This window comes from Diabrotica undecimpunctata, chromosome 3, assembly GCF_040954645.1.
Source record: "Diabrotica undecimpunctata isolate CICGRU chromosome 3, icDiaUnde3, whole genome shotgun sequence".
In the NCBI taxonomy this organism is placed as follows: domain Eukaryota; kingdom Metazoa; phylum Arthropoda; class Insecta; order Coleoptera; family Chrysomelidae; genus Diabrotica; species Diabrotica undecimpunctata.
In genome coordinates, this window is record NC_092805.1 from 96,824,229 (window position 1) to 96,968,407 (window position 144,179).

The 144,179-nt window shown below is 32.4% G+C and overlaps 1 protein-coding gene and 1 long non-coding RNA gene across 2 annotated transcripts; both read right to left on the bottom strand.

Annotated features, from left to right (window-relative positions):
- Nucleotides 1–46,833: 46,833 nt before the first annotated feature.
- LOC140437077 (uncharacterized) lies at nt 46,834–66,992 on the bottom strand. The gene is made up of 2 exons (XM_072526332.1): nt 66,665–66,992; nt 46,834–55,886 (listed from the first exon to the last, which is right to left on the bottom strand). The coding sequence occupies exons 1-2, from the start codon at nt 66,717–66,719 to the stop codon at nt 55,624–55,626; spliced, it is 318 nt and encodes a 105-aa protein (XP_072382433.1). The 5' UTR covers nt 66,720–66,992; the 3' UTR covers nt 46,834–55,623.
- A 1,951-nt stretch (nt 66,993–68,943) lies between these two features.
- Nucleotides 68,944–69,521, bottom strand: LOC140435862 (uncharacterized). Its single transcript, XR_011950231.1, has 2 exons — nt 69,458–69,521; nt 68,944–69,196 (listed from the first exon to the last, which is right to left on the bottom strand). It is a non-coding gene; the product is annotated as an uncharacterized lncRNA (long non-coding RNA).
- Nucleotides 69,522–144,179: the final 74,658 nt, after the last annotated feature.

Here is a 144,179-nt window from a genome sequence, read left to right on the forward strand (position 1 = left end):
ATTAGCAAAATCAATAAATAATTTTTATGAATTTTGACAATCATTTAAAAACTATGGCTATAATAGATCGGCGCTTTTGTATCCCTTTTACATTATACTGGGCGTTGAACTTGTTACCATTTTTATTGAAATTTGGTTATAACTTTTTAAATACCCTTTATAACACAAAACAACTTTATACTCTTTTAAGGAAGAACTAAAGGGACGTGTACGAACTCATCACTTTATAGGCTCCCATAAAATTATTAGACCCTCCGAGATATAGTAAACTGATCACCGGCATCCTTTGGAGATAGGTAAACTCATCACCGCAGATAGGTAAACTCATCACCGCAGATAGGTAAACTCATCACCGCAGATAGGTAAACTCATCACCAGCATTTTTGCCCAAGGCTCTGATTTCTAGTGCGCAAGATTGCCTGTTACCTGTTACACTTCTCGTTTATGTGGCAATTAATTAAATTCAGAAATTTTTTTAAGCAATTTGATTTAAAATAATAATAATATTGCGATTCTTACGGTGCGGCCTATTAGACGTATCTGACGATCTAAACGGTTTTGAGATCTGAAAATTCAGTTGCATTGGTTTTCGTTAGTGAACTTTATAATGAAAATATATATGAGCATATGCTGTTTCCGTTTATATCGCAAATAGTCCCCAACTTGTTAACTAATTATAAATCTATTTATTATGATAGAATGAATCAAAATACTGAACTACAAATTCCTGGCTTTTATAAACGGTCAAAGCCTACTTATGAAAGATTATTCTGTGAAAACAGCAAAAAAATTTAAAAATGAAAATGTTTTAAAAACTTGAAACATGGAACTGAATTTAAAATTGTTCGCCAATATGGAAAGGAAGAAAACTATGAAAATTAGAAACATCAGGAGATCTATGTGGGTAGGCAAAAGAAAATCCCTAACGAAAGCATTACTGGTACTGGGAACAGAGGACGGTTTATTTATACCGTCGATGGTGACGTGGTTTGGGTGGAGGTTGGCGTTGGAGTTAGCGTGGGGATTGGCGCGAACATTTCTGACAGGATTTTGATGGGCTTGTGGAGCGGACGATATTTTCTTTATGAGAGGTCTCTATCTAAAAGGTAACCGTATGCTGTCATCTCTTTTATTGAGACAATTTGGCCTTTTTTCAATTTCCTTCTACATGAAGACGTGACAATGTGACTTTAACAATTTAATCAGAAATCTAAAAATGTAATATCAGAAAAGTGCCTTGTCTATAAGAAACATCTTGTACAGTTGACTTAAGAACTTAATTAAACTGATTTTTTTCTGTTTGATCAAAATGATCCGCCACCAGTGCGAAACAACTAAAAAATAACAGTATAAAATCTACCCACCATTTGTATGACAATTAGCCTTACACCCTTTCGTCGCACAAGTCCACAAAAGGCAATTCGATTTTAGAGTCTTTCGCAATTGAAATTTGAAATTATTGGCTCAAAACGTTATCAAAGAGCAATTCACTATCCATGTTAAACGAACAAGAGCAAATGAAGAGAAGTTTTTCTTTTCGTATAGTTTTAGGTAGCTATCGACAGAATTTTGTGGAATTCCCAAATAGAAACCAATTAAATTATATTTGCATGTAATACATCTATTTTAGATTTATTCTGTTAAATTACTAAATGTTGGCGGTTTGCAAGGGGTTTATGGTCTATATCTGCCACGGGGTGCAGGTAGGCAAGTGATGAGTTTACCAATCTCTTGGGATCTATTTTAAAATCCCTACTTTTATGGCGGTGATGAGTTTGTACTATGTACGAGGGTATTTATGCTAATTGGTGATGAGTTTACGTTTACCCACTGAAGCGAAGTTTAAATTTAAAATAAAATATTAAGAAAATAAAATATTAAATTAAAAAGAAACATATTTTTGATGCGGTACAGTGTCATAGAAGAAGGGATGCTATTGTTTCGAGGTGTGACATTCCATGAACACGAGATATCAGTCGGCTACTTAGAATATATTTTTTCAGATAATTTGCTTGTGGTAGTTGTGACAGAACAAATAATTTGTGTTTAAATGCTGATTTATTACCATGGTACTTATGGTATTGTCCCGGTTAGTGCGTTCTTCATTTTTGTGTCGAAAAAAATATAACTGAATCGTAACCTTTTTTTATATCATTGTTTAATAAAACACACCTGATTTATCATTAACTATTATAAACAGTTCAGCCTGTCCAAAGTCTGGATAAAGTGTGATGGAAAGTTAGCAAAAAGTTACCCATACTATAAGTATATGACTAAGTACAAAAATAGTTTTTACTGTTAACTAGTTCGCCGCCGCCTTTGCTGCAATTCCCGTTATCTGTACAAATAAATGCTTTGCGGCTTTGAACGACAATGAATCTCTTAGATACCTTGGAGCACTATATAGCACTATAGAGACTCTTGTTAGCTTATACCTCTTATTTTTGTTAACAACTTTTTTTGATATCTCCTATAATAACAGATATAACGGACTTACACTTACACTTATTACACATTTTGTCATAAAAGTTGATCACCCTATATATATATATATATATATATATATATATATATATATATATATATATATATATATATATATATATATATATATATATATATATATATATATATACAATGTTTCCATTAAATTATATTTTAAAATTAAAAAGTCAGGGAGTAATTTAGAAGTATTTTAATTCACTACAATTAAAAGTTTACAGTCTAGAAATAAATAAATAAATAAATAAATAAATATCGTTACACAGCTTTCATTTAAGTACATACTATAATACACACTACTCTTTTTATTAAAAAACATCCTAATTTATAAGTTGTCTTTACAAAGATGAACCCATACTGCAAGTTTGACTGATTTTAGTAATGCATAAGACTAGTGTGCAGTGAATACTTGGACATAAGAGAGTTAATTTTGTGAAAGTGTTTACCACAAAGTTAGCTGTTACATAAAGGCGACCAATATACAATGTCTTAGTTCGATACGTTCGAAACCAGAATAAAACATTATGGCCGTCATGGATTATATTGTTAAGTCAAAAAATAAAGAGAATCTAGTTCCAACATTCAGGGAACCCATATAAAATGATTTCCATTGAATTATGAATTTTGTAGATTTTTAAGTATTTAAAAGACAGTGGCCTATAATTGGCCTATTTCCTTTTAATTTTGCCTTTTATTACACTCTAGATAGTATAAAGTTTGTCGTTTATCCAGCATCCTAAGTATTTAAAACGGTTATCTTTTGTAACGGTCTCATTGTTGACAATTAATTGCATAGGGCCAACGTTTTGTTTACTAATCACAAGTATCTACAGTGGCTCACAGCTTAAATGATGCAGATGCAGCTACTCAATGAACTTAGCTTGGGTCCGTGGTTTAATATTTATTAGAAAAAAATTACATACTTAGATTAAATTACTGTGTCTTCTAACATAGCATAAGCTATTTTTTTATACCATACTTTAATACCAATAAATATTTAATTATTTTATGTATTATTTTGACCTCACTATACTTAGGCGTTGCATTAAATTCATATTGTAGTTATTTTTATGTTTAATTTGACATTTCAAAATATTTAATCGGCAAATAATAAAATTATTTAAGAATGGGTCGCAAAACTACGAAATAGGTCCAGATGCAGTCGTTGCATATACGGTCAAGGTAATTTTCGTTGCAAAAGTTTTTTCGGTAAATCCAAAATATTTTGGCAGGTAACGTTGCACTTGCGATCAGACATTTTACTGAAAAGCTAGAAATCTAATAAGGTCGTAAATTAGTAACCACCCGAGTTATTAGCAGGCCCGGTCGACCCTATTGAAATATTTTAATCTGCTTATCTATATTTCGAATAATAGGTAATGAAAACAGTAATGATTAAACCACAATAATCCCCTCGTTACGGATTTTTGGAAAATTTTGGTTCGTACTTGGTTCCTTTATAATTGCCGAAATGTCATTAAAATACCAGCACTGTCAGCAGATCTGAATGTTATTGAAAATTTGTGGTAGACATAAATAATAAAGTAAATAGTCCCAATATCAAATAAAAATAAATTGAAAGCAAAAATTACTGAAGGTACTGGTATACAATTTCCTCAAAGTAAACTTAAAAGTTGGTAGAAGCAATGCCTCGACAACTACAGGCTGTAATTAATAATGAAGGAGGACCTACAAAATATTAGCAATCATTTTTCAATGGGTCGAGTTTATTTTCTTTATTAATTTTCTTGTTGTAAAGTTTGCATCATTTTAGCTGTGACATCAAAATCATACATAAAATAATTAAATATTTATTGTTATTTAAGTATGGTATATTTGAAACTTAAAAAATAACTAATGCTATTTTATTATAATAATTTAATTTGAGTCTGTAATTTTTTTGAGCCACGGACACAAGCTAGTTTTAATCAGTAGCGACTGCATCATTTAAGCTGTGAGCCACTGTATGTACCTATATATTGTAACGAAAAAGCTAATGAGAGTAGATGGTAAAAGAGCGGAATATCGGTATTAATTGAATAAACAAAGGTTGATATACCTTACAACACAAACGTGAGTTTCGCCACAATTAAACAAACGTAAATTTACATCACTATGCATTTCGATGGAAGACTAAGAAATGAGTGATCGAAGATAAGTCGTATTATTTCTTTTATAACTTCGGGCAAAGCTAATTAAATTTTGAGAGGGGTGTACGGTTGTGTTAAAAGTGGAGGTTTTGATCCCATGAGAAAATCTAAAATTTTATCTTAATTTCGCAAGAACTAATTTAATTTTTAGAGATTATGGGTAGGATCGATCTACAATGGATTGCTTAAGAAAAAAGAGTGCACGTAGTCATGGGAACATATGAACGCTTATATGTATTCAGACTATTTAGAGCGATAAAAAAAATAATTTCTAGACATGGGGTTAACGTGAAAGCACCGTTTCGTCGAAAGTTTTAAAATTAATAAATTTTAAACATTATAATATGCCAAGTATATAATATATATTTGATGTATATATTGCAAGTCTGTTCATGAAACATACTCCCTTAGAATCCTCTCAATTCAGGGGATACGAGATTAAATACCATACACCTAAAAACTATCAAAACTTGAGGAAGTGATGGCAGAATTTTTAAAGTGTGGTGGTGATAGTCTCACTGGCCAAATACACACATATAAGCTTGGAAAGAGGCGCAAATCCCGGAAGAGTGGTGTACGAGAATTGGATTTTAGCTGCACAAAAAAGGTGACCAATTAGTATCTAGAAAGTACAGAGGAATAATTTTTTTTATACAACCTTAAACATGTTTTCTAGTGTAGTATATCGTCGTTTAAGTACATATTTGGAGAAGTTTATTGGCGTGTATCAAAAAGACTTTAGACCGAGTCGATCAACAACAGACCAGATTTTTGAGCCGAGACAAATTCTGGAAAAATCAATTAATGTAATGTCGATACATCCTATGTCTTCTTTCAGCTTATTATAGCATATTAAAAAGTAAAACAGATGGAACTATGGATGAATTTAAGCATCTCGATAAACTAATCAAACTATTAAGGACTACAATACATAAAGATTCTAGCATAGACCATTCTAGGTTTGCAGCAGTATATAAATCCACGTAATTAGATGTTGAATGGGTTGCATATAAATAAATAAATAATATATTTACCTCGAATTAGCGGTTTTGAATACTACAATTTGTTATGCATCGTCAGGTCTCTGGTAAGATAACTAAATGATACCGAGACAAGAAATGTTATTATATTTACGTGGAAACATACTTACAGTTCCGTTATAGTTGTTGATACTAAGACCTGACGATGCATAGCAAATTAAAGCATTGCAAAACCGGTCATCCGAGGTGGAATAAATGGATTGTTAGTAAGTCTATTATTTACTTCTTTCTACATAAATTCACGTACTTGGGTTGCCTGTGACCAATAGAACTCACAAAAGCCTGTCAAAAAAGAAATAAAACGCAGGGCAATTCTAGCGAACTTTGGGCTTAGTAGATAACAACTAAAAATCAGAAACTTAGTCAGAAACTGGAACAGAGGGATTTTCGATGACATAGATGAAAATGATATTTGGAGAAAGTGCAACTAGAAAATATATTATAACAAATACTAACATATCTCAGGTATAACAGACAGCACGAACACAACAGAAAAATCCTTCCAAAGGAGTCTTTATATCAGTCTAGACGTAAACCGGGAACTAGACAAAGAGGTAGGTCAAAACTTATACGGCAGATTGGTGTCAGTGAGGATGCAAGGAAAATTGCTGTAACAAACTGGCCACAGTTGCCAATATATGACTGAATTGCAAAGAAGGTTTGCGAAGGTCGAGGTTCTGTTTAAGGACTGTAGAACCAGTAACGATGGTTTTATCTGTAAAATAGTATGTAAAGGTTACAGTTTAAAAACGAATTTATCAGTAATATCTTCCAAGTAACATACTCGTACTTATATAAAAAAATTCGTTTTTTTTAACAGAACATCAAAACAAATTAATGATGTTCAACTGACTTAGGTAATGGTTACAATTTTAACTTTTCACTTAAATGATTGACTTAAATGGCTTTTAAAAAATCACTTCAATGATTTCCAACCTAATCACTACATGCGTATGGGCACCTTTATTCTAAATATTATTCAGTGACACTTTGAGTAGCCATAAAATGTTGCTGTCGAATGTGCCGCTTCAAATGATGACTGTAGAAATAAGCGGCACTACAGAGGCTACAAAAAAATGTTCGCTTATTCTCGCAAGAAAATCTGAAATGAGTGTACATAGCTTTTCTTGATCTGTAAGGTTTTCCGCATCGTGTGCACGGAAATATTTTGTTTCCTAAAAATCAAAACATTAATATCGAGAAAATAGGAGTATGTTTGTTTGGCGACGTTGGGCTGTGTCCTAGTAAAACTGTAAACCTCAGTTTGATATATTCCTAAATCAAGTTTATTTTATTTTCAATACCTACTCAATTGTAGGTGTGTGTGTTAAAACATGTTTGAAAATTAGTTGAAAATGGAGAAAAATGAAAAAATATAAATACCATAAAGTTATTAGTAGGCTAATTCATTTCTATGATTCTGTTTATGATTGTTTATGTTTTGATAACATTTTGGTGTACGCACTTACTTGTTATATACCTATTATTGAGTTTAAATATTGCATCAATACATGAAAGAGAAAACGATGAATGCAGTTTGATTTTAATTTAAGAAATATTAACAAAAATATTAACATCAAGTCTCTAGTTACTACGGAATAAGAAATATACGGGAAGTATTTAATAAAATCAATATAAAATTTAAACACTGTTGATATAAACACTGTAGTGAGAGTACAAGTAGACAAAATAAGGACAGATTAGATAAAAAAAGGAGAATTATCATAAGATTAGTACACTGGCTGGTCAGGAATTAGTATAATCCTGAAATTTACGTAGCTGTGATTTAGTGTCCCTTAGAACAAGACAACATTATAAATTTTCATTTGACTTGCGCAAAAGGAACTTTTGTCTTGGCCACTAAGAAACATGAGAAAAACATGTACCATTACACTCCACGTGCAAGATAAGACCACATTTTATTCGATTTGAAATGCAAAAGACACGGTTAAAGTTAATAGTAAATAAGAGGGACTGCTGTCATTTCAAAATCGGATGGTGCTGTCTAAGTTGTACAAGCGTTACGCAATTGTACATTATCAGTACTAGTATTTGTTCAACGACTAAATGATGTCCATAGAAACACAATTTCCGTTTATTCCGTTCGAAGACGCTTAAATGAATATGAATTAAGGTCATCGAGTTAGAATCTATGGAGAGGGCATCACGTAACTAAAAACGACCTCACTTCGGCCATATTGTTATGATCGTTTTGACAGATCGTGTATGATTGTTTACGTTTGTTGTTTTTCGAATATTTTTAGTTTTCTAATACTTTTATAAAAACTATAATATTATATTGTGATAGTGCATAATAATGGTTTCTTGTTCTCAACGTAGTTGCAGTAGCAGAAGCAATGTTAATAAAAAATCTTCAGGAATAACGTTCCACAGATTAGGATACAAATATGTAAATAAAGTAATGGCCCGTACTTCAGAGAATAAATTAATAGTATTCATAAAAATCTTATAAATAAGATCGTACTATTCTTGAGAATACTTAAATATCTTCATCCTAAATACTTATCTTAAAATTTCAATATTAAATACGGTAACATATTTATTTCTACACAGTATTTCGATTGTGATATTCGGCAGATATTCAATTTTGTTTTTTTAATAATAACTTTACTAACTTTGTTAATTGAACTAAATTTTTAAGTGTCAATTAATTTGTAGTTATCAAATATATAAGTTGTAAAACTAACTTATTTCTTTTATTTCATACCGTATATTCATTTTACCCTTTAAAATATTATTTATATTATTATCTCTTTAGGATACAACTTGACTTGACTGTATTAATTTTATCTTTATGTATAATATGTCATGTTTTTAGTGTTTACCGCGGGATAAATAAATCCGGAGTCCGGCCCTGATCCCACCACCATATTGGTATGATTTAACCATCATTTACTGACGCCGTTTTTCATACACAGGTTAATATGCTCATAGCCTCTCCATAGATTCTAACTCGATGATTAAGGTCCAGAATACCTGTCGTGGGAATTCTATTAACAGCAGATCATCGAAGGCAACGTTTACACTTCGCTCGCGAACATCCTAATTGAGGTGTTGACGATTGGAGTGCTGTGATTTTCACGGATGAATCAAGATTTAACAGATACTCATCAGATGGGCATCCTAGGATATGGAGAAGAGCTGGTGAACGTTATCAGCAATGTTGTTTTACTTCGAGAGTTCAATTTCGTGGAGATGGTCTAATGGTGAGGGCAGGCATTTCCCTAGCAGCTCTTACAGAGCTCAAGGCGGCAATTTGAACGCTCAACGGTATATTCTGCAATGTTTGAAAGATCATGTAGTGCCATTTGCCATATTTGACACAGGATTACTTGGATAAAGTTGGGATTCGTTTATTACAATGGCCCCCAAGGACTTGAGTCCATTACAGCATGCATGGGATATTGTGGGACGACGTATTTGACGTAACTATGGTGAGTTTAAAACCATGAACGATTTGGAGCAAGCAGTTCATGACGAATGGAAGCAAATCCCTCTAGCAGACTTTGCTGCCTTAATCCGAAGTATACCTGATCAAATGAGAGCCGTAATTAGGGCTCGTGGAGGTAATATACTCTACTTTTTGTTTCTTGGCAGAGTTTCAAATGGTAATAAATTTGAACATCTTAAACGCCAGTTTTTAGGAAAAGTCTGAGTGTTCGGTTAATTTTGTACTCCAGTGTATTTTTCAATGATAAGTTTTATTAATCGAAGTAAAGGTAAGGAATATATAATGGAAGGACTTCAAGAAAGTGTCTCTATTATATACTATGCAGACCTGTAAGATAAAATATGAAATCAACAAATAAAACAAAAGGTAAGACCCAATAACAGATCCAGTAACAGATGAGTAAAACCAACTGAATAGAAATATGTTTTACAAATACAATCTGGTGGAGTAAACGTACACAAACAGACCAAGGGCTAAGATCTATAAAACGGCAGTGACACGGGTTATGATCTATACTGCAGAAATAAGATCTCATACCAAAAAAAAAACAGGAAAATTAATCGACACGTGGCAAATGAAGATAGTTAGAAATATCACAGAAATGACACTATAGGAGAGAATGTTCCCAGACAAATTGTTATGCAAAATTGGTTTCAAACAGTGAAAAAAATGATGCACTTAAATGCTATTAAGTTCGGTTTAACCATCGGAGGGAGGTATACGTTCTTGAACTGTATATTTAAACCAATAGAATTAAGCGGACCACCGCTTATAGGAAACATCGGCCAAAAAAAAAGGGGGAGCCTAAATTTAGTGGCGGAACAATAAAGCTCATTTAAGCAGAAGATAGACAGGTCACATCTGAAACAAGTCACTTTTGTTGAAAACACTTATTATATTGGTGGAGTCAAGTGCTGATGACATCAATTTGATGAAAATGATAAAGAAGTTTCATATAAAATACCTAATAAGAAAAATTATTAATAAAAAAATATTTATAGTAATCAGAATTTTTTCTACTTTTCTTCTCTATGTTTGTGATAGAATTCATATAGGTTTCTATTTTTCGTTTGAAAATTACTGACAGCACAGTTTTCATTTCCATATTAAGTATTGGAGTCAAAGTTTTTTGGAAAAAACCAATTCAAATAAGAATTTTAATGTTTCTGCAATCGCCACGTCGTTGGATACTGTCAAGATCTTAAATCTATCATTATCCACTTCGATATTTGTATAAAGTGTGAAACACATAAGCTGTGAAAGTCGCCAAACAAACAAAAACAGTGGTACTAATATATCTAATTAAAAAAAAAAACAAGCAATTCGCTATTGTCTAAGTACATACATTCGTAAACGTGCTAAAACAAAATATGAAATTACAGTAAAAATATTACTAAATTTGAAGAAGAAAAAAAATTATTCAATAAAATATTCTGCGTTTTCCCGATTAGTTTCCTAGGTGTTAATTATTTGAATATAGAACTGATTTATTGGACTAAATGTTTAAATGTTTAAATAAAAAATATAAAAATCTTCTTCGAGTCACAAGTCGCTTGTTCTTAACTAACGATTTAGTACCAGTTAGTGGCTAGTCCAAACATAAGACTGAGTGTATGCGAAGGTTCGTGGAAATACTAAGCACAATTATTAACCTAATAGTAATTAAAGAGACTAGTAAAATTATAAGATGCGATTTATAATTTCATTTTTAGTGCTTTACGTAGTATATTAATGAAGAATCATCCGACCTATCTTAAATCAAAATTTTATATCTTAAATTTACAACCAAATTCCTTGTTGGTTTTCTAAAAGGAAAGTCAACCAGAAACGATCCAAAGTCATGGACGAATGGTTGTATTATATTTGCGTATTCTGGTTAATCTGCGTACAAATAGCAGAAAACGTCAAAGTGACAATTACCGAGCCATGCCTGTTTGTAATTTTAAAACCTACCGATGAACTATCATTGTTAAACCACTGAGACCTAACTGTTTGCTTACATATTTGCGAAGGTTTTTCGGTGACTCTAAAAGATGCCATACACGCTACGATAAATCGTTACGATTTAACTGTACCGTTTAAATTACACCGATAATTGCTGCGTGTATGGGGTAAAACTGCACAGTTTTCTACGATTTTTAAAAACGATACCATCAAACGGAACAGTACAAAAATTTCAATAAATTTATCGAAATCGGAGGAACTGCGCAGTTTTATCGATACGTGTATGTTCGTATAATAGCATTTCCCATAACAGTATCTTTCTTTTTGATAATTGGCGCTACCATAGACAGCTGATCGTTAAAGTTCTTGGAAAATTATGCCAATCTTTTGGAAACATTTTTAATTCCTTTAACAACTTCAACTTCTCCTTTCATCAGCCAGTCTTTATACCAGATGCTACGATTTTTCCGCTGTTTTATCTTTTTTAAGGCGAATATTAATCCCACGACCGCTAACATGCCGTCGTCAGTCGAACCCATCACGAACAATGAAAATTAAATGAAAATTACACATGAAAATTGTTGATTAATGATAAGAAGAGATCTGTTCAGTTTTAACGGTACAGTTAAATCGTTATCGATTTATCGCAGCGTGTATGGCAATCTTTAATAAAAACATAGAATTTACTCCAGGAAAAAAGCAAAATGCAACCGTGTTCAGGACTTCGGTGTTGTATAATTAGGTGTTTGACGAGTATTTCCGACTGCAAGCCCGTGGGAGATTTTTGGGAGGTCATTTGAACCAACATAAATCACATATAAATCAATACTACAATAAGTATGTAATAACAACTTTAAAAACTACGCTCGGTACACAAAACATGGGAGTTCAAATTAAGGGTTGCGCCTTAGATTTCTCTTCTCTGTTCCAGTTGAAATGTATGGCATTGCAAAAAAATTAGGACAAAGGACAAAAATGAGGAAAAAGTTTTCCGAAAATATAAAAATTTCCCTGCACCTGGTACCAATAGTTTTGTACGGCAGTAAGTCGCAGTTCATCAGTTTTGTATTTCCTAGCTAAGTTATAAATGGCGTATAAATATGTTTGACCAAAAGTCCCCCCCCCCCTTGAGTGGTAAGTTTATCTGACCTGTGACCTGTTACTCACCTGTACCGATAAGAATTGACAGCATAGTTTAAAAGCTTTTATTACATAAGTATTGTAGTAAGTACTTGTTGTTTTATATGTGATTTATGCTGGGTCGAATGGACCCTTAAAAAGCTCTCATGGGCTTGTAATATATTAATATATTATATAATATGTAGTAAGAAAACGTATACGTTGCCTGCAGAAATTTCGGCGATGTTTTTTAATTATTAACAATTTACTTCGAAAAATAAGATTGTTGGACGTCGCTTTTTAAACTTTGAATTTTCGCTTCAAATCTTCAAAATGAGTATTCTAAAAATGTTTGAATTAATTTGTTGCTTCAAAAGTGGGGTCTTATAGCGCTTAACAAACCCTCGAAATTTCAACCCAATTCATTAATTAGTTTAAAAGATATTCAAACTGTTTATTCCATGGGACATTTTTGTGTTATAACAAGATAAGAAATAATGAAGATACGGTTATTCTACGGGTACTTTATGAAAAGTGGGGTACACGTAAACTCATCACCGATTAGCATAAATGCCTACGTAGATAGTACAAACTCATCATCGCAAAAAAACCAGGGATTTTAAAATAGACCCGGAGAGATTTGCAAACTAATCACTGGCCTATCTGCACCCCGTGTCAGGTAAATGGTTGAAAACTACTAAGGTATGATAATTTGAAAGTATAATCCAAGTCAGAACGCAAATAAAATAACGAAGTTGGAGACTATTTCAGATATAATCGGAAATAGCACATGATCACAAATATTTTCATTAAAAAGTTTACTAATAAAAACCTATGCAGCTGAGTTTTCAGATTTGAAATCCATTAGGTTGGCAGAGATACGTATAATATTATCAGTTAAATTTTAAAGCAATTCGCTTAAAATAATTTCTGAATTTAATAAATTATCAAGTAAACAAGAAATGTGACAGGTAACAGGCAATCTTCCCAAAACTTGGGGCAAAAATGCTGGTGATGAGTTTACCTAGCTGCGATGATGAGTTTACCGATCTCCAAAAGATGCTGGTGATCAGTTTGCTATATCTCGAAAGGTTTAATAATTTTATAGTAGGCTATAAAGGGATGAGTTCGTACACGTCCGAAAAGTGAAGACTTTTATTTTTTTGTGAGCACTAAAAAAATTTTTTAAAAAAGTTTTTATAAACAACAACCGTTTTCAAAAGTTACTGATATTTTTAACGTATAATAAACAAATAAAATAACTTTTAAACTATTAGTCGCTGACAAAATATTTTTCCATATTTGAGAAGTTGACAATGTTTACATGAATTTAAAGAATATTCTGGGATTATTAGGTAAAAAGTAGGGATTTATTTTTAAATTCATAGTTATATTTTAAAATCCCACTGCAAGATCACTATGTTCATAATGATGTTAATCAATCTTACATTTTTACATACATTCAAGAATAGGAGAATACATGTGACCGGTCAAAAAGTAGGCGCAAATAGTTTTGATTCAATTTTTTTCGCAGAAATTTAGATAATTTTTTTTTTAATAATATATCCTGCTTATGACTTATATGCATGTTTTTATACCAATTTGAAGCTATTTTTTTAATATAATGTTATAAGATTGCCTGGATTCTTATAACATCATAAAAAATTCTAATGGATTAAAAGTTCAGAACGTATTCGGAATAGTCAGACCATCTTCAGTGAACTTAAAAGCAAGTAATCATACTAAATTAATAAAAACTTGAGGTAAAATTGTGACTGTTATATGCAAAGATGTGATTTAGTTTACTTATTTTTGTAATATTTGCGTAAATAATCGCAAAACCAAATAGAGGTTGAGTTTACATCAATGAAACCATACTTGAAAGTATTCAATTATACGGCAGTATGCCTATGAAATTGGATTACCAACCGGGAACATAAGTCCCTACTCGAAAAAATTATTTCTACATCCAAACTGTCGGTTTTGTTATATGTTTTTGTTATATGTTATATGTATTCCCGGTTTTGTTATATGTTATATGGAATAGAGGCGTGGACAATGACCGCAACAATGATGAAAAAAGTAGAGGCCTTCGAAATGTGGGCTTACCGACGTATATTACGTATATCCTGGACTGAGCACGTGACCAACGAAGAGGTACTACGCCGGATAGGTAAAGAGAGAGAGGTAGGAATAAGTATAAAGAAAAGAAAGTTGGAATACTTGGGTCACGTTATGAGACATAATAAATATAGAGTACTACAACTGATCATTCAAGGGAAAATAGACAGCAGAAGGGGTCCAGGGAGGAGAAGACACTCGTGGCTCCAAAACTTGCGGCAATGGTTCGGATTGTCATCTGCTGAACTATTCAGATCTGCCGTAAACAAAGTCAGAATAGCCATGTTGATTGCCAACGTTCGGAACGGACAAGGCACATGAAGAAGAAGAAACTGTCGGGATGGATGAAGCCAACTAACCTGACATGCCTTTGATGATGAACAAAGTAAAAAGCTTTGGATTTTAAAGGTCAGCTGTAGGGTTGGTTGTATATGTCTAAGGGGAATTTGAATTGTAATTGTAAACTAAAGGTTATTTGAATAAAAAAGTGAAGGAGTCCTAAGATTATTGGTGCTAGGAGAAAGTTAATTATTGGAAAGGTCATAAGATAAAATGTGGTAGTCAACGTCATGAGTTGATAATGTAAATTGTAAAATTGAATGATAAATTATTAAAGAAAATGGGAGAAACTTAATGATTCCTGAAATGAAGGTGTGTCAGTTAAATGTACGACTGTGAAAACATATATGATTGAATATAAAATCAATAATTGTCTAAGAGATTCGAATGGGAAGGAAATTATCTATTGTTTGTGAAACGTTATTAGTATATACTTAATAAGGTTTTATGAGAAATCTAATGGCAATTACTTAAATGTTGAAAATGTAAGTTAAACTGTTCAAGAAATTGGAAAAAAAAAGATCATTAGTGAATAACGGGAAAGACTGGATAAGTCAGTCTGGTGAAATTAATATCAGATGGGTAGTTAGTTTTCGTTAATGTAGGAAGGAATAATGATGGTGATACAGGAATGAAAATTCGATGAAAAATTTAATTTACCTAGCTCTTTTTTTCCTGTTACTACATCCTCTTCTTCTTCTTAATTTCTGTATTATCACACAGAATTATATTTCTATACTTTTTTCATCATCGACTTTTTCTTTCATTCCTGTATTACCGTCATTATTCCTTCCCACATTAAGCAATTCTACCTCCTATCTCATATTAATTTCAACCAGATTAACTCTCGTCCAGTCTTTACCATCCTTCATTAATAATCTTCTTCTTTCACCTTCACCACTGAGCACTACAAGTGCTCAGTGGTGTACCCAGACTTTACAAACAGAACTAACCCCTTTGAGAGTAATCACAAAAGTGTAAGGTCATTTTTACAAAAGATATAAACAATCAACGATTTTTCTATATTTTGCCGATTTTTGGATCAAAAAGTTGCTTAAAAAATTTTTTATACGCCATTTTGAAGTTTTTCTATCTATTAACGAATAAAATGTTTATATTTAAAGATAAATAGTAACTATTTAAATATAAATTAAACATAATCGTTTAATGGTAAGTACTGAAAATTCAAAAAAATCACATTTTTCACACTAAATTGTTAATAATTAAAAAACGACGCCAAAATTTCAACAGAATTAGTATTCGCTCCGTGCGTGACTGACGCGACACCTACCGCCTTCATCTGACAGTTTTGGATCTACCAATTTTCAGGTTAAACATATGACATATATTTGACATTGTTAAATACATGCGAAATTGATAATTATTAATAATTAACTTTTTAATTATATTTTTTTAGTTTATGTACAAAATAAATGTAGTATTAACAACTGGGTTTCTCAAAATTCATCATAATATATCTTTTCAACCACAAACGGAAAAGAAAGGGAAAAATCTAGTACTGGCAAATCAAGTTTTTCACGTGAGATAGCATATATTTAAAAACAGTAACAGTAAAAGTTATAATATAAAAGCTAAAGTCATCAGGCACTCTGCAGTTAGCTTGAAGCCTTATAAAATATCATTTAAGGTAAATTATTTAAATTTTTTCTATTTCAAGTGCATAAAAATGAAGTTATGTGATATTTACTTTTTCATATTAATAGCACGGATCCATCTTTTTCTTTTCTCTAATTTATATGTAATCTTTGGGATCCTATAAAAACTACACTTACTATTTTTGCTATTATTAGCACAATTAAATACGCAATATGTATTTGCACACATTTTTGATAAAATTTATGCGTAAAAAGGTAGGGCCAATTTTGTCATATTTCGCCGCTACGCACGCTGGCATCGTTTCAAAGTACCACTACCATGGTCTCTCACGGAGCGAATAGATTTGCTTATTATAGGCATATATTAACGGAAAAACTCAAACGTCAAATACCTGGCTATTGCGATGTCCTGAGAAAAACTTATTTCCTTGGACTAATTGTACTTATTTGTTCACAATAAAAGCCTTTTCTCTATCAGTAATCAGGTTTTACTTATAGGTAACTGCAGCTTTGGCATATAATACATTTACCCCATGGTAAAGGGTAAAAAATGGAAACAATTCTTTCCGCATTATGACTATTTATTTTTAAAAGTTTATGTTAGCACCTAGAAACTCCATGCTTTATTTTAAGATGTTTGTCTAAAGTAAATTTTCTATGGGTTTTAAAGCTGCAATATTCAAAACTACATGCGAATGCGGGGATTTTCCCACATTCATACTTCATGTGCCTATTTCTTGTGCCTATCTGTTTATAGGTTCTACTACATCTAGGACATTGCAGTACACCTAAAATAAAAATAGTTAATATAGAACCATCGAAAAAATCACCTAGGGTTGGCTGCGCAATAAAAAACTCATTCACTTAGGATTTCAGACGGTTTCACAAAATAGTACATAACACAAACATATATACCCCGTTGCTTACAAGATTTTGCTTTCACAGAAATTTAAAGAAAATGTGAAAATCTAAAACAAAATCCTTCTACATACCTTGATGAGATAAGCAGGAGTTATTTGTCAGGAATGTTATACAACTCAGAAGCAGGTGATTCACGGACTTATCTTTAAGTATTCCTCAAAAATTGTGCATGTGAACACTGTTCAGAATCTTTTAAATACTTTACAATCGCCAATTCGAGTGGTGCCAGTGGTATGGTGAAATAGTGTCTTTGAGAATTAAATTATGCAAATAAATTCTAAGTTTAAAGTTATTTGTAAGTCATAGAGATTAAATTAAATCTCAAATCCAATGACGATATTGCGAAATTTATTAAAAAGTTCATTTACATTAATAATTTGCATGAGAAAAATTACAAGAAAAGAGGTGAGAAGTGTCAATAAAAGAAATAATTTATTTATTTATTAAAAGCATAGATTGTATTTTTTAAGATACTCTGAATTTATTTTAATACAAGTTGTTTTTGAGTTTGACCAAATAACATCCAATAATGACATATAAATTTTTGTTATAAGAAATTTTAAATAATATATTTATTAAATATTGCTACGAATCATGTGTTCATGAAGTTGTGTGTGTCAAACTTGTGTACAATGTGTGGTCAGTTCTTGAACTCTCCACACTGTTTACACTTTATAATTACTCATTAAAAAGAAACAATGACCATGCTAACTTTATGTTAAAGCTAGCACATATAGGAAAAGGGTTACAGGGCCTATCTAGGCCTCATATTGTATTGCTAATCAATTGCTGTTGCTTGGTACATTAACCAATATCCTGTACTGTAACAAAATGTACTTTATCATTCCCCTAGCGCAAAACGCATCCCTGGAAAAATCGAGATATTGGCCAAAAACGTTGAAACCAGAAAAGTGAAGCGCAATAAATTAATTTCTAATTTATTGTTAAAGTTTTATGACAAGAAATACTTATTGCTGCAACCGTTTTCCAAAAATAATGATGACTGAACCTATCTTAGCGTCATTTTGTATTGCTAATTAAATTTTCTTGAATAATGTGTTACTTACTTGCTAAATTGTTCTCGTCGCTATTCAATGCAAATCTTATTCCTGGCGAAATAGTGCTGATACACCTTATATAAAGTAATGTATCATTTGACCCTCTGTTTAAGCTTGGAAAGCTTTTTGCCATATTCTTTGCATAGACCAGACAATATTTCTGTTAAGCTGCAATACCCATATAATATGGCAGCTACGAGAGATAGTCCATAGTTTATTGTTAAATTTTTGATAATTCAAAGTACCCCTACCGATTTCACTCCATTAAATTCACACAAAATGGAAATAAACTAGTTTTAAGATAAGCACACACATGTGTCTTTCATTGTTAATTTATTCCTGTAGTTCTGATCCTTTTATTAATTCACCATCTTCCGAGAAACAATGAGTACTGTAGCTTCCGAGAAACAATGGGTCTTGTAGTTTAAGTATGAAGCTACAATAACTTTTGTGTTTTGGAAAAGTGTGAAGTAATAAAAAGTATTGTAAGCATTGAACTGCATCAATAAATAAAATAAAAGCCATGTATGAACTGGTCTTAATTACGAAATACATAAGTTTTCCTAAAAAGCATAAAATTGATCAGAAGTATTTAATAACATGTAGCGTATCAACCTCGGCAGAGGCAAGACGTATTTACAGTTATTGAGTTTGTATACACATACATGTACCTAGTATTGCCTATAGTTTGTGTAGATAAATATATGTGACTACTTAGATAATAACTAACATAGATCATAGTATAGGTCACGCTTTTTCAAAAACCTGTAACCATATATGTTGCCGAGATATAGATATGACTATGCTAGCTTTACCGTAAAGTTAGCATAGCCAGTGTTTCTTCAAAACGGTTACAACAATATAAATATTGTTTCTTCCTAACGGTTTACTTTGTTGGTTTCAAAGTTTTTGGCCGACATTTCGATTTTTCCGGGGATGAGTTTAAATTATAGTGTTGGTCTGAATTCGGGCTTATAAAATGGATATGCTTACTTTACAGACATATAAGTAAAGAATCGTGACGGTTTCTTGACGCAAAGTATTTCACGTTTGTTTCAAACCACCCGATATTCAAACAAAAAAAGTTATAAATATAAACTTAACTATAAACATCAGGTAAATAATATGAAAACCGTTGATGAGAATTTTATATAAATAAAAATCTCACCATAATACATTAAAACAGTTTTTCTAACAGTTATATTTCAAATATATGAAAATAAGTTGTTATTTACTGTTCATTTGTTAATACCAGAAAATTCTTATTAATTACAACTGTGCAAGTCATAATTCCAAACAACTTTACCCTTATTCTAAAAATCACAAGCATCTATTATTAAACACAAAGATAAAAATTTACACTTTTTCTGCTATATACCTGTGTCCTGGCGACGCCGGCAACACCGCACCGAAGTTCAAGTTCAAGTAAACAATATGTAGGGGAGAAAGGTGTTCATTTGTCATGTAAATATGATTTGAATGGAAAGACTGGCAAGAAGTTTTTTTTTAATAAATTAGGTAATATAGAAAATTATAACATTCATTTTATGTCTTACAATCCGCAAAATTCTCAGTTAAATGTAATACGTTGTGGATCATAAAAACGATTTTTAAACAGATTGTTAACAAGCTGTAAGTAGGTAATACTTGATAAAAATTAGATGAGCATCTTTTACTTTAGTGATTTTTAAATTTATCATATATTTATGAACTAGCACACAAACACAAAATTCATTTGAACATAAAATTTAAGTAATAAACTTATCACCGTGGGATTTGGATGGAAAATATTTTATCATAGTATTTATTTTAATTTTGTAATAAAAATTTGTGTCTATCTTTTGTATATCTCCTGTAATGTGTACCTATGTAATTTTTAGTATATCCATTTTGTAAATTCTAACTGACCACATTAGTTTGGGATCTTATTTTAGAGGTTTAAAAGAGACCACTCGAATTACAATTTAGACATATTCTGTACAAAAAACTGTTTTATTGGAATTATTACAGCATGTCCCTTTTAAAATTATTTTTAAGAATTCTAGTTGGTCCTACTCAAATGTTAACAAAATTAACACACGAATAACAAATTACCTGGAATTTGTATATTTTCATTAAATGTTTATTTTTTTCGTAGATAGGGTTCGATTATAAACTAACACTAAAAGACTTGCCTTCAAGCAAAGTGTATGTGAAGTCGTTTGAATGTGAAATTAGTACAAAAAATTAGCTTTGCAATGTTAACAGTGTATTTTTTAAAACTTAAGAGAATATACATTTGCCATTGAATTCACACATTAAGTAAAATTTACAATGTGGCGTTCCTGGAGTTCAGAGATAATACGGCAATTTCACCAGTTGATAAAGCAGATCTTAATCGACAAAGAGGTGACTTCATTCGAGTAGTAAAACCGGAAGACCTCCAACGAATACATTTACTGACGCAAAAAAAATATTATGGTAGGTATATATAAATAATAGCCAATTTTGCACAACAATCTTGCTAATATTGCCTTCTAATAGAAGAAAAATAATAACAATATTCCATGCTGGATTAGTAGACGAATGGGTTCCAAATGTCTTATCTTTATGAGCTAAAAATATCACTGATGCATGTCTCGATTACCATGACAGCACAACTTTCAATACATTGGAACACTGGTTTAAAAATAAGTTAAAACACCCAATATCCACCTAATAGAGGGATAGTCATGGATAATGCATCATATCATAACAGACAATTAAATAAAATATTTCCCAGTTCAAACGATACGAAAATAACAATACATAATTACTTATATGATATTTAATTTCACATAAATAATACTAAAAAGGATTTAAATATTGGACATTTTAAAATGTTTCGCATTTACTTAATAATGAACACTTTTGTGATAATTACGCCGAAAATACCTATCAGACGGTTTTAAGACCTCTGCCATATTACTGTGTATTTAATCCAATCCAACATTATGTGACATCAACTTAATGCCATGAGTTCGAATAAACAATACTTGGTCAAATTTAAATACATCTGCCCTACATCTAATTGAAAGGGAAGTAATTACTTAACATTGATGCAAAAATACAGTCTTCACAAGCTGAAGATTCATATTTCATACAAAATATTATCATCAGTGTAAAAGATGACAGTGATAGTGACACAGATTTGACATATTACCTATGTGATGTGATATTTACTGTTAAAGTTATTGTCGTATTAGAAAATTTTGATATTCACTTATTTAATGTCTTTTTTATATATATTTATAAATGCCATGTTACCTTCCTTGTATACCGTAGGCCCTAGATATAGCAGACTACCCTGCTATACTCCCAAAGCCGCGAAGCGGTATAAAACGGGAGACTATTATTATTATTATTATTATTATATATATATATATATATATATATATATATATATATATATATATATATATAATAGTTACTCAACTGTAGTTTCTAGTCTTTTCAATTGTAATTAGGTAAGTACAATAAATATTATTATTGTTCTGAAGCTATTTTCTTGTGGCATTTTAAATTAATTTGTATTTAAATGGGAATAAGATACAATTAAAGGTTAAAATACGTTTATTGACGTTTCAATTTCCACTTCGGAAATCGTTCTCAAAATACAAACATTGTTTGTATTTTGAGAACGATTTCCGAAGTGGAAATTGAAACGTCAATAAACGTATTTTAACCTTTAATTGTGGCTTATTCCCATTTAAATATAAATTAAATATTATTTATTAAATACAAAAAATTCTTCCTATTAAATACAGAAATTAATGAATATCATCTAAAACACCATGAGAAAGAGATTTTCTGAGCATTTCCCACATAAATATCCCAACCGAGATCCAATTTCACTATCCACATTAAGTAAAATTGGACGGATGTAGAAAATCTTCGTAAATGTGGTAGAAAACAAATATATGACAACAAGAAGCTGCATACTCAACCAGTCTTTCAACATAACCCTTACACTAGTTCACAGCAATTAGCATTGGATAATCACATTGTCCATTTAACAGGTGTTAAAACATTAAAAAAGGAAAAGTTGCATCGCGACAAAGAATTTAAAGTAGAAACTAATCGAGGTAGACATTCTTCCTAAACCATCATGTCAATCGGTAAATCTTATTATTGTCTAAGAAAAAACAACGTTGTATGCAAGACTACCGTACCCAATACACAGAGAAAGTGAGTTAAATTTTTTCACAGGAAAAATAGACCATAAAACTATAGGTTTATACTTTTTCGGAGAAACCTTAACAGATCTTCGATATTTTAATTTTTTTTGCAAAACTGTTGTCCGAAATCGACCAGTTGTTTTCAAATAGAAATGGTTTGTGGCTACAAAATGGCCTTCTAAATAACCAGATCTAACTCAACTTTATTTTTGATACTGATTTGTGAAAAGTAAAGTATAAAATAGAACAGAAGCTATTGATGAACTCAAAGAAGAAATACCTGAGGAATGTCCTTCATAGATCACATATAAGTATACACTCATAACAATTAATTGAGGAAAGAATGGCAAAAAATAGACCGGTACACATGGCATTCATCGATTTAAAACAAGGCGTATGACACGCGTCTCAAAAACAAACGGATCTACGTCTCCGACACTGTTCAAGATATTCCTAGAATAAATATTAAAGCTATGGAAAAGGAATGTAAAAGTCTGGGAATACCAATCTAAGATGATTTCTTGTACACATTAAGGTTTGCAGATGACCAAGTGGTAACGGCTCAAAGTGAAGAAGATCTATCCTATATGCTCCGACAACTAGAAGACGAATACACAAAAAATAGACTGGAAATAAAGCTAGAAAAGACCGAATACTTAACAACAGAATAAGAGTCAGTTAGAATCTTGGAATGGACGAAGATAGGGAAACTAACGGCAATGCAAAATTCAAATACGTATGATTCATAATTTCAAAGAATGGATTTACTGAGCAAGAGATAGCCAGTAGAATATCACAGACAAGATTTATAACGGGGTACTACGGGATAGAAAGATTACCAGAAATACAAAAAAATATATCACACGTAGTGTAATGAATGACTTACGGAGCAGAGAATTGGGTAATTAACAAGCGAAGTATGTCCAAAATGGGCTGCTCCAATTGTGTTGTTCCGATGGCTTCATAGATAGATACATAAATCTAACTTGTTATTGACAATGTCCTTAATAACATTTTGAATAATGTATGTTTACCAACAACCTTTATATTGGTAACAACAAATCATACACTCATGTACTATTATATTTATAATTTGTGAAAAGGATCAACTGCCAACAACTATTAAGTAAATGTAAGTTATACAATGTGGTCTAATTAAAGAAGTATAATTTTTTCGATGGTTTGGTATCTAGTTAACAAACGATTTCATTGATTATCGATAAATATAGAGAACTAATGTAAAGCTAGAAATAAAAAAAATTGGCTATAAATTTGAATAACTACTTAGTTGCTTCTCACCTCCATTATCCAATATAATTTTAATAGTATCTAAACAGTTTAAAATGTCATTAGAATATCTCGTCTTAGATGCAATGTAATAAATATATTATGCACTTTAACTGATGCAAGTACATGATGTTGACTTATTTGCAACAAAATTTACATATCTCCTCTGAAAATAGTAATATTAATTTATTGACATGTAAATAAACAATAGACTGACTTTGTATACTCTTTTTGAAGAAAAAAAGAAAATTCTTAATTAGGTTAAAACAAATCTATTTAAAAAACTGTAGGGATTTAAGAGATACGCGAAATTTCTTAGTAATTATGTTTACAAATACCATGCAAAAATACTTACCCCGCTCCTCCCTACAGGAATAATCCAAACACTGACCGATAATCCAAGATCTAGGTTAGGAACTTCATACGAAGTGTATCACTGTCAACACAACACAACTACAAATTAAAAATATTCACAATCACTTTTCTTTAGACACATAATTAACAAAAAAACACTAAAAACTAACGAAAAACTACCGATCGGAAAATTATAGAGCCAGCAATAAGCCTCTAAACGCGTAGAATCAGCCATAACTAACCTCACTAAGTCTTGGCAGTTTCCCGCCAGGCATGCATAGCTGTCTGACGTCACCGTCAACGTCACGGCCTACTTGTTGGTTTAGCGGTTCTCAGTGCCATTTTCACGGGCGCAGTGTTGCCGCTGATAATATTTATCCCCAGCTAGAAGCACTTTTAGAAGTAGAAATTTAAATATACATGGAAAGTGGAAAAAATAAGAGAGGTCCGTTTCATTTAACTACATTAAAGGGATTGTGCATTGATAATTGTATAAAAAAGAAAGTTTTTAATGTTTAAAATAAAAGAGTAGCACAAAAAGTAAGTAATCACTGAGAGAATAATTAACAAATAAGATTGGTATTTATTAGGTGAATTTGAAGTATAATAATATATTCAGTTAATAGGTATATTTTAAACGGACACAAATCTACATATATATATATATATATATATATATATATATATATATATATATATATATATATATATATATATATATATATATATATATATATATATATATATATACAGTATGATGCAAATTATAGTCATTTCAACAGATTTCTCAATATTCAAGTATATTAAGAATTGATATGATAAAGCCGTCACTGGTAAATAAACTTATAAACATCAACATTGGTACTTGGACATTCAAACTTGATTAACTTTCTGCTAAATGATTAATAATATTATTGTAGTAGACGTATTCAAAAAGTCTTTTTATCTGTCAACAGGAAGCTGACTGAAACGCAAAGAATTGACATTCTAATAATGATTGGTTGTGAAAATAAAACTCGTACCTAAGCAGAAAGCAGTATGTACGTTATTTCTCCAACCGAAAACCACTTACACAATTCACTGTAAGCAAAATCGAGAAGAAATTCAGAGAAACGGGTCATAGACGGTACCCTAAAAGTACTAGAAAACCAATATTTAAACCGTTAGCCTTTCAAGATAATCCACATACCATTTCACGGCAAGTAGTATTAGATAATGACATGGAACATTCAACAATTCTTAGAACGGTGAAGAAGGAAAAGTGGCATCCCTACAAAGTAAGTTTAGTACAAGAACTTATGGAAGATGATTTTGACAAACAAATTGAATTTTGGAAAATTATAATCGAACAAAATAACAGAGATCCGATGTTTTAAAAAAATGTTCTTTGCTACACTTGAAGCTATATTTCTACTAAACGGTCAAGTCAATAGTCAAACTTATTGTTAGTGGGCTACGGAAACATCACACTGGATGCAAGAGTACAGTGCTCAATACCCAGAGAAAGTGAGATAAAGTTTGTACAGGAAAATAGCCCATAATCTTCGAGCGGAAATAATAGATAATAGGATTATTGGACCATCATTTTTCGAAGAAACCTTAACAGGTCCTCGATATTTAGAATTTCTTTAAAACTTCTTGCTCCCCGAATTGAACCGGTTGTTTTAAAACAGAAATGATTTATGGCTGCAGCAAGATGGTGCGCCTCTACAATATCCTTCCTGGACGCAACTACTAGAACAAAGTCTTTCCAAATCGGTGGATAGGTCGAAGAGGAACAATAGAATGGCCGCCTAAGTCACCTGATTTGATTCCTCTTGATTTCTTTTTATGGGGATACTTGAAAATTAAAAAAAAACCAAAATAGACGACAAAATATCAATGAACTCAAAGAAAATATACGTATTGAGGTTGGACAAATAACTTTGGAAGTTATAGAGAAGATTCGAGAAGAATTTGCTGTACCTCTTTCTCATTGTATTTTAACTAAAGGTAAACAATTTGAACACTTAATTTAAGTTTTAATTTATTTAATGAATATCACATAATAATATTCATTGGAATAATAAAAATTTATTATTTTTGAAACAAATACAAACATCAATTACACCCATATTTCCATTTAAACATTTTAACAATAAAAAGGTATCCTTACGAATAGCCTGTTTAAAAATAAAAATTGACGGTTTTCAGGATTTGTTCTTAAAGTCACCGGTTTACGAAATAACAAATAACAAATTTATTCCTTTCATTTGCACCATACTGTATATATATACCGGCAAAATTAACGGAAAACCTTAAAAATGGGACATGTTATGTCTCAAATTTCCTAAACCTTTTGTCCAATTTTAGTGATTTTTTTAGTATGTTATAGTTATATTATTTAAGAATATCGATATAATAATATTGTTGCTAGACAGGTCAATGTCATTTTATACCGGTTCTAACAATCACACTGTGTTTTTTCCTTAAAGTTCGGAACACCCTGTGGAATATTCTAGCATATATAAAATATTGAAATTAAAACTCAATTATAGCCTCAGCCATTCTTAACATTTTCTTTTTTGATTCATTTGCTTGTGTTTGATAATAAAAAAGTTAGGTACGTTAACAACTAGCCATGTTTTTCATCAATAACTCCTCATTTTCTGATTAGTTTAATAAACAAGCCTACACCGGCAAATTTAAAGGAACAAGTTGTATATTTGTATTTTATAGACTATATCTACATAGCTTTGAATGCTCCTTGTCACAATAAAGTCTTAAATGTCAAAATGTCAAATTAATTTGTCTATTTGTATTGTGTTTTACATTTTACAGTCGTTCTGTCGTTGGAGACAAAGCGGGGAGTATGTAAGAAGAAGGGAACAAGGTAGAAAACGTTTAACCATTGTTGGAGATGATCGATTTATAACGTTGCAAACATTACGTAGTAGACCATTATTATTACCAGCTAATACACGTACCCCCTCAAATATATTTGTTATATTCTGCGGAAAACAAATACCAATAACTTATGACTGAAGTATGACTGAAATGAGAAGAAAAATATTATTATACCTGTAGAACTCAAAGATAAAAGTTTTATTATGTTATTTCGAAGTCTTTCCCCTTTTTAAGGGGAATATATATATATATATATATATATATATATATATATATATATATATATATACATATATATATATATATATATATATATATATATATATATACATATATATATATATATATATATATATATATATAAGAAAAAGATTTTAAGATAAAGAGAAAACAAGTTATATATGTATATATATATATATATATATATATATATATATATATATATATATATATATATATATATATATATATATATATAATGAATTAAGCTATTGGTTAATCTTTTGACAACTAAACCTAAATAATTACGCGTAATGAAATAATTAGTAAAATAGTAGACCTAACAAAAATGATCCCCCGTAGTATTAACAGAATATCACAGATTTTTCTTGCTTAGTAAAAATTCACAGTAACAGAAAATTAAAAACAAAAAGTAGGACACCTCTGATGAGAAATTTTTCTATTCGAATACAGTTAATTTCTAAAGTGCTTGGCACAATAAAACGAAGCAACTTTCTAAAATACGTTGATACAAAATACCGTTAAGAAAACTATACAATACATTCAACTCAGGATTTAAATAAATTTATTTGATAATTGCCAAAGGTACGCTTGGCAACGCTGGGAGTTAGTATGATAATGTTTTACACGTGCTTTCATAGAGTGTTGGTCCCTAATCAGAGAACCGGGACATACAGCGTTGTTGCCGGTAGTTGCGTAGGGGGAAGTGATATGCATGTTGTTGACCCAAACTTGGGGCATAAACATTTTTATTGATATTTATAAATAGGTACTAGGCGTCTAGACGTAATCAGGTAAACAAAGATAGTAGCATTATTATGTAACTGAAATTTTATGTACTAAAAAAAGAGTATCTTTTTTTACTACCTTACTTAATTTAAGTATTATGTAGGATTTTAAACAGAAAGAAGCAAATAAACTAGCATTTATTTTTGTTCTTAAAAGTAGGTATTGTCTAAGATCTGATGAAAAGTGGTCCAGTTAGTAGCAATATTTTAAATCACGATATAAAAGCATACTTGCAACAGTAAAGGATGAAATAAGTTCATAAAATTTTATTTTTTTTTATCTGCCATTATTTGGAGCAAATTGTATTGTATTATTTTGAAAAAAAGTTATTAATAAAAATAAATAACAATTTTTGAACAAATTTTTTTTCGGCCTCAACTTTTTTCCAATAAAATGATGTCAGATCAATATTACCTATTAGAAGTTTTTTCAACGAATCATTTTATCTAGAAAATTGTATAATTTAATTAATTTTTCTGGGTTTTACAGCGATCCGACTTTGACCGGGTTCTTGATTACTCGTGAGAATACGACAAAAACGAACCATTAGACTTAGTTTTCTATTATATATATTTTTTTTATTCATATTCATTATTTTCTTAACATTCCTATGTTAATATTAATTTATTATCGGCCCATTCCGCCACTACAAAACTTACCCTATCTCGTGCGCTTGTGTTGAACGAAAAAGCACCAATGGACATAGATAAAGTTTAATAAGAGCACAGTACGAATATTATTCCAAGATAAATTTCTTGGTAATGAAAAGAACAAAACAAACTGAATAGACCATCTCAAAACTGCTCTATCAGAAGATTTAGTGTCGATCAGGATGCAGATACAGTCATCATCCGTTTTGCGTTTGCTGTATTCCAAGCCTATGTATGATTCTATGACTGTCGTAGCAGAGGACATTGACATTCTTGTCTTGCTCACGGCATTACAAGGAGGCCAATGTTGTGTGTCCAAAGTGTCCAATTTTTGAAAACCTTCAAAAGGGTGCAAATCGCACCAATTATACTCTCCTTCAAGTTTTAAATATGGCGACGTCATTACAGACACAGAACTTGCTGTTTCTCAATGCTTTTTCGCGACACAACGTTAGTAGCTTACAATATCGGCAAACTGAACTTCATCAAAATTTTAAAGAAACATACTGAGTTAGCTAACACAACAGCATTATTTCTCAGTGAGAAAGCCACTGCCGTTAGCGAACGTTTTTTTTTGTCTCTTTCTATCTATCTATACAGCCCTTGCTGTAGACCTCCTCTTCCTTCTTACACGTCTCTCTATTGTAGGCAATTTGTATCCACTTCGGGCCCGTGTGTTTCTTCAAGTCATCTGACCATCTCATTTGTGGCCTTCCTCTTTTTTGTTTGTAACTATATGGTCTCCAGTGTATAGTCATCTTATTCCATCTGTAGTATTTCTGTCTTATGGTATGTCCAGCGAACTTCCACTTAAGTTTTGCTATCTGCGTTAATATATCGGTCACTTTTGTTTTGTTGCGGATCCAAGTATTTCTTTTCTTGTCTGATAGCCTGATGTTCAGCATTTGCCTTTCCATGGCTCTTTGGGTCTTTGCTATTTTTCCATGTTTTCCTTTGTAAACGTCCAAGTTTGAGAACCGTAGGTGAGAACAGGAAGTATACATTGGTTGAAGACTCTTGTTTTTAACTATTGGGGGTATTTTCTATTTTTTAGTATATAGGAAAGTTTTCCGAAGGATACCCAAGCCAACCGTATCCTTTTTTTTATTTCTCCGGTCTGATTTTCTTTATTTAATTTAATTAGTTGTCCCAAATATACATATTCTTTTACTTGTTCTATAGTTGTTTGTGCAATTGTAATTATTAATTCTTCTTGTTGGTTGGTCATAATTTTCGTTTTATTATAATTCATTTGTACACCTGTTTTTGTTGATTCGCTATTTAATTCATCCACCATATTTTGTAATTCTTCCCTTTTATCTGTTATTAATACAATGTCGTCTGCATATCTCAAGTGATTTAAGTATTGGCCATTTATGTTAATACCCCGTTTTTCCCATTGTATTTTCGTCATAACGTCTTCCAAAGCTTGATTGAATAGTTTGGGTGATATATTGTGTCTCTTTATATGGTGTAAATAAAGATGATTATCTAACAGCATGAGGTACAAACGATTCACCAAGACAGTGACCAAAATTATATTTAACTGGTCATCGCTTCGCCAACACAATATGCAGCTCGTTTTCACAATTTTAGAGTTTATCACTAGGAAACACTACGATCCTGAAGATTGGGTCCGGAAAAAGCATGGAAAAATTTGGATACCAATCAAAACTTTTAAAACTCCAGCACCTCCTGAACTGCTAAAATTAATTTTCTGCAGATGCAAGAGAAACTGTGAAAGTATGTGTGGTTGCTGACAAGTAGGTCTTAAATGCTCTGGAATGTGCCTCAATTGTTCTGTTGAAGACTACAGTGACAATAATAATAATAATATCGTAATAATAATATCGTATATATGGATGTCAAGCTCAGGAAACCATCCAACATCTTACCGGGAGCTGTCAGGCATTTGCTGCAACTGAATATAAGGAACGGCACGACTCAGTAGGAAAGATCATTCATCAAAAGATAGCTATCAAACTCAAACTTCTTCAAACAAACCATCTTCCATATTATCAATACGTTCCTGAGAGTATACTTGGGAATGACAACTACAAGCTATACTGGGACTGCACTGTGCTCACAGACCAAACAGTGGCACATAATAGATCTGATCTCATACTAGTTATTAAACTAAAGAGACAAACAACATTAATTGATGTGGCGATACCCAACAACAATAATCTTCGTGTTAAACAGAACGAAAAAATCACCAAGTACAGGAATCTGGAAATTCAAATACGAAGACAGTGGAGAATGGAAAGTCCCCAAACAATACCTATTATTCTCTCAACTACTGAAGTCATTCCAAAGAATCTCCTAGAAAACATAAAAAAGCTAGGTCTGAATGAACATCTCTACAAGACCATGCAGAAAGCTGTACTACTCTCAAGGTCCAAATTTGTACGAAAATTTTTGGGAGATACTCCAGCATACCAAGTCACCTAGGGCTTGATAACACGGAAAAAGTCCCATCATAGCTTAATCCTTTTGATACCGTAGTATCTGCGATGAGTGAATTTTCCCCTCAGAGGGTGTGAGCCGTATGGCTAAATCTGGAATAATATCGTATGGGTAGAGTAATACAGCTAAATCGGTCATATCTTAATAGCAAAAATTTGTTTAAGGCATTAAATACCTACGTCTGTTCCGCGCTTAGCTACTCATGTGGTATTATCAAGTGGTCATATCAAAGAGGAAGAGGACTTATGGACATACGTGAGCAACTCGATAAACAGATTGCTAATTTAAGAACTTATTTTCAGGCATAGGCTGAGACTATACATCGAGCAATTTGCAAATGCGCATAATTCACCTGACTAAGCAAGAAAAATTGCGCACCTGGATGAGTAAATCTCTGCATGGGCGACATCTCAATGAGATCAGCTAAGAATATGTCGACAATACAGCGTCGAACTATTGGTTGACATCGCGAAAGATGTTTCCCGAGACTGAAGGTTTTCTACTTGCCATTCAGGACCAGGTTATTATACTGAGACCGCACTATGCTCACAGACCAACCAGTGGCACATAATAGACCGGATCTCATACTAGTTAATAAACTTACTAGGCAAAAAACACTTATTGATGTAGCGATACCTAATACCAACAATTTGCGTGATAAATACAACGAAAATACTGGAAATACAAATCAGGAGACAATGGAGAATGGAAAGTACCCAGACAGTACCTATTATTATATCTACTATTGGTGTTATTCCCAAAAATCTCCTAGCGAACATAAAACAGCTGGGTCTAAATGAAAGCTGTCCTCCTCGCGACGTCCAGATGTGTACGAAAATTTTTGGGAGATACTTCAGCATACCAAGGGCTCGATTACATGGAACGAGTCCCACCAGAGCTCAATCCTTTTGATACCGTAGGTATCTGGGATGAGTGAATTTTCCCCTTAGAGGGAGTGTGAGCCGTATGGCTAAATCTGGATAATAATAATATCGTATGGCTTTTTTTTGTCGGGGAGATCATTTCGGATTGTTCCATCGATAATGCATCTTTAACCCTGTTTCAAGTAGCTATGGTTTGTATTTTAACCAGGAGGAGTAAACTAAAAAGACAGATTCACACCCAAGAAAGTTACTAAAAAAGTCACCAAATACATCTTCTTTTTTGGTTGATTATCTTGGCCTTGCGGTAATCTAGTAATCGATTCTAACCTAACTTTATTTATTACATTATAGAAGAAAATCGTCCGGAACGTATACGAAAGCGATATATTCGTGATAAAATTATATCTAAAATCCAATGGAATTTTACAATATTTCATCAGCGCATTTACTTAAACAACAAATATTGTATGCTACTTTACAGAAATATAACCAGTTTTTATGGGATTGTCCATTTTTCAAATATACAGGTATAGACTTATGTTCATACACATTGTTTAGGATATCTTGTTCATCTCTATTCCAGTCTGCTTATATTCCTTAATTGTTCTGTAAATAGTTGAATTCGCAACACCTAAAATTAGCACATTACTTTAGTAAGTCTTGATTTTAAAAATAACTATTTAAACTAACCTGTTGCCTGTTTTATTTTTGCTATCATGGCTGTTATTTTTATTCCAGGATTATCAATTTTGATTTATTTGTACATATTTATAATGTATTGTTTTTCATTTGGTGATAAATGCCCCAAATCTACTCGGCGTTGTTTAAGTGGTGAAGGATAATTACCATTAGTACTTGGCATTGAATCCATATTGTTATCTTAATAACACTAATACGTCGCTAAATAGTTCTGTAAAGAACCGTTTTTTATATAAATGCAAACAAAAAACCTAAAAATTAAAGGAATAACGCAGAAAATACAAAAAATCATCGATATAAATTTTGAATTTTAAAATGTCATAAGTGTCATTAGTATCAAAATGTCATAATTTAGTGGAGTAAACTTGCCTGCGGTTGGACCAATTACAAACAAGCATTACAGCGGTAAATTTGCATTACTCCTCCTGGTTAAAAAACGAACCATAGTGTCGATGCACACTAGCCCAGGGGAACCGACGGCTTCACGTGCCCTTCGAAGGACGGTGAACGGCTCGTATCATTTTTAGAAATGAAAATGTCGTTGTTGGTGCCGAGATTCGAACTCGTGCGCTCTGGCTTACAAAGCCAGTATCTTGCCACCGAGCTACGGCCGTCGACACAGTGACAATATGGAGATGTTAAAATTAAACGAAAAAAAAAAAATCGAAAAATTCGAAGATGAATTATCCGTGGAAATATTTAAATTAATCGAAAAATTCGAAGAATTCGAAGATGAATTACCTGCAATGACGCCAATTCTAACTTCCGTTCTTCCGCAAACAATAACATTTGATACTGAATTACATCGTGAACCACAGCCTAAACCATCAGATAAAATGAAAAAACAATAGCTGGAATACAACTTTTTAAATACATAATTATGCTCAATATTATCTCGCCTGAACATTGTCAGTGAATTAGTTCTAAGGGGGATACCACTTAAAAAAACACGCTTCCAGACTCTATCTCATAGGAAGTCGGGAAAGATGCTGATGATAAACTAATAATGCCATAGGAATGTTAACAAAATAATAAATTATATGAATCAAAATATATATAATAAAAAAAATCGCCTAATGGTTCGTTTTTATCGTATTCTTATGAGTATTCAAAAACCCGGTCAACTTCGGAGTGCTGTAAAACCCCGAGAAGTTAATGAAATTAAACACACTGTAGTGAAAATTATTCGTTGAAACCCCTCTATAATATTGCGCTGACATCATTTTACTGTAAAATAACTAGAAAAAAAGTTATGGTACCAAAAAAATCTTGGTTAAAAAAATTTGGTTTTAGTTATTTTTGTTTATAACTTTTTTATTTTCCATTTTACAATTAAAAGTAATGCAACAAAAGTTGTAGACAATTCAATTTGCTACAAATAATGTTAAATAAAATTTTATGCAGTGTTGCTAGTTTAGGAGATACAGCGCGAAAACCTTTTGCACCCCTTATTTCAAGCTGGCGAGTATTCAAGAACCCTTCAACTTCGGAGCGCTGTAAAATCCAAAGAAATTAATGAAATTAAACAAATTTGTACTAAAAATGACTCTATGAAAAATCCTTTTTAATATTGCGCTAATGTCATTTTATTTTAAAATAACCAGAAAAAAAGACCCAAAAGAAAATTTGTTAAAAAATGTTAAGATATTTTTGTTTATAACTTTTTTATTTTAAATTTTACGATAAAAAGAAATAAAAATAAAGTTGTACAAAATTTAATTTGCTACAACTATAATAATGTAAAATTTTCTGTAGCGTTTCTAATTTACGAGATACATCGCAAAAACCCTTTGTCACCTTTTTCCAAGATGGAGGCCGGGGGACAAGGGTGGCGACCACACAAACTTAAGCTTAAGCTTATACTAACCACCTCCACACATTAAAACAATAAAATTGCGTTCTCTCAAAAATATAATCTTAATGTAACTTTTCAATGGACTATATTAGCTATCATAATTTTATTCAGCGCAGCTCTGAAGAGGGACGACGAATACTGATTAAACCACACATGGGTTACGAAGTCATGATGTCCCCCCCCCCCTGGGGACCTCTCTTTTCACATATTTTGTCCTGAATAATAAGATGGAGAATTCCATGTCGATTTGGGTGTCGCATGACATGGACCAAATATTTAAATTTTCGTATTTTTACGATTTTCACTATATTATACCATAAAACTGTAATCCTTTGTGGGCAACCCCCTTAAGTATAGCTAACCCACTGTTAAGTAATGTGATTTGTCTCATGCCAATAGAACTATGAAGTATGCCAGTATAGTCCGAATCCTTTGTAATTTGTCCTTTTTTCACTAACTTTTCTATTATGAATATCTGCTAAGTATCTCTTAGGTGTTTAAGTCTGAAACTGTTATTAAAACTACAAAATTAAAACATATTTTATTATAAAAGAAAGTATAATACTAGTTATTTATATTTCCCCGATTCACAATATAAAATACGATAAATCAATACAAATACTGAAAACATACAACAAACAATGAGTACACACAATAAAATTCGGAAGATTTAAAGCCGCTAAATCAATCAGTCTGTACAAAGAGATCAAAAATTTCATTTACTCGAACTACAAACTTCTAAAAACGTTGTCAAAAATTTCCTATACTACTTTTTGGACCATTAGCGATTTAAAAATCAAGGTTAGACTTTTCGACAGACGCAGTTTCTTAATTATTGTTCATATTATCGAACATTTGCTCTTACGAAAAAAAATATATATTGCTTTGGAAATTTAACACCATAAGAACTAAGTGTAACATGCTAAAATAATATAGAAACAATTGCAGTGGCTGGTTAATAGTTCTATCAAAACGAATTTTTCTGCTTCCCATTTTTTGGACAGTAGATCCTCGGATTTTCGACTTTTTCCGGTATACCTTTGAATATTTCAAACGTTTGTTTTTCAAACTGCCACCAAGACGTTTGTATACTTCACACGCTGATCTCTCCACAAGATCAACCAGGAAATATAATACGGAATTAAATTGATTACATTACATAATGGTGAACATAAAGAGATTCCGTAATGGATGCATCAGTTAAAAATTACCCCGGCCCGGTGCTGATATATCGTCAGATCATGTTCCTGTTATTGGTAAATTTAGGTTTAGATTTAAGGAGATTATAAAAAAGAATAGTAACAAAAAATGCGATATGAGAAGACTGAAAGATAAGGAACCAAAAAGACAGTCGCACGGGTTCTTTCAGAAAAGCTAAGGAATATGGAGCAAACATATAATCCGGAAGAATCACTCCAGAATATATGTGAAACCTTTAACAATATCAGAGAAGAACATCTAATAGAAAAGAAAGAGAAGAGGAAGAAAGAAGAAAATTAAAGAACAAGAAAAGAATGTACCAAAATATTCAGAGACAAATAAGAACCAAAATACGAAAGGGCAAAGAAAATTAGTTAAAAACACTGTGTGAAGAGATAGAGTTATTGGAACAAAAGCACGTTACATTTAATATGCATAAAAAGGTAAAAGCAGCTGGTCTTTAAAAATCCAACACAGCTAGCAAACTGTAAGATCAACAGGGGAATATCATCACAGATAAAAATCAAGAAATATGCATATGGACCAAATACATACAAGAACTCAGATGAAAATAGGTCCAAATAACCTCCGTCCTATATATCTAATGACCTCTTACCAATCAAATCAGATGAAGTGGAAAAAGCAATATCACAACCAAAAGATAGCAAAGCTCCTGGACCTGACAAGCATCTGCTATTTAACACCGACGGTAGGTACTCAACGACTAACAAAAATATGACATATATTTAAACGAAGTAATACCAAGATCATGGCTGAAGTCAACTTTTATTGCTCTACCAAAGAAAACAAAATCTATATCCTGCAATGATTTCCGGACCATCAGCTTGCTGAACCACATTTTAAAGTTATTTCTAAAAATCGTACATCAAACGATGTATAGACTATGCGAAAAAAAAATCAATCGTACACAGTTTCGTTTTCGGAACGCAGTGGATACGAGACAGACCCTCTTTAGCATACAAGTGCTATTTCAACTATGTAGAGATGTGCGATGTAGAGAATTGCGATATAGTAAAGCAGGACAAGCTGATAAAGATATTAACAAATATTGGAATAAACACCTGTTGTCTAAGAAATATTAGCAATCTTTACTGGAGTCAAACATCGTCTATCCGTACAGAGGCAAATCCGACGATATCAAAATCAAACGTGAGGTCCGACAGGGATGTATACTATCACTCCTGCTGTTCAACATATACTCTAAAGAAATCTTTCAAGAAGCAGTAGAGGATGTTGAAGCCGGAATTCGAATTAACGAAGAATGTATCAACAAAATCAGATACGCGGATAAAACGATCGTATTCGCTAACAGTTGTGAAGTCCTCCAGGAGTTAATGAATAAAATCACAGAAGTGAGTCAGATACATGGACTTTCACTGAATATTAAGAAAACAAAATATATGATTATCTCTAAAAAGGAACAGCAAATTGAAATAATCAGTGTGAATGGTCAACCAATAGAAAGAGTAAAAATATACACCTACCTTGATACGAACGTCAATGAAAATTTTGACCATTGCCTAGAAATCAAATGTAAGATAGAGATTTTATCAGTACCCATAAAAACCAGGTTACTAATATGGGTTGCTGCAATTAATTCTACAAGGAAAAGTAGAAAGAAAACATGGATCAGGAAGGCAAAGGATTTGCTGGCTGCAAAATCCACGTAAGTGGTTTGTAGCATTTGTAAATTCCTTGGTATACATTGAAATCCCCTCGTAGATGTATTAAAATACCGAAGAATAATTTCAGTGTATTTCTATTTCCTTTCGTACAAGTTAAAACGCCCAAAAAGTATTTTAATTCTTTTTGCGTCGCCGAGATCGATAATAAACCATTTTAAAGTTGTTTATATATCACAGATGGGTATTTCCTCGGTATTCTTTGATCGAAGCAGCTTAATATTCTCCGTTTCAAACAAATATTCCCGTTCATACGTTTTGTTTATACCAAGTTGGGCGAATGAATTTCAAAGATAATTACATCACTCTCGGTATTACATCACCCGGCTGCTTTTAAAGGCGTTCAGTTTTATTGGGGTCCGAATTTTCCTTCTAATTCCTAATGATTTTTCCTTAGTGTTTTTTTAACGGAGATAATCAAGTTTAGTAGTATTGTGGCAGTGAATTGTACAGTTTTTAAGTGAGCTTTGAATTATTTTTGGCCATGGGAAACAGACGTGTTTAATTTAGTCGGAAAAAAACCGGCTAATTTGTTAGAAAAAGTGATTTATACTCAAAGAAATGTGTCAGTTCCGATAAAAGTAATCACTGTTTTTTATTTGTAAGCTGTCTCTCATCTGAGCTATTTGTAAAACGGCGTTTAGAGCAATTTTGAAAGATAACCACATGGTGCTATTGTGTTCAGTAAGTAAAGAAATTTTAGTGAAATTAAGGTACAGTAGAACTCCAATTATCCGGATTGCCAATTATCCGGATCAGATTGAGAAAAAGAAAATATCAAGTTTGTAGGGGCGCCACGTCCTGAGAGAAATAAATATGTATGCAGGAACCGCGCGCAATAGTTGACCCTTCTAACTGCAACCACACTATAGTGTAGCGATAGCAAAGGGCTATAGAGAGGAGGTGCGATGACTCACGCTCGCGGCACCTGCTACATAGTCCATAGTCAGTCGTTCAGTGCTTCTTCAACCTGCAGTAGAGTGAATTGATGTGTTGACTTGTCCGTGTTCCTTAGTGTTTTGATTATTGTGTTCAGTGAACTACGACGAGTTCTAAGAGGAAACGTGTGGTATTATTGTTGGCCGATAAAATTAAAATTATCGAACAGTTGGACAAAGGTGTGTCAGGTCAACATTTAGCCGAGCTGTACAAAGTGGGAACGTCAACAGTATATGACATTAAAAAAAATAAATTCTCTATTGTAAACTTTGTATCCGTCCTCTAGAACGAAGACGGAAGTTCATCGAGAAAAAGTATGAAAATAGCTGAAAATAAAGAATTGGAAGAAGTGGTGTTTAAGTGGTTCTTGTAGCAGCGAACATTGGGGAACCCTCTTTCTGGTCCTATTATTTGTGAAAAAGCTATGCTTTTTGCTGAGAAAATGGACAGTGTGGGTTCATTTAAAGCGAGTAATGGGTGGCTACGAAATTTTAAAGCCAGGTACGAAATCCAGGAGTTGGACTTAAGTGGAGAGAAGCTTTCAGCTGACCCTAAAGCTGCTGAAAACTTCATTGAAACTATTAAAGTTGAATCAGATTCTTATGACCCTGAGTTTGTATACAATGCTGATGAAACAGGCCTAACTGGAAAGTCTTGCCAAAAACTACATTGGCTTCCAAAAGAGTATCAAGTGCTCCTGGTCACAAAGTAAGCAAAGAGCGCGTGACTACCCTTAATTGTGCTAACGCAACCGGTAATCATAAATTACCCCTACTCATGATAGAAAAATTAAAAAATTCCAGGGCATTCAAGAATGTAAAAAAACTTCCCGTGGTCTACAAAAACCAAAAAAAGACTTGGATGACTGTTACTTTATTTACAGAGTGGTTTGATGAAGTGTTCATACCTGAAATTAAAAAACATCAAAAGACATTGGGAAAAGAAGGCAGCAAGGTGCTGTTACTTCTTGATAATGCTCCCTTGAATGCTCTTGTTGCAGCCGATGAATCAGTCGGTTATTGAAACAATGAAGCGTCATTAAAGGAGGCAATTGATTAGAAAACTTGATAGAAAATGAAAATGAAGAAGGCATTGTCGCTCATCACAAAAAAATCAATTTAAAAGATTGCTCGTATATGGTGGCGGAAGCGTGGAGTATGATTACGGCGACAACATTGAGAAGGGCTTGGAATAAATTGAAAGGAATTTCAACAAAGGTCGAATAAATCAGAGATATCATCGTAAACATCCCCGAATGTTCCGAGTGCAGTGCAGAGGATGTAGAGGAGTGGTTGTTAAGTGATCCTAGGGATCCCGGATTCCAGATTCTCGATGATAATAAACTCGTCCAAAATGTTGTGACAGCAGGAAGTGGTGATGAGGACTTCGCTACCGAGCTAGACGAGGGGCCGACTGCGAGTGAGGCATTTGTAGGGCTAGGCACCGCGCTTAAATGGATGAAGCGGCAGCCATAGTGTGACCACCTGCCACTCTTCACCGTAAAAAGAATGCGAGACTTGGCGAGGCGGAAACGATTCAAGTCAGCAAAACAACTGACTCTGCCTGATATGTTAAAAAAATAATTCATTTTACTGTGATTCAGTATTGTGTGTCAATATTACATAATGTAAACGTTGTCATTTATATATTGTTGTGTATACTGTATTGTTTTTCATAATACATACCGTATATGTTCTCCATTGTGTGTCTCTCTAATTACGTTTCTTTCCGGAAAAAGACTTTTTCGAGAAAAATTCAATTATCCGGATTTTTGATTATCCGGATCGGGTCCGGTTTCAATTATTCCGGATAACTGGAGTTCTACTGTAGCCCTTTTGTGTTGATTTTTAAAAGAAAAAGAAACATTTTCATTAAAAATGGCTTTCAAACAGTTTAAGAAATTGAATTATATGTGTTAGGGTGTGGTCTAGGTCTAGCTGTCATATTATTTGTTCTGTTTTAAAATTTAATATTGGCATCTGACAGCTAGCTTTATTTTTTTGACATTTGGTAAATACCTAACCATAACAGATCTTGTTTTTTGTTTTGTTTTTAAAAAAGGTTAACCTCTATGTGTAGTTTCATTTAAAGATATTTTTTTGTTTGTAATAATTTATTTCTGCTACAAGTTGTCGCCCATTAACAATTGTAAGTTTTGTATAGTATTTCCAACTTCTAGAGTTTGTAAACGGATAGGACACAGTAAGTGTTTTTTCTTTGTTATTTTTGGTATGTATCTTTATAACTAATTATATATTATTTTTTTGTATTATCTATATTTATAACTGTTTGTGGTGAGACAACAATAAATGTTTAATTTTTTTCCTAAACCATTTTGTCTATTTATTTTAAAAAAATTCTACCCTTTTTCTTGTGTTTTTTAGAAGGAAAGCGCCTTTTTCTTTCATCTAGCAGGAAGTTTTCTCAAAGCGGCGTTCCATTTTAAATAGCTAGAGGACTTTCTTGTTTTTTGTTTGTTCCAGGAGACTCATGTAAGTACCCCTTTATTTTATTTTTGTAGTTTCCCCAATCCAATTCCATTGTTTCATTCACTTATCCACGACCCAGCTCTCCAAATAAGCCCTGAGAGCCGTTAGCAACAGTTTCGTTTATTTTGCTTGCCCTAACTCTACCCCAATAATTTCTGTCTCCAATTTTCAACCCCCTATAATAATACCTTATGTGGCAGGCAAAATATTCGTTGCAGGTTCAACACAATAACCATAAATCTTTTCAGAGCAGCAATGTGCAAAATACAGATTGACATGATAGTCGCCAACATCCGAATCGGATAGGAACTACAAGTAGAAGAAGAAGATACCTTTGAGAGTACTTAAAGATGAAATCAAGGTGAGTAAAATGTGTGAAAACTGTGGGATTTCCTGTGGGCATTTGCGTGAAAATTGAATTTTTTTTTGTGAAATTTTTTTACACTTATACCATTTTACGAATCGATAGAGGAGTATTGATTCTATTTTTAAAAAAATTGGCATAAGGACTACTGGTGCCTTAAGGGTGTTAATTATGACCTCAAACGTGTAATGTTATTAGGTTATTATGCGGGATTTTCTCCTTGAAGGCTGGTTAGTTTTCACGATAAGGAACCTGCAAAAAACGCATATCGGTAGATCATGAAAACGAACAATTTTACCTTGGAAAAGTTACGGAAGTTTAGGAAAATTCGATTTTTAAAAAAACGCATCCTGGTTCAACTCAAAATTTCTATTTTTTTATTATCTTGTATGACATTTTCAGTACACAAAAAGACATAAGGGATACAATCGTGGTTGAACTACGTATTAAAATCCGACGGTCTATAAATATATATCTTGCATTGTACTGTAAAATTCACACACAGAGCAAGTAATCCACAGAATAATAAAAATAAAAAAGGTAGGATTCCTTAAAGAAATCTTCTTCTTCAAGTGCCATCTTCGTTCCGAAGGTTGGCGATCATCAGGGCTATACGTATTTTCGAAACTGCTGACCGAAACAAGTCGTTGCTGCTACAGCTATACCATTCCCGTAGATTCTTTAGCCAGGAGTTTCGTCTTCTTCCTATGGACCTTTTTCCTGCTATTTTCCCTTGCATAATTATTCGAAGCAGTTCATATCTTTCGCCTCTTGTAATATGTCCCAAGTATTGCAGTTTTCGTTTTTTGATCGTAAATATGATTTCCTTTTCTTTATTCATTCTTCTCAAGACCTCGACATTTGTGACTCTCTCGGTCCATGATATTCTCAGGATTCTGCAATACATCCACAGTTCAAATGCCTCTAATTTTGTGGTATCCATCTTTTTCAACGTCCATGACTCCATTCCGTAGAACAGCACAGAAAGTACGTAACATATCATTAGGCGAAGTTTCATTTCAAGGCTCAAATCTCTTCCGCAGAACACTCTCTTCATTTTAGTGAATATGGATCTGGCTTTTTCTATTCTTATTTTGATTTCTGCTGAGCTATCGTTGTCTTCATTTATAAAAGTGCCTAAATATTTGTATTTGCTAACTCGATCGATAATTTCATTGTGTAAATATACATTTTGGACATTTTGTGTTGATTTCGATATTACCATAAATTTAGTTTTCTTTATGTTCAAAGATAGTCCATATTCTTCGCTGCAGTCTGCTATCTTATTCACCAATGTCTGTAGCTCTTCAAGTGTTTCTGCGATCAGAACGGTGTCGTCGGCAAATCTCAGATTGTTTAATCTAACACCATTTATTTTAATACCTACGGATTGCTCAGAGAGTGTTCTATTCAATACCTCTTCAGAATAGAGATTAAACAGGGTTGGTGACAGTATACACCCTTGTCTCACACCTCGCTTTATTTCAATTTCTACAGTGGTATTATTTTCTACTCTCACTACTGCTTTTTGATTGTAGTACATATTTGCTATTAGTCGGATGTCTCGTTTACCTAAATTCTTTTCTGTCAGGAGTCTGATTAGGTGATCATGCCGCACTTTATCAAAGGCCTTGTTGTAATCTATGAAACACATGAATACATCTTGATTTATGTCAAGACATCTTTGAGACATAACGTTCAGTGCAAACAACGCCTCTCTTGTTCCAAGTCCATTTCGGAATCCAAACTGGGTATTAATGATATCCATTTCCAGTTTTCTGTGTACTCTAGAGTGTATAATTTCCAGGAATATTTTCAGTACATGGCTCATCAGACTGATTGAACGGTAATCACTTCATTGTTTGGCATTTATCTTTTTTACTATAATAACAAAGGTAAAGAAATAAAAAATATTGGTGTTTTTGGCAGTGGATAAGGATGAATGGACGCATTAAGATTTTATGTTTTTGAGGGCAGTTTATACTGCTGAGACAAGCATACTCAAAAATATTAATAAAAACGAGCAGTGTCAAACCGTCCACGATATTAAATAAGAAACAAGACATACTACATAACAAGGTATACTAAATAACCTATTATTTAGCTTAATTTTCTTAACCATGCCATTGCAAATGTTGTTACTTTCAAATTTTACAAGGAGATTAAAGAACCCGTATTTAATCGTAGTTTACTTTGTTTTAATATAAATATTATATGGAAAAGTAAAGATTTCTATAATAAATAAATAAAATAACAATAATAAATATTAAATTATTCTTTTTAGAATTTTAGAAAATTTATATACAGTAATAGGTTTTCTGAATTATTTGTCAAAGTAAATTATTAATTATACTACAAAAACCATTTTAAAAGTAACCCAACATCTGTATGTGTCCGTATTTCTAAGACAAAACACATTTATAATAATAATATTGTTTCAAAGAAAGATGAAAAAAGATAATGACCACTGATTAGAGGACACCATATTTATATTAACTTAAGTTTATTTTTTATTTTATCGTTTGAAACCACATTTTGGTTGCATTTCCTGCTAATAATAAATAATCCTACCCTCAAGTTGTAGTTCTGTTAATTATGTTACTACAAACCCATCACTCAACTTGTCCCCGGAAAAACAATTCAAATTTCTCGGAATATTTTAAGACATTAAGACATAAAATGAAAGCTTTACTAAAATTTAAATTTAGTTTACAGTAAATATTCATTGTGAAATAAGATCTGTGTATAGTTTATTTCAAGAAAAATGGTTGAGTGCTTAATGATTGCAATAAAACCCGACCGCAAGTACCCCAGCTTAGTCAACATTAGTTGAGCAGGTAAGTATTCAAGTAAAATTGAAGCTACTGTGGAGTGTCGTTATCTGGTTTGTATAATAAATTCCTGGTAATATAAAAACGATTAAAAAAATCGTATAAAATTATAAAAACGATTAGAATACATTTTATTTCATAAAGTTGTAAACATTTTAACAGTGAGTTTCACTATCAATGGTTGATCTTTTAATGACCACAATAAATTTGATGATCGTTAATTATTTCCTGGAATACAGGTTCCCTCTATTCTGTATAATTTGTAAAAGTATATAAAACCGATGAGAAATTTTTAAATATACATTTTGTTTCATTTAGTTGAAAGTGTTACAAGTGTTACCAGTGTTATACCTATAAAACAGCATTATGTGGCGTCCGTGGAAAAACATTGATGGTGCTTCTTCCAGTGTTCCAGCAAAGAAAAAGCATTTATCTGCTGACGCTAGAGAAATCGTAAAAACAATATATAGTTCTTTACTTACAAGAGGACTTACTGCTAATACTGCTACCAGTGAAATATCTGTTTTAACGAAAATACCTCTAACCACAGTGAAAAGAATTACATCAAATCCCATTAAGTCAAGAAGGAAGCGTAAGGATGCCGGTTGTACCAAATGTATTGACGAAAGTAATAAGGACTTAATAAGACGAAAAATTTACACAATGTACGAAGAGCAACGGATACCTACATTAGATGCTTTAAAACAACGGCTTACTAATGATAATACACAAATAAACTGTAGCCGCATTAGTCTTTGGAGGATTTTGTCTAAAATGGGCTTCAGATATCGTACAATTGACAAAAGGCAAGTGCTTATGAAGTCCCATCGTTTACAAAAGGGGCTTACTGAATATATAACGTCCATAAGAAAGTACCGTACAAAAGATCGACCAATAATTTATCTGGACGAGACATGGTTTGACAATCATGAAACACCATCCAAAGGATGGTCCGATTCTTCCAACAGGTGTCAAACAAAAGCTCCATCAAACAAAGGGAAAAGAAAAACAATTTTACATGCAGGATTAGAAAATGGTTGGGTCCCAAATGCCTTATGGCTTTCTGCAAAGAACATTAAAGACTCCTGCGTGGACTACCATGAGGATACAACGGCAGAGCTTTTTGAGCAATGGTTTAAGAATTGTCTTATACCTAACCTTCCTCAAAATAGTGTGATAGTAATGGAAAATGCAAGTTACCACAGTCGTCAATTACATAAGTCTCCAAGTGCAAATAACACGAAAATTGAAATTCAAAACTACCTGTTAGAAAACGATATATATTTTGAAGAAAGTTATTTAAATAAAATCATTTTCTATTAAAAAAGTATATGTTTGTGACGCATTGGACGAGGACATGGACATACAGTGTTACGGCTTCCGCCCTACTATTGTTTATTTAATCCCATAGAGCATATGTGGCACCAACTAAAGTCAAATGTTAGGTCACAAAATGTTTCTCCGACTTTAAGTGGTAGTGTAGTCGAATTAATAAGGAAATGTGTTGATGATATCTCCCCAGAAAGTTGGAAAAATTCAGTACGCCATGTAATGAACGTAGAAAATTCATATGTTACTTTGAATCACATAATTAAACCAATTGTTATTAATCTTGAAGAGGATAGCGACAGCGAAACAGAATAAGGTATTTAGGAATTCATAAATATATTTTGGTTATTTTGTATATTTTTTTTTGTAAATAATAACTTGTATATATTTTTCTATATTTTTTTTCAATTCATCTATTTTTTGTACATTATGTATTTGTTTGTATGTATATACTGTAAATAGAAATATTATTACTGTACATTTTTAACGATATCCGATTAGGAAGAGCAAAAACTTTTAAACACGCCAGTTTTTTGCTGACAGTCCTAAGCCTGTAAAAAGTGTGAAGGAAAGTACCTTTCTGAATTTAGATCCATATACTACAATTATTCACGTAGAACAAAAAAAACTACTTTTCTTCATGTTAAAAATTGTTCAATTATCAAATATATTCACTTGAACAACCTGAAACTACCATATGAAATAATTTAATAAATTTTTATAATCGTGTATTACACAGCTACCAATGAAATATATTAAATAACAAACTTTCTGAAGTGCCCTGTATACTTCGGTAGTTTATTGAGAGACTCTTGTATACACAATAGGATCAACACAGGTAACCATTAAGCACTCAACCATTTTTCGTGAAACAAACTATACTTGTAAAAAGACCATTAAGGCAAGTTTTGTAAGTTAAGTGGACGTGGACAGCCAGTATTACTAGAAGAATCTGCGAAATTGACCAAACACAAAGAATTAAAAAGTGGCGAAATATGTTGGCGATGACATATTCGGATTGCTGGTGTAAGGTAAAAGTGTATTCCTTGGGTTCAAGAAATTTAACTGCGTGCAGTGAAATGCATCATAATCATTAAACAAATTTGAAAAAGCTGGATAAACAAGCACATGGTGCTAGTAATAAACGCAAAGCAGCACATGACATTTGTGAGAAGCCTTCTAAGGCAACTATTCTTTTTTATTTAAAATTTTTTGGCTAAAAATACATAATGTATATATATAAAATGTATAAATATATTAGATATATACATATATATGTATATATACATATATATACATATATATATATATATATATATATATATATATATATATATATATATTAAATAAACAGTTCTTAATTTAAAAATTATTATTTAATTAAGCCACAATTAAAGGTTAAAGTAAGTTTATGGACGTTTCAATTTCCACTTCGGAAATCGTTCTCAAAATACAAACATTAGTAAATTAAACAAATTTTGTTTTTTGTTACTTGGTGAAAAATTCTTCTAATAATTTAATTTTATCTGACTCATGTATATTAACAATTCAGACATACATTATACATTTTAAAGTAGACGACTTTAAAATGATATTGACAATATTGTTGAGTTGCGTTCCTGGGACGACTTTACTTGTAAGATAGTTCATTCGATTACATGAAATCAACTTTAACTTGAGAATATGCGTCAGAAAATTTTGTACCAAGTAACAAAAAAACAAAAATTGTTTAATTTACTAATGTTTGTATTTTGAGAACGATTTCCGAAGTGGAAATTGAAACGTCCATAAACTTACTTTAACCTTTAATTGTGGCTTAATTAAATAATAATTTTTAAATTAAGAACTGTTTATTTAATATATATTTCCTCATTCACAGATTGTGTAGGATGATGATATGAATCAGTGTGTAAATGTCTGTCAGTGTGTCAGTTTTCGGTATACTGTACCTATATCGTACGCTTCCGTGTTCCTTCTTTATAGTCAACGCAACTAAGAATAGAAGTTGTTGTTTTCTCGTTCCATGGTGAACTATATTTTGGGTAGGTGATATTAATGTGTTGCATGAATGTGTTTAGTTTTTTCCCCTTGTGTCCAGATAATAAACCTGTCGTCAACATACCAAAGCCACAATTTAAGTTTATGTTCTGCTGTTTGTATGGCTTTTTTTTCTATGTCCTTTATAAAAAGGTTTGCTATTACGGGTGACAGTGGTAAACTCATCAATGCTCGTTTAACTTGTCTGCACCTCTGGTCTTTGTTGATGAACGATCTTTTTTTGGATTTCAAGTTTAATGCTACTTACGATGGTGTTGTCCTAGTCTAATACATACGAATTTTCTTTTGTTTTTTCGATCAACGTGTTGTTACAGTTATCCCCTTACAGTTAAATCTGTTGGGTTTTTTTGTAGCAGTTCTTTGTATATTGTCTAAACCAGTTTTGTTTGGAAGTTAGAATTTTCTTCTGGTTTCAATATTCATTTCTCTGTATTTTTAGTAATATTTTTGTTTTAACCTCAGATATCCTTGAATTTTATGTTAAATTTTGACATCCATTATTTTCTCATTTTTTTTTATTTGTCTTCTTCTTCTTCGTCTTAATAAACAATTCTGCTGGTTGATTGCCAGATTGATACCTCTATGGAACGTTGTCACTCTATCTTTTGCGAGGTCCTCCGATACTTCTACCGATTGGGGATTTATCTCTTGCTATTCAAACCACAAGGGCTCGCCCTATATTGATTATTTAGATGCTTTAATTACTCTTTAAGATCAGGGATATATATATATATATATATATATATATATATATATATATATATATATATTCAGGGATTCTACAGTATTCACTGCCTTCCCTCGCTCAACCGTTTCCATCTCTCTCGGTTGTTCCATTCTCAATCGTTTAGGCCTCTCTTACTCATGGCGTCGTCTACTTCGTTCCTCCAGGATGTTCGGGGTCTTTCTTTTTTTTCTCCTTCCTATGGGACTCCATTCGGTTATTCTCTTTATCCATCTGCTGTCACTAGTTCTTCTTACATGTCCATACCACTTTAGTCTTTTTTGTTCTATGTATGTTAGTATGTCTGTTTCAATTGATGTTCTTTGCTTTATTTCGTCATTACTTCTCCTATCCATTCTTATTACTCTGCAGCATCTTCGCAGGCATTCCATCTCTGTTGCTACTATCTTACTGCTGTTTTTCTTGTTTATGATCCAATTTTCAGCCCCATATGTCATAATGCTTTGCACTAATGTTTTATAAATCTGTGTTTTTGTCTTCTTATTTAGGTGTCTATCTCACCATACTGAGTTAAGTTGTCGGATTGCTGTTCTTGTTTGTCCTAATCTTTGTGTAATTTCTTTCTCTGTTGTTGCCTTTTTGTAATTATAAACCCCAAGTATTTGAATTAATCTTTTCCTTTGAATGTTACGTTGTCATCAATCTGTAGATCTTCTATGTCTTCTTCACTTGTAGATAGGTACTCTATTTTCGCGAGGTTAATATCTAGGCCAGTCTTGGTATATTCTTCTTGTAGTTTCTTTATCATGTAGCTGAGGGAGCTGTAGATCAGAGATATCATGGAAGAAATTACAAAAATGGAATGGTACTGGGCTGATAACATAACCAGATATGATGATACCAAAAGAGATGGGTAGATGAGAAAAGAGCAGTGGCAGGCAAATAGTGAATGAGATTGGTGCAAGATAGAGAAAGATGGAGCAATTGTTAAAAACCTACACTTAGGAGTGGATGGAAAATGGTTGACGAAGAAGAAGATGAACAAGTAGTTACAGCTATTTTATTAGACGTCCAAGTTTTTGTTATATTACTTCATCCCCACAATAGTACATACCTAAATAGAGGTGAAACATGAAAGCTGAAAAAGCTTGTTCCTATACCAATTACCAGTGTCCTAGATATTTCTATATCATTTTTCTCTATTGCGAATTTTCAGTACTTAACAGTTTATTATTTCTAATATAATACTTAAAACGCAGCTTACAATGGTATTGTAGCAACATTTTGCAGATATTTAGATCATTCGACAACTATTATATGGGTTACGTATCTCCAATAAGAAACCAAATTATTTAATTATTATCTAAGAAAAAATCTTCCATTTTCTTTCGAAATATTGAAACCTACAATATTTATTGCTATTATATGGAATGATCTTTTTGTTCGGGCTATTTAGGGCATATTACCTTACTTTTAGGTAAACTGTAAAACTAATAATTAAAATTTTCGTATTACCTCACTTGGTTTGTATAGTGTAAAGGTCAATACGTACTTTAATTTAATTTAAAAATATTAACAAAAATCTTAAAATTCGCAATAATCTATCCGCTTACAAGGGATTCTTTGGTTTCTTTAATACTTAATAGATTACAAAAATTATATTATATAACTGCCATAAAATAAAAAAATACTATTACTGAAAAATACTGTACTCTTAAGATTAACAAGAAAAGTCTGTGTACAATGTATATCGGTTAATAGAAGAGCAGATGTTAGGATGTATTCCCCCAATTATGTGAATACCCAGGTATTATACAGATGTTGGGTAACATGCTCATTGTTTAAGGTCCCACGAGGACATAGCAGACAGTCAGACTAAGCGCAAGGGTAATATTTGATTTGTAAAAATATCCTATATCATTTGAAATTTATTTTACATGTCTTTAATATCAAAATATGCGTATTACTTCTTATTTATTGACTGTTAATAAGTAACACTTATTTAATTTATAATAAAATTCTGCCAGTTAAATCTTAACAAAAAACTATATTTTAAATATATTCGCATCATGAATGAGACAAGATTTCCAGAAAATGTTACTTGAAAATTTCTAATTATATTTGATGATGGTCTTCACACATTTTTGCTTTATATTTTCTGGATTATATAGGCATCAAAACATCGGTATCAATAAAACAGATTGCAATTTCTTTATCCAAGGCAAGGAAAAGATGCTTACTTCACTTAGTCTTCTTTAATGTACCCTAAATATGGAGTGATAAAAATCTAATATAATGGTAACTTATAATCACCATTCATATTAGTTACAGAACAATTGAGAGAATCTTAAAAGGATATATCGAGAACTTGCCACAATTAAAAGATATTTATAGAATTTAGCAGAAAAAAAAAAAATAATAGTACAACTATATTATATACAAATTAAATTACCAATTATATCACGATAAAAATAAATAACGTTCAACCTCGTCATTATTATATTATGTAGTATTTGAACTGGCGTTTGAGAAGTCCTTTCCACCGCTACAATTCCGTTGTTGCGATAATCTGCTACCAGACACCATTCAATTGTTCAGTTGTGCTTCTTCATATCAAGTTTTTTGTTCAGGTTATTTCGTCTACCTATATCAATTTAAATATTGAAGCTCTTATTTCTATATCTGTCACTTTTTTTCCCTTTGTAGATCTTCATCTGGTATTTTACTGTTCAATGTCTGTGTAGAGGAGATATTCCAGAGATTTATAACCCAGCAAAAGGAATAAAAATAAACAGAATACATACAAACAACATACGTTATGCCGATGACACTGCCATACTTGGAGATAAGAAAGAACATGAAAATAGGATCAATATTGAGAAAACAATAGGAGATCCCTGTAAGCTTAAGTCTCCGATTGGTAAAACGTTATACATGACTCAAAATATCATACGGGGCTGAAACAAATCCTCGATTTAAAACGAATAAATAACATAAAAGCATTTGAAATGTGTTGATCGTGTGGCAAACGAGGAAGTGTTAAGAAGAGCTGTAACCTAACATGAACTGGTACAAATTATAAACCAACTAAAAGTTTCGTAATTGGGACATATAAGGAGAGGTCATAAAAATGAGATATTACTATTTATTGTAATGGATAGGATAAAATAAAGAAGTGGCCCAAGAAGAAAGCAATATTCGGAGCCTGCAGATATACAAGTTTGCATCCACATTTACAACTGTATATTATTGGTAAAGCCAAAAACTACTAAAAAACTAAAAAAGGCTGATAGAACTTGATTTGGTGATCATTCCGCGTTACCCTTCTTTGCAACTCATGTTTATTTGGTTGTTTTTACTGATTCTAATATTCAAATATCAATTCTCACATCTAAAATTAATCTTTTAACCAATTTTGCAGGCAGATTACTTAGTTCTTCTCAATTGGTTTTAATTTATTATTATATATATTTTCTACAATAAATTAGTATTACTTCCTTTACATATTATTATACTCTATTTTAATCCAATGGATGGTTTTCAGTACACAAAGCCAACTTAAATAATTTTGGAAGCAGCGATATAATGCGAAATTTATTTGACTGTATATATGTTTAGAATAGCGGATATTTGTGAATATGGCATTTCAGTATCTTTCATCATGTTCTGAAAGTATAGCATAGCAATAATAAATATTAAGTTATCTTCTTACGACTATGTAGTAAGCATATTATCCGATTGTCAGTAAAATAAAAAATGGATTTAACTTAATATAAAATATTAAATTCAATTTTCATATCGAAGAGTATTTTAAGCCGAATACTCTGCCATCTACCGTTTCTTCGCTAGACTGAAAGGTCAATATGGGATTACTCGTCATCTCAAGAGTTGTCACGACGACATCTTCAACAGATGACGCTGACTGTATGCTTTGCTCTCATGTTTCTTACATTTTGAAATTACCGTAACTACACACTACACTAAATAAAAAGGTAACCAATAGTTTACATCTTTGTCTTTTTAAGGTACTTTAGAGATATATAATAAATTCGGGAGTTCACGATATTACAATTATATACTTCTGAAATATTTTGTCGCATTTCTTTGTTAAAAAAATCACGTAGGTTTAAAATTTGCAAAAGAAGTATGGTGTCAGCTATAGAAATTTTTTAATATTTGTGCTTGTATTAAATCTATCTTTAATGTTACATTATGAAACTCTTACATCGTACTCTTGGTTCAAACATGACGATTTATTTATGACTGGTATAATGCATGGCATAACCTAATTTATTTATTTTAGAGTAGTAGGTACAAGAAAACTTTGCAATAATTTAAACTGTCAATTGAACTAGAGAAATTTGGAATTGGAAGATTAGTACCATATACTCAAAAGCAAAAATATTTTAATAAAATAAAATATTTCTGCTCCTTGTTTAAAATCAGAATTAAAAATGCAAGATTGAGTATTAAGATACATAATTACATTAAAGTGATAAGCGGAAAATAAAAGCGGAATTGAAAGAACACAATCTATTAATTTAGTTAACGCTTATACGTACATATAACAGCACTATAGGCGTTAGAGGTTCTTGGCATCGATAGTCAAGACTAGATTCTTTCACTTTTCCAGGTTGTTCACTTGTTCTCTCCAGTCCCTTGTTCCTATTATGTCAGTCCTGACAGCATCAAACCACTTCCTTCATGGTCTTTCTCTTTTTTTTTCTCCTGTTCTCCTTCTTGCAAAACTCTAGGACGTTTCTTTCTTTTGTCATTTGTAAAACATATCCCAACCATCTAATTATATGTGCCCTGATTTTCTGTGTTATTTTAGGTCTCTTGTACAGCTCCTGGTTTGTTCTGCTGTGCCATTTTCCGTTAGCCTCCTTTATATCACCAAAACCATTAGAGTTTACTCTATTTCTCACTTTCAGTTTTTTCGTGCTTGTGGCCTCATGGACAGTAGGCCATGGAAAATAGAATTAAAAAACGATAAACTAGATAAAAAGGTAGGAATTGGTGACCAAGGCTTCCATATTATAAAAAATTTGTATTGGCATCAATGTGCAAACAAACGAATTGGTCAGAACACAAAGGAAGCAGTGGAAATACGACGTGGAGTGAGGCAAGGGTTTTGTCACCTCTACTTTTTAAAATCTACTCCGTTCCAACCCATGAACATCAGAGCGTATGAAATGGAGTTAGAAAGAATCCACAATATCACCTATTTGAGGGTCAATAAAGGATTAATATATTCCATTAATATTACATTAAAGCTTAAAATCAGATTAATACGCTGTACGCCAACATTCTCCACATTGCTGTATGGCATAGAGAGCTGGACTCTTACAAAAACACTAATGGACAAGTTTGATGCCTTTGAGATGTGGATTTACCGACGAGTATTGCGAATAAGTTAGGTTCATCGAATAAAAAATAAAATAGTTTTACACCGAATGAAAAAGAGCACAGAAATAACAAAAACAATAAAATTTCGAAAGTTACAATATTTCGGCTACGTAATGAGACATCCAGAGAGGTATAACCTTCTGCATCTCATACTACAGGGCAAAATCGCCGGAAGAAGCGGCCAAAGAAGATCATTCTGGCTCCAAAATCTCCGAGAGCGGTATCAAGAGACATCCGCTAATCTGTTTCGACCAACATTATTATTAACCATTATGATTGCCAACGTTTGATAATCGGACAGGGTACTGAAAGAAGAAAGCATTTTTGAAGCTCTTTAAATCGCGTTTTGACGGACCCACCAGTGACGTCAATGTATACAGGGCACAGTAGATGAAATATCGCTAGAAAAGAAGAGTGGGACTACAAATACGGAAATTTTGGAGACTTTCCTGAGCCATAAGAAAGTGGTCCTCTTCCTTTTTTTGCATCTATATATATATATATATATATATATATATATATATATATATATATATATATATATATATATGAAGTAACAAGAAGTCCAGAGACCTCTCTCAGATAGTAATTAGGTGAACCGCAAATTCAAAGCCTCTTACTAGAGACTTTTAACGACGCTAGAAGTATCTTTTTACTTCAACATGCATCTACGATTCACCTTTGAAAATTACTATCTTTTTCGCTCTTTACGTAGAGAAAGACGTTTAAATGAAAGTAAAAGATTGCATTTCATTTCAATCGGAACTCCACCATTGCTCTACACGTGTTTCGAGTTATGCAACTCATCATCAGGAGCACTTGTGGAAGTTCAACTGAAATGAAATGCAGTCTAGTATTGGGTTATTATAACCTCTTAATCTCTCTCAAAGCCTCTTACTAGAGACTTTTAACGACGCTAGAAGTATCTTTTTACTTCAACATTCAAGTTCAACATTTCGTTCACATTCACATTTAGTTCAACTGCATTTCATTTCAGTTGAACTTCCACAAGTGCTCCTGATGATGAGTTGTATAACTCGAAACACGTGTAGAGCAATGGTGGAGTTCCGATTGAAATGAAATGCAATCTTTTACTTTATTTTACAACAACGCTGCAAGCGTTGTTTCTGAGAGAACGGTTGATTCTACACAAAAAGTGCTAATTAACATTTTTGTTCAAAATTATATCAGCGACATTTCTTGTTTAAAACGTTTTTTTTCTATGGGATACAGGTTCTTGATAAATCGATGTTTCCCGTTGTCCCCCTTAGGGGAGGGTTTTAGGGAGAAGTCTGGGAATAGAAGTGGAATAGAACTTTTTTGGAGTCCCAAAATTGAAATTCTTGACAAAATTTAGCTCGTTTGTATGATATGTAGAGGTCAAATCTCTGACGACTGGACTAAACCTTAAATGTTAAAATATAAATTCACCGAAATATGATAAAACCAATCACAATTTACGAATCAAAGTGACAGCATTATTGGGCATATAAAAAACACTGTAGGTAGTATATTTTAATAAATTAGAGCAGATAATTCATAAGGTTTAAAACATATTTAGATACGACTGGCCAAGTAAAATCAATATCATTGAAAAATACATTAAGTAACGATAGCTAATAAGAAAAACTACAATTTTACTGATATGGTGAAGTTCCTATTGCCTACTTAATAAAAAAAGGAAAGAACTAGAAAAACTTAAGAAAATTATGTTGATGTATCAATGTAAGTCAGAAAGAAAGATGAAAATCGCAAACATATTCCACTCAATACTGTTCTTCCTGCACGTTACATGGAATAGTAGGATCTAATGTCTACTATTATTATTTTGTACCAAGATCGATATTTTTATTGTTATTGTTTACTTAATTTCATATTTTAATGAGTAATAAATAAGCGTATTTAAGGGTATTAACAATTTATTTAAAATGAGCCTCTTATCCATAAAAAGGATTTGCTAGGTTTTGCGATAGCTAACACAATACTTCATTTATATAATTTATACTAACAAAATTAACGAAAATATTGCTAATGTTGATATAAATGCCTAATCAGTTCTCCTCTGTCGCTACAAACGAAATCACAATTATCAGACATACATTTGAATTTTTCTGGTTGGTTTCCCGCAGCCATTTTTGATTCAATGTCACTTTTGACACTTTCAGTCTTCATACTCTCTGATTGTTCTTTTTCTGAGTCATCAGTCTCTTCCTCTACTTTTTTAATGTCTTTTAAGTATCTTATACATTTTTTGGTACTTGTTTGGTAGCGCTTTGGTTTTACTGTTTTATCTAAAAGAAAAACTATATTAATATACAAAACAAAATGAAAAATAAGAAATCAGTTTAAAAATAAAATTGAGTCTAAATATACATTGATATAACGATTAACAATGACCATAATATCAGAAAGAAAGAGAAGTAAAGAATGTGAATACTATATGATCATAATGACAAACTTTTTACCAAAAACGTGCCAACTAGAATTATGTGTCAGTATCTAGAGAACGACTAGAATTTAGGGCTAATGTTGGTAGATCAATAGTAGATGCAATGTTCACTTTACGCCAACTAGCAGGTAAGTCAATAAAATTCAACAAATCTCTGTTTCCCTGTTTTATTGAGCTTATCAAAGCGTTTGGTTGGCTGCACTTTCAAAAATTCGTAATCAAAATTATTGAGTAGAAAAACATGAACTGTAAATACCCAAGAATTATGAAGAAACTTAACAACATAAATAAAACAAGTGTACCAATGAAAGCGGGACAATTGGGATAGTGCAAACTAAGAGGGATATAATATGACGAAGAGTAGAAAACGACATTAGATAAATTCAATATAACTCCTCCTCATTCCTTGAGCCTGTCAGGGCGTGGTGGCACTTCAATAGAACTAACTGAATCAAAAACACACTTGAGTGACAGTATCAAGTAACAGAAACATGATCGAAGTAGCTCGAATACATTACATAAAATGTAATGGAATGTCTCGCACAACACAAAAACAAAATAGGTATATCGATGGAAGTTATATCAAACTCTATTGCCACAATTGGTTGCATTGCTCCTGTAGTGATCCTTTGCCAAGTTAACATTTACGCATTTACGTTTGTCTTCCATCAATATACCTATTTTGTTTTTTGTTTTTCTGTTTTGCGAGATATTCCAATATATTTTACCTTTATTATTTACTTGCATTGGCCTCTTCTATTTGTTTTAAACGTTTGGTATTTCTTCTATCAGGTAGCTGTAACACGCTGCTTTTCAAACTTGGCTGTACCGTACTGATGACGACCAAATAGTCAGAAATACGTATTTACGGTTACCTTTAATCGATATACCTATTTTGTTTTTGTGTTGCGCGATACATGCCATTATATTATATATATATATATATATATATATATATATATATATATATATATAAAGTAGTTAGGTATTATTGACTGACACGTTATGTAAAATAAAGTTTTATTTTGAGGTTGCAGTCATTAATAGGGCAGGAAAGTAAAACTCTTTGTTCTTTAATCAAGCTTTCGCAAAATTTATTTGCTTCTTCAGGATATGCTAAAATATGGTAACAGTAAATACAACGAAATTAGAACTAAATAGCATTGTATAAAACTAGTAAAAAAAAACTTACAACATGAGGTTAATCCATTAAATTTTCAAATTTGCAAAACATTAAAACTTAACTTATTTTAAAAATTATACAGTTATGTAAGTACAATATTCCAATTTAATTTAATTTTGTAAAAATTCATTTTGACATTGATTGTTTGATTTATGTCAGAAAGACACTCGTTTCTGTTTATTATATTTTTTGTTGTTGATAACTAGCTCTTGATTGTTATTATGGTTACGTACAAAGTGGCGCCAAATTTGTACGTAACCATAATAACAATCAAGAGCTAGTTATCAACAACAAAAAATATAATAAACAGAAACGAGTGTCTTTCTGACATAAATCAAACAATCAATGTCAAAATAAATTTTTACAAAATTAAATTAAATTGGAATATTGTACTTACATAACTGTATAATTTTTAAAATAAGTTAAGTTTTAATGTTTTGCAAATTTGAAAATTTAATGGATTAACCTCATGTTGTAAGTTTTTTTTTACTAGTTTTATACAATGCTATTTAGTTCTAATTTCGTTGTATTTACTGTTACCATATTTTAGCATATCCTGAAGAAGCAAATAAATTTTGCGAAAGCTTGATTAAAGAACAAAGAGTTTTACTTTCCTGCCCTATTAATGACTGCAACCTCAAAATAAAACTTTATTTTATATATATTGTTGTACTTTTGAATGTCCATAAGCAATAAAAAACCGATATACAAATTTTATTACTTAAATAAAAATTAAAATTATTGATATTTCATAAAGACACGGGCATATGAATTTTCAAACATCCTGTATAAGACAAAATATGTATTTTAAGTTGTTCGAAGAATTGTTCATTAGGCCTCAGAGACAAGACTTTCAAATATTATCGATAAGAAATTTAAATAAGTCGGTGATTGTGGAATGGTTTTACCCGGAATAAAAGTGTATATAGAAAGTGTTGAACAATGGACCGGGATTTGCGGTGGTTTTCTCCCCGAAAGATTATATCGGTAAAAGTTTATTAACAAAAGACATTGAATTGAGAAACAGGTATCGTTTGTAGCTATTAGTAAGAAATATTTGTAAAGTAGATAGATTTAGTTAGAATAATTAAAGAAGATTTGTTTTCTGGAATTACCCGAATGACGTTTTATAGAGAGAGTTGGGTGGTAACGATATACTCACAAGAGGTGGATGATTTTTATTGGTCAAATTTTGAATGCAAGGAGGTTTGGTTTTGGCTATGAGATAGGAGAGAGAAAAAAAGGTTAGTCAGTCAGTTTTCGTCGTCCAAGAAGGAAGGAGCTTTGTGATTTGTGTTTGTTTGAAGTCCCGAAGACGTAATTTACCGGGTGTGTTTATTTGCGGTGGAAAAGCTGACCAGTGTGAGGAACGGGGTACAGAGAGATAGAAAACCAAAGGGCCTAAGAATATTAATAGCAGACGAAGCCGGAAACATTTGGAGATACAAGGACAGATAGGAGAAAGGTGTACGTCATCTGGACCACAATAGGAGCAGAAGCAGAGAAAGGATTTTTTTGTTGTGGCGTGGCCATAGAATTGCAACGGCAGAGAAGGAAAGGTCAGTCAAATTTCATTAGAGCCGGAGTGTGATTTTCATTTATTAATTAAGTAAATTGAATAAATAATAGAGACAGTTAATTTTGCGATCACTAAAAAAAAAGGAATTATAAAAAGAGCTTAGTTATAACACATATTAAAAATCAATGTAAAATAACATTTGGGTCCATGATAGAAAACAACTTCTCATATATTTAAAGTTAGTATATTGCAAATATTACAGGATTGATTGTTGTATAAAATTTCATTAAAATAAAGGACATCTCACATATAGTTCAGTTGAAATTCTATGTATTTTATTCAGGTCATATTACCTATCCCGATTAGGACGCCAATTGGAAAATATTTTGAATCCACGATCAAAGGTAAATCGTACAATTTAAATAGCCTGAGATTGTAATTAATTAATGCTGATTTATTGTGATTAATTGGAGATTAGTTCATTTAATAAATATAGACAGGATTTTTCCTAAGTAAGCAATATAATACAATTTAAATAGCATAACAAAATGGCCCCCAACGTGTAAAGCTTTGAAAAATATTTCTAGTTGGCAAATTTGAAAGGATAGGAGTAGACGAGCAGATATTTGAAAGTTTATATGCCGGGGATAAAGTGAAATATTATGTAAAAATTGAGGACATAAAGATTATATATTTTTTTTAAGATACAATTTACCATAATTGATTTATTCGTGATATTGACAATTTATAGGTTACCATAATTGATTTATTTGTGTGATATTTAAATTTGATAATTTTACCATACTTGAATGATTTGATTGATTTTGACATTTGATATTTTACCATTTGATTTATTTGTGGGATATTGAAATTTGATACTCGTACTCAAGAGTTATTACATTTGAACAGGAAAAGTCCCGTTTGTTGCAACAGACCAGTAGAATTTTATATTTGGCGGGGAAATTATTGCACAAATTTCAAAGTTTCATATTTGGCGGGGATAAATAATCTAACGAACATGTCGGTCACAAGGAGTCAAAGCAAAACGCAAGAAAGGAAAGAGGATAAGATAGAAGAGGAAACAATTATTGATGAAGGATCGGATAATGAAGGAAATGCTACAATAATGGAGGAAAGAAAAGAAACAGGGATGTTAGAAAAATTATTAGCTATGATGCAAATACAGACACAACAAATACAAGAATCGTCACAAAAAATGGATAAAAATCAACTGGAAACAAAACACATAATGGATGAATCACAACAAAGAACGGAACAAAAATTGGACAATTTGGAAGAAAACCAAAGAAAAATGGAACAAAAAATGGAAACGCGTATGGACAAATATGAAAACGAAATAAAAGTCTGTTTAGAAAGAAGTAGGGAAGAAACAGAGAGGAAAATAGAATTGCAGAGAGAAGAAATCGAAACTAAAATGAAGGATATTCAGAGTATGCAAAAAAGGGAATTAGAACAGATAGAAATAAAATTTGAAAATGCGCTACAAGAAGACCGGAAAGAAACGGAAAGGAGATTTAAACAAATTGCAGAGATGGAGATAAGAGGAGTAGAAAGAAAGGAAGTCATCGTACATAGCACAGAAGACGTAAAAGTACGATTTGGCGGGGATATAAGGAAAATACACCCAGTGCCTTTTATAAATAACCTAAAGGAAAAAGTCAAATACATAGGACCGTTTGCAACAGCAAAGGAAACCATCAGAAACCATCTCACAGAAGAGGCAAATCTTTGGTTTGTCAGCAAGGAAGAAGAATTGGACAATTGGCAAGATTTTGAGAGAAGATTCTTAAATTATTTCTGGGGAAAAATCCAGCAACTACAAGTAAATAAAGAGTTACAAAATGGAAAATACCATGAGAGGATGGGCGTATCAGAAAAGATGTACGCATTACAACTCTATAATAATGCAAAACATTTGCAATATAATTATTCATCAGAACAATTGGTAGAGTTGATATCGCGACATTTTGAAGATACCTTGGAAGACCACATAAATCTCCAAAATTACAAGGACATTGACAGCTTATGTCAATTTTTGCAAATGAGAGAATCACATAGGCATGAAAGAAGAGAAAGAAGACCGCAAGAAAATTATAGACAAAGAGAAAACCAAGAATATAGAGATAGAGTTCAAAATTTTAGAAGAGATTATACAAGACGAGAATTCATACCTAGACGGGGATATGAAAATAGACCGAACGGAAGAGAGAATTATGAACCCAGAACCCAGAGATGGAATGAAAACAGGGATCGGGAAAATCAGAGTAGAAATAACCGCCCATACCAAGGAAACAGATACAATAACCCACGGAATGAACAGGAATCTCGCGGTAATCGATACGGGAATGATAGACCAAAAGAGAACAGAAGAGAAATAAATAATATGCAAAGAGAAGAAAATGAATATGAGAGAGAAGATGACGGGAGAGAAAACACAGAAGAACAACAGGCGTGTTTTCAAGAAGGCGCTCACTAAAAACGAAGAAACAAACAGGAATTTTTTGTCACCCCAAGGAATTTATTAAACTGGCAGGAAACAATGAAAAGAGAAATGGAGTTAATTTAAAATTTGTGGATGGATTTATAAATGAGAAACCAATTAAAATTATGATAGACACAGGCTCTGAAATAACACTGGTCAACAGAAAATTAATCGAAGAAGTAAATTTAACAAGTCTAATTTATAAAATACCTAGGGTGAATTTAGTGGGCGCAAATAAACGGACATTGGCAACAATAAATGAAGGTATACGAGTAATGGTACGATTGAAAAAAAATATGTATGCACTTCAATGTGTAATAATGCCGAATATGTCACATGACATGATTGTAGGCGTTGACGAATTAACGGAAAAACATGTAGTGATCGACTTCAAAACCAATACGATGAAAATAACCAAGGAAAAAGAAGAAGAACAGGATAAGGAACAAGAGAAACAAATTACGGACGAATCAGAGAAAGAACAAACGGTGGAAATGAACCTGGCGACGAAGAAAGGAAAAGGAAGAAAGAGGGGAAAAGGTCTGAAAAAGATCAAAGAAAAAAAAACCTGGGATTCCTCAAAAGATGAGACGAGCTCAGGAGAAGAAGATGGAAAAATTTTGACAAGAAATAAAAGCAAAACTTGGGATTCCTCAAAAGAAGAGACGAGCCCAACAAAAAAAAATACAAAGGAAAATGAAGAGGACACAATGGAGACAGTGGTGTTTGAAGAAGACACGGAGTACACGGTGAATATGTGCGAAAAATTTGATGGGAGAGAAAAAAAATTGATATGTGGAGAAGGCAAAGAAAATGATTTGCGTATAATTTTAAGAGACTATGAAACGCTGATAAATGAGGAAAACCGAGTGGCCACAAAATACGAGCACTCATTTGAGGTGAAAAACTTGAGAAATTTTCGATCGAAGACTTATCCAATTCCTTATAAGTATCGGCAAGAAGTAAAGCAAGAAATCAAAAAATGTTGGAAGATCAAATCATTGAGAGATGTGACTCACCCTATATTAACCCAATTGTGATAGTGAAGAAGAGCAGTGGAGAGTTAAGACTCTGTTTAGATGCCCGAAATATCAACCAACACACAGTATCACAATATGAATCACCGTTAAATATCGAGGCCATTTTTGGAAGGATCACGGGATCACATATTTTCTCAAAAATTGATCTAAAGCATAGTTTTTGGTTAATACCTTTGGCTGAAAAGTGTAGAAACTACACTGCCTTTTCAATTGATGGTATAGTATACCGATTTAAGGTAGTTCCGTTTGGATTACAAAGCGCCTGTGCAGCACTTGTACGAGCTTTGCATACCATTTTGAATCACCATGAAGAGTTCATCGTCCATTACATCGACGATTTATTAATTTTTTCACAAGATATGCAGAGTCATGTGGAACATATCAAAATAATTTTGAAAGAATTGGACACAGCGGGATTAAAACTAAACATTGAAAAATGTCAATTTTTTCAAAAGGAAGTGATTTATTTGGGTTTCAAACTTGACACCGAAACTGTAAGTCTAGCCGAGGACAGAGTAAAGCTCATCGACGAATACCCAAGACCAACAAATCTAAAAACATTGCGAGGGTTTCTCGGTACGATAAATTATTTCAAGAAATTAATTCCCGATTTAAGCCAAAAAGAAATTCCTTTAATAAAATTGTTAAAGAAAGGGACAAAATGGAATTGGAAAGAAGAACAGGAGGAAGCTTTCAAAATATTGAAACAAGAATTTGCTAAAGGAACAAAAATATATCACCCTATTTACAATTTGCCGTTTATACTCCGTACGGATGCGTCGATACAGAAATTTGCAGGAGTGTTGTCGCAAATACAAAACGGCCAAGAGGTTCCGATATGTTTTATATCTCGAGTGACTAAAACACATGAGAGAAAATACAGTGTCACCGAGTTGGAATTCGCCAGTGTACTATTTTGCGTAAACAAATTAAGGTTTTACTTATTGGGAGCTAAATTCACCATCGAAACGGATCATGCAGCATTGATACACATCATGAAGAATCGATTGGTAAATAACAGAATACACAGAGGCATTCTGCTCTTACAAGAGTATGATTTCCAATTTCGATACATCAAAGGGAAAGACAACATAATAGCTGACGCTTTAACACGGGACGAAGATACAGGAAAAAAGGAGACAATTACATTACATGTGGGATTGAATATACTGACACAAGACGAAGGGATATTTTCGTTAAATGAGATAAGGACCGACCAGGAAGGCCTAGAAGAAAGAGAAAAGAGAAGAGCAGAGCTAGAAAACGAGATATTTTTTAAGAGAATAGACGGAAAGGAATTATATTTAGTGACACCGACATTGGCAGAAAGAATCATCAAGAAACTACACGAGGAAAATGGACATATTGGCAGTAGAAAGGTATGGCTTGTATTTAGGGAAAACTACATCAGTCGACAAGATTACCGCATTGCAAAAGAGATCACACAGAAATGCGAAGTATGCCAGAAATACAAGAGCAGGAATTTTAAAAACGAAAATATTGCAAAGAGCATTGTTTCCCGGAACAACCTGGACATTATAGCCATCGACATGTTAAGCGATCTAATTGTGACCACGCAAAGGAACAAGCATATTCTGGTGATGGTGGATGTGTTCTCAAAATACGTAAAATTATATAGTTGCCGCACCACAAAAGGGGAAGAAATATTGAGAAAAATAGACAATTTCATCGCTACGGTAGGAACCCCAAGAAAAATTTTACTAGACAATGCAACGTACTTCCGAAATGATCGTTTCAAGGGACAGCTTAGAGAACGGGGAATCGAGACGAACTTTGTAAGCATCAGGCATCCCCAAAGTAATCCTTCTGAGCGATTTATACAAGAGGTAACGAAATTTCTTCGTATTGCAACGGATGGTCAACATCGGCGATGGGACAGAAAATTGGGAGAAATAGAGATGTACCTAAATTCCATGCCAAGTACAGTAACGAAAGAAACACCAGAATACATCATGAAAGGCGTCATGCCGATAAGACCGTGGGAAGATCCAGAACAAAGAGAGTATCGACAGGTTATAGAAACCGTTCAGAGGAGATTAAGAAGAAGCAATGAGAAATACATCCAGAGACAGGGTCATAATAGGAAACGAAGACCAGTAACTTTCCAAAAGGGTGACAAAGTAATGGTAAGAGCATTAAGAGTGTCAAATCTTCAGACCGGTATTTGCGCAAAATTGATGCCTGTTTTCGAAGGGCCATACATAGTAAACAACGAAGATGGAGTAAACAGCTATGAGTTGAAACATATGGATTCTGAAAAGATCAGAGGTATTTATAATATCCATGATGTATATAAATATCACGAATGAAGATTTAAATTTGTATAAAGTAGATAGTAGGATAGGATAATACGTAGCATAAGTACAGATAGCATACAGGAAGTGCGTTTATTTTGCCTCGAGAAAATTTAGTTGCATAAATTGATAAATTTTATCGATTACAAAGGCGGGGATTTGTTGTACTTTTGAATGTCCATAAGCAATAAAAAACCGATATACAAATTTTATTACTTAAATAAAAATTAAAATTATTGATATTTCATAAAGACACGGGCATATGAATTTTCAAACATCCTGTATAAGACAAAATATGTATTTTAAGTTGTTCGAAGAATTGTTCATTAGGCCTCAGAGACAAGACTTTCAAATATTATCGATAAGAAATTTAAATAAGTCGGTGATTGTGGAATGGTTTTACCCGGAATAAAAGTGTATATAGAAAGTGTTGAACAATGGACCGGGATTTGCGGTGGTTTTCTCCCCGAAAGATTATATCGGTAAAAGTTTATTAACAAAAGACATTGAATTGAGAAACAGGTATCGTTTGTAGCTATTAGTAAGAAATATTTGTAAAGTAGATAGATTTAGTTAGAATAATTAAAGAAGATTTGTTTTCTGGAATTACCCGAATGACGTTTTATAGAGAGAGTTGGGTGGTAACGATATACTCACAAGAGGTGGATGATTTTTATTGGTCAAATTTTGAATGCAAGGAGGTTTGGTTTTGGCTATGAGATAGGAGAGAGAAAAAAAGGTTAGTCAGTCAGTTTTCGTCGTCCAAGAAGGAAGGAGCTTTGTGATTTGTGTTTGTTTGAAGTCCCGAAGACGTAATTTACCGGGTGTGTTTATTTGCGGTGGAAAAGCTGACCAGTGTGAGGAACGGGGTACAGAGAGATAGAAAACCAAAGGGCCTAAGAATATTAATAGCAGACGAAGCCGGAAACATTTGGAGATACAAGGACAGATAGGAGAAAGGTGTACGTCATCTGGACCACAATAGGAGCAGAAGCAGAGAAAGGATTTTTTTGTTGTGGCGTGGCCATAGAATTGCAACGGCAGAGAAGGAAAGGTCAGTCAAATTTCATTAGAGCCGGAGTGTGATTTTCATTTATTAATTAAGTAAATTGAATAAATAATAGAGACAGTTAATTTTGCGATCACTAAAAAAAAAGGAATTATAAAAAGAGCTTAGTTATAACACATATTAAAAATCAATGTAAAATAACATTTGGGTCCATGATAGAAAACAACTTCTCATATATTTAAAGTTAGTATATTGCAAATATTACAGGATTGATTGTTGTATAAAATTTCATTAAAATAAAGGACATCTCACATATAGTTCAGTTGAAATTCTATGTATTTTATTCAGGTCATATTACCTATCCCGATTAGGACGCCAATTGGAAAATATTTTGAATCCACGATCAAAGGTAAATCGTACAATTTAAATAGCCTGAGATTGTAATTAATTAATGCTGATTTATTGTGATTAATTGGAGATTAGTTCATTTAATAAATATAGACAGGATTTTTCCTAAGTAAGCAATATAATACAATTTAAATAGCATAACAATATATATATATATATATATATATATATATATATATATATATATATATATATATATATATATATATATATATATATATATATATATATATATATGTATATATAGAAAAAACAAAGATCACAAAAATATTTGAAAATTTTTAGAAACACAAACATACTTTTCTACAATTTGAAATATCTAAAATATACAAATTTTGAAATATCTAAAAGAACACACATATGCAATTGCAAATGTTAGTATATAAAAACTATTTAAACAATTTATTATAGGCAACTTTAAAAAAAATTGTAAATACACACTCTTAACAAAAAATATCTATGTCCATTGTAGTTTATAGACCAAAATCGGACTAATAGTCAGATCGTTGTGATGCATATTAATGTGTAAAATAACAAGAATAAGATAATAAGTATATCAATTTTTTATATCTGTAATGCGAAAATAATGTACCATACAAACCGTGAAAATATATAAAAGCGTTTTTCCTATTTTAAACTTTACCTTGTAGGCTCAATTCGTCCAATACTTTATGCAGTGCAGAAGGCATCTCGTCCATTCAATTTTCAACAAAATCTTCAAGATCTGTACAAATCCAAAAACTGTACACCTTCAACTAATTTATAAATTTCACATTACGACTGGCATACAGCTTTAACACCAACTAACGGCAACTGAAAACAACTTACTGTTCTGTAGACACAAACCTATTTACAAAAGCAGGTAAAAAGACGAATGATTCTTCGCAAGTAAATAATAATAAAGTCCTACCCAGAGATAACAACAAAAGAAATTTGAAAGACATTAAGCTCAAATTAATATCCGGAAAATATTTAGCATTGTTATTAGAGATAAAGAATTACTGCATATTATTGTTTGAAGATTATTGACAATAACTTAATTCAATAACTGCTGATTAGGCATATTTAAATGTTACTAATGTATTAAATATGTTTACATAATGAGGGTTTTATTTATGACACTTAAATTCGTAATCGCTTATTTATGTGGTACTATTAAATCAATTTGATTATTGAATGCAACTAAATACCTGATTGTCTAGAGGCAAAGAGGGATTTCGTGGCCGCTTGTGATCATTGAGATTTTACTGATTTTTATGTATTTTCGCCCGCTGAATCCCAATTTTTAACAAGACAATCCGAATTTTTGGGCAGTCATATTTTATTAACAATTTAATTGTTTAAATGCTTACAACAAATAAACTAATAAATCTATATAGTCTTTTAAAATCATGTTTTGTTTCTTAAAAAAAAAAACAAACCAAATAAACTAATTTATTTTAGCGAAAACTGAATCAAAATGAGTTTAGTAAAGATCAAAATGTTAGTTTTCCATTGTACTATACTACTATATATATGGTACACTATATATAATATATAGTATATGGTATCAAAATCACTCTCAATATTATTGAGGCGCCACTGTTAGCAGACATGACAGACTTTCATTCTATATCATTTTGAGCCGACTGTTGTATTTTATTGCGGTGCAATTTTTTTCCCGAATAGTTTTTATTTTCAGTCGAAATTATGAATGTTCGATGGGCGTAAGTTTATTTTCGTACTAGTATTGCATATTTTAGTAAACATTTGATATACACGCTAATGTAAATAGTTTAATTTTGTATGTAATTTTGTTTTGAGCATAAAAATATTTTGAATCAGTTTTTTAGTTTGTTTTTGATATGACGGCCTAAATTAGCGTGATATCATTTGGTATCCGTAGGTGTTTAGGACAAAATAGTAATATGTTTATATAATAATTTCAAAATATACGGTTTTTGTTTTAGTAAAGGTTTTCCTCTATCCGAAACACTCAATATGATATATAATGACGACGATTAGGTTCAGAAAGTTGATGCGATATTTATAACCCCACCAGAAGTAAATGCAGAATCAGATGAGGATTCAGAAGAACTAGGGGAATAATGTATAACTTAACTGGAGTGTTAATTGGATGTTTCACAATTGGAGGTACAACCTCTATTGGCAGAACCATCTACATCAGCAATAGCTGAACCTGACAAATCTGGAAACCAGCACCACCAAGTGGATAAATAAAAAATTCTACTAAAACTTCTACTAAAGAATTCTACTACATAGATTAGTGATGATTTAGAGCCCATGGCTCGCTTATTTCCAGAGGTCAATTATTCCAAATATAACGACATGTCTGCTATTCAATTGTTCTAGTTATTTTTTACCAATGTATGTTCGAACTACTTACTAAAGAAGCTCAGAAATATGCTCAATTTAAAAATCAAAAAAACATCCCGAAATAATACTATCAGAAATTCGTTGCTTTGTTGCTATTCTGATTTTGAGCGGTTACAATCATTTAACGCCAAAAAGGATGTACTGGTCAGGAAAGATGTTCACAACAAATTGGTAGTCGATGCTATGCGAAGGAACCGATTTATTTAAATTCAAAATTATATTTATATTGCCGACAATTTGCAGAACAGTCCAGATGATCAAGCTTAAAAGTTACAAGCACTTATTAACATGATCAAATATAGATGTTACCAACATTTTCAACCAGTACAAAATTTGCCTTCTGACGAGTAATGGTAAAATACTACGGACGTCACGGATGTAAACAATACATTCGTGGCAAACCGATAAGACTCGGTTACAAAATGTGATGCCTTTAATCAAACGATATTAAGTTCTGGTCACAAAATTTAAGATCTATGCTTTTGAACTAAAATTTAAAATATGTATTATGTTGTGATAACAAAGCAGAAATCAATGAAAAAACCATTTAATTTTAGAAGTTATATTTATGGGAAACTAAAATTTCCCTTTCTAGCATTATATTGACATCTTTTAGACAGTTGATGGCTCTTGAGATGATCTAGATGCTTGAATTTACTATTGCAGTTAAAACAGACGAATTGCTTTTCAACCCCACATTCGTACTTTATATGCCTTCGTAAATGGGACTTTTGCTTATAACTATGGAAGCACTTTAGACATCCGAAGCGTCCCTCGTCAGTAAAAAAGAATTCTATATCTGAAAAAAATAAAAGTTGGTAACATATTCATTTTTTAAAGATATGAAAAACTGTTTATTTAGAATTTGCACACAATAACACATTCAATTTATATTTTTTAAGTGAAACATTTAACTGACAAAATCGACTCGTATGGCAAACGGCATAATCTCTCTTGTCGTCGTGTTCTATATCTGTATTCTGTATAGGTGTCTCTATTAGTCACTCGCGTATAAAGTATCTTTTGAATAGGTAAAAGAAATAAAATAAGACTTACTCACAATCAATTTAATTTTAGTACCAAAACGACCGGTTTCGCTTTCTACACTTTGCAAAGCATCTTCAGGTCAAACGGTACAAAGTAAATTAAACGCTGAAATTATAAAAAGCCCATATTAAAGATCAAAAAAGTTATAGTTATTATGCCAATATTACATGTCTATGTTTATTAATATGCATAAAATTGATTAAGCAGACAAAGTAAAAACCCACAAATTTGTAAGAGATAATCTATTGAATTGTAATAAATTAGTAACAAAAAAAATACTACTTACATGCCTGTACAAGAATTATTAGTTAATGATTATTATTAGTTAATAATGACTCGTGATACATAGTTCAAACTATCCTGTATTGTTGATAATGGGTGATCTTTGGTTAACATTGTAACTGTCTGACAATTAGTAAGGGAGCTTCTTGAGGGAAGAGATGTTAACAAATGAAATAGGAATAAGGTATATGTGATTGTTTGTTAAATGAAAGTGATGTTTTATATTATTTAAATTATTTATATTTATTACAGAGATATATCTTACAGATGTGTGTTAATTTATTGAAAGTTTTACAATTTTACAATTTTTACAATCTTTACAAAAGAGGACAGTTGTGTGACAATGAATGAAAGTACTTGTACTATTTTGTGGGTGTGCAATTTCTTTGACTTGTAATCATCAAATTTTTGATAAAGTGCATTTGATTTCTGTTTTGGCAGAAAATTGTGATGTCATTTATGTTAAAATGACAAAACTAAAACAATTAAGGACAATTGGGGACAAACAGAACACAATGAAAAGGACAAAACAGACATTAAATTTTAAAAAGGGGGACTTATTGGCACGATAAAATTAAGTTTTTTTGTTGTCACTAGTATTTTAAGTGGTAAATTTGACAAACTAATGTAGGTTAAAGTGTGACAGTTCTTCTTCTATTTCTTAGTGTTGTAACTAACGTTAACTAGTTTTTGAAGCAAACACACCTTACTGAAATAGTAGTTAAACATTTAAATGAAAATTGTAAGCTAATATGTATAATATTGGCATACTTTTAACAATTACTAAATAAATTAAATTTAAATTTAAATGTGACAATCGAAATAATTGAAATAATTTCTTATTTAAGAAAATTTTTTAAAATTTTAAAAAGTATAGAATTACAAAACAAACTTTAGAATCTTTCGAATATTATTGTTTTCAATGGAACATTACAACGATACTAAAATGTTGCACATCACCAAGTGTCTCGTAATAATCACAATTTTTTTTGCCACTTTAATTTACTAATCATTAAAAATTGCATAATTTATGAAAAATATGCTACAGAAACGACAATAGTATAATAAAACAAATGCAGTGTTTAGTCTCGTTGACCTTTTTACACTTCGACTAAAAACATCTTTTTGAGTATACCCACTTCTAAATTTAGAATCAGATATAGGTTTCTTCTTCTTCTTAAGGTGCCTAGCGACAATTCTAGTATATTCGTTTCGATCTCGTAGGGCTCTGAAAAGTGTGTGAGTGTTAAGGTTTGTCCACTCCCTTATATTTTTAGCTGCGACTAGTTCCTTCTCACGATGCCTCTTTTTGCTCCAATCTTGCCATCCATAATCAATATTAAAAATTGGTATTTGGAGTTCCTAAATAGGTAGATAGCTTTCCTTCGCTTCACTATTGGCAGCAGTTCTCGTTATCTACCTATTTGGACTAAATAGTTCGGCGTTGATTATATGATCTGCCCAAACAATTTTAAGGATTCTTAACACCCACATTCGAGGGGCTAAAGATGATTGTTGATGTTAGCTGTTATTGTATAAGTCTCCACTCCCTACAGGTGTTCACAACGATTTATACAACTGAATATTTCAGGATATTACGTTACTGGCTTAACAATCTGGAGGGCCCATATTCAATTCTTGGCAGTAAAACCAAAAAATTTTTTAATTTCTAATTTAACTAAGCCGCCACCGTGCTTCGGAGGACACTTAAAGCTGTCGTACCCGGCTACCTAAGTGGTCGTGATTACAAAAACTTACCTTAAGTTAATGGAATAACTAACAATATAATCAAGTTGCTGAATCGAATTCCCAAAAAAAAATAGCTAGATATCACAGCATGTAATTACAATTATCAAATTACAGCTTATTCTCGAAGCTTAAAGACCAGAGACCGGTTCTAAATCAGAGTCATTTCATTTACCAATTTTATTGTCTCGACTGTGATGGGCAGTATATAGGGCAAATATCGCAGTGGTTAAGACAAAGAATAACGCAGCACAAAAGTGATTGAAAACAGAGAAAAATTTTTGTTCTGTGGCACACTATTCAAACACAACAGTCCCCACATTTAATTTATCAGATCTTGGATATACAAAACAACTATAAAAAACTATTTCTTGAAATGTACTATATAAACAAAAACAAAAAATCAATTAATTATAAGACAGATACTTGCATGTTAAGCAGCGTGTACTGTAATATTTTAAAATTCTGATAAACTAAAAAATAACTAACATATGATTCAACAATAAAACTCGTTGGGCCTAATAACATATGTGAAACAAGACCCAAATTAGTGCCGTTTTGCTCGTTTGTAGAATACCATGTGTCGTTCTGTGATGAAGTTGAAAAAATAAATAATCAACGAAATATGGAACTCCTGAAATAAATGTGGTTCCAATTTAAGCCGCAGACCGCAGTGTCGACATTTCAACCCGATTCTTTAGTGTTATACAATATACTTGTACTGCCAATAATTACGAAGGATTTCGAATCCAATTCTATATACACATTATCACTAGAAGCCATTAAAGTTCATTCGTTTAGTATATTCCCATCTGTCAACAAACGCACGTATTGATATCCGCCGTCTCATTCGTCAAGAGGCTATTAAATATAATTTATTGCCTTAAGCCAGACAGATTCTCATGTTACAGATCCAAACATGCCAGCATGTTTAAATTCAAATTTTATGGTGTTAATTTTTAAGTTAATATATTGTGTTATATTTATGTTATAGTTATTGTTAAGTTATTTACTGGTCGTGCTATTTTTTAGAGTTTAGTTTAATTGTGGTTTATTTATTAAATTTCAAGAAATTCTTACACTAATAGTTTCAAAAGTAAATATTTTTAAAAATCATATGATACACATAAGTACGACCCTGTTTGGCTTTCACGTGCTTCTGTTGACTATTGGGAATATGTAAAAAACCGATAATACAATTATGTATGCTAAAAACACTATTTTAGAGAGTTGCATCATCATTAAAGTTTATTACTTCTACTGTCGAGTTTCTCAACTGACAAAAAATAATAAACCTGTATATGTTCTACACGTAAGTAAAGACCGAGACTTGTAAAACCCATTACTAATTATTGCAATAATGCACCACTAATTCGTAACTGTACCATTGTAATATAATATATATATATATATATATATATATATATATATATATATATATATATATATATATATATATATTGATTCAACTATCTCTACCAGTCCCAAGATACTTAACAGACCACCTAAGACCCAGTTGAAATATAATGTTAAAAGAAGTATATATTGTATTTTTTAGGTGGTTTTATTGTATTAGTTCAAGGGAACTTGAGAGGGGTAAAAAAATTTATAAAAAAAAAATTTAAGATGGTAAACAATCTTTACCAGACCCAACAAACTTAACCGTTTTCCCAGACCCTTATATATGAAAAAGTATCATTCACTGGACGGACCCAGTCCCCGCAATGTTGCCAAATTTTTTGGCGCTAAAATGATTGGTAGTGTGCGTTTTGTGGTTTACTTCTTACCTTCTGAAAGGATTTGTTTACTCCAAATGGCAGGCATACAAGTTGCCATCAATTGCAATTAATATAGATTAATTACGGTATATACAATCGTTTTATTAACACATTTATAGGGGCTTATTTCTGTAAACGTACTTTTTAATAAAAATAGAGTTAATAATATTAACTACAATATTTATTTAAGAAACGCAAAGAACAGCAATTTTAGGTTTAGTTACTATAAACAGAAATTCCCGTTATTTCGCAATTTATTTCTCAAATATAAATCAAATTTAAGGTCAAGTCGTTCCTTAAAATTTTTTAAATATTAAATTTCAATAGGTATTTTTAGTTTATTTTAACCAACAAGCTCAAATTGCAATCGCTTGAACATATGATTTGTGCATTAAATACACAGCAGTGAAACTTGGAGTGATAACTGTTTATGTTTTTATAAATATACTTTTCCGGCTCCATTCAAAAACCAATAAAAGAAAAATTGTGTATTTATGCGTGTCATACTGCGAAAAACATCTGAAATTTATCCCTAAAAACTATTATATTGATATTTAAAAATATGTTTAATATGCAAATAATGTAAATAAAGGCATTTTATATAATAGTTAAAGATATAGTCCTATTCATATTTTAGGGTTTTGCTGGCATTATCTAAATAAAATACATAATATATGTTTAATTAATTTTGGTCACTATTAATATCATCTTGAATTTTCATAATATTTTAATAAAGAATTTTCTTTTTGAATTGAAACGTTTTTCCTTAGTATATTTAAAATGCAATATGAATATAAAATTTATTAATGTGAGTGGAAAATAAGAACTTTATAAAACAAGGTGCAAAGAAATTAAGAACGGAGGACAACAGAAATCATTCCAAAAACGAATAAATATGTTTTTGCTTATCCTGGGTCAAACGATAGATGGATAAGTGCTGTACCTCTTTTAAGAAAATTTTCACAGAAATGTGGTGCAAAAAATCCAGAACTGTTAACAAGTACCAGGTTCCGAAAACAAATAGCAACCATTTTACAGTTAACCAGTTTTGAAAATGATGAAATGGATCAAATTGCTCGATGTATGGGCCACACCCAAAAAACCCATTTAGAATTTTATAGGTAAGTTATAATACTACACAATTTGAGCTGTAAAAAAATTAGTTGGGAACAACCATATTTTACGAATAATTAAAATTAACAATTTTATGAATAAATCTACCGTTCCATAAACCTTTTAAATTTAAAAACTTGCAACAAATATTTTTCAATTTTAATGACCACAATTTCAATTTTATTTCTCGTTGGCAACTTTAATGACCACAATACAATATAGGACTTAGAACGCAAGTTTTATAAAAGCAAAATGATAGAGAACTTCTAAAAGAATCATAATATCCATCTGAGCCATCTACGCATCTGAGAATAACAGAGATTAAACTACAAGAGAAAATTTCTTTGAACACTCAATTAAATTCTCATTAATGATTTTTGATCGTAAACTAACGTAGAAATCAATTATACAATACCTGAAGAAATCCTGCCAACCTAGGATAAATTTACTACGATCACTTGCTTTTAAGAACTGAGGAGCCGACAACTCATACTTACTTCACATATACAGAGCTATAATTCACTCAGAATTAGATTACGGGTCTACTGTATACAATTTGGCCAAAAAAACACTACTTAAAACTTTAGATACTATTCACAATATAGCTATTTAAATTTCTCTTGGGGCCTACCATTCTAGCCCGATTTAAAGCCTTTGTTGTGAATCTGAAGAACTCCCTATCTCCCACAGAAGGCAATACCTAAGTCTATGTTATGCCGCTGCAGTTTCGGCAAACCAAAAAAATCTTGTAATTCACAATGTATTTGCTGACCGTTTCTAAACTAAATTTGATTCAACTTCTCGAACAGATCCTCCCTTTTATCACAGTATAAAAACATTTAGTCAACACCAATTTTCAATTCCCAAATAACTATGACCTATCCTTCACTCCCATCCCGTCACCTTGGACAATACCTTTACCTAAATCCGATCTTAGCCTAGCACAATTCAACAAAGCAGAAACCTTAACAACTATCATACAGCAAGAATTCCATCATATAATAAATTCAAATAGTGGTGTGAAAACGACGAAGGAGTAGGAGCTGCTGTGTACTCAAAACAATTCTCAGCCTCTTTTAAATTACCAGACATCACCACTATTTTCTTTGCTGAATTATTTGCCATCTTATAAGCTATTATTCACATACATCAGGAAAATAAGCAAAAAAGGATAATAATCAGTGACTCTCTTAGTTCGCTTAAAGCCATACAACAGCTTTATTGCAACTATCCCCTTCTACTTTTCATTAAAATAGAGCTTAAAAGAATCCTAGACGAAAACACTGAGTTGAAATTTTTGTGGGTCCCGTCACATAAAGGAATAAAAGGAAACGAAAATGTTGACGCGCCAGTTAAAAATGCTACAAGTAATCCAAAATCAAGAATATTTAATATTACGATACACACAGATAAAAACTCATTTCAAACAAGATTACAAGAACTTGGCAAGACAAATGAAAAGTACCCCAAGTAAATTACTAGGAATAAACGAAAGTGGACAACCATGGAAATCAAAATCAAGGAAGTGAAGAGAACAAGTGATAGTGACACGTTTGTGTATCGGATATACGAAAATCACACACGAATGCTTGCTGAAGAGAAGAAACAAGCCAATTTGTGAAATTTTCAACTCTGACTTATCTGTAAAACACGATAAATATAAAAGTGAACGAAAGAAACATTGCATCCCGACCTCACTTAAAAGTGCCTTCAATGGGAACAGTGTCCTCCAAAAACTGTTTCATTCCCTAAAGGATTCCCTATTGTAACGCTAATAACCCTGAGAGGTTGATGCGTTTTTTTTGTCTTCTTAAATAAGTAAGTCTTATAAATTAAAAATAAAAAGTATATGACAGCAAGTAAGTATATTATATAATTACTTTATCTAATCGTTTCGAATGTGCCTATAATAATCGTTTTAACAACGTAGGATCTAAAAACGTGTCCATAGTCTGTAGTATGTACGGATGAGTAATGATTTGATATTTGATACCTTTAAAAATATTTAAATAACAGTAACTACTAACATACAGCGTTGCCATTTTTTGGGCCTGAGAAAGTCTTAGAGGTTGTAAGAAGGAATTTAAATTATATACGATATACAGAAATGAACTGCGCTCCCTCTTCACAATTATCATTTGAACTAAAACTGTGTATAATGTGGTGTGTAACCGTCATACCAGTCCCAAATAAAAATCTCTAAAAATTTAGTGGCATGTACGGGGATGCATATGATATGTAAATAACGAAGAAAACGTTGTCAGACCCTTTTGCGGGTCTGGTAACGTCAATTTTGGACTGGTAACGTCGGTATACCTATGCGTTTCGGGTCTGTATAATCGGTTGAATAAATATATATATATATATATATATATATATATATATATATATATATATATATATATATATATATATATATATATATATATATATTATTTGAACTTATTTATAAATTCAATTATTTTTCTATTAAAAAAATGTTTTCAAAATTATAAAATTTTTCGGAGAAACATTTATTGGATTGAAACATTTTTGTATTAAATATTTTGAAAATGTATTAGCAGTAATTTTTACTAAACTAATTTTTATTTGGTAAGTTAACAAAAATTGTTTTTTCTTTTTAGTTCAACCTTGGAAGTATTTTGTCTTTTTTTAGCTCTTGATAATAATTGTAAACACAATTGAAAGCTCGAGAATAAAAAAATAGTTAACCAATAGCCCTTTTATTGACTCCAACCCATCCAAAACAGTTATATATATATATATATATATATATATATATATATATATATATATATATATATATATATATATATATATATATATATATATATTTATATTGTCTTCATGTTGTATGTAATATTTTGTAGATTCGATATTACTGGTTTTATGTTCAGGCAATTGCATTGTCATCTTAAGAACACAGACCACAAACTAGTTGGAAAACTGCTTAAGAAATAAATGCCTAAAATACATTTGTATTTCGTCTTCCCAGATTATAGTTTGAAAATAATATTTTCACATATTGTTTAACCTCCATGATACAAAGATTAGATCCATAGAAATATCCGAAATATCAGTGTATCATGTTTAACCTAGAAATTGATTACAATATGATGACAGACGTCAGTTACAATTTCTAATAGCACCAAATCTAATAATGACAATAAACTCGTCACTAGTTCTAACAAATGAAATGCTCGCTGTAATAGGAATCGCATATCAAGAAACTCTGAATATTTCCTATATATATTTTTTTTTTAATTTGAAATATGGCAACAAGGGGAAAATTGCATACAACCTTTATTGTTTGACTTTTCCTATACATATATACACTTGGGTCTCTCCACAAGATCAACCAGGAAACATAATAAGGAATTAAATTGATTACATAATGGTGAACAAGGGATTCCGTAATGGATGTCTATCAGTTAAAGTTACCCCGGCGCTGAAGTATCATCAGATCATATTCCTGTTATTGGTAAATTTATGTTTAGATTAAAAAAGGTTACAAAAAAGAATAGTAACAAAAAAATGTGATATGAGAAGCCTAAAAGATAAGGAAAGCAAGGAGACAGTCGCACGGATTCTTTTAGAAAAGCTAAGTAACATGAAGCAAACGTATGATCCAGAAGAATCACTCCAGAAAATATGTGAAAACTTTAACGAGATCAGAGAAGAACTAATAGAAAATAAAGAGAAGAGAAAAAGTTGGACAAAGAAAATCAAAGAATAATAAAAGAATGTACAAAAATATTCAGAAACAAATAAGAAAAGAAATCGGTAGGCCAAAGAAAATTGGCTAAAAACACTGTGTGAAGAGATATTGTTGGAACAAAAACAATATACATTTAATATGCATACAAAGGTAAAACAAGCAGCTGGTCTTCAAAAATCTAACAAAGCTAGCAAACTGCAAGATCGACAGGGGAACATCATCACAGATAAAAATCAAGAAATATGAATATGGGCCAAATACATACAAAAATATTTTGATGAATATAGGTCCGAACAACCTCCGTCGTAAATATGTAATGACCACTTACCAATCACATCAGATGAAGTGGAAAAAGCAATATCACAACTAAAAGATGGCAAAGCTCCTGGACCTGACAATGCATATGCTGAACTCATACCACCGACTGTACTTAACGACTAACAAAAATATTTAATGAAATATATTTATTTATTTATTTATCAACGGGCAATCGCCCAATTAAATGGAGTAATACCAAGATCATAGCTGAAGTCAACGTTTACTGCTCTACCAAACAAAAAAACATCCGTATCCTGCAATGATTTCCGCACCATCAGCTTAATGAGCCACATTTTGAAGTTATTTCTAAAAATTATACATCAAAGGATATATAGACTATGCGAAGAAAAAAACAGCCGTACACAGTTTAGTTTTCGGAATGCCTTGGGAACGAGAGAGGTTCTCTTTAGCATACCAGTGCTATTTCAACGATGTGGAGATATGAGTTGCGATATTTATGCTGATGGAAATATTAACAAATATTGGAATAAACACCTGTGATCTAAGAATTATTAGCAATCTTTACTGGAATCAAACATCGTCTATCCGTCCAGAGGCAGGAGAATCCGATGATATCAAAATCAAACGTGGGGTCCGTCAGGGATGTATACTATCACCCTTGATGTTTAACATATACACTGAGAAAATCTTTCAAGAAGCAGTAGAAGATGTTAAAGATGGAATTCGAATTAAGGGAGAATGTATAAATAATATCAGATACGCAGATGACACGTTGTTATTCGCTGACAGTTATGAAGCCCTCAAGGAACTAATGAATAGAATCTCAGAAGTGAGTCAGAAATATGGACTTTCACTGAACATTAAGAAAATAAAATGTATGATGATCTCTAAGAAGAAACAGCAAATTGAAAGAATCAGTGTGAATCGTCAACCAATATAAAGAGTAAAAACATACACCTACCTTGATAGGAACGTCAATAAAAACTGGGACCATTCCCTGGAAATAAAATCTAGGATAGAGAAAGCAAGATGTGCATTTCAAAAAATGGTTAAGCTATTCAGATGCCACGATTTATCAGTACCCGTAAAAATCAGGTTACTACGATGTTATATCTTTCCTATACTGTTGTACGGAGTTGAGTCATGGACTCTCACAGACGCTACCTGTAAGAAAACTGAGGCTTTTGAAATGTGGCTTCATCGTAGAATCCTGAAGATATCCTATACTGACGGCGTTACTAACCAGGACGTTTTATTAAGAATGCAAAAAGGAAAAGAGTTGTTAACCACAATAAAAACAGCCAAAATTGAATACCTTGGTCACATTATAAGGAACAGTGAAAGATATGGGTTGCTGCAATTAATTTTTCAAGGAAAAATAGAAGGAAAACGGAAACCAGGAAGTGGATGAAAAATCTACGTACGTGGTTCAACACAACAACCACAAATCTTTTCAGAGCATCAGTTTGCAAAGTACAGATTACCATGATGATCGCCAACATCCGAAACGGATAGGCACTACAAGAAGAAGATATATACATTGTGTGTGTTTTAGTTGATAAGTAACGATTGGTGCTCAAATAAAAAAGGCTATTGTTACTTATTTACTTAATATTAACGTTTTTTTATTTTTTCGAATTTTGAAGAATATTATTTTTAAATCTTCTAAATTTTAAAACTGTAACAATCCCATTTATAGCATTTTTATAACGTCCGTTCAGTTATGTTGATTCTAATTCTTGTATACTCTAATTCTTGTTTAATGCATACTTTAACAGCCTGTAAAATATTTGGATTTGCATTATGTTTTCTTTGTGTCTAAATAATTTCCCTTTTTTATATAGAAAAATTCTTATGCGAGACCAGATTCGAACTCTAGAGATGCTTTGAGCTTGGTCTGCATAAGGTAATGCTCTGCTTATTGCGCTACCAAATTCTGTTGCAGAGGTTGGGTCACCTGAGTCTGGGAATACCGACTATAAGCCCCCTTTCAGACGAGGATACTGTATCCGAGATACGGGTATCCGAGACGCAGATATTACATAGACTCAAATGGAGCTTTTCAGACGGGACGCGCGAGGGATACAGTATGCGAGATACCGAATTCAGTATCTCGGACCTTCCTGTCGCCGAAGACTGAATGCGTATGCCAGATACAGAAGAACCATTACGTTAAATGAACGCTTTCAGACACGAATACTTTTGCACCACATTCCATAGACGCGCGATTTTCTGTCGAATAATTGTGAATGAGCAACGAAAGAAAGAAGGTGTTTTCTGAATATAGTTAAATAATGGAGCGTATATTTGTTTGGTATAATCAAATCCCTGTCTATGTGAATCTGTCTACGTGAATTTTTGTTAAACAAGCAAAAACAGAAACATAAATCAGTACCCAAATTATAAATAAAATGAATCATTTCGCACATGTGTGTTCGTTGTTGGTTTGTCGCTTTCCATGGATCGAGATAAGTATGCGATCAATACGATGTAGAATATTTTTCAAGGATCTGTACGCGTACGGTACGTATACCGTTTGGCTCGCATATGTGTACACACCTTTACGTCACAATGGGCGAGGATTTTTAAAAACCTTTACAAACGTTTTTAATTTGTGTATTTGTCCCATAAGAAGTTGGAAATATTGGGATTTTTAAGGACTTTTGGTTATGAACATTCATTTTGTGTGATTCATTTGTTGTTCATGAATTTGTAAGGTAAGAATATCAAAGTATTAAGATATTTACTATGAATGTTCATATTTTCAGTTATTGTTTGATTAAAACTTTAATTATTTTTTACTGTATTTGGAATTATTTTGTTGTTGTTTTTATCGGGGTCATTTCAAAATTAATCAATAAATTATTGAATTTATTTACGAAGTTAAAAAATATTTATATTAATGTTTGTTTTATTCTTTTTTAAGTGCTAGTGATTTTATCCCCTAAAAGACTAAATATATTCGTTTTCTCGTAGTTTATATAGGTAATAGTAGTTTTGTTGTCATTACTAAAAAATAATTATTACTGGATATCTTCAACACGCGTTTACTAGCCATTATATACCAAGATCTAAAAAATAAACTCAAATACTATTACAATATTCAAAAAACATTTTGTTAAACACTAATTATGACAATTTGATATAAAATTTTCCACATAATGTTATATTACAACTTAAACTACGAGAAAATGAATATCTTTAGTCGTTTGCAGTATAAAATCACTAATAACGAAAAAAGAATAAAACATTAATTTAAATATTTTTTAACTTCGTAAACAAATTTATTGATTTATTGAATAATTTTGAAATAACCATAATAAAAACAACAACAAAATACCTTGAAATGCAGTAAAAAGACAATTAAAGTTTTATCAAATAATAACATAACGTTAAAATATGAACATGATAGTAAATATCTTAACAATCGCATAGAATGAATGTTCATAACCAAAAGTTCTTATTTATTCTTCAAACAATTAAAAAACAATATTTCCAACTTCTTATGGGACAATTGCACACAAATTAGAAATGTTTGGAAAGGTTTTTAAAATCCCCGTCCACTGTGACGTCAGACTTAGGTAGTCCATATTGTAGTCGTAGACAAAAAATGTCAAAGGTATTATTTTATTTTTGTAAACAAAAAATGGCGCTACTTGTCAAATGTCTTTAGCAGATCATCTTCACTTCCTGTAATTAGTATGTCAACATTCTATGTTCTATAGTTCAAATACTTATTCGGCTTATTCAGTACTTTTGAACTCGTTTACTCACATATACATATTTTATTATAAAAATCTTGAGTAAAAATTAAATATATGTTTGAAAGAGTATTTGTTAATTATAAAATTGGTAAAAATTAAACATTTCGTAGGTTTTGAATATTATGTATTTGATGCTATACACCATTATTGTAAAGCAAGAATTGGGGCAATGCTATAATACGATAACTGTCCAATTAGAAACTGATGAAAATAGTAATGCTAAAAATAATTCTTAAAATGCTCTCCATAATATTAATTATTGAAAAATTAATAATCCTCAAGCGTGTGATATTTTTCAAAACATTGCAATAAACAAAGCGAAACGCCGCACTTAGAACATTTGTACGTAGTGTCACTTCTTCGCTGATGTTTATAACATACCACGCACCTTCGCCGTAAAGGCTTTTTATTTTGTCTTGCCATAATTTTTGAGATAAAATGTCTTTCTGTCAAACGTATCGGAAGCCCTGCATTGCTTCTTTCAATAGATATCCCTAAAAATGTTACTATTATATAAATAATTTAAAAGTATTCAAATTTTACATTTTTAGTAACAATCAAATAAGTTTAAAAAAAAAAATCAATAGTAGCATTTAAATTAAAATTAGTGTACGCAGTTACTAGTAAATGTTACTAGTATATGTACTTATTAAACGTGTGTACTTATGATTATAATTTTGGAAACTTAGCCATGAACGAATCATTTCGGTCCTCAAAATAGATGACTTTTGCAGCTACCACTAGAAGTTGGAAGGGGCTATGCTGAAATAGCTATGCTTAGAAGATCCTAATAATACCGATTCATATACAGAACGTATGACGAATTGTACTCTTGCGCCATATATATATATATATATATATATATATATATATATATATATATATATATATATATATATATATATATATATATATATATACATACACTCAAAAATGTTTTGCATAATGTAATATTTTCAAAATTATCCACCAAATCTGAATCTATTTTTTTTAACAAAATACTTTATTATATATATATATATATATATATAAAATTGTATGTTTTGAAAAAAACAATAAACAAAATTTAAAGGATTAACAATTTATTATTATTATTTATAATATGTATTATAAATATATTTTTTTAAATTTATACAGATATAGGAACTAATACTTAATATGCCGTATTTCCACCTCTTGCATCAATGCAAGACTGAATGCGATGTCCCATGCTTCTTATAAGTGTATTAATGTAGTTCTGGTCCATGGTGCCCCATTCTTCAATCGCTGCTATTCTAAGGTCTTGTAGTATCCTTGGGGGTGGCTGCTGGGACTGAATTTTTCTTTTGAGCATATCCCACCCGTGCTCAATGGGATTGAGGTCAGGTGAGCAAGGTAACCATTGTAATCTGACGATATCTTCCATCCTTAAAAAATCTGCCACATGTCTCGTATGATGGGGAGGCGCATTGTCATCCATAAAAATAAATTCTGCACCAACAGCTCCTTGCCACAAACCTACAACAGTCCTAAGAATGGTATCAATATAAATTTGTCCATTCATGTTGCCAACAATAGGAATTAAAGGAGTTTTATTATTTAGCGTGATGCCGCCCCAAAACATTATGGAGCCACCTTGACATGGGACTCTTTTGACAGTTTGGTTAAGTCTATCCTGTCGATTTGGGTTTCTCCAAATCCTAATTCGGCGAATATCCAACAAAAGGCTAATTTTGGTTTCATCAGAAAATAACACGTTTCCCCATCTGTTGTCATGCCTTTGTAAATGTTCATTGGCCCATTCCAGTCGAGTCCTTTTCTGGTTTAACATAAGCTTTGGTACAAACAATGGTCTTCTTGTAAATAAATTTGCCGAATGTAACCTGTTTCTAATAGTCTGATCGCAAATTACAATATCATGAGCTTGCTGGAGCTCTCTTCTAATAGCTGGGGCAGTCATAGAGGAGTTTCTCCGGGCAGTTAACGTTAAAAAGCGTTCTTGGACATTGGTAGTAATTCTGACTCTTCCGCTTTTTGGACGATCGCTAACAGAATTCGTCTCTCGATATTTTTTCACAATTCGAGACACATCTCTCTGATTAACTCCAACCCGGACAGCAACGTCGACTTGTGCGTGGCCTTCCTCAATCAAAGTAACGATACTAGCTCTGTTGAACTCAGATATCACTTGCTCATTCATATTGTTCACTACAGAGTGAATAAAAAGCAAACCAATTTTTACAAATATCGGTTTTCGAAAACTGATGAACGCAATATGAATACTGAGAATAATTGCGACGATTAAGAAACAAAAAACAAGCAATAACATACATTATTTTAGTAGACAAAAAAAAATCAGTGCAAAAAATTTCAAATGAGAAACGTTCAGTGGCGTTACAGATAATATGCAAAACATTTTTGAGTGTGTATATATATGTATATATATATATATATATATATATATATATATATATATATATATATATATATAAAAAATGTGCACTCGTAAGTGAAAGGGATATTTTCGGTCAATTTGGAGATTAAAAAAGAAAAGAGTTGTGCTACTTTATCTTTTTATTGAATACGTTTCGCCCACTGTTCAATGGGCATCGTCAGTTCATCTAAAAGAATGGTATTAGCGATACATCTAATATAAAAAACAATAAGTAAACGATCTTACCTTTAAAAGATCTGTAGCATTAAGATATTAGTATGGTGAAGACACATCAAAAATTAATTTACTAAATAAAACAGCAAAAAACACAGAATGCCGGAAGATTCCCAATTTAAGTAATTTTATATTAATTAGTTTTATAATTTAACTTTTAAAAAATATTGATGGATTCTAAAATCTATCAAAAAAAATTTAATTGTCAATTTTGGAATGTTATATTAACAACGGCAAGGCTAGGGATCTTGACTGTCATGATCATATCATGCAAAATAAAGTATTTGAAAGTTCGAATGTCAGAACTGACAATCAGATGGTGAGATTGAAGGAAAAGTTTTTTAGATGCCAACATAAATGTTATGATATAATAAAAGAAGTTGAAGAAGAAACCAATAATTTAAAAGTAGAATACGAAAGAATCAATTTTGTAGTATTAGTGCATGGTAAATTTGGCTTAAGTTGCTGATATCAGTTCTCTTATTTAATGCATTAGGTTGTTTCAAAATATGACACATCTCCATAAACTGTCTCTTATTAAGGTTACGTTCTCTACAGAGAATTCTAACACCATCAAAATTCACAGTATGTTTGGTGTTGATTGCATGTTCTGCAAGGGCACAAGTATGTTTAGAAAGTTTAATGTCACTACGATGTGAAGTAAGGCGTCCTTTAAGGGAACGGCCAGTTTGACCAATATAACATGCATCACATTCAGAACAGGGTATGTGATAGACTACATTCACTTGTTCCAAAAAGGAAAGTGGTGTTTTAATTTTAGAAAACAAGTTCCTGACAGTCTTTGAATTATTGATAGCAATCTTAACCGGGATATTGTTCTGTTTGTACAATTTAATAAGCTTTTCAGTAACATATGGGAAATAGGGTAGTGAAGAGTAATGGGTGGTGGAAGTTGCAATGTTAGGAGAAAGTAGAGTATTGTTGTTCATAATATTATTAGAAATCATTCTAAGTTGATCGCCATTAGGTAAATCATCAATAGAAGACCCAAAACTTGTTGAAAAAAGGTATTTATTTATGAGAGATGTAGGGTAAGAATTGTCAGATAGTATACTTCTGAGTAACAAAAGAGAATCCCTTTTGTTATCAGGATGTGTTAACCTATGGACCCTACAGCTGAGTGCTTTTATAAGATTTATTTTGTATTTGAACGGATGGCAAGAATGATAGTTAAGGAACCTATTACTAGCCATAGGTTTCCTGTACCAACTTGTAGTTAGTGTATTGTCATTATTTCTAAAGACACGCATGTCTAAGAAAGGAATTCTTATAAATTGTTGGCTAAACTTTATGTTGGCATCTAAAAAACTTTTCCTTCAATCTCACCATCTGATTGTCAGTTCTGACATTCGAACTTTCAAATACTTTATTTTGCATGATATGATCATGACAGTCAAGATCCCTAGCCTTGCCGTTGTTAATATAACATTCCAAAATTGACAATTAAATTTTTTTTGATAGATTTTAGAATCCATCAATATTTTTTAAAAGTTAAATTATAAAACTAATTAATATAAAATTACTTAAATTGGGAATCTTCCGGCATTCTGTGTTTTTTGCTGTTTTATTTAGTAAATTAATTTTTGATGTGTCTTCACCATACTAATATCTTAATGCTACAGATCTTTTAAAGGTAAGATCGTTTACTTATTGTTTTTTATATTAGATGTATCGCTAATACCATTCTTTTAGATGAACTGACGATGCCCATTGAACAGTGGGCGAAACGTATTCAATAAAAAGATAAAGTAGCACAACTCTTTTCTTTTTTAATCTCCAAATTGACCGAAAATATCCCTTTCACTTACGAGTGCACATTTTTTATATTAAATTAAACGGTCATATTTCTTAAAGATATATATATATATATATATATATATATATATATATATATATATATATATATATATATATATGGCTTTCCAATTCATGAAAGCGACAAAGTTTTTATTGAAATGTAATCATTGCATATATACATGGTGGCCATTAGTACAAAAAAACCGCAGATTCTACACTTTAAAATTTTATTTTTTGCTGTAACTTTTACGATTGTAAACATTTATGGATAAAAACTTATAATTGGATGCTTTTGAGTAGGAGACATTATAATTTTATACATACTTTGATGTAGCTGATAGAGGGTGCCACATATGTGGCATAAATTTGCGCTTAACTTTTTTACTCTTTAAGTACGCGCTATTTATGTTAAGAAATATTAAAGATACATTATTTGTACAAAGAAAAGGTATAATTGTTAATAACTTTAAAATTCAACCGTTTTCGAGATAATCGCATAATATAAATCAGCTGCAAAATAATTTTTAGTTGTGATATTTGTGCACTGAATACCTGTGGATAAGCAGAATTAATAGTTTGTTCTTATTAAAGCAACTCAAAGACGATAATGTAATATCACAAACTGCTTTGTTATGGCTGCTAAAAGAAGCTTCTATCTTCTTCTTTAGGTGCCGTGTCCGATTCAGACGTTGGCCGTCATCATGTTTACAATGTCCTTTCTCTATCGCTTCTATAAGTTTCTTTACTGTCGTTGTATTACTTTTTCTCTATTGTAAAATGGTGAGGCGAACGTCACGGAAAAAGCGCTACGAGATGGCGTCACAAGTAGCTTTACGAAATAACGGTATTCACATCGATTTACTACTCTCTATCAATTCACTTCTAGTTATCATATATTCTTTAACGTAGGTTGTTAATCAATTCCTTTCAATCTATAATAAAATTTTATTTTTAAACGTCATATTTATTTTATATAATCATTAAATTTACTATCAAAATAATGATTAAATATCAAATTTATATTTTATAATATAATAATATTTAGCCTCTATATAATTATTTTAATAGTAATTAAAATAACTTAATATTTAGCCTCTTTTTTACGGTTCTGTATTTTGTTAATACGTTAGCAGGTGGCGCTACCAGCAAACATAATTTATTGAAATATTTTAATATAATATAATTTGTTTAAAATATAAATAATAAATAAATATTACAATTACTTTATTAAATGTTAAAAATATTATTTAAAAAATATAGAAAACATAGTATGAAGCTTCGCGCTATTTTAAAGTACCAGCTACTGTACCTACCACCTTCTTTTGTAGATGCCAGTAGACAACACCACTGTAAAGAAAATTTTAACATAGTAGGCTGATGTCAAAAATGCTTTTGATAACTAAAAATAAGTCTTGTTTCTATTAACCAGTGATTTTTGAAATATCTAAGTAGTTGATTTTGGTTTATTAAAGAAAAGCAGAAAATTCCGAGGCATAATAATTTTTCTAATATTGATATGAGAAGATATATTTAAAAATATCCCCAAACAGGCTATAACCTAATCACCAATCTTTTAAACATCTCTTTCGGCGAAAATTTAGGCGAAAGTGGTTCATTTCGTCCTAAACGTGACAACTTTACGCCGACCGAAAATCATTACGCCTAATCAGGAAGACGAAGTAATGGTTTGCGTTGACGATGATTCTCAAGTAAGTACACAACGTTTATCTTCAGCGTTAGAAATCAGCAGAACTTCAGCTTTAAAAATCCTACACCGCAAGCATTTTCATCCTTACCATTTTACTCATGTGCAAAATCTATTGTCAGCAGATTTACCTTTAAGATGCAGATTTGCAAATGATGTCCGAAACAGGTAAAATCTTGACCACTCCTTCGTCGATAGAATATGTTTTACGAACGAAGCTACATTTACATACCATGGTCTGTTTATCTTTTAAGAAAAATCATTTCTGAGATACTGAATATCCTCATATTAAGAGAGAAAGGCATTTTCAACATGAATTTCAAATAAACGTATGATTTGAAAACATTACTAATAATTTTTTACGGACATACGAATTACCTTGTAATTTGAATGGAGAGATTGATTTACATTTTTCACAAAATGATTTTATGGATTTCTTGGAAGAATTATCATCAAACTTAGGCATAATATGTGGTTTATGCAAGATGGTACACCACCACATTATAGAGAGAGAGCAGTGAGAACATACTTAAATATAACTTTCCTGATCGTTGGATATGTCGTGGTAGTCATATTTCTTGGTCATGTGGTAAGATATTGATATAATTATTTAATTCATAAAATATCCCAAACCATCCCATACTTATAATACTTATAATAAATACTGCAGCAGTTTCTTTTGAATCAATGATGACATTTAGTATGAGATCAAAATATGGAATGTATTGACAAATAAATTAAAGAAAATGGTGGACATATCAAACACTTATTTTGACTAAAAGTTTATAGTTTAACTATTTTTTAATTTGGTTTGTAAATAGAATGTTTCGATTATGACTTATTTAATATTAAACGTAAAATGTTTGATGTAAAATTCTATTATTCTGTTATTTTGTCAAATCCTATTATTAATTATCCTGCTAATATTTTCTTTAATATTTCGTTAACTTTGAACTTTAGTTAAAGGTATTACATACCAAAATTCAGAAGTATTGATGTTTTTGTGTATTTTTCCTTCTTTGCCTGGAGTAATTGCATTAAATCAGAATTATGCAGCTGATTTGTAAAATGCGATTATCTCGAAGACTGTTGAGTTTTGAAGTTATTAACAGGTAAATACCGGTAACTTAAAGAGCAAATTTATGTCACATATGTGGCACGTGTGGCGCCCTCTATCAGCTACATCAAAGTGTGCATCTAATTATAATTCACCATACTCTAAAGTACCAGTTGTAAATTTTTATACATAAATGTTAACAAACATAAAAGTTATAGCGAAAAATAAAATTTTAAATTTCCACTTTAACACACTGTATCTTTCTTAATATCATCATTTTATTAAAGCAATTTGGCTTAAATCCTAATATTTTAAAGTGTAGAATATACTATATATATATATATATATATATATATATATATATACATATATATATATATATATATATATATATATATATATATATATATATATATATATATATATATATATATATATATATACAGGCGTGAACTGTCCCGCCGCGCCGGCCCTTGGTGCGCCTTAGCATCTATCCATAAAAAAATTTATGCTGAAAAAAATGTGAACCTTTATCCAAAACTAATGCAACTACCGTTATAATTTAGGATCTATTAAAATCATTTAATGAAAATAGTATATTTTATTACAAAATTCTATTAGTACTTTAAGCACAATATGTTTTCCCAACTTATAATTATGTATAATAATATAACTATGATTGAATTATATAATCTTCTATTCCTTTGCCGCATTCGAAAACAAGCTTGTGTCTGTGTAGCAAGTGGCTCTTCAGGTTGCTTTTGTAGTTGCAAGGATGGAAACATAGTTTACAAACAAATTGTCCATTTACACCGCACTGGAATTTTACATGTCGCATAAATGTTGATTTCAGAAGAAAGGGTTTGCTACACTTAGTACATCTGTAGGGCGGATCTGAAAACCAAACAGTTATTAATACAAATTATTTATTTTCTATACTACAACAGTATTATGTAATTAAAATATAGTTACAATGGAACATTATTAAAAAATGCTAAACATATAAAAAAAATTTTTAATAAAATTATAAAATACAAAGGTGTCTCTATATAATTAAAATTACTATTTAAACAAACTTAACTTATGTATTAACCATCTTTGAAGATATCGAATACTATTTTTCACAACTATTTGCACATCACTAAAAATAGCTAAACAACACCAACAGACACGCAGGCTACCAGTCTACCAAACAGAAAATTTTGTTAATTTAAAAAATCTAATGTCCAATCACCAACAGCCGTTTCATAGAAGAAAAAGTTAAAATACAAACGTAATGATATACAAATAATTACAGAACGTAATCTGTAGAAATTATTATACAGCGATCAAGAGATATAAAAAATTTGGTGCGGACCACAAATTCCAAATGATTGGCTCGAAAATATCGTTCCATATAGCATACCTAAGACGCCTCAGAGACCTACCTCAACAGGGTGGTATGATAACTGGACACAACCAATCTCAATGTCTGGAATTTCGGAAAAACATGAAATTTCTGACAAACCTCAGAGATGTAAACGTTTATAATGAATTGAATAATTAAATTTTCAATATTTACATGTTTATACAACGATTTCCGGATTGGAAATCAAAAAGTCAAAACAAATATAATTGTTATACAACAATGTAATTTTCATTACAATCACTTGTGGTTTAATCCCATATAAAATAGTAATAATAAGTTAAACATGCCATAAGAAAACAACTTCAGACCTCATTTAAAAAAATATGTTTTACGGTATCTTGTGATGTAGTTGCCAGCATTACAAACCACTACATAGCACTACAAAGAAACGATTATTTACTCTTTTTAATACCGAAGTATCTCATAGAACGAACACAAAATGAAATAATCATTTGTTCATAGTTTATATGTTAACGTTTAGTCAGTAATTTATTTTTTTTCTAATATTGTTAATTGCCTACTACATTACTCCCGTTTGTGGCTGTAGAGGTTCCAACTAAATTTCGTATGTTTATTTTTGAACAATAATTATTCTTAGTAACTATTTACTGTCAAGTAATTTTTATGGAAAAATTTTTTAGAAGCCGACTGGACATTTGTTAGGAGAAGTACGAGTAAAGTACATCGACGTGACTATGGCGACACAAGGAATAGCGGCGAAAGCAAGATGTTGAAAGGTTTTGCCAGTCTACACCGGAATGGAACATCGAGCGATGGGAATGACTGGAAAGTACTTGAGGAGTTGATTAAATGCAAAGTGAGCATGATGCAGGGCCAATCACCGACGATGGAAAACCTGGAGAGAGTCATTAAAGAAGCGATGGAAGGAAGCAAGATAGGTCGCCAAAATGTCAACAGGATGCTATAATGGTGGAATGCAGACATTGAGGCACTGAGAAATGAGTGTATGGCAATGAGAAGAAGGTTTCATGAGAGCAAAGGACAGAGCAAAATTTGTACAGACAGAGGAGGCACTGGAAAGAGCTGTGTGAAAAGCTGGATGAGGAAATCTGGGGTCAGCCATACAGGATCGCCATTAAGAAGTTTCATGCGTATCCTCCTTACGCAATATTCGAGGTAATACGAGAGCTCTTTCCAGTCGGCAGATGGCATGGAGTATGGAGGGACGATGGAGACGAGCGGGCTGTACCCTTTACCATGGATGAACTTGTCTTATTGTATTAGGCTCACTTAAAACGCGCAGGTCACTCGGACTGGATCAGATACCACCATATCACTGAGGCGGTGAAGACTCTAGGACCGGCGGAACCTGCTTCTGGAACACATGAATCGACTGGTGGAAGCACAGATCTATGCCGAGCCTTGGAGGACATATAGGTTAGTACTGCTCCGTAAAGCTGGGGAAAAGTATCCCCCCATCTGTCTCCTTCCGTGCATCGGTAAACTGTATGAAAGTATGCTGCGAGGACGCATAGACGACATTATTGAGAGGTTAGGTGGTTTATCTATAAGGCAATTAGGTTTTTGTAAAAAGCATGATTGACGCAGTCGTGAGTATACTCGAAGCACTGCGCAACAGAGGGGATGCACACGGCTGGCCGGCCCTGCACTTGTTCGATGTAAGGAATGCGTTCAATACGCTGTAGTGTAACGAGGTAATGAAGGCAATGGAGGTGAGAGAATGTCCTTGTTACCTGATGCATGTGGTGGTGGAGTATCTTTCCAAGAAAAGGATTATGGTGGAGAAGTATAGGATCGTCGACGCGACGGACGGGGTCCCCCAAGGATCTGTCGTGGGTCTGACGCCATGGAATCTGGTATATGCCGGGGTTATGAACTGTGAATACGGAGAAGTTAGTGGCGCGGGATGAGCTACATCTCAAATACCGGGTTAGAAAGGCAGGCGGCGTCGTAAAGAAATAGATGACTTAGCACGGACTGAAACTCGCGGCAGAGAAAAAGAAGCCATCATTCTGAAGAGGAAAAGGAACAGGCAAAGTGTGGAACTACAATGTGCGGGGGCATGTCTAACACATAAGAAACACGTAAAGTATAGTATTTATAAAGTCAGTTGAAACACCTCAAAAAAACTTGCCGACAAACATTAAAAGAATATATCATATTACCAGACATGGGCGCATTATTTATTTATTTTTACATTCAAGCGTTGATTAAATAATATTCAATCAACGATTCAAGTATTGATTAATAAGAAACAGAATAAAGAAAATTTGAATGTACGTAAAACGGTCGTTAATTACATAAGTGTATAAAAAAGTTGGCACCATATCATATTTAGCAACAAAAATTAATTTATACCTACTGACAATATGCCATATTGACAGTATATTGATTTAAAACAGTTATCACACTTCGTAAAATAATATACATTTTAGATGTACAGCACTGGCCTGAGTCAACAGCGGTTTTTCGTGTCAGTAGCATGTAAAATATTGGTGAGTTTGAATAACGTTTCAATGCAGAATATTTATTTGATGGGATGTATTTTTCATTCTTTGCTTCTTCCATCCCTCTCCTACGAAGTACGGGGATTGTTCAAAAACGTTTGAAACCTTGACTGAATTGTTTGAATGGAAAATGGGGGAAGCATGTGTGGGAGGTGGTCCGAAAGAAGAATAGTGTGGCTGCGTTGGAGAGGGTGATGCCCAACGTTGATAAAACCAAATACAAAAGGAGGAGGGCCTTACACGGTGTCCATCGACCTCTACGCGGCACCAGTCTGGAGTGGGGCGGGAAAGTTAACAGCCTACAGGAGGCTCATGACACGAGTGGACAGAACAAGTCTGTTGCAGGTGGCATGCACCTACAGGACTGTGTCTGTGGCAGCCTTGTGGACCATCACTGGATGTGTTGCGATGCATGTGTTGGCAGTAGAAAGAATAGAGCTGTATGAGAGAAGAGTTTTTTAAACTTTAATATGGCCGACAGAAGACAGGAAAGGGAAAGGTCAATTGAAATATGGCAAGAAGAATGGAACAACACGGATGTTGTAGCACAGTGAACAAATATGCTGATTCCGAACTTAAGATATTGAGTAGACTGTGGTTACAGGTGACTGGATTATTTCCTAACGCAGGTGCTCACAGAACACGGGTGTTTTAGGGCCTACCTCTCTAGGTTCGGAAAGTCTGACACGAATGAATGACTATACTACGGACACTTGGACACTGCGAGACATATACAATGTTAAAGTGCAAAAGATGGATAGTAGAAAGGAACAGAATGGAAAGAGAGACATATGTGAATTGCGTTACACTGAGAGAAATGATTTAAAAAATTATTGAAAATAAAGCAGGTTGGACTAGTGTACACAACTATATCCGTGCAGTGATCAAAAAAAAAAAGAAGAGGAAGAAAGACAGCTGGAGTAACGGCAAAGGTAAGAGGAAAAGCTGCTGAAAGTTAAAAAATGGAAGTTAGAAAGTGAGCAAGACTATGTGAGTTAGACTGTGTGAGTCAGACTATGAAGAAGGAGAAAATGCCCGTTTTTGAAATCCGAAGAAACAGTTTTTGGGACCAAAACAAGGGGACACAGGGAAAAGGGACAGGAAGTCTCTTGCTGACAGTCTGTGGATAAATAAAGGTAGTGCTTCGGAAGTGATGCCGGCCTTCTTCTTCTTCAGTGCCTTATCCGGTCCGGACGTGGCGATCATCAAGGCTATCATGGTTTTGTTGACTGCTCTGCGAAACAGCTCCGCGAAGGTCTTCCCAAACTATTGTCGGAGGTTTTTCAACCACGAGATATACCGAGTTAAAGAATTCGATATTTTTCTTCGTTCCGCATCACGTGGCCGAGGTACTCAAGCTTACGTCGTTTCACTAAATTAAGCACTCCTTTCTCTTTTGTCATGCGCTCTAGGACCTCAACGTTGGTGACATGGTCCACGTACGATATTTTTAGTATACTTCTGTAGATCCACATCTCGAAGGCTTCAATCCTCTTTTCAGTGGCTTGCGTCAGTGTCCAGGCTTCAACTGCATATAGTAACACTGGAAGAATGTAGCACCTCACTACCCGCATCTTGGTTTCCAAACTGAGATCACTGCAGCACAGCAAGGATCTCAACTTGATAAATGTAGACCGTGCCCTTTCAATTCTGGATCTAATCTCTTGAGCGTAGTCCCATTGTTGAGGATAGTTCCGAGGTAAGTCAATCTGTCGACTCTCTGGATATCTTCGCTACTTGCCATTAGTGAGCTGGGATCTAAATTTGCACGGCTGACAACCCTGAATTTGGTTTTTGTTTATATTAAGGTCTAGTCCGTATGTTACGCTCACAGTTCTCACTCGGTCCAGTAAGGCTTGTAGATCATTTAGGCTGGTTGCTAGTAAGACAGTGTCATCGGCATAGCGGATATTATCGATGTATTCACCATTCACTCGGATTCCCATCTCTAGGTTTGCGAGGGCTTCAATAAAAATTTCCTCAGAGTATATATTAAAAAGCGTCGGTGAAAGCACACAGCCTTGCCTTACTCCTTGCATGATCTTCACTTGGTCGGTCAGCTGGTCTTCGACCTTGACTTGAGCACGCTGGTTCCAGTATAAATTCATGATGATCCGAATGTCCTTCTTATCCAATCCTACTCTTTGTAGGGCGGCGACCATCTTCTGGTGCTGACAACGGTCAAATGCCTTGGTGTAGTAAATAAAACAAATATAAACATCACAACTGACATCGCGGTATCTCTGAAGTAGAACTTCAGACTGAAAAGACTGATAGTTCGGAAATCTTCGCACGTTTTCGCATATCGTTTTTTTGATTACTATTTAACTGGGAATAAGCCACAATTAAAGGTTAAAATACATTTATTGACGTTTCAATTTCCACTTCGGAAATCGTTCTCAAAATAATACGTTTATTGACGTTTCAATTTCCACTTCGGAAATCGTTCTCAAAATAATACGTTTATTGACGTTTCAATTTCCACTTCGGAAATCGTTCTCAAAATACATTTTGAGAACGATTTCCGAAGTGGAAATTGAAACGTCAATAAACGTATTTTAACCTTTAATTGTGGCTTATTCCCAGTTAAATAGTAATTAATTTAAAATGCCACAAGAAAATAGCTTCAGAACAATCGTTTTTTTGGTAGTGTTACAAATGTCGACAATAGCCATTCCTCTGGGATTCATTTATGGCGTTAAACAGTTCAGTTAACTCTTTCGTGCTCACTTTACTCATCACTTTAATAAGTTCAACGGGTATTTCGTCCGGACCTGTGGCCTTAGAGACCAGTCTTAGACTATTTTAAAGCTGATTTCCCCTCCCTTTCTAGTATTGACGGCCCTGGCATGCAATTTATTTCTGTAAGGTTACCTCTATAGTCCCAGAAAAGTTCTTCGATGTACATTTTTCCATGTTCATGCCGGCCTTACAGCGGTCATTCCGCATCCGGATAGTTGGATGACAGCCAAGGGTCTGGTTTAGCAGGTAGGCGTTTGGTTTAGACTCGGCGACGAAAGGAAGTTCTAAATTAAGGTCAGTCAGGCGGCGTCCTGGACTGAGATCTCTTTAGAAGATTCCAAACCTCCCATGTATAAAGACAAAAAAAATCCCAAATCACCTCGGGAACAATTTGGAATCTATTGTATTCGGTTCAGAAATAATCAACTAGAACTCAGTTTTTTTTCCTATCCTTTTTTTAGCTTTTGGCCTTGACAAAGTCGATTTATGTTTATTTTTTTTTATTTATTTTTTTGAGTTTTTATATTTGGTGTTATTTTTTTTTTCATTTGTTTTTACAGTATTTGTTCTATAACTTCAATTATCTGTGGATATTACGAGTGCGAATCCTTAGTTTTATTTGGTAGCACATGAAAAAGAGCATTCTAATAATTCAATTTAAAATATATTTTAACAAATATTGGAAGATGTGAAGATGAAATCGCTTTTATCTTTGAAATGAGTGATTTGGTCCACAATGATTTTTTTTTTTTTGTATAGACAACCTAATATTAGACTTTACAAGAGATTTTAAAAATATAATAAACATAAACAAAATAGACAAAAATGTAACAAACTTAAACAAAATTATTGTAGTAAATATAAATGGTGTTATAGCAAACGTAATAGGGAATTTTATCTAGGATATTCTTTTATTCCCGCTGCCAAGAAGTTGGTTGTTAGATTAAGAGCTAATTAAATTTTTGCTTGCATTTTTTATAGTGCCATAGCCAATTTGCTGCTCCTGAACATATATGTGTTGTATTTCAGGGTACCCAGATATACAGGACCTACAGTTTAACGTCAATTCCGAACCATTAAATGTAGAGGAGCTGTACTAGGCAAATTCTCCCTACGGTTTTGCGTATTGCCATCCGAAAGAAGATCTTTAAATATTTTCTAATTTTTTCATTATAATTAGAAATCGAAATTCACCACAATCAATTGTTCACCACAAGCGGATACATTTATCTATGAGCAACCTAAGGCTCATCAGTAACGCTCAGATGGGACTCAGAAAAGGGCTAGGTACAAGGGAGGCTCTGTTTGCAATGAACGTTCTCTCACAGAGATGCTTAGACATGAACCAAGAAATTTACACCTGCTTTATTGATTTCGAAAAGGACTTTGACAAAGTACAACATGAACCACTAAGACAAATTCTAATAAAGAAAAATATAGACAGCCGAGATATTCGAATTATATGCAACCTATATTGGAATCAAACAGCAAATGTGAAGGTTGAGGGTAGGCTAACAGAAGAAATTCAAATCCGTCGAGGAGTCCGGCAGGAATGCATCTTGTCGCCACTTTTATTTAATCTGTATAGTGAAGCTATCTGTGAACAAGCACTCGAGGAAGAAGATCTTGGTCTGATAATAAATGGTGAGACGATCAACAATATAAGGTATGCTGACGATACGGTTCTCCTAACGGGAACGCTAGTAGAACTACAACATCTCGTTCAAAGCCTCAATATATACTGTAGTTACGGCTTGAAAACTAATTTGAAAAAAACTAAATTTATGGTAATCACGAAATCAAAGAACATCAGAGCTAATCTTGTAATAGACAATACAACGATTGAGCGTGTGTCCTGTTATAAATATCTAGGTGCTTGGATCACAGACGATACTGATCAAACAAAAGAGATTAGATGTAGAATAGAAATCGCTAGATCAGTCTTTAATAGAATGCGCAAACTCTTTTGCAATCGTGATATCAATATAAAGTTACGAATACGAATGCTGCGGTGTTATGTCTTTTCTACCCTGTTGTATGGAGTAGAGGCTTGGACACTAAAACAGTTGACAACAAAAAACATCGAAGCTTTCGAGATGTGGTGCTATAGGCGCATTCTCAGAATATCATGGATGGACCGCGTCACTAACACGCAAGTACTCCAAACTTTAGACAAAAGATGCGAAATTCTAAATGAGATAAAAACTAGAAAGATGGAATACTTGGGGCACATTGTGAGAGGTGAAAAGTACGAACTTTTAAGAAATATCATGCAGGGCAAAATTAAGGGCAAAAGAAGTGTGGGAAGAAGAAAAATATCGTGGCTTCGTAATCTACGTGAATGGTTCGGGTGTAGTTCGATTGAACTTTTTAGGCGCGCTGCTAACAAAGTCGCAGTGACCATGATGATTTCCAATCTCCGCTAGGAGTGGCACGAGAAGAAGAACCTAAGGCGCAATGCATGCATAATAAACTATTTATTGGACAGTTAGAAAATATATCCAAGAAACTTAATTATTAAAAAAAAGTTTTTTAATTTATTTAGGTTAAGTCAAATACATAAAATATAAATTTATTTGTACACTTCCCTGTGGCGAATGGAAATATGTCTCTTCATATTTGACTTTATAAATGTTTTGTAGGGACACGCTGGACAAAATATTGAAGCTACTTTTCCGCAGTACACTCTTTGGTGATGATATAAACAAGGTTTGGATTTGTAGTCTTTTCCACATTTTTCGCATCTATACCCTACAAACAACTACATTTAAATCACCAAATGCAACTCTTTGTTTGTTTTACATAATATACATATAATGCATGGTAATAAAAAGAAAATAGTGTAGTATAATTTTATTTCTTTTTAATACACATAACAATCATCTTATATTAAGAATATTGGTCGAGGATTTAGGCCAGTAAATGAACGTGTAATACGGCGATACCTTGTAATTTTCCGTGTCACCACCGAATTGCATGAAAATTTGGATTTAGGTTCTACTTAACATACTTATTTTTTAGAACAATTGTAAATTAAAGCGGGTAAAATTAATTCAAATCATCTATTAATACAGCATGTGAATGTCAATTAATATTAAACAACACAATTTAAGATTTTATCAAAGTTTACCCCTAAATCTCACCCCCTATATTAGTTATAATTAAAACAATATCATTATCTCCACTAATTTGCATGAAAATTTGGATTTAGATTATACTTACCCTTCAAAATTGGACGTGTGTCGTTGGTTGCTTTTTATATTTTAGGGGAGAAAACGACTCATATTAGAAAAAAAATCATATAATTATAATTCAAGCAATTTGAAATTATTTCATTATACAGTGATATTAAATTTAGATTTCCCTACTATTATAATTTTTTACCACATAATTTCTACCCTTATTAAAACCACACCTTAAGAAAAAATTCGAATAGTGGTCAGTATTTTTTTTCTCATTGAAAATACAAATGCAATAGTTTTTTAAATTTAAATGTTTTTATGTTATGTAATGTTAAATGAATTTATTTTATTTCAACTTGAAAAACATCCCTTATTAGTTTGTAAGGATGGGTAAAAGTATTTCTATGCGTTAAGAGAACAGTATTAGTATCTTATGCTCTTATCTTAAAAGCGTAGGCGCAAAATTTCGGGACAATGCTTTTTAAATGCATTCTTTTTTTTCGAATCCTGAGAAAACTAATTAATATTTTTGAAAAATTTAAACGCAGAATGAAAGAATACATTATTACCGAGGGCTGAAAGTCCCTGAAAACTTCTATAATGTTTATTTTAATAAGTTGCAGGAGTGAAATAAAAGAGAAAATTTAGTGTGATTTTGAATTTCAAATATCTCATTCAAAAACACTTTTTGTTTATTCTAAGGAACTTTCGGCCCTCGGTAATAATGTAATCTTTCATTCTGCGTTTAAATTTTTCAAAAATATTTGTTATTTTCTCAGGATTCGAAAAAAATGAATGGATTTAAAAAGCATTGGCCCGAAATTTTGCGCCTACTCTCTTAACACTTATTTTTGAAAGGGCTGTAGTTGAAGAGCTTGAATGAGTCCCTAATCACGAGTCTATACAAACTTTGAACAGACATCTTACATTTTTTGTCTTACTGAGAAACAAAAGAATCCAAAATGTTTAGAAAAGCAAAACCTATATTTTTTACTCTTCAAGATTTTTCGTATCACTAATATTTTTTTTAACTTTAAAACCAATTTTTTTTTCAAAAATAAGAAGTTTGAATTGGTTAAACTTACAGATCATACAGTGTGGAAACCACTTATAAAATAAAATTGTTTGTGTCCTTATTATAGAAAATAATAAAAAACTCTGAGACACGTTAACTTTTAAATTTAATTGTGCGCTTTAAACATAAATTTAAATGTACAGGTTGATCCACGCAAGTCTGGCATAGTCCATAATCCTTATTTTTAATGAAACACTCTGTGTATTTTTATGTTTTTAAAAGATTCTTAACAACCTGATTTCAACTAACTATATCATGTAGGGTCTATAATGAATAATAAAAGGTGAAATTTTGAAATTAATAATTTATCACGTGTTATGGTATTATTTTACATTATTTAATTACAGACAATACACTTCTAAGTGTCAGTATATTGGGGAAAATGTCTGTTTAGTAACCGTGCTAACATTTTTTGTCATGAATAGGTAAAAACTGTGTAGATAGTCTGCTAATTAAACTAAATCGGTAAATAATGCGGATTGTTATCAATCAGTTGTTGGTGTGCTGACATATTACATTAAAATAATAAATTCCTAATTAAAAGCTAATTTCACGCATGTTATCCAGCACATTTATTTAAAATAAAAATACTTGAGAGTGATTTTTGTGAAGCCTGTAATAAAATCGGTGACCTGGACCATATCTTTTTTGATTGTTTAAAATATAGAGCTCAATCTATTGAACTTTTCAGAAAACTTTTAAAATTAAACATTGAAAGCCCATATAATATACCGCATCTTCTTGCTTTAGACAGAAAAGAAATTTACGATTGTTTGCTGTCTTTCGTCAGAACAACGAATATACAAATATGTACCTTTGTTGATACCTGATGTCTTCCTTAACGTATGTATACCTATATTTCCGAGGCCTACCTTTTATCGTTTATAAAAATGCCCTGATCGGCCCCTGGGCGAGAAGAGTGTAATCCCTGTGTAATCCTTGTATCTGTCTTTAAAAATTTGTTTGTGGCTGTGTGAGTATTTACCCTAAAACTAATAACAAATAATTCTTGCAGAAATAAAAATAAAATAAACTAAGACCCACTGAATTGAGATTTTAATGCTGATCGGTTACGGGGAGAATTGTAGAAGTCAAGTTGAAGTAGGAAACTTATTTAACCAGAGGTATCCTCAGTTGCCTAATATTGCACAAGGTACTATGTCTAAAATTTATGCACAATTCAGAGAACTTGGACATGTCAAACCATTAAAAAGAAAACCGAACTTCATTGAAGATGAGGTGAAAGTGGATATTTTGTTAAGTGTCGCAGAGAATCCAACGTCAAGTTCACGTCAAATTGTACGTCAAAATAATGTGAGCCACACAACTGTCCTAAGGTGAAAAACTTCATACATATAAATTAGCTTTTGTGCAGGAGCTAACAGAAGACGGTCCAGATCATAGAATGGATTTCTGCGGAAGAATGATGGATAAAATTAACACAAATGAAATAGCTCTTGGCACAATTCTTTTTTCTGATGAATCAACATTTACATTAAACGGAGAGGTAAACCGACAAAATTATAGATATTGGGCAGCGCAGAATCCTCATTGGATGTGTGAGACACACACTCAGTATCCTCAAAAGTTGAATGTTTGGGCAGGTATTATAGGAGATCATATTATTGGTCCTATATTTGTAGATGGTAATTTGACAGCGGAAAAATATTTAAGCATGTTAAGAGACGTGTTAAAGACGTGTTAGGCATGTTAAGAACTGGAGACTTTAGTTGAAGGTGAAGAACCAGAAATACTAAAATCAGAAATACTGCATGCTATAAAGTTAGCAAAGAACAAGAAAGCCGTTGGCCCTGATAACATACCGACAGAGATGTTAAAGCTTATAAATGAGGAAAACATTGGAATACTGGTCAAGCTTTTCAATGATGTTTATTCGACTGGTGATATCCCTGAAGATTGGTTAAAGTCCGAATTCATAACACTACCAAAAAAACAACGTCCGAAAACTGTAGCGATTATAGAATAATAAGCCTTATGAGCCACACTTTGAAAATATTTCTACGCATCATCCACAGTAGAATCAGAGATAAATGTGAAGAAGACCAGGATGAAACACAATTTGGCTTCAGAAATGGACTGGGAACTCGGGACGCCCTCTTTGCCTAAATGTATTACTGCAGAAATGTCGAGATCAAAGGAAAGACGTCTTTGCTGTATTTATTGACTATGAAAAGGCCTTTGATCGAGTACAGCATCACAAATTAATTACAATATTAAAAGATAAAGGAATTGATAGTCAAGACATACGATTCATAGAAAAGTTATACTGGTGTCAAACAGCGACAGCTCGCATAAACGGAAAATCAACAGAAATATGTAAAATACAAAGAGGTGTCAGTCAGGGTTGTATACTATCCCCACTGTTATTTAATTTATATTCAGATAGAATATTTAAAGAAGCGCTGCATAATTTGGAATGGGGCGTGAAAGTTAATGGAATTCTGATAAATACAATCAGATATGCAGACGATACAGTTATTTTAAGTGATGACATGAATGGATTACAATGCGTTTTAAATGCCATTGATACAGTGCGAAGAGAGTTTGGCCTAAACATAAACTGTTCAAAAACAAAACACATGGTGTTTAGCCGTTTAGGACATCAAGATGCACGATTATATGTTGATGGTCATATAATTCAAAGAGTGTCCAGTTTTAATTATCTTGGTTTCCATATTACTGAACAACTAGATCCAGATCAAGAGATAAAACGTAGAATCAAGATAGCCCGCACGACATTTTTAAAAATGAAGTCATTCTTCTGTAATGGTAACTTGCAACTTCAACTTCGAAAGCGCATGGTTAAATGCTATATTTGGTCAGTCCTCTTATACGGTGTCGAAGCATGGACATTAAAAATATCTACCATTAATCGTCTGGAGGCCTTTGAAATGTGGCTGCACAGACGTATACTAAAAATTCCATGGACGGCTATGCTGACAAATGTGGCAGTCCTTGAGAGAGCAAATGCAGCTCGCGAGCTGCTTGATAACATCAAATGTAGAAAGATGGCCTATTTTGGACACGTAGTAAGGGGAGACCGATATAATATTCTTCAACTTATTATGATGGGTAAAATCGAAGGACGCAGAGGAATTGGGAGAAAGCAGGCCTCTTGGTTGAAGAATATCAGGGAGTGGACAGGAATGAGGAAAGCTGAGCAACTCTTTAGAATAGCTCAAGGGAGAGACAGTTTCGCCATGTTAATCGCCAACGTCAAGGGGACTTAATAGGGCACGTTAAGAAGAAGTTAAGAGACGATGTTCTTCCTCAGCTGGCTAACTTATATCCCAATCCAATAGATACGACCCTACTGCATAAAACTGCCTGGTTCCAGCAGGACGGTGCAACACCCCATTATGCTTCAATGGTGAGAAATTACTTGAATGAAATCTTCTTCAACAAATAAATTGGACGAAGGTGTACTATTGAGTGGCCAGCTAGGTCGCCAGATCTTACGCCTTTGGATTTTTTTCTGTGGGGTTATCTCAAAAACAAAGTATATGCAACACAACCAACTAGCATTGAAGACCTCAAAGAAAGTATAACTGAAGAAATACGGAATATTTCACCTCAAACTTTAAAGAAAGTTCGGGACGAGTTTTATAGGAAACTGTGGTATTGCCAACAAGGTGGAGAACATTTTGACCATTTATTTTAATGTAATCCAATCAATTACCTCGGGTATTCTATGAATTAATTGTCTTGAAGAAAATTATACTTAATTTCAAAATTTCGTCGAACTACATGATATATTTCGTTTAGATCAGGTTGTTAAGGAGCTTTTAAAAACATAAAAATATACAGTGTGTTTCATTTAAAGTACAGATTGTGGACTATGCCAGACTTGCGTGGATCACCCTGTACATTCAAATTTATGTTTAAAAAGTGCACATTTAAATTTAAAAGTTGAGGTATCTCAACGTTTTTTATTATTTTCTAAAATAAGGACACAAACAATTTTATTCCATAAGTGGTTTCCACACTGTATAAACAGTACATAAATAAAGTAATTGTAAAGCGGTAACGATTAATTTCATTTATGGTGCTGATTAGGCGGTAATTTTCAAGATGTTTTTACCAAAAACCAGGGACCAACTTTATTTTGAGCGTAACTAGTTTAGTTTTGATGCTAGAAACTTGTTACCATAACCTAACAAATATTTCAAAATTTATTCAAATATTTGAAAACTTTAATCATTTAAATGAATGTGAAAAGTACAGTTGGTGTTGTTTGAAGTATTGATACTTCCGTTTTTTAAATCAGAGTATTAATTTAAACTGTTGTTCAAATTAATACTACCGACATTCTTGGAAGCCAATGGGGTTGTACTTTCATTAATGCACTCTCAATAATGCCTGTAACATTCTTCTCATTCTTCTTTTAAGCAATACACAACCAGTAATAACAATTAATCTGATGTGATAGATTGCAAATTAATTTTTGTTTTTCTCATTTACATAATAACGAAAGGTATACTGATCTACATCACAAATTTAACCATCTTACATTATAAGCTCTTATTTCCGGCTGCGCGGTCGTGCTCGTCGTGAAAAAACGCGCGTGTTTTAAAGACCTCAATATCCACTTATCTTTTAATACACTATTTTCGATAAAAAACTTACTTGTTGAATTATATATGAAAAACCGTCTGAAAACTTGGTATTTATTTAAAAAAAATAAACATTTTCAGTTGCCAATAACTCAAAAAGTATTGACTTAGTGAAAAAACTCTATAGAACAAAATTTGCTTAGAATTAATCAGTTTATCAATTTCCGACCCTAAATGTCGTGACGAAGAAAATTACACTCTAAAACGGTCATTTACTGGCGTAAGTATGAGTATTCCAGGGGAGTACTAATTCTTATAGCACTTTTAATACAATTATAATAGCTTAATGAGCTTTAAGCACCTGACTTCTAAGTGGTTATGGATGCTTAAGAAGGTTCAGTAAGATGAAATTAGTAATCTTCACAAATAGAAAAAGTCCCCTATTTGAACTACATTAATGTTCTTTAGGAATTAATCAAAGATATAAACTGTTAAATCAACACGTAGCATTTTTTTTCAGTCAGGTTACTTTTATAACATTTAACATTTAATACTCAACATTTACAATTTTGGGGGTTCTTTAGATTTGTATGGAAGCGACATACTTTAATTAGATATTAGACAAAGCAACGAATAGCTTTGTCCATGCGTTACTGCATAAAAAATAGTAAAAGTCATCAGAATAACACATCAACAGATGTATTATTAGACCAGGTATATGTTCTAAAACGACCTCATTTGGGTAAATCGTGTATGATCCTATTTTTTACTTTAATCGCTTTAAAATATTATTAAAAATGATAATTTCACTATGCGGAGACTTCAAAACGTAGGCTAAATTTTTTATTATTAAACAATTTGTGAAAAAATTTTAAAAATTCAATTTTTTCTCCTATATCTTATATCAATCGGCAGCTATGCATTTTAGAAAAATTTTGTATAGATAAAAAAGTTTTGCAATTAAATATTCTACAAGAATTGATTGCAAATTGAAAAAATAATTATTATTACTGCAAAATTAGCAAAAACCAATAAAAAAATGGTCAAAAATCACTGTTTATTTAATGATTTTTTTCAGGTAATTAAAAGCCATATAGAACCTTCAAAATTTACAAAGAAATTTTTTTTAATAAAATAATTTTGCAATCTAAATTAAAAAAAAGTTATTATTTTGAAAATTGTGCAGAGATAACAAAAAGGCTTCAAATACTTGAAAACTTTTATATAAAATACTCTAGTCGTCAGAGACGAAAATGTAACCTCTAAAAATCATACGAACAAGCTGAATTTTGCCGAGCATATTAATTTAGGGGCCCCAAAAAGATGCAAAAACGTCTACTACTTTTACCTCCGGGCTTCACCCTAAAACCCCCCTCGCAGGGGGGTAAAAACGCAAAAAAATCGATTTACCAAGAATCTGTACACCGTAGAAAAAAGTGTTTTAAATAAAAAATGTAGCTGAGATAATTTTATGTAGCTTGTGTAGCTAACTGTAAAAATGTAGCTTTTAATCAAATTTGTATCACCTCGACGGTAAAAATTTGATAACTTTTGATTGAAGTGACCAATCGACAAAAGTCAAAATGCCTTTTAAAGATAAAGAGCTTTCGTATGCTGTTTTTGCATTTTACCACAACTAAACTCAGATTTTATACAGGTGTTAAATAAATAAACTTCTTACGAGATCAATACAATCTATCTCTTTGATTGACTGGCCACTATGAAGTTTTGATTATTAGGGTCTAACCTTTAAAACCTATAGTATGAAATTTTAGTTTTAAGTTTTGGAAACAAATGTGACGCATTTGAAATATGCTTAAAAACGCTGGATTTAAACTTTCACACCACAAACGATCTAAAACATTTAAAACTTTTTTTTCAATTACACTAGTACGTTTTTTAAATAAACAAAACGTCTGCAATAAATTAAACCCAAAACCGTCTTCTTAAATGCATTTCCTGTGACGTGTGATCGTTTGTAATGCAAAACATTAAATTCTGCGTTTTTTATTCATATTTCAAATGCCTTATATTTGTTACCGAAACTCAAAATTAAAATGTTATGTCATAGCTTTTAAATATTGATCTCAAAAAATGAAAATTTTACTACAATTGGTCAATGAAAGTGATCAATTTGATTGATCTCACAAGAATCGTAAAAAATGGCAAAAATCGCGCCACGTTAATTTATTTAACACCTTTATAAAAATTGATTTTATTCTCGGCGAAATACAATACAAAAATTGATGACATTAGCTTGAGACCTAGGTTTTCTAATTCGTGAATAAGGATATCATGGGAAATTGAGGGGCATACATTTGATATAACTTACCTATCCGCTGGAGTAATATATTTTCTAGCTTGAACTGGTTCATCATTTATTAGTACACCATCATGTACCTGCATAAAGTTATCCACAATTTCTTTGCTCGCTAGATACATGCATACTCGATTATTGGACAGCCTTGAAGAAAATAACATGTTTTTGGGCTGTATAAGTGCTCCTAGTGGTATGAGGTAGTTCTGTAGGCGTAATCCATCCTTTGAAGAGAAAACGATCGCTTGTTCAGGACTAGGGTATGTATGTTGGTTTTGAACTTTTGAGTAGGATTTAACTGTGTTGGTATGTTGTGGTACAGAGCTAATTACGTTGGAACTTCCATCTGATGTTACGGACATGATAAATCCTCTATATGCGATGGCACTTAACAAATCACAGTAAACTTCTTTAATCCAAATTTACACTTTGACGTTCATTTGACGGTTTTTAATTAATTTATTAATTAATTTATTATTACGTTATTTAATTATCAAGATTGGTCCACTAGAAGTTGAAATAAATAAAAATTTTAAGCGCGTCGCTATTTTGAACGCGTGATTTTATTTTTAAGACGGCTGAAATTGCTATCCTTACCACAGCCTTTCGTCGATTTTCCTGTATTTTTAAAATTTTTAATCAACAGCTTAACCGAGTTGCATAAAAGAAACAAAAGTAAAAATTTATATCTACTAAGTACTTAACACACCAAAGGTGTTTATAAGAAACAGACCTCAAAACTTCGTACTATTGTTGTAAATTGAATTTTTTTCACAAATTGTTTAAAAAAAAATTAGCCTACCTTTTGAAGTATCATAGTGATTACTAATAATATTTCGAAGCAACTAATGACAAAAATAGGATTTTACAGTGGGTGATCGAATTATTATGATCAGTCACAAAAGTTTTCAAATTTGTTCAAAAATTTTATAATAAAATCATATGGTGCTATACGATTAAGGTATGCTAATATATTTTGTCACTAATCTTCTTCTTGATGTGCCTATCCGTTACGAATGTTGGCGATCATCATGGCAATCTTTATCTTATCTGCAGCAGCGCGGAAAAGCTGCACAGGTGTTGTATTAAACCAGATTCTGAGGTTCTTTAACCAAGATGTTCTTCTTCTTCCTGGATCTCGTTTTTCAAATATTTTTCCTTGCATGGTGGCTTAAAGGAGAGCATATCTGGATTCATTTCGCATAATATGTCCGAAGAATTGTAACTTTCGAGATTTGATGGTGGTCAGTACCTCTCGGTTCTTATTCATTCTTCTAAGGACCTCCTCATTTGTAAAACTTTTGTGCAAACGTGGACTGACTCTGTCAGTCCACGGGATCTTAAGCATTCTCCGATATAGCCACAAATGCTTCCAGTTTTCTGCACATATCTTCGTTCAAGGTCCACGATTCAACACCATAAAAAAAGGACAGAGAAGACGTAGCATCGCAGCATTCTTACTTTTGTATCAAGAGAGAGGTTGTGACTCTTGAAGAAGGCCCCCATCCGATTGAAGGTGGATCTAGGTTTTCCGATGCGTGCTCTAATCTCTTGGTTGTTGGTTCATTCTTCATTTATTATAGTGCCGAGGTAGTTGTAGTGCGTCACTCTTTCTACATGGGATTGGTTGACGTAGAGTTGACCTTCTGTTATTCTTTTCTTGTTAATTATCATAAGCTTTGTCTTCTTAACGTTTATATCGAGTCCATATTGTTGACTGTAATAAGTGATTTTATTCATAATGTAGAACTTGTAGGTCTTCTAAGTTGTCCGCAAATACTATGATATCATCTGCATATCTGATGTTGTTTAGCCGGTAACCATTTAGTAGCATACCTTTTGCAGTTTCGTGCAAAGCTTCGATAAATATTCTTTCAGAGTACATATTGAAAATTAGAGGAGACAAAATACAGCCTTGCCTCACTCCACGCATGATTTTCACATAGTCAGTGTATTCACCTTCATCTCTCGAGATTTTCTGTCTGATTCCAGTAGATACTTCTAATTATTTTCAGATCTTGGTTGTTAGTTCCTGTTTATTTTAGTATTTGCGCCTCTCTAGTACCAACAGCATATGTGAACCCGATTTGGTTGGGGGAAATTTTACTTTCACACAGCTTGTAGATTCTCTTACGAATTATCTTTAGGAACAATTTTAGGAGATGACTCATGAGGCTTATAGTACGGTAATCTTCGCATTTTTTGTCAGTAATAACGTTACTTTTTTGACGTTTACAGCTCTAGAACTGTCATTTATGTCAAATTACGTGACAACATAAACATTGTGGTGAATTTGCGCTTGGAGTTTACAACTGAATTTGTATGTTTTTGTATTGTTTTTGTAAGACTAGTATGGTTTTATCTTTGTAGTATGTTTTATTATTGCATTAGTGGTGATTGTGAGTGAAAAAAACTGTCTGTTTTAATTTTAAAGACATTTTCAAAACATTTCGATTTTTGAGAAGAAAATCATAATGGGTAAGGCTAAAGACGTCCCTGCGTCTAAAATGGTGGAGATAAAGACACTTTTATTGAATACAAAGCTTTTCCAACGTCAGATAGCTCAACAATGCCAAGTAGCGCAAGCAACAGTGAGCAATATCAAGAAAAAAATTGATACCAACAAACACCTGACTCACCAGCGTGCCCAAAAATGTGGTAGAAAGCGTGTCACTATACCCAGAGGCGAAAGAAAAATGAGGGATATCTTCGTAAACAATAGAAAGAAGCCAAGAACGGGAATCACGGGACTTATTCATGAAGCTGGGATGCCAGTTTCTGACATGACAGTCCGCAGAAGGCTTGCTGAGCAAGGTTTCAAATCATGTCGCCCTGCCAAAAAACCAAAGTTGACCATCGCAATGATGAAAAAGAGACTGGAATGGGCCAAAGAATACCAAAATTGGAAAATTGAGGATTGGAATAAGGTAAATTATGTCACTACTAAAGTTTAAATCGCTATAAGTTTGTTCCTGTTCCACTGTTCCCACTCCCAAATCCCACTGTTTTTATCCTAAAAAAATATCTTATAGTTGTTTTTACTCACAGGTTTGTTTCTCCGATGAGTCTACAGTGGAGATACTCATGGATGAGTCGACCTTCGTCCGAAGGCGAGTAGGTGAAAAATATCATAAGGATTGCATAGTGGAGCGAGTAAAGCATTCTCTCAAGATTATGGTATGGTCTGTGATCAGCAGTAAGGGCACAGGGAAGCTGTACATGAATCAACATCAGTATATTGAAGTTCTGGAAAGAAAGCTCATGCCACAAACCAAAGACTGCTTTGGCGAATCGGAGGATTTTACTTTTATGCACGATTCAGCACCGTGCCATAAGGCAAAAACAGTAACATCGTACCTGGAGAAAAAGAAAATTAAAGTACTGGAGTGGCCAGGTAATTCCCCAGACCTCAATCCGATCGAAAATCTATGGGAGCTTGTGAAGAGGGGGATTGCCCAGGAAACTGTCACAAATAAGCAGCAGTTAATTGAGAGACTCATTGCCACCTGGCACAGAAACGATAAAAGAAAAGAAGACCGCCTGAGAAACATTCAAAGCATGCCAAGGAGGATCAAAGCTGTCATCGAAGCTAAATGAGGTCACACAAAATATTAAAAAAAATTGTTATTTAAGGTCAAAGAAAAAAATATTTTAAAATTTTGTAAAAGAACGTGTTTATGATCTATTTTTATATTATATTCACATCATTAGACGCTTATATGCAGTTTTATTCTTTATTAAACAGCAAAATACAAAGTTTTTTGAAGTGATCATAATAATTTTATCACCCACTGTATATATTTACCCAACCCAAAACAGATACCGCCTGCCTGGTCTACATTCTCGATTTGGAAATGCATGACACAACAGTTTTTATGGCAGAAGATTAAAATGATCTTTCTACAGGACTGTTCAAAACAGAAAAAATATAAATACAGATTCCTTCTTGTCTCAGTTTTTTACACGAATTTATAAAAATAATATGAACCGTATGTATCCGTCACCTCCTCGAAGATCTAGTTGTAACAAATTTTTCTTTCTACGTTCATGTAAAACATAATAGTTTTGAGCTATTTTTAATGAGAAAACTAGTTCTGTATTTTATTAGTACAATAAAAATTTTATTGCAGTCATCTGTTATTCTGTCATCTGTCATCTGTCATCTGGTGGTCTGATAAGTAGTCTCCTTAAAAAAATCTTAAAAAAAAATCGGTTGCCTGTAAAGTCGGTTTTACGGGCGAAGATTTTACGTGACAACGTCTTTTTCTCGGTAGAATATTTATTGATATGAATATTATTAAATTGCGCAATAGGAACAAGGAATTGAATGAAAATAAGAATTGCACAAATTTTAACTATAGAAATATATTTTGTTTACTAAAACATTGTACATGTAAACTTAAACTTAACTAATTTCTATTTGAGTGATTTTGTTGAGGATAGGACGATGATAGGAGAAATATGAAATGAAAGGAAGTGTTTCTGCTGTAATGTGTCTTGCGAAAGTCAAGTCGATGGTTGTTCCTTTTAACGTAGTTGACTGAGACGCAAGGCATTCGCCGGTCCGGCGGGCCTCTCTCTCGTTCGGTGACTCATCGTAACAGACGTGAGCGGGCGTTACACTTTTTCATGAGTGACTCCGAGCCACAACCTAATTTAAGACGTTGTCACGTCAAAACCATTAGTTCTAGAAAGTCTAACCTTTTTTAAACATACATGCAGCCGTTCTTATATTTTTTAACGTATTTGGAAAAATTACGCAAATCGAGAAAAATTATTTTCGATCTCCCATTAAACATTATTATTTGAAAAATAAAATGGCAAAGCAAAGAACATCTGGATAAACATAAATGCTTCTTCACACTACACTGTTACATTTTGGTTTCGTGAATTGCGTACTGGCCTACATGACATAAATCCGATGAAGTTGCAACGGAAAATTGCATGAAAAAAAATTGCATGATTGAAAGTTGCACTACTACCTACCGGAGAATAGAATGAGAGTACGGGAGTGGACTAGGGCTCCGAAGCGGCCAAAAGTGGCTGAATAGGTAGAAGAGGTTATGGCCAATGTATTTTGGCAAGAGGTAATCGTATTATTTGGACGGCATAAGAAGCTGTAAAATCGCTGAAATCGTTCTATTAAGTTAAAAGGAGAGGATATAAAATAAGCTAAAGAATTTTCTGAAAAGCATGTTTTTTTACTTATCAGATCACTTAGTACTATAGCGTTTTGTGACAATGACAAATAGAAACATTCAAACTACTCCATATTTTCGGTGAAATTGTATTGCGTTTTAAAAAATTGTGTATTTTCTATTATTTTTAAACAGTACATACTGGAATACAGAATTAAAAGTGCATATTATTAAACGTGACACTGAGTATTATGATTGCAAATTAAAAAACTGCCTGACGAATACAAGATTTTTAAGACACATTTAGGACGGAAAAGAAACATTTAAAGACGAGAAAGGTAAAAGGAAAAATTTAAATAAACTAAATTGTAGGGAATGGTATTTGCAATAATTTCAGTTCTTATCATTTTTGTAGATAAGTTGAAAATGGTGGAGACATTGAGCAAAAACGGTTCTCCTTTAACTTCAAAATGTCGGCTAACGCGGCCGCGGATTTCAGTCGAGATTGTAAATTTATACTACTACTCAAATTTGGGGTAGCTGGTCATGTAAGGTTGGCCTTTTTTCCCGATTGGAATAATAGAAGATATCGAAGATATTAACCACAAAATCCTGAAAACGACATTGATTATGAAAAAAAGTAAACCCCATGTTATATCAATTTAGGTTCCAGACACAAGCCAATCGGAAGGTGAAATGAAAGATTTTTACAACAGCCTCCAAAATCCAATGAAAAGAATTCAGAAAAATAAAAAAAAATCTTGGCGCAAGAGTAGGAACTAAGATCATAGACAATATGAAACAACGATCAAAGAACACAATTAATCGTAACTTAGAAAACCTTATTTAATTTTGTGCATGTTATACTTTGAGAATAAAAAACACCTCTATTCCTTACAAACTCCAATAGAAGTACGATTGGCAAACTACAAAAGGTTAATAGTCAACGAGAGGCTACATAAAAACAAATAGAGAAATAATAATAAATCTAATTTGAACAAATTTAGACTACTACTACTTTAAAGAGTAATATTTTGAGAAAAATAAATTATAACGAATTATTGGAACCTCTCCAGAACACAGTGAAATAGTAAAATCAGTGTCATTAAACATATTACCTAGTAAATCAATAAAACAATATAAAAAAGTTACAATCATTTTAAAGAATTATGCTTCGATAAAACAGTTGTTTACCGTTCGCCAAAAGAAAATGTTGATGTTAAAAATTACAAGAAATTAATGACGCAACAATTATAAAAGTCAAAAGCATTGAACATCAACATACAAACTTCTAAAAAAAGCTCTGAACTCCATATTTAGTAAAAATAATAGCACTACTTGATACTAGCTTTTTTTAGTTTTGTAAAACATTTTAAAACAGCTTGCTCTAGGTAACTGCAATATTTGACATAGCAGATATACGTCGTAGAGATGAGCTCCTAAAACTGGGCACTGAAGTAGCAAAATAAGTAGGTTGAATATAAATTGCAAAAGTATCATGGTAAAAAACTGATGAAGAACGAAATTTCATTATTAAAAATGGGGTAGAATATTGATTTCACTTGATCAATATGTTTCAAAAAGACACAAAAATAGGTCGCAGTCATATTTCGTATAAAAAGGTTTTTATCAATTACCGAAACGAAAAGTAAACTTTACAAATTTTCAGTATTTCGAAAATCCCCGGCTATACACAGGACACTGCTACCAAAGATCCTCCGAAGCTCCGAACGTTTCCTGCAGATATACTGTGTTCAAATAGCACGGTAGATATAAATCGTTGACAGTAACAAAGATAATACGTAGCACAATCTCTTGTAACCAAACTCAAAGTATTTCAGTCTGAAGAACATCGCACTGTTCAGATATCAAGTAGTGCTTAGGCATGCAAGTCACAAATCAAGAAGTATAATTAAACAGTAATTCACTAAGAACTATGTACACTGCGTTTTTTATTTTCCTACATTTAGTGCTAGCTAAACGAATCATTAGTTGGCTTTTGCATGAACGTAGAAAAAAATATTGTTATAAAAATATAATTTAATAAAAAAATATATCAGCGAAACTTACTATAAATTTTATATCACACACCACAGACTGCTGTGAAATATACTATATTATAATCTATTACACTAAATAGATAATATATATTATACTAAATATTTATTACTTCCAAGAAAAAATAAGAAAAGAGAGAAATTGCGGAGAAAGCAACACAAGCCAACAGTAAATCAAAACAGTAGTAAATACACTAAAACATCTAAAGAATTACAAAATCGCAAGATTTCACAAAGTAGATAATGACATAATAAAGGCAGATATTGAAGAATCAATACATAAACATATGACATATGACTGCACTACAATTATTGAGACACTAAAACATAAAAATAAAAGGAAAATATAGTTGCAAAAAAAACAGCATAAAATACGGCAGTAATAACAATCTGAACGGAGAGCCAAGCTTAACCTTGACGTAGACAGTTGGACATTTCTACCTGTAACCGAGATTCATATTTAGTAAGAACTTTATATTATTAGTAATTAAAAGTACTATTAACAATTATGACATGCTTCATATATTTTTTTAAATATCTTTAACTAAGTTTAGAGTAGATGTTATCTTCTTTTATTGCTACTGCTCATGTCGCCGCAAAATATGCCTCTTCATGTTGGCACTAATAAAAGTTTTATATGGACAATGAGGACAAAATATGGAAGGTTCTTTTCCGCAATAAACTGACTTATGTATTCTTAGACATTGGATATTCTTGTAATTTTTTCTACATTTATCACATTTCCAAAAATGTTCTAAAAATAATAATACAGAATTATAGAACATAATTTACAATACATTATACGTAAAGGTTTTGAAATATAATTCAACGTATCATAAAAGTTTACTAACATCTACTATAGGTTTATAACAAAAGTATTATTATCGTAATAATAGTAATAACTAGGGTTCGGATAATTATACATTTAAAATTGGTGAAATATGCATGCAGATATGCATTAAAAAACAAAGTATGCATCCAAATATGCATATATTTGCATATAACAGGACTACTCTATTATAGTTACAAAAATGTATAAATTCAAATTTTTTAGAAGTATGTTACACCATAATAAAAAGCATATATTGTAACATTTTTTTTATAATTAAGATACTAGATGCTTTTTTAATCCCTTTACCCCTGTTGCTGATACGCCCATGGCCGTATCCGCGAATAGATCTGCGGGTGAACTTTGCTTACCCTTATCAAATTTTATTGGAACCTACCGACTATCACGGGTTTCTCAAAGTACGAATGGTCGTACTCATTCAAAGGAGGCAGAAATAGAATATTTTATGGCAGAGCTTTGATAACCTTTCTCGGTTTCAGGCGGGTCATTTTTGATAACTTTGGTAAACAAAGTCGTAAAAGCTCTTTATAGTGTTTTTTTATGAAAAAACCTAATTCAAAAGGTTCTATCGCTTCTTACGTTTTTCAACGACAAGACACCCTGGCCTGTCATTTTTAAGTGGGGGTCATCCCACCTGTTTTTGGGAAGCTTAAAGTTTTGACAGAAAGAAAATCACTTCTGGCAGGGCAGTCGTCGAGTAAGTACGCTTGCTTATCTAACCGTTCTCTGTGAATTTCTTTAAGTGAGTATACACTTAAGTCTTTTAAATACCTTAATCTAATACCATATTAGATTAAATATTGTTATAAAGTACCTTTATTTTAATTAACTTTAGTGCTTGATACTAGTAAAGTATAGTAGAATCAGTGAAATAGTGCAGCAGTCCTCAAGATTTATTGTAAGTTATCATAATCATATTACCTTCAATTATCTGGGCGAATAATATTGTAATAATATTACCCAATCCTGGAATCTACGTCCACCATTTCTTAACCTGTAGTTAAGGTTAACTACCGATTTAGCAATTCAATTGGAAGAACAATTAATATTTTTATACGAACTTTCAATCAGTTATTAAGAACTTCTAACAAATAATAATTACGAACATTCAATCTTCAGTAAGAATAGCTAATTAAACAACAGTACGAGACAGACAGTTAACTTACAACCAAGTGCGGGTTGGTTTAATTTTCATACTACAGAATTCTAGTAATCTTTTTGTATTCTTTTGAATTTAAATTTAATTAATTGTGTGTTATTTGCTGTGATTGCTATAGATTTTTAAATTTACTGTACCCGTTATCTCGAGATAAGCCTATAAACAGCGAAGAGAGATTTCTTTATTCAGCATTAATTGAATTTTTTTTAAGTACTACCAAGCTCTCTTCGCTGATAATTTAATTTGTGCATGATTTTGTTATATTGTATCTGTAAAGGTATATCTTGATCATAATACTGTTTATTTCCATTTGTATACAACCATTTATTAATTGATGGTGCATTTTTTTTACTTGTGGTTACATGAAGCCGCCTATATAATTGTGTTGTTGAATATATTGTTCTGTTTTATCCATGAATTTTATTTCTCGACTCCTAATAAGTTTCGTGATAAAATAATACCTCTGAAATATTTGCTTATTATATTAAATTATTATTATACCTTCGACCAGGAGAAATATCAGGCTGATTAAGTTTCGTAGGTAAGTAGGTGAACGGAGTCCACCTAATATATTTAGTATTTGTTTATGTAGTGTGTTAACAAAATTTATTTAATAAGTAACTGTTGATATCTTTCCTTGGATTTGGTCTCAGAACCTAAATATCTTTCCTTATCTCTTTTAGTTTCTAAGGTTTCTTAACTTTCCCTTTGAACCCCAAAAAGTTAAATGGCGCCCTTTTTCTATCTTGTCTTATCTATTGTAATTTTACCTATCTATCTTTTTGTTTATTTCTGTATCTTTTCTAATATAGCTTATTTTGATCTATCTTTACTTATTTCTTCCGTTGTTTTTTTAATTTCTTCTTCTTCTTCTTCTTCTTAAAAAGTCTTTTTTTTTATTTTTTTTTAAGATTTTTTTTGGCTCAATGGAGAAAAAAAACATCAAATCAAAGACATTTAATTTCGTTGGAAACGAAAATTGTAATTTTAGATAGCTTAGTAAAAGGAGAAGGATCTACGGCGATTGGAAGACATTTTAAATTAGGCAAATCTACTGTAAGAGCTATTAAGAAGAATGAAGTTGCAATAAGAAAATATGTCATTTCTGGTACAAAATTAAGTGCCAAATTTTCATCTTACTCAAGAAATGAATTGTAAGGAAGAACAGAAAGAGCCATAGCAATTTGGATTGGGGAACTAATTTAAGACGGATTCCTGTAAGTTTTTATTTAATGCAGGAAAAAGCTCTTAAGTTTTATGAGTAAATGAAACAGTCAGAGCCACCAACTTCCACTTCCCAAGCTGGTAAAAAATTTTCAGCTATGCCTACGGATGGCTAACCGGGTATTTTAGAAAGAAATGCACTTAATAATCAAGAATGCAGGGGAAAGTGCAACAGTAGATAAAAGAGCAGCAAAAATATTTCCATAGGAGCTAGCGAAAATTATTGAAGATGGGGTCTATTGTGCCAAGCAAGTATTTAATGCTGGTGAAACAGGACTGTATTGAAAAAAAATGCCTAACAGTACATACATCGCACAGAATAAAAAAACTGCAAGTGGGCATAAAGTAAGTAAAGATCGAGTAACATTATAAGTTTGTAGCAATGCATCAGGAGATGTTGAAACCACTCTTAAAATATAAATCCCTTAGACCATGTGCCCTAAAAGGAAAAGATTTACTACAACTGCCAGTATATTGGATTACTAACCGAAAAACCTGGGTGACAACAGCTATTTTTACAGAATGGTTCAATAAATTGCTCCGTACCAGAAGTGTAAGACTATATGAAGGAAAAATCTCTCGATTCGATTTTAAAGTTTTATTAATTATTGACAATGCAGCAGGTTATCCACAGTTAGAACATCCAGATATTCAAGTAGTATTTCTTTCGGCCAATACAACTAGCCTTATTCAGCTATTAGATCAAGGCATAATTGCAACTTTTAAAAAACATTACATTAAGGCAACTTACGATTCATCTTAAGTAAATTAGAAAATGAGTCCTTAACAGTAAAATACGTGTGGAAGCCATTTTCTATTTTTGATTGATTGATTCATGTTGCATCGGCTTCTGCTCAAATAATAATAATATAAGGTTTGGCTGCATGTGTAACAAACAAGCAATCGAGCATCGAAACAATCAAATGAAATAATTACTTTTTCACATGAAATTGGCGGAGATGGTTTTAATACCGTGAGTAATGATGATATAGATGAATTGATGCATCAAGTGACAATGATGTAATTGATTTAACTTTAGATGAGGACGAAAGTCTAGCAGGTAATAATTATGAGGAAAAAAATCAACCCCTCTCACTGCTTAATTCGAGAAGATCTTTAACTTAATATTGTTCTGAAGCTATTTTCTTGTGGCATTTTAAAGTAATTACTATTTAAATGGGAATAAGCCACAATTAAAGGTTAAAGTACGTTTATTGACGTTTCAATTTCCACTTCGGAAATCGTTCTCAAAATACAAACATTAGTCTTTGCAGTAAATTAGAAAGCCATTTATTATTAATGACCCCAATTCTGAACGAGCCTTTAAATTACAACGTGAACTGCAGAACTGCATGTCTGGATATCGTGAGCTATATGAAAAATTCAGAAAAAAAGCAAATAAAAAAGGAAGAGCTACATCGAACGAAAATGAATTGCTTTTACCGCAAATATATATTGCAAAGACAGTCTCTTCTGATACTGTAGGTGATTTGAAACCACTTCGCAAATGGTGCAAACTATTATCTGATAGTGATAATGAATAAAAATGTAACATTATATACGTGTTACTTTTCCATAAAATAAAATGAATTGCATGAATTTCTTTCAAACATTCGAAGTAATTTATTATTTCTTTTAATTTCTGCAAACTTTTTTTTATGGGGTTTTCAGTTAATTTTAACTTGTTGTTTTGGTTTTATGCGATTTTAGAAAACTACGGAATATATCCCTACGTTTTTAAGGCAAGGAAAGTCTTTTTTAATGTGATTTTTTTATATGCCCTTTTCTGTTTCCAACCTACATTTTTTTTAGAACACTGTTCAGTTTTTCGACAATAATACGATGCCTTAAAGTCAGTCTTATTTCCTCTATGATTTCAATACGTTTTGTCAAGTATTCAATACGTATTTTTGTTTCAAGTAATGTTATAAATTGCTTTTGCCAAACAATTTAAATTATCTTTAATATAATTCAAAACTTCACACAAATTATTATGACAACATATGTTTTGAGCTTCTTGTATAGAGTGAGCGTCTTCCGAGTTAAATTCATTCGACATGTTTTTTAAAAAAATTTTGGCATGGGAAATAGCACAAATTATTCTGCTATTAAGTACACATCTAGTAACAACATTGTCCTAAATGTTTTTTACAGTTGTCAGAGACTAATTTCAACCAGCTGGCTCTAACAATGTTCCAGGAAGCGACGAAGAACTGCAAGTTTTTACTGAACTTGTAACAGTCGTTACTTTTATTACAATTTGTATTTAAATAATAAACAATTTATATTAAAATGATTTCAGAGATGTAGTATGGGTTGCCTAACTTTAAGTGTTCATTTGCCCATTAAGTGTATATTTTTAATAATTTAAGTTGTCACTCTGATCTAATTTGGTACCATTGCGGACAAGAGAGATGACAGGAGATTAGGGGGAGTGGAAAAATGGCTCTTCTTGGTTAATTAACTGTGAATTAAAATTCACTTTTGATCGGGAGTTTGAAGTGGTACACAACGGTGGCAGTTAGCGAAAGAAAATCCAATTAATGCATAGAATTTCCTTCACTTCAAGAAGTTAAATATTCTAAGTATACCACAACAATTTAATTGACGGTGTTTTCGCAAACTCGGGAAGTTGAAGTGAGATTTCTAGCACGGAATTAAGTAGCTATCTGGTAAATAATAATTTTTTATCTTATAAACATTAGAGTATTTTATCTATATCCTATTATTCAGATTCATTATTTCAAATTTTAATATAGTATTTTGTCCAAGGCTATTATATTTTTACTCTATGTGAAGCAAGGTCACGCTACATCCGATTGGATGGGTTTTTTTTATCTACCATAATTATCTTTTTGCTCCGGTTTCTTATGCTGAAAGAAACTTTCCTCACTTCTTCTTTGATTTCTTTTTATCAATGTTGAGATTAGAAGTAACGGGGAATTGTTTTCAGCCACCTACCATGGAATTATAAATTTCCCTCAGAACATCCGAGGGAGAGTACCACTTCAACTCTATTAGAATCAGGGTCATTGGGACAAGCCAGGGGGTATTGTCTACTCCACCCTCATTTTTTTTCTCCAGCCTGCACCTAGAGGTAGGGCAGGACCGTCATCATCGGAACTGAGCCAATTAGCACCAGCTCCGTGCTAATTTCGGACCTCAAGGAGGACTTCGCTGGGACACCGAAGCTATTCGGGAGTATCCTTCCAGACAACTGTTTCACCTAGGAGGACAGTTGGTTTTTACTTCAGAACTATATATATATCTTGTTTCACCAGTTATAGGTTTTTTTTTATAACATATATATATATATATATATATATATATATATATATATATATATATATATATATATATATATATATATATATATTAATTAATATAACTCCCCTTGGTGTAAGGTATCGGTAAGTTTGAGCTCAAATTCTACCCAGAGATTATCTTCCATTGTTTTTTGTATTAACCATTTATTTCTTTATTAACTTTAATTATTTCATTTTTAACTTTAATTATTTCATTATTTGTCTACTTAACTAATTTTTTATATTTCATCTTGCGTTATTAACTCCGGTTATTATCCCTTCAGGATAATATACCGTTTCAATTGTTTAAGTTGGCTTGTTCCCATTTATATATATTATTTTGTTTGTATGTGCATTTAGAGTTGTTTAACAATATTGTTGGTCATATTGTAGGTAAGTTTGATATATTTACTTGGCTATACGTTCTTCCAACGTTAGCATTATTTTGTTTAAGGTTGTTTTAACCTAGATGTAGGTTGTACACTCTATATCAGAGTTATTCTGTCTAGTTTTCAAATTTTATTATAGTTGTTTTCAACATTTCTTTTTTAAAATATTATATTGTGAAATTTTCATATACTTTTTGGGTAACTTAGAGATTGTAAAAATCTAAGAAGTTATATTTAATAAACTTGAATTTGTTTTGCATATAATTTTTTTATTAATATTTCCTTACCTTTTTACATTTACAGCATTTTTGTTTATTAAGTCAACTTTAATTAATATTAGCAGTATACGATACCTGGAAGAGTGACTGTTACTCTTTTTAGAGTATTATCCCTCTTCTGGCGCCCTCAATTTGTTTTCTTTGTTAATTTTCATTATATATATTCATTTTTCATATCTTCTTTTCTATCCATCATACATATTTTCCTGATTTACTGTCTTTAAAAGGCATGCAAATTGGCCGTATCCATCCTTGAGTTTCTAGTGGTCATTCTCCTGCCTACATTGCTAGCCTAGCCACATTCCGTTCAATATTTTTTTTTCTTTCATACTTCTTTACTTAATTGTTATCCATTTTATCCCCTATATATAGACCACTCTTCTTATACCTCTCTCCTCCTACACACCCCAGTATTTTGTTACATTGGCGCCCAACGTGGGGCCTTTTCCAAGTTTTTGGTTTTAAGACAGTAGCTTTTAGCTTATTTCTTTTTTTTTCTCGTACTTGAGTTTTTGTATTTTTGCTTTTTCTTTTTTTACTCATATTATTGCTGATTTATTCTATCTTTAAATTTTTTATTAATACTAAACAGGTATACTTATACTGCTGTATTAATTTATTAGTTTTATTTATTAGATTTATTAGTTATTAATATTTTGAGACCTCAGTGATAGGTTATAGTAGTACAACTTACATTCTAGGTTGAATTTTGTATTTTTATTGAGAACTTATATTTACTTACTTACCTACACATACTTATATCGTATATTATATAAACTTTTATTCCTACAGCCAACAGTATTATACTTATAGGTACTATTAATTGTTGCATATATATTAATATTTGGTTTAGAATAGTTATAATTTACATATAACTAGAAATTATTTTGAGTATTTTAGTAAGATAACTAAGGTATTTATTTGATTATATAGATATTATTTTTGCTGGCGATTTTGATCTTGGTGGTGTGTTGCTAATAATTTGTCCACATTTTTTTTTTGCAACTTAGGTATAAATAATATTTAGTATTTCATATTTCTGATCTTGGTATCACTTTGTCCATATTTTTCCTCTCATCATGTGTGCTTTCAAAGTTGAGCATCTTTTGGTAAATGAATTGGATTACGAATTGAATGTTAGGGGTATAACGCCTGCAGAGTCGGCAAAGGTTGAAGACAAACGCAAGCTTTTGCGTGGAGATTTAAAGCAGAAACAGGAAAATAGGAGTTTTACTCAGATTTCTGCTACACACATCCCTTTCGAAGACCAACAGAAAGGAATATCCGAAACCTTAGATGATTTGTCGACGAGAATAGGAGATTTCAGGGGAACTGTACAAGATAACTTGTATGCGCGACTAACTTCTCGTTTAGCTCACATTTCTGGCCGCGTACATTTGTTACATTGCACTACTGAAGAGCAGGAATCTTTTAAAAGGACTGTTTCTCTGAGAATACTTACATTGGAGGGTGAACTTGATTCTAGAGTTAATTATATTGTTACATCTACTCCTAATGCTCCAGTCAATGTAGTTCCTAGCTTTTCGTACTCCAAACCTGTGCAAGTACACAAATGGGGTGTTTCATTTTCTGGTGAAAAACAGCACACTGATGTGATGTCATTTATAGAAAGGGTTGAATGTCTTCGTGTTTCTAGAGGTGTCTCTGAAGAGGATTTGTTTGCTGCTTCTGCTGAACTGTTCACCGGTACAGCTTTTACATGGTTCATGAATAATAGAGGTAATTTTTCTTGTTGGTCTGATCTGGTACACAAGTTGAAGTCAGATTTTCTTCCTTACTCATTCCAGGATGATCTATTGGACCAAATCAAAAACCATAAGCAGAAACCTGGAGAATCTGTCACCATGTTCATTAACACTATTTTGGGCATGTGTAGCCGTTTGGAGACTTCTTTATCAGATTCTGTTAAGATAAAAATTATTCTTAAATGTCTGTTACCTTTTTATCATCAACAGCTAGCTCTTATGGACATCCAAACTATTGATGACCTTACTGTAAAGTGTAAACGTTTAGAGGAAACGTTATCCTGGTCCTCTCAGTCTTCATCCACATCTCGACCTTCTTCTAATTTTTCTTCTCAGCCAAACTCTTTTAGTCATCGTTCTTGGCAAAATAAGGGCCCTGAACGTAATGTGTCAGTTGTAAGTTCTATCGTCTGCTGGAATTGTCGTCAGTCTGGTCATTCGTTTGTTGAATGTTCGATCCCTCGCACTCGTATTTTCTGCCATGGTTGTGGTAGGGAAAACACTCTAAAGAGAAATTGTTTTAAGTGTTCGGGAAACGAATTGTCGGAGGTCCGTCCCCTGAGCGTTTCTCCGTCCACCATCCAATCAGGGAATCAAACCCAAACTTCAAACGAGACCGCTAGTCCAAGCACATCCAGCAACCCAAACCCATCTCCGAGTCGGAAAGGGAAAGGGGTAACTTTCAAAAAAGCAAAGCACACCACAAGACAAAATCAGTCCCGAAATTAACTACTAATCATGAAACGTTGAATCCGCCTGTTTTAAGTGATCACAGATGGTCAACTACCAATTCTTCTTTATCCAGTAGCGTTAAACACAATTCTAATGATTACAGTAGTGAAATAGTTCCATTATCAGTATCAACTTCTAGGTTTGTTGATGATGATGATATGTCTATGGTTGTACCATATAATATTTATACCCAATCAAATACTTTAGATTTAGATTTAAATTCTTTACTAGTTAGGAAGGTTAATGATAATAGACCTTATTTACCCATTAAGATTTTAGGACAAGCATGCTTAGCGTTGCTAGATAGTGGCTCTAATATTTCATTGATAGGTGCACATTCGTTACATCTTTTGAAAAATGCAACTTCTTCCATTATGCCCATTTCATCTTTGCAGGTATCTACTGCAGATGGTACAGTTCAGTCTATTACAGGCAAACTTCAAACTGAAATCACTGTTGCAAATATATGTAGAGAAATCACATTTTATGTTATTCCTTCTGTACAGAATTCTATAATTTTAGGCATGGACTTTTTCAATGCTTTCAATAGCACGTTAAGTTGTTCTGATTTTTCGTTTTCAATTTCTGAATTTAATTTAGCTACTCTGAGTGCTATTCATGATTTTTCTAGTCTATCTAGTTCTGAACAAAGGCAATTAGAGAACATGATCTCTAAATTTACTACTCTTTCTTCCAAAGACAAACTAGGTCGTACGTCTTTAATATCTCACACTATTGAGGTGGGAAATCCCACTCCTTTTAGACTTTATCAGTATCCCATACCTCAAGCATGGCAGGCTGATTTAGAAACAGAAGTCGATTCGATGCTCTCGTTAAACATCATAGAACCTTCCACCTCGTCTTACTGTAGCCCTCTATGGTTAACGAAAAAGAAGGATGGATCCTTTAGGATCTGCTTTGATGGTCGAAAATTGAACAGTATTACCACTAACCGGGATGCTTATCCTATCCCCAGAATAGATGTGATTTTGAGCAAACTTCAAAATGCCAAATACATCTCTTCTATTGATTTGTCTAAGGCCTTCGTACAGATCCCATTAAGTGAAGAGAGCAAGAAGTATACTGCTTTTGCCGTCAGTGGCAAAGGACTATTTCAATTTGTCACTATGCCTTTTGGTCTTGTTTCTGCTCCCCAGACAATGTGTCGTCTGATGGATTTAGTCATTGGTCCTCAGTTAGAGCCCTATGTTTTCTATTATCTGGATGATATTTTAGTTGTTACTCCTGATTTTTCCCTTCATATGGAAATTTTAGATAAGTTGTTTTTACGCCTTAAGGAAGCTAATCTAACGATTAATTTAGATAAGTGTCAGTTTTGCCGTCCTAGTCTTAAGTTTTTGGGTTATGTTGTTGATAATCAGGGTCTAAGGACTGATCCTGATAAAATTGTTGCCATTAAGAATTTTCCTATACCTAAGACCACAACCCAAGTCCGTAGGATATTGGGAATGTGTGGTTATTATCGTCGGTTTGTACCATCTTACTCTACCTTGTTGTCACCTCTTACTGATCTTCTAAAGAACAGGAAAAAGGGACAAACTATTACTTGGACTCCTGAGGCAGATGAAGCTTTTAGGCGTGTTAAAGATGCTTTAACGAGCGCTCCAGTCATGATGTCACCTAATTTTAATGAGCATTTTTATTTAATGACTGATTGTTCTAATACTGCTTCTGGTGGCGTGTTATTTCAGTTGAAAGATGGCTCTGAACACCCCATCGCTTATACGAGCAAGAAGTTGAATAAGGCACAGAAGAACTATTCCACTACGGAGAAAGAACTCTTAGCTATTATCCATGGGTTAGAAGCATTTCGTTATTATTTGGAAGGTCGTAATTTCACTATCATTACAGACCACAGTTCTTTAGTATGGCTTCATAGCATGAAAAACCCTTCACAGAGACTTTCCCGATGGATCTGTAAACTGGCTGCCTATTCCTATAAGATTATCCATAGAAAGGCAAACGGGGTAGTAGTTGCAGATGCTCTTTCCCGTGTCCATGACATTAACGTCTTAGATCTGTCCTCTTTAACTTCTGACGCGTGGTATCAGAATATGATTGATAGGGTTACTCAAGACCCACAAAAGTATCCTGATTTTAAGGTAGAGAACAATGTGCTGTACAAACACATTTTAGGTCCGGTAGAGACATTATCTAATATGTCCGACTGGAAAATAGTCGTACCTACGCCAAATCGGGAAAACATTTTGCATATGTTTCACGATGAGGTTACTGCTGGTCATTTTGGCTTTTATAAAACGTATCACCGTATTGCAGAGTTATATTATTGGCCCGGCTTGCGCAAATCTGTAAAAAAGCATATTGCTAAGTGCATGGTTTGTGCTACTTGTAAACCAAGTAATTTACCACAAGCTGGACTCATGGGTTCCTTCAGGAACATTAATTTTCCTTGGCAAATGATCTCGTTGGATCTCATTGGACCATATCCCCGTAGCTACAAAGGAAATACCTATTGTTTAGTAGTTGTGGATTATTTCACTAAATTTCCTTTAGTTTTTCCTCTTCGTCAGGCCACAACTCCAGCAATCGTGAAATATTTGGAGGAACAAGTCTTTTTGTTGTTTGGTGTTCCCCAAATTGTTTCCTGTGACAATGGTCCACAGTTCCTGTCTAAGGCTTTTAAAGACCTTCTAACCAAATACAAGGTTCAGAAGATCTTTTATAATGCTGCGTACCATCCGCAAGCAAACCATACTGAGAGAGTGAATCGAAGTATTGTCACTGCCTTGAGATCATACACTTTCCCTGATCATAGAGCTTGGGATCAATATATTCACTCCATAGCTCAAGCCATAAGGACTTCTGTCCATGAAGTGACACAGTGCTCCCCATCATACTTGAATTTTGGCAGAAACATTGCTTTATCTGGTGACTATTTTGGGTTAATTTCTGAAAATTCCGCAAATCTCCCTCAAATATCCGAGAGACTTCATCGTCTAGATGACCTTCAGACTCTACCTCCAATTTTTGCTGATATCAGGAAGAAGTTAAAAACTTCTTACCTCCGGAACAAAAGTCAATACAATTTGAGGAAGAGAGATTTGCGATTCTTTGTTGGCGATAGAGTTTTAAAGAGAAACTTTGTAAAATCAAGTAAAGGTGATGCTATTTCGGCAAAATTTTGCCAGAAATACATTCCGTGTACGGTTGTAAGGGTAATATCTCCTTTGGTATATGAATTAAGGGACAATTCGTCCAACAAACGAATTGGTCAATTTCATGTAAAGGATTTACTGCCTGATAACACCATCGACGAGGTTAGTTCTTCATCCTCAGAAGAAGACTAACTTAACACTTTCGTTTAAGCTAATCTCTTTCTCTGTTTGTCTTTAGCTTATTTTGATTATATTTTGCATTTTAGTCTAAGATTTTCTTAATCACCAGACAACGTAGGTACACCGCTATTTTTTGTATCTTTTGGCATTGGTTAATGACTTCTATAACTTATTAGATAATTAGTATGTATGACTTATCCATTTTTTTTTGCATTATAAATGATGCACTTTATAGTGAATTAATATTCTTAAGTACTAATCTTCCCAGGAGAATTACTCCTTTTAACCTCATATGATACGAGGGTTGTTTAGTATATATTTACATATTTAGATTTATACTTATAGTTAATCCTATTACTGATAAGGAACTATGGAACTATGTTGTCACACTACTGGATCATATATTGTGTGTTATATTTTTGATATTTGATTCCTTAGTATTTGTTTTGATATATTTGTTCAATATTTGCCAATTTGGAAAGATGTGATTTTTTTTTATCTTTGGTCTGCTTTATTTTCACTTGTCACGAAAATCTTAAATACTCTACAATAATTTATGTCCTGATTCCATATACAGGATGGTTCTGGAATTAATTTGGAATTTTGAAGTAGGTAAGGATGACCGGTGTCCTTCTTATTTCTTCTTATTTATTCTTCTGAATTTTCTGTCAATGAATCTGTCAATACTCAGCTTTAGTGAATACGTGGGTTCGAGATTGTTGCTCAGCAACTGATCACTGCTGCTCAATTAGGTTCGTACTATATGTGTTTATTGCAGAGTAGGCAGATGTTTATGCCTCATAATATTTCTGGTCAGGAAATGCTCGCGACATGTCCTAACCATTCTTGTGTGATTGTCCAAATATTCCAGTTACCTTTTCACAACTTGATAGGGAAGTTTAATTAGTTCATATTAGTTATCTTACTTCAGGTTATGTTTTTTCTTTAACTATCCCTACACATGTCAAGTTAGTCATTTTCATTATTTAAGAGTTTAGACAAATGAGTTGTCCTCTTAGTGTAATCCCACTTCTTTCCTTAGGCATAAATTGCTGTTTAGATGTAGGACTATTCCCGGATAATTCCATGCTGCGAGAACTTGTTATAAATCTACAGTTTTGTTCAAAATTGATTGCTTGTTCTCGACATATTTTTTTTCTATCGTTAGTAATGGTATTATAGGAAAAGTCCACCACTTATATTTTCTTAGGATTTCTATTGGAATTTTATCGGTGTCTGGTTATTCTCATACATCTGTTGTAGCCACATGCTATAGTTAGCGAATACCAGCACACTCAAAATTAATTTAGCCTCTGAATTCCTTTAGTCCATTTTAGACTTTAGACTTTAGGTATTTATCTTTATCTTTGGTTTAGTTCAGTTACATATTACATTACTTAGTCTGAATAAGTGTGACAATGCTGCTTCACACTTTAGGAAATTTTGCTTTATTGTAATTACTTAGTTGGTATTGGCTCATATTACCGGATGAGGGTAAGAGCTAATTTAGTTATTAGCATTAGTGAGAATTGGCCCTTTCCTGATCGTTCTTCTTTGGATATGCTCTATTTATAAATCTGGTGTCCATCGATAGTCCGATTTTGGATTCAGTGTCTGATTCCTCACTTATTTGGTTTATTTGGTTATGTAGGTTCGTATCACCAGATGTGGGTGTACGTAGACCTCATTTAGTTTTGAGATTTAGTATTGGTGTGAATAGGTCCATAAATCTTCCTGGTCGTTCTTCTTTGGATATGCTTTTATGAATCTGGTGTCCATTGATAGTCTGACTCTGGATTAAGCGTCCTATTTCACATTTATTTTGGTTATTACGTCTTTGATATACTTTGGTATGTTTACGATTTAGATTACTATTTGTGTCATTTGGTTTGGTGAGAATTGCTCCATAAATCTTCCTGATTGTTCTTCTCTGGATATATTACTATGAATCTGGTGTCCATTGTTAGTTCAATTTTGGATTAAGTGTTCAGTTCTTAACCTATTTAGTTTATGATTTCTTTGATCTTAGTTTAGTATATCTCCGGGTGAGATATTGTTTGAATTGGCTCATACATTTGCCTGGTTGTTCGTCCTTGGATATACTTAGTCTTATAGATCTGATGTCCATGGATAGTTCAATTTTGGATTTAGTGCCCAATTCGACATTTATTTGTCAGCAAGAATTTAGTTGGTATATTTAGTTAATATTTGGCTTTTAAGCATATTGTCGATTGAGATTTTGATTCGACTTTCGAGTCATCTGAGTTTGTGGTGTCTGGCGCCATGACCATTCTTTTTTTTTCCCGTGATCTTTAGTTCGTGGTTATTTTTTTTTGTGTAAACTTGCAGATCAACGTGGAATGTTAGGCCAGTACACTTAGTTATTGATACTTTAATTTTATGAAAAAAAATTTTGATTAAAATTTTTTTTCCCGACTAGTAGGGGAATGTAACAGTCGTTACTTTTATTACAATTTGTATTTAAATAATAAACAATTTATATTAAAATGATTTCAGAGATGTAGTATGGGTTGCCTAACTTTAAGTGTTCATTTGCCCATTAAGTGTATATTTTTAATAATTTAAGTTGTCACTCTGATCTAATTTGGTACCATTGCGGACAAGAGAGATGACAGGAGATTAGGGGGAGTGGAAAAATGGCTCTTCTTGGTTAATTAACTGTGAATTAAAATTCACTTTTGATCGGGAGTTTGAAGTGGTACACAACGGTGGCAGTTAGCGAAAGAAAATCCAATTAATACATAGAATTTCCTTCACTTCAAGAAGTTAAATATTCTAAGTATACCACAACAATTTAATTGACGGTGTTTTCGCAAACTCGGGAAGTTGAAGTGAGATTTCTAGCACGGAATTAAGTAGCTATCTGGTAAATAATAATTTTTTATCTTATAAACATTAGAGTATTTTATCTATATCCTATTATTCAGATTCATTATTTCAAATTTTAATATAGTATTTTGTCCAAGGCCATTATATTTTTACTCTATGTGAAGCAAGGTCACGCTACATCCGATTGGATGGGTTTTTTTTATCTACCATAATTATCTTTTTGCTCCGGTTTCTTATGCTGAAAGAAACTTTCCTCACTTCTTCTTTGATTTCTTTTTATCAATGTTGAGATTAGAAGTAACGGGGAATTGTTTTCAGCCACCTACCATGGAATTATAAATTTCCCTCAGAACATCCGAGGGAGAGTACCACTTCAACTCTATTAGAATCAGGGTCATTGGGACAAGCCAGGGGGTATTGTCTACTCCACCCTCATTTTTTTTCTCCAGCCTGCACCTAGAGGTAGGGCAGGACCGTCATCATCGGAACTGAGCCAATTAGTACCAGCTCCGTGCTAATTTCGGACCTCAAGGAGGACTTCGCTGGGACACCGAAGCTATTCGGGAGTATCCTTCCAGACAACTGTTTCACCTAGGAGGACAGTTGGTTTTTACTTCAGAACTATATATATATCTTGTTTCACCAGTTATAGGTTTTTTTTTTATAACATATATATATATATTAATTAATATAACTCCCCTTGGTGTAAGGTATCGGTAAGTTTGAGCTCAAATTCTACCCAGAGATTATCTTCCATTGTTTTTTGTATTAACCATTTATTTCTTTATTAACTTTAATTATTTCATTATTTGTCTACTTAACTAATTTTTTATATTTCATCTTGCGTTATTAACTCCGGTTATTATCCCTTCAGGATAATATACCGTTTCAATTGTTTAAGTTGGCTTGTTCCCATTTATATATATTATTTTGTTTGTATGTGCATTTAGAGTTGTTTAACAATATTGTTGGTCATATTGTAGGTAAGTTTGATATATTTACTTGGCTATACGTTCTTCCAACGTTAGCATTATTTTGTTTAAGGTTGTTTTAACCTAGATGTAGGTTGTACACTCTATATCAGAGTTATTCTGTCTAGTTTTCAAATTTTATTATAGTTGTTTTCAACATTTCTTTTTTAAAATATTATATTGTGAAATTTTCATATACTTTTTGGGTAACTTAGAGATTGTAAAAATCTAAGAAGTTATATTTAATAAACTTGAATTTGTTTTGCATATAATTTTTTTATTAATATTTCCTTACCTTTTTACATTTACAGCATTTTTGTTTATTAAGTCAACTTTAATTAATATTAGCAGTATACGATACCTGGAAGAGTGACTGTTACTCTTTTTAGAGTATTATCCCTCTTCTGGCGCCCTCAATTTGTTTTCTTTGTTAATTTTCATTATATATATTCATTTTTCATATCTTCTTTTCTATCCATCATACATATTTTCCTGATTTACTGTCTTTAAAAGGCATGCAAATTGGCCGTATCCATCCTTGAGTTTCTAGTGGTCATTCTCCTGCCTACATTGCTAGCCTAGCCACATTCCGTTTAATATTTTTTTTTCTTTCATACTTCTTTACTTAATTGTTATCTATTTTATCCCCTATATATAGACCACTCTTCTTATACCTCTCTCCTCCTACACACCCCAGTATTTTGTTACAAACTAAATAGAGAACTAAGAAGATACCTGAGAAATAGTTCCTGCAATCCGGAAGGACTAGGAACAAATCCAAATTTGTTCGACGAGATTATCAGCAGATTAGAAATGGACATCGTAGCGGTCCACGAAACAAAATTAATACAAAATACGAACATAAAATTCCCTGGATACCACATCTGTAGAAACGACAACAGTCCAAACTCAGGACGAACAGCCATCCTAGTTAACAGAGGAAAACACCACAGTATCCAACAAACACAAGAACTAAATATTATGAAAGCAACTAAAATAAAAGTACAGATGAGACAAGGAGAGATAAGGATCACCGCAGCATATCTGAGGCCAAGAGACATACTAAAATGATGACGACGTGGATGCCTTATTTAACACAGAAGAACAATCCATAATCAAAGGAGCCAGATCCCCAAATTATAATGATAAAGAATGAATGAATGAATGAATGAATGAATGAAGAGTTACATACAGAAACGGAAGAATACTACATAAGTATATTGAAAATAGTGAAGATACCATGGTGATTGGGCTCATCAAACTACGAACTAACACACTACCAGGACGGAGATACTCTACCCAGCTAAGGAAAAATAAGAAACCAAATTAAGCAAACTTCAGGAAATTAGTGAGCGAAGGAATTGGAAACATCCCAACAACAGAAAATCCACGAGATCTAGAAGAAAAAGTCTGAGTTTTAAAATAAAAGAAAGAAGCTCTAAGAAACAGTTCTATATAATACGATCTATAGGAGCAGGTTTAGGTAAATAAACCCTAAACTAAGAGAAATTATAAGGGAAAAGAACAGAGCCAGAAGAACAAGAATCTAGGAAGACAGAAATAGGGCCAACCTAGTAAATCGACAAAGTCAAACAGAATACAGAAGCCAAAAAGGGGACGAACACTTATAAGAAATGGAAGAACGAGATGAAAGAATGGATAACAAAAAACCAATTCTACCATTCCACGGTGAGAACGAAAACGTGTATTCCATTAAAGAAGAAGCAGAGGTAATCAGAAGGATTATCCCTCTCGAGAGAGTGTATATGTACATTAAATTATCACCGAGATGAGGATATTAATGAAGAAGTCAAAGAGCAACAAGCAGAAATGCCAGAAGACCAAGAGGGCATAATCACCCCAACATCTAAAAGCGAAATAAGCAAGTTCATCAGAAAAAGCTCGGCAAAAAAAGCACCTGGGTTGGACATAACAAACAAATCTCTAAAGTATCTCCCAATCAGAGCCATAGATTATTTAACAAATATTACAAATGCAATATTTAGATACAGGCTCTCCCCAAATCGATGGGAAGAAGCCCATGTGATAATAATTCACCAACTTACTTCCAGTTTTACGATTTAAGATAAGCTTACTTCTATCAATTAGCAAAATAGTAGAAAGAGTCACACAAACTAGACTATAAACAGTGACCGACCAGCTTGGGATAATTTCTGAACCACAATTTGGGTTCAAAACATAGCACTTCAGCGAACATCAAGTACTCCGATTAACCGAATATATGGCAGGTCGTTTAAACGATAAATTATATACAAGAGCTGCTTTCCAGGATGTAAGCAAAGTCTTTGAGAGAGTATGGCATCAATTGCTAAAAAATAAAAGAAGAGAATATAGTTACAGCGGGGACATGACAATACTAGTGACCTCGTACCTTGCCCACCAAAGGTTCATAGTCCGAATAGATAGGACAAGTATGTCCGAACACGGAGCTCTGGAGATCGCAGTACCACAGGGGGGAATTTGTCACCCTCACCTGCTATAGCTGTGAAACATAGAAACCTAGATGTAGCCGTGAGAAACCTACATACGATAATAGAGACAATGGAAAACTGGTGTATCCAATGGAAAATAGCAATAAACCCAAACCCAAACGGCTATTTTCAAAAAGAGAAGGGATAACCCAGAAGAACAGAAATAGTACAAGACAGACCTATCGAATGAAAAAACGAAGCCAAATACCTAGATGTCACATTGGATAAAGGTCTAACGTTTACACCACATGTAAACGGAATAATTCAAAAGACAGAAGTAGCAAGAGCGGTCATCAGAGGATTCTAATTAACAAGATTCAGAAAAGAAGCAAATTAACAACAAAAACAAAGATCGGACTAATAAATAGCATTATACTACCTATAATCACATACGTAATCAGAGATCTGAAGCAAGTAAGACTACTGGAGATAATAGCTCGCAAATCTTCCAAACCAGAACATGTGGGAATGAATAAGGTATAATGTTTTCCATAGGTGGAAACACAGAAGACCAAAGCAACAAATAATAACAAAATGCTTAAACAAATATTAAGATGACAAAATAAACATGTAGCTTTATCTGAAGAATCCATGAAGTTTAAATTGCAAGAAAATAAACACTTCAACCAGAGTCAGGCGCCAAGAAAAAAACAAACAAAAAACCGGAAAAAAATTAATAATAAAAACATAAAAAACGGGACAAAGGGACCCAAACTCTCGAGCGCCAAGTTGTCGAACTGGACCCAGTTCGGAGCGGTAACTCGGCGCCCAGGCAAGCAAAATCACAATGATGATAGCAGGATTATAGCGCCTTACGTTCTCCAGCCTAACTAGAAATATTTCATGTGGGAGTCCTTGCACCCAGGACTCCTATGTGACAAACATTTTACCGATTTGTAGCCTTTATAGCGCATCAGCATGCTATCAGGGAGTGAAGGATAGTCTGGAGCGGTTAGGGTGGTTCCTGATCTACTCGGATCATTCCTGCTTCACCCTAATTAATTATAACACCTACACATCATTTTTGAAGGGGTGTGCCTGTCTCACACGCTGGGTTTTATTGCTTGCAATACCTTTTTCATTGATGAAATTAATACATTTACTTCTGGATATAAACCCTAACCTGTTCCATAATACCATGGACACCATAAGCCAAACAAGTTACGTGTATCATTCTGGGATGCAGTAACTGTGACCACTACTAATACATTTTTAAAGATAATGCAATTTGGCCACAAAGATGGAATCTTGAATTAAAACCTCAAAATGATTCTTTCGTACTTATATTGTTTCTGAATCTAGTTTTTGCTTTGTGGTCAAGCAAAGGTTTTTCAAATTATCTGAAACGTTAAGTACATTTTATGTAAGGTGTTTAATCTCTTTGTACTCAGTACTTAGTTCTAACCTTATTGTATTTTCTAGAACTTTGAGTGTGGTAAATAATTGAGAGTATTTCGAAGTAGGTGGTCAATCTACAGAGGTAAAGTTATTCAAAATTGTGAAAAACCAGTGGTCAATATGTAATATAAATATATGGTAATGTATAAGGTGGCTTAATTCTCAGATTTCAAGCAAAAAGTAAAAATCCGAAGATTTCTACTTGTTCGAAACCAAAATTCAGATTCTCACCTAAATCTCTGCCTTCTACGATTTTCAAAGCAAGCAGTCTACGAATAAACCGATATGGGAAATCTAAAATTGCCTTCCAAATCATATCGATTCATCTAAGTAAGAAACTTTCATGAACTGGCTTCTAATACTAAAAATACAACAGTCCGATTTTACTTTACTACATAAATATTAGTTAAAAACCAAAAAAATATGCTTTATTTTTTTAATTGTTGCCCAATATACATTTCTCTATAAAAATTGTGAAAATTTGAGAATGCATCTGCAAGTACGAATGCAATATATATATGTATACGTAATTATCCGAACCCTAGTAATAACCATTAAATACGTGACCTCAAAAATAGATAAATTTCTCATATTAACCTGAATACATACTGGTATATATTATGTTTTTTATAATTGTCAGCTAGATACTGCATTTAAGTTCAGTTCAGTTTTCACAAGTCTCCCTAATGAGACGAAGACCTCGAAAAACGTATAGGAGAATGGTGAGACTTAAAATGAATAGAAATGCAACCGACTATATATTTATATTAACCTGAATGTTTTCCAATATATTCTTAACACTCAGATTCTTTTTAAAAGGTAAATACAAATAATTTTAAATCAATGTTTTAATACTTACGCCCTAAAGGCATGTTTGGTTTATAGGAAGACTTTACCTTCTATACACTACTTGAGCTATTTTTTGTACGTGTATAACTTCTGACTGTTTTGTTTTTTTTTGTAAGCGAAGGCTCTAGAGAAAGCCAATTAAATTGTTAACTAAACATTAAACTAAAACTAAATTACATAAAAACTATTATAAAATCACTTAAAACCTTACCCTAGTTATAGCGAGATAAAATTCAAGAATCATTGGAAAGGAAAGTCATTAGAAATCCAACCGGATTCATTTATTCCAGAATGTACAGCTATACGAAATAAATGCAACTATCCTATTAATATTAGAAACCAAATTCAAGAGAAAAGGCCGTGCCCTAAGAACCAGCGCTCGCGACGTATTAAAACAACGGTTTGAAACCGATTGGGCTCGCAAATGTTTTGTGACATTGGCAGAGTAGAGCCTAAAGTGCCCAGCGTACTAAGCATCCGACATATATGAGCAGCCAGTTATAGCAGCCAATCGACGGCCAGTTGTGTCCGTTCCTTAAAGCGGATATGGACGTGGAAAAGACCGTAATTATTTTCCGTTTAAAAATATTTTAAATAGAAAGTAATTTTAAGAACGTTGGTGATAGGACAAAACCATTCGCTTCATAGGCGGAGACAAGTTTCACTTAAGTTGTAAACTGGTTTCAAACCGATTGCAGATGAAACTAGTTGTTTTAAATTCAACCGATTTAACCGTTATTTTAAAATAGTTGTGCCGTGGACGCTGGGCCTTGGAAAGCTATGGCAAAACTCAAGGCAACATCAAGAGTAATTAAACTACCATAGAGCATAATAAGACAGGTAAAAATTCAATAAAATAGTAAAAAAGTTTCTACAATGAAAATGAGTTAACATGAGTAACACCAACTGCAGATACCAATTATTAACTATGGATGGCTTCCTGAAAATTAAAACAACCCAATAGAACGATAAAGATACAAAAAAGTTTGCTACTATTACCACCGGACTTCCCCCTAAACCCCCCTCGCAAGGAAGAAAAAATGTACCAAGAATCTGTAAGCCGCGCCGTAGAAAAAATGTTTCAAATAAGAAATTTAGCTGAGAAAATTTGAAAAAAAAATGTTTATTTGCATCCACAAGGAAACTAAATTCCTGTAGCTGGCTGTATACCATGTATCACAAAAAAATTATTTAAAAATTCCTTTATAAAAGGTATATATTAAAACACCCTATGGGGCTACATCACAGAACGTTTTCGGAATTGATATTCCATCATCAGTGCCATCCTAATAGTATAACCACTTTAATTAAAGAAAACACGAAATTTAAAATTTTTACCAAGGTTAATACAAAAATGTGGTTAATACTGGATGTACATGTTTTGATCCACTACTTTACATTAGTATTAGAGTTTTATTATTTAATTTTATATACTAGGATGTTTAAGTTACAACAGCAATAGATACCGTGACAATGCAAGACTTCACTGGAGGTTATTAGTCCTGAGACAAAGTGTCTACGAGGACTTGTTGATAGCAACTGATTGAAATGACAATAATAACATGTTAGGACGAAAGTCGGAACAAAGCAGTCAATGTAACTTGAGGTATTTGTCTAAATATGATAGTAGCCAGAAATATTTAAAAATTGAATATGTAAAAATTATAATAATAATAACAGTAGCAACCATCAATATGTTGTAATTTGAAGCATGAATTTATCCTAAATTTACGTCGGGAAATTTGAAAAATTCTTAATAATGTACGTGAACTGAAGCTTGGTAAAATATGTTTGTGGGTACTGGTAGGCAACCAACTATATGGATATCTCAATTCAGTGGTGGTGAACTAAAGATTTTTACAAAAGGCCCTTTATGTTTTTTCAATATTTGGTACCTGCAATATGGAAAGCAGATATGTGTAGGAAGTTGGGTTCTTCAAATTTTATTATTGCAGAGTGAAATGTTAATTGATGTATTTGAGAGTACTATTGAGATGGAGTGTGAATAGAATAAATTTTGTAATGTACTGTTCATATTGTACTTAACTTACAACTGAAGTAGAAAAGGCCCTATATGTTAGCATACAGTAAAGCAACATTTGGTTAATAATATTGGTAATAATTGGTAATATGTAAAACTAAACAAAAATTGATAGGCTAAAACAAAACCACCTTTAGCCCATCAATTTTTGTTTGGATTAACATATTATGTCAATACACAATGACATTTAACCAACTTTATCCTTTAACACTTAATCAGTTATTTATGTTCATGAACTTATAACTTATACTTCTTATATTTCGCAGGTACCAAATATTGTTTTTTAACATGTAGAGCCTTTTCTACTTAAGTTATAAGTTAACTATTATATGAACAGTACATTACAAAATTTATTCTATTCACACTCTATCTCAATAGCACTCTTAAATACATTAATTAACATTTCACTCAGCAATAATAAAATTTAAAGATCCCAACTTCCTACACATATCTGTTTTCCATATTCCAGGTACCAAATGTTGAAAAAATCCTTTTGTAAAAATCTTTAGTTCATCACCACTGAATTCAGATCACCGTATAGTTGGTTGCCTATCACTACCCACAAAAATTTTTTACCTAACTTCAGTTCACCTACATTATTTTTCAATTTCCCAACGTAAATTTAGGATAAATTCATACTTCAAGCTACAACATATTGATGGTTGCTACTGTTATTATTATTATAATTTTAACATATCCAATTTTTAAACATTGCTGGCTACTGTCATATTTAGACAAATACTTTAAGTTACATTGACTGCTTTGTTCCGACTTCCGTCCTAATATGCCATTATTGTCATTTTAATCAATTGCTATCATAATACCCGATCCAATTCCGGGGATAGGAAGAAGCCCGAAGAGCCGGCGATGGGTCCTACAGGCCCAAATGCCCCCTCTCGGCAACAATCAACAAGTCCTCGTAGACACTTTGTCTCAGGACTAGCAACCTCCAGTGGAGTCTTACGTTGCTATGTTATCTATTCCTGTTGTAACATCCTAGTATATAAAATCAAGTAATGTAACTCAAATTTAATTTAACAATATTTAAAGTGTTTTTACCCAAGCATTTAGTGGCTCAAAAAATGTATATTCAGTAAGTATTAACCACATTTTTGTATTAACCTTGGTCAAAATTTTAAACTTAGCACTGATGATGGAATATTAATTCCGAAAACATTCTGTGATGTAGCCCGATAGGGTGTTTTAATGTATACCTTTTATAAAGGAATTTTTAGATAAAGTTTATTTGCACTTTTTCCGTAGAATGAACCGTTCTCTCAAACGCTTAAAGCGAACGGCGATTGTGAATGTCAATTTAATTAGACGCGCGTGAAATCAATTTTTTAAATTGGTTTGGTAAAAATTTGATATTTTTGATCAAATTGTACTAACAAAAATCTAAAAGCGTTTTAAAGTTGAAGAGTGTAGCTTTCGTACACAATTTTTGTATTTTGGTTCAAATGAAGTGAGTTTCAATGAAGCTGTTACATAAATAAACGTTGTGCGATTTTAACCATTTTTTACGATTCTCATGAGATCAATAAAATTTATCACTTCCATTGACCAGTCACTATGGAACTTCCATTGTTAAAGCTTAATATTTAAAACCTACAGTATAAAATTTTGATTTTGAGTTTTGGCAATAAATATGAGGCATTTAAAATATGCCTAAAAAACGATTTCACATTACAAACGATCTAAAACGTATAAAACTATTTCTTTTCGATTACACCTACCTTCTTCGTAACTACACAACTTCAGCTACAAATTTCACCTAACGTTGTCTTCATGGAAGAATTTCCCGTGACAAGAGATGGTTTGTAATGTAAAAGTTTAAATTCAGCATTTTTAGCATTTTGAAGATTAGATGCTCTAAAAATGCAAATTCTTCAGCGACCAATCAATGGAAGTGATAAATTTTATTGATTTTATGAGAAGCGTAAAAATTGCAAAAATCGGACAACGTTTATTTTTTTAACAGCTTGATAGAAACTCACTTCATTTCGACAAAATTTTTGTCGCTAGGTCACTCTGATCAAAATATATTCAATTTTTCCGTCGAGTTAATACAAATTTTATTTAAAAAATAGATTTCACCTGTCATTTTTGTTCAAAATTATCTCTGCTACATTTCTTTCAAAAATTTGTTTCTACAGCGTGCAAATTCTTGGTAAATCGATGTTTTTCGTCTCCCCATTTAGAGGGGGGGTTTAGGGGGAAGTCCGGAGGTAAAGGTAGCATACTTTTTTGTAATTTTTCTTGTGGTCTAAAAATTTACATTTTCACCAAAATTCAGGTTTTTGGTATGATTTTTGACTACACTAAATGTAAAAGCGATAGGATCAAAAATAAATTAGATATCTGCTTAATTATATTTTTATTTAATTAGTAAATACACCTTTTATCGTTTAAGTTAAAAAACAACTATCATCAAAAATCAAACATTTAATTTGTTCTTACATACCAATATCAAGTTTAATTGTCTATCAAAATATTTAAAAAATAACTGGCTTATTATAGGTTAGGTATTATAGGGAATAAGGGTAATGTATTATTTAACTCTTTTATAACTAATATTTTTCCTCAAGTTATATCTTTGTTATGACTATTTTGCAATTCTAAAGGGTTTTTATTAAGGACACCTAGAATCTCCTCGTAAGTTGTTAGAATATTCGACTGTTTTCTTCGTTTGTATTCTGTAGACCGAAATATTTATATATATTCCAATATATATTCCAATATTCCATATTCCAATCAAGTTTCACCCACATGCTTTAAGCCCACGCTTATTAGATAGCAAGCACATTTATTGCAATTTTAATTTAAAAATTTTGATTTTTGTAGTTTGCGTCCTTTTGGTGTTATTTATCTCTAGTGTCTAGAGGTATATAAACCTTTTATAGCATTTCTACGTATTTTTGATTTTCAGAAATCTTTACGATCAGTTTATCGGATATACTTATAAGAAGGCAGATCTGGTCTCAACATAAATGGAGAAAGCTCACTAATTTAAATTTCGCAGAATGACATCGTCCTTATAGCCAATCACGCTTCCTTGGAGTATGGACTAACGATCAACATGAGCAAGATTCGTGTCTAATCTGGTGGTAAATGGTAATATGGCTATGGATGGAAAACATATTGAGCAGACATACGTCGTATAAATACCTAATGTGTGAAATTCGGTTGGGCAGACATAATTAGACACGTGAGCTCCCACGTCATATAGGACTAATCTGGATAGCGTTTGTTAAATTCAACTGTGCATTTAAATAGGAAGTACCCATATGCCCATAAGTTCTTGGAAATAATATTCTGACTAGTGATGACTAATTTAACCAGTTGTAATAAACATTTGGTAATGACTCATACAAAGCCAAGAAATGAGACAGGATAGAACAACTCTAGACCAACAACCAACATATTTAAAACAACTAAACAGAAGAGTGAAAAAAGGGAGCCAAAAAAAAAAAAAATAAAAGAAACTATGAGAAACTTCTAGAAACTATCAAAAATATTTGCATCCTCAAGGTGCTAAGATCAAAATTATCGACAGAAAGAACAAATATTATAAAAATTAGAAAAGAACAGAACGTGTTGATTGTAACCACGAATGAAATTATTAAGCCAGCCGATAAATTATATGTACAGGTGTTTTTTGCAAATACTTTCTTGTAAAATGGACTGCAAGTAAGATAATAAACGTTAAGATATGCAGACTTCTATTACCAAGCAAACACTTATACAAATACAAATACCAAGCATCATCCATTGGTTTCATACTGTGGACTTTTAATAGAAAAATGCACAAGAAATAATTGGTTTGACGATGAGTGCAAATTAGCAGTAAAAGAAAAGAATAGGACAAGATTGAAATGGTTAAGCAAAAGCAAAAAGAGAAACGAAAAAAATACAAAGATCAAAGGAAAAAGACAAAGAAATTGATTTACTCCAAGAAAAATAAAAAAGAAGAAATTATGAAAGAGATAGAAACAGAAAATAAAAGACACAATTTAAAACCATTGTACCAATACTTAAAACTAGGTAACCGAAAACGGACAGCTAATGTAGCTATACAAGTATTGCAAAAGTATTTTGAAGAAATATATCAAGAAACGGATAGAGAAAAAGAAAGAGAAACAATAATTAACACGGAACAAGAAATTGACCTATACAGAAGTGAAAGATAACATATGCAAACTGAAAAAGGGAAAACAGCGGGAGACGGAATATGTGCAGTACTTATAAAATACGGAAAGGAGGCACAGTGCAGAAATATTTATGAACTAATACAGAAGATATGAAGTAAGAAAATAATTCCCGAAAAATGGAATTATAGTGACAATCCCATACACAAAGACTACAGAATATGTAAAAACTACCGAGCAATTAATTTACTGAATGAAACATATAATATAACGATTGGTATAATTAAAGACAGACTAACAATGTACAGAGAACAATGCATAAAAGATTACTAGTACGGTTTCAGAAAAGGAAGATCCACGATAGATGCTATCCATAAGCTAGCTAAAACAAGTGATAGGGAAAACATACCAGTACGACGGGGAAACACATATATACTTTTCCTAGACTTAAATAGGCGTTTGATAAACTAAACAGAAGAATAGAATAGAATTACTTTTTGTAAGCTTTGTCTATAAGATTGTACAATTTTCAGTGACAATAAAGAACATTTCTATTCTATTCTATAAGAAAAACGATCCAAGACTTCCAAGAGAGTAAAATACCAAATATAATTATAAGAATGATAGAAATCACAATGCCAGACAATCAGATTTCCAGACAACACCGGAAGAGAAAGCACAGAATTTAATTTAATTTAAAACCTAAGAAATAGAAATCGAAGCCAAACTGAGAAGACTGGAAATAAATGAAAATAAAACAAATTACATGAACGTAAGCAAGAAAAAGAAGACACAAATAACAGAACTGACAATAGACGCACACAGCTTCGAAGAGATTGAAACGTTCAAATATTTGAAAGTATAAGTCAACAGAAAAAGTGAAAGTGTAGATATGAAAACAAGAATTCAAGCGGGAGATAAAACGTCCTACACAAATAAAAAAAGTTTAGAGATAAGAAGATAAGCCGAAACATCATCATCATCATCATTGGCTATACAACCCATGGTGGGTCTTGGCCTGCTCAAGGATAAGTCTCGATTCTCTCCTATTCTTCACCTTGGCTTTCCAGTTTCGTACTCCCAACATTCTCAAGTCTTGCTCCACATGATCCTTAAATCGTGCTCTGGGTCTGCCTCTCCTTCTCACTCCATCTATTCTTTGGTTATAAATATGTTTTGGCGGCTCCATCTCATTCATTCTTTCTATGTGACCTAATCACCACAGTCGGTTTATTTTGATGGACCTAATAATATCAGGTTTGTTATACAGGCGGTTAATTTCGAAATTATAGCGTCTACGCCATAATCCGCCCTCCTGTACTCCTCCATAGATACGCCGGAGGATTTTACTTTCAAAGCATCTCAAACGTTCTTCATCGCTCTTTGTCATCGTCCATGTTTCCGACGCGTAGGTGAGCATGGGCTTGATAGGAGTTCTGTATATCACTAGTTTCGTTCTTTTTGTAACTAGGCTTGTTAAAATTTTTTAATCCATAATAGGCTCTATTTGCCAGATATATCCCTCGGTTAATTTCTGCACTTACTGCATTATTCTAATTAATTTGTGAGCCTAGGTATATAAACTCTTTTACTCCTTCGAAAGTATATGTTCCGATCGTTAGATCTTCGGGTTGTGCTGCTTGCATATAATTTGATACTTTCATATACTTCGTCTTAGTAGTGTTAACCTCTAGTCCCATTCTTTTTGTTGCTGCTTCAAGCGCCTTGAATAATTCGACCACGTCCGCCTTTCTTCTTGCAATAATGTCGATGTCATCGGCATACGCTAGTACGCTGATAAGCCGAAACACAAAAATGAAAATCTACAAAATTACCATAAGATCAATAATTGTATATGCTTCAGAGACGCTGGTATTTACGTTAACAGCAAGAGAAGAAGAGCAACTGAAAGCTTTTGAGAGAAATATGAGAGAGAAATATGAGAAAATACTGGGACCACCAAAGAGAGAAAAGGAAGTGGGTGCAAGACAATGGATGAATCACAAAATACAAGAATGGATGGGTCAAGAGAACATAGAGCAAAAAAATCACAAATAATTAGATGGTATGGACACAT

Coding starts and splice junctions, on each gene's coding strand:
- LOC140437077 (XM_072526332.1), bottom strand. CDS start 66,719: ATGGACGAGATGCCTTCTGCACTGCATAAAGTATTGGACGAATTGAGC. Junction 55,887..66,664: donor GGACGAATTGAGCCTACAAG/GTAAAGTTTAAA, acceptor TTTTTCTTTTAG/ATAAAACAGTAAAACCAAAG.